Source organism: Enhydra lutris, unplaced genomic scaffold, assembly GCF_002288905.1.
Source record: "Enhydra lutris kenyoni isolate GAN:26980312 unplaced genomic scaffold, ASM228890v2 scaffoldscaffold10, whole genome shotgun sequence".
Taxonomy (NCBI): domain Eukaryota; kingdom Metazoa; phylum Chordata; class Mammalia; order Carnivora; family Mustelidae; genus Enhydra; species Enhydra lutris.
This window is the reverse complement of record NW_019154094.1, coordinates 36,199,997-36,344,175: the sequence shown is the minus strand read 5'-3', so window position 1 is coordinate 36,344,175 and position 144,179 is coordinate 36,199,997. Positions and strand designations below refer to the sequence as shown.

The 144,179-nt window shown below is 41.8% G+C and overlaps 2 protein-coding genes and 1 pseudogene across 2 annotated transcripts; 1 reads left to right on the top strand and 2 right to left on the bottom strand.

Annotated features, from left to right (window-relative positions):
- The first annotated feature begins 30,192 nt into the window (after positions 1-30,192).
- Positions 30,193-31,718, top strand: LOC111144305 (annotated as a pseudogene).
- Positions 31,719-52,067: 20,349 nt separating this feature from the next.
- On the bottom strand, positions 52,068-78,359 carry LOC111143820 (ER degradation enhancing alpha-mannosidase like protein 1). The gene is made up of 12 exons (XM_022497738.1): positions 77,773-78,359; positions 71,558-71,630; positions 68,556-68,659; positions 67,098-67,269; positions 65,924-66,107; positions 63,911-64,085; positions 62,136-62,256; positions 61,503-61,673; positions 59,607-59,680; positions 58,661-58,757; positions 56,407-56,610; positions 52,068-53,659 (listed from the first exon to the last, which is right to left on the bottom strand). Exons 1-12 carry the CDS (start codon positions 78,306-78,308, stop codon positions 53,570-53,572), a joined length of 2,001 nt encoding a protein of 666 aa, XP_022353446.1. The 5' UTR covers positions 78,309-78,359; the 3' UTR covers positions 52,068-53,569.
- A 7,465-nt stretch (positions 78,360-85,824) lies between these two features.
- Positions 85,825-135,861, bottom strand: LOC111144271 (ADP ribosylation factor like GTPase 8B). The gene is made up of 7 exons (XM_022498502.1): positions 135,576-135,861; positions 96,902-96,982; positions 95,552-95,625; positions 94,921-95,014; positions 91,931-91,998; positions 91,453-91,523; positions 85,825-86,153 (listed from the first exon to the last, which is right to left on the bottom strand). Exons 1-7 carry the CDS (start codon positions 135,696-135,698, stop codon positions 86,104-86,106), a joined length of 561 nt encoding a protein of 186 aa, XP_022354210.1. The 5' UTR covers positions 135,699-135,861; the 3' UTR covers positions 85,825-86,103.
- Positions 135,862-144,179: the final 8,318 nt, after the last annotated feature.

Here is a 144,179-nt window from a genome sequence, read left to right as displayed (position 1 = left end):
CATAGAGGCAAAACTGGTTAATACCCTACAAGGCTATAAATGGTAATATTGGGGGCTATCCCTTTTCACCACAGGGAAATCAATCGCATGTCTCCTGGACAAGATTTATTTGCATCCCTGTGGAGAGGAATTATTTACATTCCTCTCAGACAAGAATCATTTGCAATGTTATTCATTTTTCACAAGTTAATTTTTATCCCTACAGAGTTGTAAAATAGCCTAGTTCAAGAGCCTGAGAGACAAACTACTGCCCATGGGTCAAATCCAGCCCACAGCGCACAAAATAAGCAAGGCTTTTACATTTTTAAAGAGCTGCTTTTAAAAAACAGGGAGGAAGAAAAATATTCAACCGATAATGTGTATATTCTGCAAAGCCTAAAATATTTAGTATCTAGGGCTTCACACAAGTTTTCTGACCCCTGGCTTGGTCAATAGAAAATCTACACCTTTGTAGACTTAGATCATCCCTGGAGGATTTGCTAGATAATGTTTGTGCTATAGTGAAGAAAACCATCTTCCCTTTTGCCTATTTTCAAATTTTAGATCATTTTCTTGACACTATCATCCATGCCAACCTACCAGCACTGTTGTGAGGTCAATTTAGCTAATAAAGCAGTTAGGAAACTCTGGAGTGTCATATATATATATATATATATATATATATATATATATATATATATATATATATATATATAATATATAGGGGTACTGTGCTTTAAGTGAAGAGTCAACAGTTTTCAGAAGTAATTCTTCAGGGACACCTGGGTGGCTCAGTCGGTTAAGCATCTGCCTTTGGCTCAGGTCATGATCCCAGGGTCCATTCCCAACAGGGACTCTGCTTCTCCCTCTCACTTTGACTCACCCCCATACTCTCTGAAAGAAAGAAGGAAGGAAGCCAGGGATGGAAGGAGGAAGGGAGGGAGAAAGAAGTAATCTAGTCCTTCAGGGTATGACAAGTTCATAATAACATCTATGCAAGGTGGGCTCTCCAAAGATATTTGGAATCCTGAAGCAAGATGTGTTTGCCTCGGGGTGCCTGGGTGGCTGTCAGTAAAGCGTCTGCCTTTGACTCAAGTTATGATACCGGGGTCCTGGGATTGAGCCTTGCCTCTGGCCCTCTGCTCAGAGGGGAGCCTACTTCTCCTTCTCCCTTTACCTCTCCCTCTGCCTGCCAATCCCCCTGCCACTCCCCCTGCTTGTGCTTTCTCTCTCCCTCTTTCTCTCTGCCAAATAAATAAATAAAATCTTAAAAAAAAATAAATCTGCCTCCATGATTTCTGTTCCACTGTGTCATCTATAATATCATTAGGTTTATCATAAGAAATATTATCATAAGAAAATGTGCACTTTTGTCCTTCAGCATTGGCTCATCTATCATTAAGAATATTGGGTCTTTTACTAAGTTTGTACTTTTTTTTTTTTTAAGACAACTGCTTTCATAAAGACAGCACTGTCTCCTCTCTCTGACAGCCCAGTCAAATGCCATCATAACCACCTCGGTATATTAAACTTCTTCCCATGCCAACCAAGACTTCCTGAAGCTATTAATATTTTTTCTAATAAATGAGGGTGATTAATAAAATTAAGCAATGCTTTCTGCTTGCTCGCTCCAAAATAAAACTCCTACTGATAATATATGAAAATCCATTCCAGCTTTATGAAATATACCATTTATCTCCATTAGATGGTTTACTAGTATCTATTGACCTCCCACTGGGTGTTAGATACTCTGCCACATATTTTAGCAGATGGAAAAATAAGAAGATCCCATGCACATCCCTAAGAAGGTGAAAATCTATTTTGAGCAATGCAAACCATACATCGAGAAGGGCAAACCCATGAAATGCAAAATCCAAAGTACAGTGAAATCAGCAGGGGTGATTCTTAGCATTTGGAATCAGAATAGTTCATGTACTTAATTCCATGAAGTAGTCAAAGAGAGGTTTCCTATTTTTATCATGAAGTAGTCAAAGAAAGGTTTCCTATTTTTGTAAGTATCTTTGCAAACATTAGTTACTACCATGAACAACTGGGGTATTTCAGATAAAACAGAATTACTGTTTTTCTTAAGAAGTTCTGATGAGTTAGCAAACCTGGACCAAACATTGTCATATGGCAACAATCAACTAGATTCTTACTTCTCAGAGGATGGAAGAAGGAATCAGCAGGATGGAATCACCTAGGAGATTCTTAGAAATACAGATTCTCAAACTGAACAGCTACATGCAAAGAATGAAAACAGACCACTTTCCTACACTATATACAACATAAACTCAAAATGGATTAAGGACCTAAATATGAGACCTGAAACCATAAAAATCCTAGAAGAGAGCATAGACCATGATGTTTCCAAGATCAGCTGTGGCAACATTTTTTTAGATATATCTCCTAAGTCAAGGCAAAGAAAAGCAAAAATAAACTATTGGGACAACAACAAAATAAAGTTTCTGCACAGTAAAGGAAACCATCAACAAAACTAAAAGACGACCTATAGAATGGTAGACATATCTGATAAAGGGTTAGTATCCAAAATAGATAAAAATGTATGCAACTCAAAACCAGAAAAACAAGTAATCAGATTAGAAAATGGGCAACAGATATGAACAGACATTTCTCCAAAGAAGACATACAGATGGCCAACAGACACATGAAAAGATGCTCAACATCACTCTCCATCAAAACTACAATGAGATATCACCTTACACCCATCAGAATGGCTAAAATCAAAACACAAGAAACAAGGGTTGGCAAAGATGTGGAGAAAAAGGAATCCTTATGCACTGTTGGTGGGACTGCAAACTGGTGCAGCCCCTCTGGAAAATGGTATGGAGAGGGTGCCTGAGTAGCTCAGTTGGTTAAGGGTCTAAGTTGATTCCGGAGTCCTGGGATTGAGCCCCATGTTGGGCTCCCTGCTCAGTGGGGTGTCTGCTTTTCCCTCTCCCTCTGTCCCTCCCCCTGCTCCCCCCCCTCTCTCTCGCTCACTCTCTCAAATAAATACATAAAATCTTTTTTAAAATGGTATAGAGGTTCCACAAAAGTTAAAAATAAAACTGCCTATGATCCAGTAATCATACTACTGTGTAGTTACCCAAAAAATACAAAAACACCAATTCACTGGGATACATGCACCGCTATGCTTATTGCAGCATTATTTACAATAGTTTTATTATGGGAGCAGCCCAAGTGTGACTGGATAAAGATGATGTGGTATAATCATGATGGAATATTATCCACCCATAAAAAGAATGAGATTTAAAAAAAAAAAAAGAAGAATGAAATTTTACCATTTTCAACAACATGGATAGAGCTAGAGAGTATAATGCTAAGTGAAATAAGTCGCTCAGAGCAAGATAAATATCATATGATTTAATTCATATGGAATTTAAGGAACAAAACAAACAAGCAAAGAAGAAAGAAAGAGAGACAAAGCAAGAAACAGGCTTGTAACTATAGAGAACAAACTAATGGTCACTAGAGGGGAGGTAGGTGGGAGGATGGGTGAAACAGATAAAGGGGATTAAGAGTTCATTTGGCATGATGGGCACTGAGTAATGCATAGAACTGCTGAATCACTATATCATATACCTGAAACTAAACAGCACACTGCACATTAACTACATTGGAATTAAAATTAAAAACTTAATAAAAAAATATGGAATCTCAGCCTCCTTCCCCCATTCCAAAACTATAGCCCCAAAGACAAGGTGCCCAGGAGGTGCCCAGGTATATTATAGGCATTTAATAATGAGAGTATGAATGTAGTAACAAATAAACCAATGAGTGGAAGAATGTCCTATTAAAGCTGGAACATCAAGCGACAAATATTTATTTCCCATCAAGTACTGTGCTAGGCCAAGGGGATACAAGGTAAAGAAGATATTTCTCCTCTCAAGGAATTCCCAATACATCTGGCAAGCCTGATAAAGAAGCCATAATTGCAACACAAGAGAATTTGAACTGTAATAGAAGCCTAACAGTTATCTATTGTTTTAGTAATGCTACACACCAAACAACCACAAAGCTTCACTGGCATGCTACAATTATTACTTATTGATCATGAATCCAGGGTGGTCAGCTAAGTGACTTTGTTGTTCTTGGCTTGACTTGGTTACATAACTGGGAACGGACTGAAGGTCGGATGCTCTGGGTCACAGTGACCAGCTCGCTGCCACGTCTCTCATTCTCCAGCAGACTGGCCTGGGCATTTTCATGGGAACGACAGATGTGTACTTTTTTTTTTTTTTACCAAAAAATGTTTACATTTAATTTTTTTCTTCAGATAAGGCAAATCTGTTTTTCCAAGGAAATAATACAATTTGGCACAAAGACCAAAGGAGCTACATCTGTCTTGTGATTGAGGTTTGTTTAACAATATGTGAACTGCCAACAACCCCTCTTCACCTGGCAGCATTTCTCAGTGATGCCCTTGACTTTGAAGCCCAGAGCAGGCTGTGGACATGGCAAGAGACAATTTGAAAGAAATGACTCACTGCTGTACCAGACTCTGTGAACGCACCAACTGGAACTGACCTTCAAAGGAATCCTAATTGGAATGGGGAGAATACTTGGAATTACACTGCGGAATGACTCAGAACCAGCAGAGACACTGAATGGCTTTGTCAAGTCTTCCTTTGAATCATGTCCACTAACATCTCACTGGCCAAACGAAATCACATGATACGTTCAGAAACAAGAGGCAAGAGATTCAGAGTCATATGGCAAAGGGTGTGGACAGAAGGAAGAGGAAGAATTGGGCCATTTTTGTAATCCACCATAAGAGGTATTTAAAAAAAAAAATTGCTGTAGGCAGAAGCTTAAAATCTAAGCACAAGAGAATGATTTTGAAAGCTTTTCCATTCCACAATCCCAAGATCATTTTTTCTCAATACTCTCTAAACCAGAAGGAACACTGCCATTCAGACCCATAGAAAATAACAAATAGAATTCACCAAACCCTTTCAGTATATCAGGCCCTGTGCTAGGCTCTGCACATGCACTAACTCATTATTTGCTCCCCAACAACTCAAAGATGTATATGATTACTGCAGTTATAGATAAAGAAACCAAGGTCCAGGGAAGTTTGATGACTTGCTCAAGGAGGCACGTCCAGGAAGCATACACTCTGGAACCTTTGCTCTCCTCACCCACAGCACGGAAATTAAAGTCATGCCCATCACCTGTCCTTTTTCTTGCTAAAAGAGGCAATGTAACAGTTTTCACATATAAATCATTTCTGGCCGGGGCACCTGAGTGGCTCAGTGGGCTGGGCCTCTGCCTTCAGCTCAGGTCATGATCTCCAGGTCCTGGGATCGAGCCCCGAGTCAGGCTCCCTACTCAGCAGGGAGCCTGCTTCCCCCAATCTCTCTGCCTGCCTCTCTGCCTGCTTGTGATCTCTCTCTCTCTCTCTCTGTCAAATAAATAAATAAATAAATAAATAAATAAATAAAATCTTTACCAAAAATAATAGATCATTTCTGGCCAACTGTAGAGTTCCAAGAATTAAAATTTCAATAGGTGAGCCATCAGGAGTAAATTCTAACACAGGACAGCCATGAAATTGCAGTGTGTGTATTTAGGACTAACCGACAAGGCCTGTTTGTTTTCTTTTTCTGCAATATTGAATTTTTAAATTGCTTCCTTGGTGGTCCGAAAAGTTCTGATGCCATTTGTGCTGTGTCAGTTGCAAGACAATTTCAAGTAATCCTGAAGAATCTAATAATCACCAAAGACAAGGGTTGTGTTTTTTTTTTCATTGTATGAAGAACGCATCTTTAATGAAACCATTTCACTTCTCCAGTTTGAAAACTGTAGCCTAAGTATTCCCTCCTATCACATTATTTTGTTCTGTGTGGTCATCTGCCTGACTTTGCTCATGACTTCAAGATACAAGAAAGGAAGAAACTGAGCCCACAGACATGAGCATTCAGGGTCACTTGGTGTCGCGTTGCCATCACAGAAAACTTTCTCAGCCTAAAGAATTGGATTGGCACTTGGAGTGACCCATTTGCTTTCTCTTCCGAAATGCACAGTTTTCCATCTGTTCCAGAAGTTGGCTTCCATCAATGTCTGGTGTGGAGTAAAAAGCTCAGAAACTCAAATGCAGCCCTGCCTCAGCAATCCTGTCAAATTCCCTAGTGGAACTTCTAAAATGGCCCACTTTTCAAAGTGACGTAACAAGCAATGAGCCATTTAGTGATTCAGCTGGAAATTCAAAGCCCAGGCTGTTTGTCCTGAAGCATTTCCATAAAGAAGAAGAAGAAGAAAAAAATAGCAAGGAGGGAAGAGAAATATAACTTTTTCTTATGATCTACATCAGGGATGTTTAAAAGGCTTCGTTCCACGGGACAGGTCCCGTCAAAGGGTGGTTCTGCCTGAGGTGCTGTGTTGAGAAGAATTCTGAGCTCATGTAGGGACATAACAGGACTTGTGCAGCTATCAGTTAGCAACGTCTGCTTGCACAAAGAGGTGTGGCAGCCTGTGGGCCATCCTGACTTTCTTCTAATGAAAGTCAGAGTTGTTTAAACATTCATTCATCTTGAGTTATCCAGTATGTTTTATTATACACAGACAACAGAATAACTCTTGTTAATGCCAAGTGTAACAGATGGTATTAAAGAAGTTAATTGATATCAGCATCTTTCCACATGGGCCACAGCAAGGAATAGTGATCTAGGGTTTTTCCTCTACATAACAGTGTAAGAAACCTGTTACATGCTTACATTTTTATTCTTCATATCCCAGCTCCATAAAATAGGCTTCACCCAATTGGATTTCTCTCTTTTTTTTTAAATTATTTATTTATTTATTTTATTTTGACAGAGAGAGAGAGATCACAAGTAGGCAGAGAGGCAGGCAGAGAGAGAGGAGGAAGCAGGCTCCCTGCCGAGCAGAGAGCGCGATGCAGGGCTCGATTCCAGGACCCTGAGACCATGACCTGAGCCAAAAGCAGAGGCTTTAACCCACTGAGCCACCCAGGCACCCCAGGATTTCTCTTTTAAAGTAGTTGTTCTTTCCTATTCTCTCCCCACAGTTTAGAAACCGAGGGCTGAAAAATGACCACAGAGCCGTCTTTCTGCAGTCCCCGCATTGAATCAGTGGCTTTCTTCCGGATACACGGTCAGAGGATACCAAGAGCCTTGCTCGCTAAGACCAGTGTAACCCCAGAGCATGACTCCAAGGACCACAACAGATCGTTAGGTAGAAATTAACTGTCAGGTACCTCATTAAAGTTTCTTGTCAGGTACCTCATTAAAGTTCAAAAATAATTGTTGTTCCTACTAGTTAGCGCTTATTATACATCTCCCCTTATCACCTCGTAGTGCCTTGGTGAGAGAAACAGCCTTATTGATTGATGTCAGCAGACACGGGGGAACAAATGGTGTTTCATTCATGACATGAAGGTTGGCCCACACACAGGGTGCCCGCCATAGTGGAACAGGACACCTCGTAGCTTCACTGACATTGAAGCAGGAAGGGCTACAAAGCCCTCTACCCACTTTCTCTTTTCTCTCCTCTTTCTTTGTCTTTTTTTTCCCCTCCCACTCTAGTATGTTCTTCTTTTTCCTTTCAACTTTCCTCACTCTTTGTTTCCTTCAACTTTTCTCCCTGCTTTCTTTTTCTTTCCTTTTTTTGCTTTGATTCTTACCTTCCTCTTCTCCCTTTTTCCCTCTGTCTACACCATTATTTATTTCTAGCCATTGAGACTGTGAGTTCAACACGTATTGAGGGAGTTTTTCAGACGGTCCAGATGTTTCATGTGGTCATGATAAAGCTGCCATTAGGTCCTTTCCAGAGAATGGATGTGCTGCTGGCTGGAGGGAGGCCCGGGGAGTGAGGGGGATGATGGCCATTGTGCAGCCTGCCGCTGAGCAATGGCTGTCATTGCTTAAACAGAGTCAAAGGAAAGTCTGCTTCAAACAGTCCTGAAGCTTCATCCAAAATAGTGGGATAGACTGTGGCACTGGGAAGATTTAGATGGAAAATCATTTTAATCCATATTCTAGTTCTTTTTTAAATTATTATTTTAATAGGATTTGGAGGGACATGTGCCATTCCTTGGTTGCAGCCAATTTTGGTCTGACTCTCAGCTTGCCCAACACCCTGGGCTGCTCGCCTCAGGAAACAAGGCAATGGAGGGAAGGCTCAGTGGGCTCCTTCGGCCTGGGGTTTATTTATTTTTTTTTTTTCAGCCTGGGGTTTAAATGGATGGCTGGTCATGGCTAAGAGCCGCAGAGCTGAAAATTCACTAGAGCCCACAGAGTACTTCAGCCCCTCTCTCTGACAGACCCCTCTTTCTTGCTTTCTTGCTGAGTCCCCAGTCCCTATATGCCACATCTGACTTTCCTGAAAGAAAGATTTAGAATAAAAACCTGGAACTATGTTTAACTTATTATTAAAAGATCGCCTTTTTCAAGGGCTTTACAGATACCAAGATTTTTGCATAAATTAATCTTTCATTTTCACAACTCTTCTGAAGTGAAAACTATTGTTTCTGTTTAACAGATGTGGAAACGGAAGGCTAGATGTGGAATTTATTTGCCCAAAGTCGCAAAACAGTACATCATGCAGCCATGACCGACAGCACAGCAGTGAGCTGCATAGCCCTCGTTCTTTGTGTCTACACTCCACTGCCTCCGTCAAAAGCCTACAAATGCATCTGTACAATTACTAACCTCAAGGATACAGAACCCCGTAGACTGGGTACCCACCCTCCTAGGCCCTGCTCAAGCTTCATTTCCTCTGTGAAGCCTTTTCTTTTCTATTTTTTTTTTAAGATTTTATTTATTTATTTGACAGAGAGAGAGAGATCACAAGTAGGCAGAGAGGCAGGCGGGGGTGGGGGGAGGGGAAGCAGGCTCCCTGCCAGCAGAGAGCTTGATGCATGGCTCGATCCCAGGACCCCGGGATCATGACCTGAGCTGAAGGCAGAGGCTTTAACCCACTGAGCCACCTAGGCACCCCTGTGAAGCCTTTTCTAATGCCCCAGCCTGCATGGGTCTCTCCCCACAGAGAACTGGTCAACACACATTTAACATTTTGTACTGAGATTTCACTTCCTTTTTACCATTTTCACTGTCTCCCTACCTAGACTGTGAACTCCTTGAGGGTCAGAACACTTCTTTCCACTTCTTACTTTTGTCCAAAAAGATTACAGGTTCTCCAACCATGCTCTGCATATCAGTGTCATCCAGAGAACTTGTAAAAAATACAAATGGCTGACACCTGTCCCTGGGCTCCTAAAGTGGCATCTCCGGGAAAGGCCCCAGCATCTGGACTTTAACCCATATCGTTAAGTTCATCTGAGGCACAACAAGACATGTAAATAGCTTATCTACAATATCTACAACGGGTTTAAGCAATTCTCCTCTCCAAATGGCTATAGGATCCAGTCATAATATTTTTCATGACCAAACTACCTATCTTCCTCCACCTCCCACAACTCCTGCTAAAACAACAAGTCTGTATGGTCCCTTGTGCCCTCAGGTGACCCAGATCCAGGAGCTAGAGCCTGGCCCAAGGGTGTTCCATCTTCCAGTAGAGGTAGAAGGCCAGACCCATGCATACATCCTAGGGTGTTAAACTGCACCAAACGTTATGACAGAGGTGTGTGCAAAATGCTCTCTGCCTGCAGGAATTGGGGAAGGCTTCTCCAAGGAAGTTAAACTGGTTGAAGGATGAATAGATGTTGTAGTGTGGGACTGGGGATGGGTGGTAATTGGCAAAAACATGTATAAAGGCAAAGGGTGGGACTCAAAAATATCACTTTTTTTAAGCAACCATTAAATTATCAATATAGCTCTACATTGGAATACTATACAGATGTAAAAAATGAGTGCAGAACTCTATATACCAATTTGGGATCATCTCCAAGATACACGATTGAAAAAACAACAAGGTACATGTGTGCTGGAAAAACAAAAACAAAAACATGGGGTGAAACTGCGTACATACACATACATTTGCGTTAAGGCAAGAATATTCTGGAAATACACATGAAATGCACTGGGAAGAGGACCTGGCGGCTAGATGGCAAAAGAAAATGTTTCATGATATGCCCTTTTATGCTGATAGGTTACTGTGTGTATATTCATTCTTCGTTTAAAAAATCCGTTAAGTGTTTTAAAAATACCATTTGGTGATCAAACAAAAGGATAATGAGTGCCATTTTACAGAACTGTTTCCTATTCTAGCAAAAAGGGTCCCACCACTCAGGTGTTCAGAAAGAACCTGGTCAACTGTGAGGCCACATGGTATAGACAGGGAGAGAAATGGATTCAAGCAAGTTATTGGATGAGATGACCTTGGGTACCAAGCCACTGGGAAACTCGAAGAGCCTACATGTAAACATCTGGAGGCAGGGCTTGCATCACCAAATTCAACTAAGCAAGCCCATCGCTGATGCTCGATAAAGCTATCGAATCCAAAATCTTATTAAAATGTCTATATTGTGAGAGTCCGCTAATCTATAACATAGCCACATTACTTGAAGATTTAAATGAAGTTAAATTTGTGTTAACAAATACTCTAAAGGTCAGAATCATTACTTTCAACACATTCAGCGCAAATATTTTTCTCTTGTGTACTACTCCTTGGTGTCTGTTGAAACTGGCTTGTCCATTGACCCTTATTATCTCCCTCCAGCTGGAGAAGCAGTGATGTCCTCATTCTTGCTCAACTCCAGGGTGCATTGCCTTTGTGATAGGATCAGGTAGCTTTCTCAAGAAATTTCCTGGGAGTTCCTCACTGTTAGAAAAGAAATTTCCTCTGCTGCCTGAAACCCACTGGTGGGTGTAATTTGTGGCATGGTGCCTCACCACCAGGAGGGGGCATGAAGGCAGGAACATTAATCAAATTTGGAAACAACGAAGAAACAGTGGGCTCTAAGTGGATCAGCATATGATTAGCAGCCCAGAGTATCAGATTTTAGAATGTGAAAACCGGAAAACCTTGGAGCTGCACTGCACGTGTGTGAGATTAAAGTGCCCATCTGCAGACGGTATCTAAAATCTGTGCAACTGACCCAACTCCTTTGACCCCGAGGGCTTTGACCACAAATATTACCTCCAAATGCATAATAATAACATTCTTGATTTACTAGCTGTTTGTATTTCCTATCTCTAATCATGAGCTGCAATTTTTCCAAAAACTATAAATTTATCAAATTTATATAAATTTGATATCATCCCTAGCATGGCACCAAAGGCAGGGGGTTCTAATAAGTGCTTCTAGCCAGTGAAATGTTTGTTGAGCATCTACTATATACAAAGGGCACCCTTGGGGACACATCATTGGATGTTGCATTGAAATAAGTAATTGACCTATATGGTACTTCTTCACCTCTGGGCTTTTCATACATTTCACCCTTCCAGAAACATCCTGTCTTTCAAGATTCTGCTCCTCCTTGGAGGCACAGTTAAAACCCTTCCCTTCTGTCCCCAATTCCCTGATACCTTTTGGCTTTGAGTCCCCCTGGTGCTTTTCATGTTTTCATGTTCTCCCAAATGAATTTGGGAGTTAACTTTACCCAAAAGCCTCCAGACGAGAGCTCTTTCCAGCAGGCAAGCTGATGTTGGTCTGAGAAGAAAATGTAGCTGAGCCTGCCCATAATTCTGAGCTACTGAACTGTAAGGTGATAATAAATGGGGGTGTGGTGGGAGCTGCTACGCTTAGAACAATTTATTATGTGGTAACAGAAAACGAACAGAAATATCGAGGAGGACAATATGTCTGGAGTATAGTAAGCAAAGGGGGTTAAGAAAATGAAATCGGAGAAATAGTTAGAAGCCAGACAATGCAAGCCTTTATACACCTTGGTCAGGCCACTGGATTTCTACCACGTGAGACGGGACACCCCTGGAGGGTCTGAATAGAGGAAATACGGCCTCGCCTTCCTCCTGAGAGCTCACCCTGCTAGATCCACAGACACCCAGGGCAGCAGCTCTGCTGATGGAGTTTCCAATGATCTCCGGAGGCACAGTAAATACTTGATTATAAAATATTCAGAAGAAGCGGAGAACGGCCAGAGAGGTTGAGAGATGGACCGTATCAAAGACGGCATTAAAGATAGGCCAGCAGTTTAGAAGAGCAAATCCATCAAGAGAGATCACACCAGGCAGCCTGAAACACACCCGTGCTGCTCACTTTCTCCCGCTCTCGCACGCACGAGGACGAATGCTTTCAGTAGACACGTTTTGCTGACAAGCATGTCTGTGCTGTACAGATCCAGCCCCGGGAATATCCAAAGCTTGCCCCCATGCCATCTGGCAGATGATTAACGTGTGATTAAACCTGATGATTAGCCATGGCCAGGAATCTGATCGCTAATAGTCAGAGTCTCAGGGGGCAACTTTTATTGGCGGTTGAGTGCTCTGCCAGAAACTGCGTCCCAGAGGGGGCTGGAAGATTGGAAAGATGACTAAGGAGCCCCATGGTGGGAAAAATGAAAATGGAGACCCATGAGATAATAACGGTGATAGAGAGAGGCAGAGCCTCACACACACACACACACACACCAAGTCAGAAATACCTCAGGTATAATTAAACTCTACTCCAGAATTTAGCACCTTTTTATAATAAGAATCTTTACTTGCAATCCTCAGCATTCTGTTGCTTTGGCAAAAAAAAACTATCTCTTGACATTCAGGAGGTTTCCGTCCCATTTTCAAAGAACGCCCCTGGTGAAGATGCTTTTCAAAAATGTGTTTTGTATCTGTGGTGACTTTGCCAATGAATCCCCCCTTCCCCAGCAGAACTTGTCCCATCCCCTCTCCGCCCTCTCCCCACCTCCATTTGGACTGGCAAACCTGGGGCTGGGCCTGCTGTGGGGCCCCAGCCAGGGCAGAGTGCCCCAGCAGGAAAGGACCAGATTCTCCATGTCACACGCTGCCTGGGGAGGATGACTCTGAGCGGCCACTGTCTGGACCGGCAACCATCTGCTGGCCTTTGGTTCTAGTCCCTGGCAACAGTGGATTCCCGCACTAGTCTGAACTTGGACTGGGGACTGGAGACTGGGGACTTCTACTTTCTTGACTGGCTTCTCATCGGTTTAATCTAAACATTTTAAGAGATCCCCTACTTTCTATTTCCATTCTTGCCCATATTTGCTTTCTCCTCCTTCCTGTTCTCTCTTTTCAAGGCCCACGTCAGAGCCTAGTGCTCTTAGGAGTACATTAGGAATATGTGAATTGACCACAAAGTGTGTTTGTGATGATTTGGACAATAACACATATAGGGCCCTGTGCAGTGTGGTTGGCACATTATAAATGCTGAACAAACATTAACCACTTTTAGCAGGAAAGCTGGTGGTTGTGTGGAAAGGATAAGGATGAGACCAGCAGAGAGTGTGCTTGTAAGAGAGGAGACTTAGGTGTGGGAAGAGGATTTCAGCATCCCGCTTACATGCAAAGGCACACATGCAACAGACCTCATTTCATGAGCATCGATCCAGCCCTGCAATCACCAGCACACGAGATATGGCCCTGGGGAGTTTGTGTAAAGCCATTTAGGTTTGAATATGCTGTGTTTGAAAATCCTAGTGATGAAAAACTCACTTTAGTCCCTCTCTCACCTTCTTCATCACAGTGGTGATGATCAGGATGTCTTCATTCAATAATTACGTAGCAAGTATGTGCTGGGAGCTAGATACCGGGTTACTGCAGAAAGCAAAGCAAAGTCCCTGCCTTCCTGCATCTTAACAGTCTGGTCGGGAAGATAGACAGTCAATATGTACATAGCATAAATAAGTCATCACAGTGAAGACAGCAGTATGAGAAACAGGAGAGAATCTCTTTCAGAGAGGGTGAACAAGAAGGCCTCCTTGAGGGGCACCATCGATGAAACATCTGACTCATGATTTCAGTTCAGGTCATGACCCTATGCGTGGGAGAACGAGCTCCGTGTTGGGCTCCGTGTTCCGTGGGGAGTCCGCTTGAGACCTCTCTTCCTCTGCCTCTCCCCCTCCTCCCACTTGAGCATGAGCTCTCTCTCTCAAATAAATAAATACATCTTAAAAAAAAAAAAAAGAAGAAGGCCTCCATAAGAAGGTGAATTTCAGTCTAAGGTTGGAAGCAAATGAGAACAAACAAAGCAAGTAAAGAATGAGAGGAAAGCCCAAGGAAGACCTATAGTGGGGGAAATGACAGTAATCACTTACCACATATTGAGCTACTATATGCTGGCTCCTGTCCAAGTCATCTCATTTGACCCCACAACTCTGCAAAGAAGGTACGATTTTTCCAGGGGGATAACTGAGACTCAGCTCAAATAAATCTCCCGAGGCAAGTTACAACACTAATACTGAGTCATATCAGCGTCTAGCTGTGGTGCCCGGCTTTGTTTTGGAACTGCAAGGTCAGAGCAAGGCAGTGGACCAGAACCAGGAAGAACAAAAAAGACGAGCCTTCCAGACCGGGGCCAAAGGCCAACAGCCACTACGATGGATTTCAAAGGACTCTCTTAAGGAGAATTGTAATAACCGCCACCGTGTTTCAGGGATGGTCTTGTACCAGGCACTGCTAAACCCCCCACAAGCAGCTCTCATGTCCTCCTCCCAACCCCTTCAGGTAAGCAGGCGCTGGATCTCTGCTTTGCAGAGGAATAAGGGGATGGAAACTTCCTCCCCTGCACCCTCATCCCCCATCCTCCCAACCAGGTCACACACAGACCCGAGTGCAGCCACGATTTCAGTCTGGGATGCTGACTGCCAAGGCGAGCGATGAGGGAGATTTAAACCATGTCCTATGAGCACTGACCAGAACAGTTAGCTGGAAGGAAGGAGTGCAACAGAGAGCTGGGGAGAGGACCCTGCAAGTATTTGGAAGATTATTTCGTAGGGAAGCTGGGAAGCCAGATTTGCTGACCTCAGAAAAGAGAACTCAAATCAGTGGGTGCAGTGGAGGCTATCAGCACTCCACTCAGATCTGCCTTCTCAGGTCCACCCTCTCAATGCCCAGAGGCTGGGTGTGCTTGCTAGCACATTCTCACCGTGGCACCCTTTTCTGGAGAATTGGCCTGGGTGGGGTGGGGTGTGGGCGGACGTACTATGAAGCAACTCAATGTCTTCTCTCTCCGAGCCACTCTTCCAAACTGAATTTTGACCATCCAATGACTGTCTGAAAATCCAGCCCCCTCTTTGTACAGATTGCTTAATAATAACTGAAGTGCAAGAAGACTGTGATTTGGAAACAAAATGAATTCCATGGCATCCTGCAGACACAAAGCAAACCAAAAGAGGACACAGGTAATGTCACACTTTGAAAATACAGTTTGGGAGTGTCTCCCTGCGGGTATTTTATTTAAGCCCTGGGGCTTTCCCTCCCTTGGCTAATTGACAGGTCAATGATTTCTAGTCTCTTTGCATACCTAATATTTGCCTCCTTGGTTTAATCAAGAAAAGATGGAGGAAAAAGCAAAGACGTCTGACTGTAGCAAAAAGCACTTGTGAAAAGCATTAAGCCAAGATCAAATATTTATGCTTCAGCAAGCTAGCTAACTGATTGTAATATCCAAGGATAATAAATCATTTGAAAAAAAGGAGAAAAAGCGATCAATGTGAATAGTATAATTTGCCTTTCATCAGGAGCTCTTGATTTTTTTGTTGTCACTGTTCACCTAACAATGATAGTTTCTGACTTCTTTTCCTTCTCTTTTAAAAGTACTTTTCACCCTCCCCACTCCACAACCCCTCCCAGCCCCACCCCCACCCCCACTCAGATGCACGTTACTACAAGAGGTTTTGTGAAGGAGACAATGGATTCCATATTTTGTGAGCTATAAGAGGGGATGTGTGTACTTTTCTTTAGCCTTTGTCTCTGTTTCAGCAGCTCCTGCTGTGGTTACATGATTAAGAAATTGATTGAACTTCGAGAGACTGGAGCATTTCAAAGAACGGCCACGTTCAAATTACAGATTTCAGTAAATGAGACTTATGAGAAACATTAACAGCTACCAACTGGCCAATAGCTTTCATTCCAGCCACCCCTCCCTCCCCGCCAAGCCCACATGGGCATCAGCTAATAAACGAAATGTAGATAACAGAAGAAAATTGATAATGAACAATTTGACATTCTTCACTGTTAATGTTTTCTAAAAATCTACCTTTTTAGTATTTGAAACAGTACCATTCATCTTGTTGCATTTTTAAAATTTTTATTATGTGCTTCAATTACCAAATCTTCCCAGGAAAGTCTGCAACAAGGTCATACCTGGAAGATAAATTGCCCTACGATTTATCCTCAGACTATGAAATGACCTTATCCTTGGTGCTTCTGGAATTTGGTTCTCCTGATTTCTAGATCTTATTTATAACCACTTTATTGAGATAAAATTCACATACTGTAGAATTCATCCATTTAAAGTATACAATTCAGTGGTTTTTACTATATTCACAGAGTTGATTTTCTTTTAAGTCACCACAATTCCCTTGTTTTAAAATGGTATTTTTGGAGGGAAAGTCATAGAGAAGAATCTAGAAGAATTTCTAACCTTATGAACTTTGAACTCAAAGAATCAACTGCTACTTTTCTTCTACCCCATGGCTCTGTTCTTTGTAAATGTTTAATTTTATTTTTGGACACATTCACTTGACCAGTTCCAACCTTCCACCAAGAAGTCCTCTATGCCTAGTGGCCCTAGAAAAGCAGTTTCATCAGGTTAAATCTCGCATTTGCTACAGAAAGCACAGCTGGGACTTTGCTGATGGAAAACAAAACTTCTGCTTCCCTTAGTTTTTCTTACAGACATTTTTGGGCACAGCTCATTGCAGACTGATCTTTATGACTTCATTACTTGCTCAAGGCAAGTGATTTATTATTAGTAGCACCAACATAAATTCATAGAGGAAAAATCTTTATAAAATATCAATGAACCAATTTTCACTTTTTATACTTGGTGCTGCCTGTGATTTGCATGCACACCCCAACCCCACCCCCCCCCCCCCCCCCCCCCCCCCCACACAATCAACCACTCGTTGTATGGCTGATGGGTCTGATTCTGTTGTCTTTTCCTTTTATAAAAGAAGATCATTAAATCTGAACACTTACTGTTCACTCAGTTCCTGTGAACCATTCCTTCCCACCCCAGGCTTCCTGTGATTCTTGGGAGGAGTGAGCCTGGGAACCTGGATTTTATACAAACTTTCCAAGTGGCTCCGATGGCCCAACATTGGGAACCAAGACTACTCTGTCACATCCTGAAGACGGGATAGTCAGTGCGAGCAGTAGACAGCTTCATGGCTGATATTCAGGGAGACGGATGCACCAGAATTGAATCACCAGCTGCTAGACTCTGAATGCTTGTATCTTCCCCAAATTCCCAGGTTGAAACTCGGACTCCCACAGTGATGGTATTATAAGACAAGGCCTTTGGACATTGATTAAGACATGAGGGAGGAGCCTTTGTGAATGCGATTAGAGCCCTTATAAAAGAGGCCCCACCTCTTCCCTTCTTCTTCCCCAGAGACCCCTCACCTCTTCTGTCATGTGAGGACACACCAGGGAGTCACCAGCTTTGGGCCAGGAAGAGGGCTCTCACCAGAATCCAGCCATGCTCAAAACTCAAACTTCCAGCTTCCAAAACTGTAAGAAGCAGGTTTTTGCTCTTTGTGTGCCACCCAGTCTGTCTGACTTGGTTATAGCAGCCCCAGCCGACTAAGATATGAACTGTTCTGAAGTCTGAGAGTGCCCAAATCAGCGTGTCCACTCAATGCCACATGCAGGAACTTCAAGAGAAACAAGACTTGACCTCTATGTCTTATAGGAATCTGGACATGTAAACCAGCAAATTACAATAAAGTATTTAAAGTACAAAACCAAAAATATGTTACAAGACCAATCTGTGGAAAACTGTTAAAAACCACATTCAGGTTTCCTGTATCTCTTCTTTCTTTCTTCTGACCTCCCATCCCCCCACCCAAACACAAGTCACTCCCCTGCACACGACACACACACACACACACCATGTACACACACACACACTCATCCCCCATATACTCCCCACTCACACATCACACAGATACGGCTGCCAAATTTAAATAACCTTTTAAATTAGACTTTCAGATAAACATATTTGAGACATACCTCTACTAAACAGAATTTCATGATTTATTTGAAATTCTAATTTAACCAAGGTCCTGTCTTTTACTTGGCAACTCCATATCTCTTTCACCCTCTGTCTTTCTCGCTCCTTCTCTCTTTCACACACCCACACCTACCCACACACACACACCTCTACCCTAGTTTCGCATAGGTCTATGACACTGCTAAAAATTCCTATAAGAGAGTTCTGAGTCACTCTTTTTTACCTGTCTATATTTTTTGCTTGAATTTTTATAATACGTAGGTATTACATTTGAAGTGAGAAATCAAAAAATTGTTCAGAAATTATTAAATGCATAATTGGTTCCACGAAACCATCAATGTTCCTAGGGATGCACCCCCTTCCTCACCAAGTTCATGAACCTCGACAGAAGATCATGTTTCTGGGGAACTGTGGAAGCTTTAGAAAGGGGAGAACATAGGTCCAGTAAGAACGGTAGCTAGGAATAGACACTGGAGGAGGCAACAGGGAGGGCCCTAGGCATAGAGACTGCTGAATGCATTGGCTCTTTGTTTAAATGGCAAAACTACTACAGACCAAGACTGCTACATTTGGCTGGGAGCCGAGTATGTTCTGTAATAGTGGCTGCCCCAGAGTCAAAGGGGCTGTACTCTGCTTGCCCTTCCCCCACATTCAGATGCCATCTTTTTCTCATTTATATAAAGGAAATACAGAGCTTAACGACCACCTCCGTGAGTTAGCATTTAGGAGAAATTGTTACCGGCTATCTAGTGTGCTAATTGGCTTAAAAGGCACACCATTCCTCATAGAGATCTCCCTGTTACAGAAGGAACACCACCCAGGAAATTCAGAGCACTAGCAGGTGACATAGGCACTTGTCTAGGGCATACAATGGAAGCTGTCACCCCCTCCTTAGCCTGGCCTCCCTCACACTGAGCTCCAGAGGGAGGTGTGGGACTGCATTTGTCAAAGATGGCTGCACTTCTGCAATGTGACCTCCAGCCAGGAAACCTGGTAGGGTTGCAGCTGCCTTAGCCGATAGAGTAGCATGCAGTGCACACAGGTGGCTTTGGAGGCTACATCTCACAGGTGAGGCAGCTCCCCCTCGTCTCTAGCTGCCCTAAGGCTGCCATGCTGTGAAGAAGCCCGTGAGGCAGACTCTGAGTCATCCTCGTCTGGGCACCAGATGTGCAGGAATTGGACCTTCAGGAGACTCTGGCCCCCTACACTGGCATCCCCACTAACCTTTGAGTCTGCCCAGTGGAAACCCCAACACCCTGGAATATTGGCATGCCACTTCCACTCTTCCTTGTCTGATCCCCCAACCCACAGAATCCATGTGTATAAGTCACTATGCCTTGCAATAACTCGTTACACAACAGAACAGAATGCCACGTATGCACCCCATGAGGGCCAACAAATTCTATCGAAGCCTAGAGAACAGAGCGGTATAATCAAGGCCAATGGCTTTGTCCTGAAATCAACCGGATGGACTGCTTCCCTCTCTGGCCTTATCAGTATTTCAAGCCCATGTGATCACACCAAGACAGAAACCATAGGACAGAAGGAATCAGCAACCAACAAAAGTGGCTTTACTCTCATTGTTTCCTGCCAGAGCCATGTTAAGCTATACCAAGACCTTCCCACACCGCTCCTAACCTCTGAACAAGTTTGGTTCCTTCAATCCTCACAACTCCCCCGAGACCCCAGGGCTTGCAGAGCCCACTCTGCAAGGTGGCAGGACAGAAAACTTTGCAGGGGCTACTATTCCTCAAGGAGAGGGACAGTTTGATGCCTTTTATTGTTCTTCCCTGGAAAGAAATTTTGAGGTTGTAGTGCTATTCCATGACAACTCTCTTGAGCCTTTTTGGCATATAAAATAAAAGCTTCTCCTTAATATGCATAAGAACATGCCTAAGAACAGATATAACAAGCAAGCATGATTTTTAAATGAAGGGGGAGTTCAGCAGACGGTTTGCAAACATTAAGAATTCTCTTACTTTGTGCAGACAGATTTGCAGCCCATATCTGCGAAAAGACAGAGATCTTAGGAAACCCCACAAAAAGACTGTTAGAAACTAGCTCCAGTTCATTAATTCCATGGATCACCCGTGAAATAGAAGAGTCACTCACTACATAATATTGTTAGGGGTCTCCAGGGTAAGGGATTTTTCTGAGGGGCTCCAGTGATATTTGCATATGGGTTTTTTTTTTCAAGATTTTATTTAATTATGTCAGAGAGAGAAAGAACAAGCAGGGGGAGCAGCAGCCAGAGGGAGAAGCAGGCTTACCGCTGAACAAGGAGCCCAATGTGGGGCTCTATCCCAAGACCCTGAGATCATGATCTGAGCTGAAGGCAGATGCTTAACCGACTAAGCCACCCACCCATCCCCACATATAGTTTAAATAAGCACCTGTGATTATTTAATAAGGTCCAAGAGGATGCCCAGATCACTTCTGTACTCTCATTATATTCACAATTTAGGATGCTCATCGTAGAATAGCCAGGAAGTAGAATAGCCAGGAGTCATGAAAAAGTCTTGAAGTCAGTTGAAGAGGTTGTGCACAATTTAAAAACAAACCTAATGGCACTCATTTTTCAGGGAAGACAACAGAGACCTCCCACTTGGAGCCTCTACTGGTAACAAACCCTGCGTGGATGGAACTGCTAGCAAATTCCTGAGACTTTGCTTCGGCCAGCTCTGCTATGTGATATACTAATAGTCTCCCCAGAAGGGACACCGTTAATCTGAGATCCCTTCCAAAAGGATGACATACCAGGTACTTCCAGCTTTCCATAAGTGACAGGATGTGGTGGTCCGAGCACTGACCAAGAGACAGCCCAGGTCTCAACAGTTAAGACTTCTGTTGTAAAAATATTACTAAATGAGTTCTCCGGGAACAAAATAAGCCCGCTGGAAGGGCTGGGAAATATTTTCATCATCATGCCGAGGGTCCTGATTACTCTTTATGATGCAACTATCACCACAGAGTTGCTGCCGGCTTGACCGTGGTCATTCATTCCTTCTTAATAGCCCCCCAAATAGCAAAAATGTCCCCCTCTTTCCCAGAAGTAGCAAGCTCAGAACAGTTTCCCATTGCTGTCCTGAGAACTGAATGTTTTTCTTGCTCCGTGTCAGATAAAATGCCTGTCCCCAATCCATGGATCGCAACTAGATTTCTAACCTATTTTCTTCCCTTTTAGGACCATAGGGAAAGAAGGATCCTAAGGCCATGTCTGGAGTCATGAAGATGGAGTTTCATGATTGATTAATGATGTCTGCAAGGGATTAGGGAGCAAAGACATTGGCCATGGGTTTGATAACATGGCTCGGACCTAAAAACCACTCTCCCAAAACAACAGGACTGTTACAAAAATCAGCCATAACTTAGCAGGAGAAATGTAAATAAATGCCTGTTTGGTGTTTTGTTCTGTTTTGTTTTAATATTGCTCTTTTTATACCACTAGCACTTGACGGGAAAAAAACTGTGAAAAATGAGTCCATTTTATTACACTCCCAGATCCTGCAACTGATTCTGGTGGGACTAGCGCTAATAAACCTCTGAGATGGAAGATTGAATTGTAGTGGCTGCAATCCCCATTTTATATCGTTACAGATAATACGTACTCACCAAAAGTAACTTTATTATTCTTCTGACATCTTTTATCTAATTCAGAAATGGGCCATTCCAGCCGTGAGATGTGTGTGCCACATGCCAATATGCCCAGAAGCTGGGCAAATGCCGGCGTGCTGATGGCTCATGAAGCAGGATTTGGGCTTGATGCCCTCAAGCCTCCCCACAGCCCCCACTGTCCTGTGATCACATTCCCAGGAGCGAGTCAGTAACAGCTGCTTCCTGCTTCCCAGGCACTCCATGGTCATCCAGGGGGCAGGAATCACTGAGCCACTTTGGACTCCCCTCTGTTTTCAGGGCTGGGGACCACCTTCCGGTCAAGCACAAAGCAGCTGACCTCAGCCCCCAAACATTTAGAGACTCCAAACTGAGGAGGGAGGGAATCGGGCTGTACCTTAGGCTAGGAGCTTCAGGCAGTGTGGACTCCACGTGAGTACCATCCACAGCACAGTCCACTGCAGTGGAAACATCTGGTGATCTGCCTGTCCGATGAGGTGGCCGTAGGTGTCTACTGAGCACATATACTGGGGCTGATGATCTGAGACAAGTGGAATGCTTAATTTTATGTCACTTTAATGAATATAAATTATTTAAGTAGCCTTAGGTGACGTTGGGCAAGCGATTTAACTTACCCAGCCCTCAGTTTTACTTCCTACAGACTCTGAAACCCACCTGCTTTTCCCCTCTCTCCTCAGCACTGTAACCCCCTAACGCAAGCTATTCTGTCTTTCTCTCCCCAGGATAGCCACCACAGACTCCTAGTCAATTGTCCTTGCTAATTGTGGATGGTGAGACCTTTGAAAAATAAAAACTGAACTAAAAAACCTGTTAATTGTGGATGGTGAGCCCTTAGAAAAATAAAAATTGGACTAAAAAACCTATCTCCTCGGTCAACAAACATGTGTTTCCAACTACAGACAGCTCTCAGAACTCAAAGTTGTTTTGCCTTGTGTCTTCAGTATCTATCACTGCCTATGTCTGTTTCTTGCTCTTTCTGCCCCGACATCTAGGCCCCTGCGATACCCCCCTTCCACTTCACCATTCATCTATCGAAATCTCTGATCAGTCACATACCATCCACTCCTGCAAATTAAAGTCATGCAGCCGTTCTCCCAGAAGCTTTATCATCAGCTTTGTTTCTCGTTGTGGAATCAGAGGTAGCCTCTTTCCTCTGCCTCAAGGAAGCAGAGGGTCATCCCATAAACCTTCAGTGAGCCTCTGCTGCATGCCCAGGTACTTCCTGAGCAAGCCAGATCCACCAAAGAGGGCTGATAGCCCTTCGGACCATCTGTAGAGATCCCTGTGGACAGGAGTTGGCCCTGTAAAACTTCTGGCAGGTAGGGTCACAGTTCCCTCCTGTGCACCAGGGTCAGCCCACAATATACTTGGGATTCCTATGTGACAACGACTCCTTCCTTGACCAAACTTTACTCAGGATCCTCTAAGCCCTCATGTCAACTAGGCTTTGACCTTGACCATCCATGTCCTTGGCCTGCTTGCTCCAGTCTTAGCAAAGAAACCTAAGTCAGGGTAGCAAGACTCTCACCACTCTTACTATTAGTCAATTTTCTCTTAGTGATTTTCCATCCATCGACCCTCACATTTTGCTCACTAGCTGTAAATCCCTAGATGATTTTGCCACATTTGGAGTTCAGCTTAGTTCTATACTGAAATCTCTCTCCCTACCATAGCACAGATGAAATCCATTACTATATTTCGGATTTAATCTGAAATAAGCATCCAGTGCCAAAGTTTTTCTTTTATATGTGAGCTTACAGAGAGACTCCAATGAGCGGGACATCGTTGCTTATGTCCACATTAATATCCTCCCACTTTCTAGGATACAGGACCCCTGGATCAGGGCCTTTCTAACTGTAAAAGATAGAAATCCAACTCAAACAAGCTGGGGAAAGAAAGAAGGAGTTTGCTCATTGCCATTTCTAGGAAGCCCACAGCATGACTAGACATGGGGCTCAAACTTCATTCTCAAGAGAATGTCTCTTTTCATTTCCTTGGCTCTGCTTTCCCTTTGTGGACTTCATAGTCAGAGAAGTTCAAGGCTCATTTGATCCTTTGTATTTTTAACATCACAAGAAATGTCATCTTTCATCTCATATCGGAGTCCCTCCAAAAAAAGGTCTGAATGGCCCTGCCCAAGTCACACATCAACCCACAGACCACTCCCTGGTTCCCTGATGAACCTGAGACCCTGAGATCTCTAGGGCAGTGATACTCAGGCACCCTTAGTAGACATCCCCTCCCCAAACCATACGGTAGGGCGGCAATGGTGCTCAAAGAGAATGATAAAGAACAGGCAGACATCCCCTACCTAGTGCTACTCCACGTGTGGTACGTGGACCAGGCAACACACAGGAACTCATGAGAAATGCATATTCCTAGGCCCCATCCTAGATGAACTGATTCAGACTGTGTAAGAGTGGAGCCCAGCAAAATTCTGTTTTAAGAAGCCATGCATGCTAAAGTTTGAGACCCATTGCACTTTTCAACCCATTTAATCAGAAGTCACAAACTAAAGAGTAGTGCTTATACAATGAACTGTCACTCCTAGAAACAGAGTCTTGAAATGAGGATCACCCAGGGGCACCTGTGTGGCTCAGTGGGTTAAGCCTCTGCCTTTGGCTCAGGTCATAATCTCAGGGTCCTGGGATCAAGCCCTGCTTCAGGCTCTCTGCTCAGTGGGGAGCCTGCTTCCTAATTTCTCTCTGCCTGCCTCTCTGCCTGCTTGTGATCTCTGTCTGTCAAATAAATAAAATCTTAAAAAAAAAAAAAATGAGGCTCACCCAGCACTTACAAATGCCTTCCCATCATTTCTTATTCCCTAAGTGGGCCCTACTATGTGTCAAGCATTGAGCTAGATTCTGCATAACCAGAAACAAATACAAAGCCACCCTAGTCCTACAGAACCAGAGACTTTCAGTCTAGGATGAGCTTTATATATGCATTATCACATTCTATTGATAAGATTATGAAATGATATAAGCCTTTCTGGAGAGCAATCAAGCAATATATACCAAGAATCATAAGCACCAGGCACCTGGGTGGCTCAGTTGGTTAAGCAACTGCCTTCCGCTCAGGTCATGATCCCAGAGTCCCAGGATCAAGTCCCGCATCAGGCTCCCAGCTCCATGGGGAGTCTGCTTCTCCCTCTGATCTTCTCCCCTCTCATGCTCTCTCTCTCTCTCTCAAATAAATAAATAAACTCTAAAAAAATCATAAATATCTTTGTGCCCTATTAATTCAACTTCTAGAAATAAAAGTTCCTAGGAAATGAACAGTGATGTGGATCAAAGGTTATATATAAGTCTTGGTAGCATTGTTCATCATGGGAAATAATGAAGGCAATCGGAATAGCCAATGTAATAGGAAAATTGCTAAATAAGTTATGATCCATTCATGAAAAATCACATTCATGGCTAATTTTTAATAGCTTCAAAAAATGATTGCCATATGATACTAAGTTTCATTGAAGTACAATATTGGCTCTGCCTCAGTTTTTACTTCCCAGAATCTCTGTATTAGTTAGTTCCTGCTGTGTAAGAAATTACCCACAAGCCTAATGCCTTAAAACAACACCACTGATTATATCATAGTTTCCTTGTGTCAGGAAATTAAAAGTAGCTTAATAGGGTCCTCTGACTCTCATTCCCTCACCAGGCTTTGGTCATATTAAGACTCAAGTACAGGAGGACCAGCTTCCGAGCTCATTCTGGTGGTTGCTGGTATGACTCAGTACTCGTGGGCTTGGGCTCATGGCCTCCTTCACATTCTCACACATAGGGCAGGAGGAGTCAAGATGATGGAGAAGTAGCAGGCTGAGACGACATCAGGTAGCAGGAGATCAGCTAGATAGCTTATCAAACCATTCCAAACACCTACAAATCCAACAGGAGATTGAAGAGAAGAAGAGCAGCAATTCTAGAAACAGAAAATCAACCACTTTCTGAAAGGTAGGACTGGCAGAGAAGTGAATCCAAACCGATGGGAAGATAGACCACGGGGGGACGGGCCGGCTCCCAGCAAGTGGCGGAGCAACGGAGCACAAAATCAGGACTTTTAAAAGTCTGCTCCACTGAGGGACATCGCTCCAGAGGCTAAACCAGGATGAAGCCCACGCTGGGACAGTGTGGTCTCAGGTCCTGCAGGGTCACAGAAGGATCAGGGGTGTCTGAGTGTTGCAGAGCTTGCAGGTATTAGAGCAGGGAAGCCGGCTACAGAGATGTAGCCAAGGAGTGAGTACTCAACTTAGGGTTACTTTAAATTGTGGTCCGTGGTACAGGCCACTGCTCTGTGAGCAGGGACCCCACAAGACTCGGGGAGACTCCCCTGGAAGAGTGCAGGGATCTGTGGGGTTCGGAGACTCCAGGCAGGGCTGCATGCCAGAGACAGAGATGCTTGGTCACAGGCTGGGTGAGCTCAGAGTGCGGCCGGAGACCAGGGAGACAGGAGTGATTGAGCTCTTCTCTCTGAGAGCGCACTGAGAAGAGGGGCCCTGAGCTCTCAGCTCCTCTGAGTTGGAGATTGGGAGGCCACCGTTTTCATTCCCGTCCTCTGGAATTCTACAGAAAGCTTTCAGGGGAAAAAGCTCCCAAAAGGGAACCCAAACAAATTACTTAGCCTGGTCCCTGGTAAGGGCGGTGTAATTCTGCCTCGGGCAAAGACACTTGAGAATCACTACAACAAGCCCCTCCCCAAGAAGATCAGCAAGAAATCCAGCCATGAACAAGTTCACCAACCAAGGAGAAGAGTGGAATTCCAGAGGAGGAGAAAGCAAAGCATGGAGTTCATGGCTTTCTCCCCATGATTCTTCAGTCTTGCAAAGTTAATTAATTTGTTTTAATTTTATTTTTTTCTTCTGCTAAATTTGTTTAACATTTACCCTTTCCTCTTTTAACATTTTTTAACTAGTTTATCTTAACAATACCTTTCAAAAAAAATCTTTTTTGAAACTTCATTATTATAGTCATATTTTATCCTTCATTGTATCTAACTTTATTTTTTGTATACACATAGGGTTTTTCCTCTAAGAAAATTTGGGATACAACTTCTTCTACTAGATCAAAATATACCCTAAATCTAGCACAGGGCTTTGTTCTAGTCTCCAGCCTGAGCAAATTCTTTCCACTTTCTTTTTCTTTATTTTCCCAACCAACTTATTTTACCAACTCCTTTTTTAGAAATTAAAAAAAATTTTTTTTCATCTTTATAGTCATATTCCATCCCTTCATCATGTTTACCCTTATATATGTTTTTCATTCTTTAAAATTTTGGGAGGTAGTTTCTTCTAAGAGACCAAAATACTCCCAAAATTAAGTGGGTTCTATTCACCAGTCTAATATATATATATATTTTTTTCTTTTTTATATTTTTTCTTTTTTTTTTTAAATTTTTTTTTTTTTAACTTTTTTTTTTTCCTTTTTTTTCCCCCCACAGTTTGGGGTCTCTTCTGGTTTGGTTAAAGCACATTTTACTGGGGTCTTTGCCAGCCTTTTAGTATTTTATTTGCTCCTTCATATATTCATATATTCATATATTCTTATCTGGATAAAATGACAAGGTGGAAAAACTCGCCACAAAAAAAAAAGAACAAGAGGCAGAACAATCGTCCGAATGACGATTCTCAAGGTGCTAGCCGGGCTTGAGAAAGGCATGGAAGATATTAGAGAAACCTGTCAGGAGAAATAAAGGCCCTTTCTGGAGAAATAAAAGAACTAAAATCTAACCAAGTTGAGATCAAAAAAAGTATTAATGAGGTGCAATCAAAAATGGAGGCTCTGGGGCGCCTGGGTGGCTCAGTGGGTTAAAGCCTCTGCCTTTGGCTCGGGTCATGATCCCAGGGTCCTGGGATCGAGCCCCGCATCGGGCTCTCTGCTCAGCAGGGAGCCTGCTTCCCCCTCTCTCTCTGCCTGCCTCTCTGCCTACTTGTGATCTCTGTCTGTCAAATAAATAAAATCTTTAAAAAAAAAAAAAATGGAGGCTCTTGGGATAAATGAGACAGAAGAGGGAATTTGTGATATAGAAGACCAAATGACAGAGAATAAAGAAGCTGAGCAAAAGAGAGACAAACAACTACTGGACCGTGAAGGGAGAATTTGAGAGATAAGTGATACCATTGGGATCCCAGAAGAAGAAGAAAGAGAGAGGGGAGCAGAAGGTATATTGGAGCAAATTATAGTAGAGAATTTCCCTAATTTGGCAAAGGGAACAAGCATCAAAATCCAGGAGGCACAGAAAATCCCCCTCGAAATCAATAAAAATGGGTCCACATACCATCATCTAATAGTAAAACTCACAAGTCTCAGAGATAAGGAGAAAATCCTGAAAGCAGCTCCAGGCAAGAGGTCTGCAGCATATAATGGTAGAAATATTAGATTGGTAACAGACCTATCCACAGAGACCTGGCAGGCCAGAAAGGACTGGCATGATATATTCAGAACACTAAATGAGAAAAATATGCAGCCAACAGTACTGTATCCAGCTAGGCTGTCATTGAAAACAGAAAGAGAGATAAAAAGCTTCCAGGACAAACAAAAACTAAAAGAATTTGCAAACACCAAACCAGCCCTACAGAAAATATTGAAAGGGGTCCTCTAAGCAAAGAGAGAGCCTAAAAGTAACAGACCAGAAAGGAACAGAGACCATATAGAGTAGCAGTCACCTTTCAGGCAATATAATGGCACTAAATTCATATCTTTCAATAGTTACCCTGAATGTAAATAGGTTAAATGCCCCAATCAAAAGATACAAGGTATCAGAATGGATAAAAAGAACAAGACCCAATGATATCCTGTCTACAAGAAACTCATTTTAGACCCAAAGACCTCTTCAGATTTAAAGTGAGGGGGTGGAAAACAATTACCATGCTAATGGACATCAAAAGAAAGCTGGGGTGGTAATCCTTATATCAGAAAAATTAGATTTTAAGCCAAAGACTATAATAAGAGATGAGGAAGAACCCTATGTCATACTTAAAGGGTCTGTCTAACAAGAAGATCTAACAGTTTTAAATATCTATGCCCCTAAGAAGGGAACAGCCAATTATATAAACCAATTAACAATAAAATCAAAGAAACACATCAACAATAATACAATAATAGTAGGGGACTTTAACACCCCCCTCACTGAAATGGACAGATCATCTAAGCAAAAGATCAACAAGGAATAGAGGCTTTAAATGACACACTGGACCAGATGAACAACACAGATATACTTAGAACACTCCATCCCCCCAAAACAGAATACACATTCTTCTGTAGTGCATATGGAATATTCTCCAGAATAGATCACATCCTGGGTCACAAAGCAGGGCACCACTGCTATTCAACATAGTACTGGAAGCCCTAGCTTCAGCAATCAGACAACCAAAAGAAATAAAAGGCATCCAAATAGGCAAAGAAGAAGTCAAACTGTCACTCTTTGCAGATGATATGATAGCTTATGTGGAAAACCCAAAGAATCCATCCCCAAACTGCTAGAAATCATACAGGAATTCAGTACAATCAATACACAGAAATCAGTTGCATTTCTACACACCAACATCAAGACACAAGAAAGAGAAATTAAGGAGTCAATCCCATTTACAGTTGCACCCAAAACCATAAGATACCTAGGAATAAATCTAACCAAAGTGGCAAAGAATCTGTACTCAGAAAACTACTGAATATTCATGAAAGAAATCGAGGAAGACACAAAGAAATGGGAAAACATTCCATGCTTATGGGTTGGAAGAACAAATACTGTGAAAATGTCTATACTACCTAGAGCAATCTACACATTTAATGCAATCCCTATCAAAATACCATCAACTTTTTTTTAAAGAAATGGAACAAATAATCCTAAAATTTATATGGAACCAGAAAAGACCCCGAATACCCAGAGGAATACCCAAGTTGGTGGCATCACAATTCCAGACTTCAAGCTCTATTACAAAGCTGTAATCACCAAGACAGTATGGTACTGACACAAAAACGGACATATAGATCAATAGACATAATAGAGAGCCCAGAAATGGACCCTCCACTCTATGGTCAACTAATCTTCGACAAAGCAGGAAAGAATGTCCATGGAAAAAAGACAGTCTCTTCAACAAATGGTGGTGGGAAAATTGGACAGCCACGTGCAGAAGAATGAAACTGGACCATTTCCTTAAACCACACACAAAAATAGACTCAAAATGCATGAAAGACCTCAATGGGAGACAGGAATCTATCAAAATCCTTGAAGCAACCAGGCAGCAACCCTTCGACATCAGGCACAGCATTTTCTTCCTAGAAACATCGCCAAAGGCAAGGAAAGCAAGGGCAAAAATGAACTATTGGGACTTCATCAAGATCAAAAGCTTTTGCACAGCAAAGGAAACTGTCAACAAAACCAAAAGACAACCAACAGAATGGGAGAAAATATTCACAAATGACATATTAGATAAAGGGCTAATATCCAAAATCTATAAAGAATTTATCACTCTTTCCGCCATTTTTCCTTGCCGCCATAATGGTGTGCGTGAATGTCCGGGCAGATGCTCTCTACAGCATTAACAATGATGAAAAGAGAGGCAAATGTGTCTATTTAGGCAGTGCTCCAAAGTCATCATCCAGTTTCTCACTAGGATGATGAAGCATGGTTACATTGGCAAATTTGAATCATTTATGATCACAGAACAGGGCAAATTATTGTGAACCTCACAGGCAGGTTGAACAAGTGTGGAGTGATCAGCTCCAGATTTGATGTACAACTGAAAGATCTAGAAAAATGGCAGAATAACCTGCTCCCATCCCACCAGTTTGGTTTCATTGTACTGACAACCTCAACTGGCATCATGGACCATGAAGAAGCAAGATGAAAACACACAGGAGGGAAAATCCTGGGATTCTTTTTCCAGGGATGTAATACATACATACAAATAAAATGCCTCAATGGAAAAAAAAAAGATTAAAAAAAGAACTTATCAAACTCAACACCTAAAGAACAAAGAATCCAATCAAGAAATGGGCAGAAGACATGAACAGACATTTCTGCAAAGAAGACATTCAAATGGCCGACAGACACATGAAAAAGTGCTCAACATCACTCGGCATCAGGGAAATATAAATCAAAACCCCAGTGAGATACCACCTCACACCAGCCAGAATGGCTAAACTTAACAAGTCAGGAAACAGCAGATGCTGGCGAGGATGTGGAAAAAGGGAAACCTTGCTACATTGTTGGTGGGAATGCAAGCTGGTGCAGCCACTCTGGAAAACAGCATGGAAGTTTCTCAAAAAGCTGAAAATAGAACTACCCTATGACCCAGCAATCACACTACTAGGTATTTACCCTAAAGATACAAATGTAGTGATCCGAAGGGGCATGTGCACCTGAATGTTTATAGCAGCAATGTCCACAATAGCCAAACTATGGAAAGAACCTAGATGTCCATCCACAGATGAATGGATAAAGACGATGTTTATATATGTGTATGTATATATATATACATACACATACATACAATGGAATACTATGCAGCCATCGAAAGAAATGAAATCTTGTCATTTGCAATGACGTGAATGGAACTAGAGGGTAACATGCTAAAAGAAATAAGTCAATCAGACAGAGACAATTATCATATGATCTCTCTGATATAAGGAATTTGAGAGGCAGGGTGGGGAGTGTTGGAGGTAGGGAGGAAAAAAATGAAACAAGATGGGATTGGGAGGGAGACTCTAAATCTCATGAAACAAACTGAGGTTTGCTGGGGGGTGAGGAGTAGGGATAAGGTGGTTGGGTTATCGACATTGGGGAGGGTATGTGCTATGGTGAGTGCTGTGAAATATGTGAGCCTGATGATTCACAGACCTGTACCCCTGGGGCAAATAATACATTATATGTTAATTAAAAAAAAAAAAAGCCTCAAGCAGCTAGGTTAAGGTATTGATCCCAGGCCATCTTTGTACCAGTGGTCACCAAAAGCATCATGTGGATAAGGGTTTTGCTCCTCACCCCCAGATCAGTACAAGAGAAGCATAATCAATTAGCAATAGTCAATCTCAACAGAGGAGCTTAGCACCAATACTACATGCCTTGAACAAGCCTTTTCTGGACTGCAGAAGTGAAAACAGACTTTGGAGTTGGGGAGGCCTGTGTTACTGTGTTACTGGCCCTGGAGCCGTAAGCAACATTCAACTCCTCAGTCTCAGCGTATTCATTTCAGGTGGCTGCTGAAAAGCCACCACCAACAAAGCCCCACCAACTTGGCAGCTTAACACAACACATATATTCTCTTACCATTCTGGAGGCCACAGTCCAGAATCAGTTACACAGAGCTAACATCAAGGTGTGGGCAAAACTGCTTCCTCTGGAGGAACACCGTGGCCCCTTCCTCCATGTTCAAAGCTCCTCATGCTCATCTCTGCTCACATCATCTCCTCGTCTTCTGAGCCAAATCTTCTCCACCACCCTCTCATATGGACACTTGTAATGACATTCAGGAATGACCTGGACAATCCAGGATACTCCCCCACCTTCAAGATCCCTAACTTAATCACATCTGCAATGTCCCCTCTGCCATATAAGGTAATGTTCACAGGTTCCAGGTATTAGGAGCTAGATTTGGCGGAGGCTCCCACACTCGGTTTACCCAGTTTCTCTGCAGTGAGAATATGCCTGTCTCCTCGTGATGTTGTTCTCAGGATTATAACACTCAAATAATAGGCCCTTTCTCTTCCACAAGGATCCAAATTATCTTCAGATCCCAGCCTACCACTGTGCAGTAAACGATTTGGCTTTACCCTAAGAGAACTCTGGACTTTGTCTCAGCTTCTGGAAGGTTATCCATGTTGCAGCTGATAGAAGTGTCTTTGTGGAGGGCAGGGACATGCCATATTGGATCTTGGAGGGAGGCTGATCATTCCTGATAGTCATGGGATGAGGGGTGACCATGCCTAGAGAAACAAACCATGTGATTTAGAGTGGAGGCTTTGACCAAGCTGCATCAGCTGGCCTGGAGACTGAGTTGAACCCAAGGAGCAATTAATCGATCAACCAATCATGCCCATGTAATGAGGCCCCACTACAAACTAGACACCAGAGTTTGGGTAAACATTCCCTGGCTGGCAATACTCCATGAATATTGTTACACATTGACGCCAGGAGGGTAATGCACCCTGAGGACAAGAAATACTTCCCATGTAAAACCTCTCCAGATGGTGTCCTATGCCTCTCTTCTTTGGGCTGATTTATCTGTATCCTTTTACTGTAATAAATTATAACCATGAGTATACTAGCTTGCAGTGAGTTCTGTGAGTCCCTCAAGCTAATTATCAAACCTGAGGATGGTTTGGGAAGGGGACTGCTACCTTTAACTTTGTGGTTGCCTGAAACTCCTTATACTTGGTATCAAAAGTGAGGAAAGTCTTACATGGAAACTTTTCCCTTAACCTTGATGTAGAGAACAAAGACAAAAGAAAAAAAATTAAATTTCTTTACAACTTACAGCCCATTGACAAGTTCTTGAGACAGGCAGACTGAACTTCCTCTAGGAACTCAACTGCCTCCATGTTCATATTAGCTAAGGGCAAAGGCAACCTTTGCTTAACACTAGCCCAACCTCCAGGATCCTGTAAGTCTCCTTTAACATATAAAAATTCCTTTGGAAATGTCCTTTATCTCTGCCCCATAAGATACATGTTGGCAATCTTCCTCCAAGCATATGGCCCACTGATATACACCTAAAGGGTCTCATGACTAAGGGTTTAGTAGACAGTAATAAATGACCTTTTCCTAACAACAGCTAGCCCCTCAAGGTGCTGGAAACCTTACTTCCAAAATTCCTTAGAGACTTATGCTATCCCTAACCTCCTCCCAACTTGAAAATATATTATCAGTCACCCCTCACACCCCCCCCGCTGCAGTTCTTTCTGTCCACCAGTCCAGTCCCGGGCTTTAATAAAACTACCTTTGTGCATGGAAGATGTCTCAAGAATTCTTTCTTGGTGAGTGCTGTGAAGTGTGTAAACCTGGCGATTCACAGACCGTACCCATGGGGATAATAATACATTATATGTTAAAAAAACAATAATAATAATTCTTTCTTGACCACTCACTCCCAAACCCTAACATTTTCACATCAACCTTTGTAGTTTGGGCTTGAAACAAACACCTACTAGTCCTATGACTTTAGGCACTTTCTGTGCCTCAGCGCCCCAACTCCAAAATGGATAGGGTCTGTATGAAAACTGAGCTATTTAATACAAGTAAGCACTCAGAAGAGAGCCTGACACATACAGAGTAAGCATGGGATCGTGCAACCTTAATGGAGACAATATCACCAACAGGGCAAAAATGGTTCTTAGAGGCAAAGGGGAAAAAAAAAAAAAAAAACCTTACGATTTTTATGGATAAGGATTTATATCATTTATGTCATTGTTTCTCAGAAATCCTCACCCCCTTCCCAGGCTGTCAGTGCTGTGACCCAGTGTAGCCGTTGGAGGCTGGGGAAATGTTTCCTGCCTCCCTCAGCTAGGAGCACCTTTATGCGCTGCCTGCCTTCACCCCCATCCTCGTTATGCGTATCATTAAAGCCAAATCATTTGGATGTCTGAGCTGAGAGCATTTCACTTTTTTCCTCTTTGAAATCTATTTTGAAACTGATGGGTGTGTAAAAAACACAGGCAATGTAAATTAGCCTCAAAATGACTGATTTTTCAGTAATTCTGAAAAAGAAAGAAAGAAAGAAAGAAAGAAAGAAAGAAAGAGAAAGTCGTGCCCTCAGAAGGTGTCACCTATCTGCATACAATTTGGGTTAGAAAAAGAAAATCCTTATCAGTACTTTATTATACAGCTCTCAAGCCAACACCAGGAAACAGTGTAATTTGAGACAATGAATATCATCAATGCCATGAATTCGATGTAATTATGTTTCATTGAGAAAAGGGAAAATGTCTCTCCTGACATACTTGTGCGCCTCTGAGTGAGAAGAGAGGGAAGGAGGAGGGGCAAGAGCACTGTACCATCTGGACTGTCAGAATAAAGATGAAAAATAGAACAGCCATTCACCCCGTCATTGGGAATTCAGTCACACATTCCTGAAACACGAAATATGAACACCATTAAGCTAAGGTCAAAAGAAATCAGCTCGAGGCTAGTTTTTCTCTACAGTCCAGCCACCCCTTAGTGAACACCTCCCTTGTAGGTTCTCTCTCCCTGACGAAGCTTCAGCACTTTTAACAGAAGGGGTGAAGACTCAACCCAAAAGGGGCAGAGTCGGGGCCTGAACCCACGTCTCCTGAGTTTCATATTAAAACCCTTTGGCTTCCAACAGACTGAAGCAGGCTCCAGCTGAAAAAGGAAAGTATTGGTGCACCAAGCTAAAAGGGCTTCAGGCATGGCTGAATTTAGGGGTTCCAACAACGTGATCAGGGCTCTCTCCTGCCCACAGCTCTACCCAAGGGCTTGGTGCTCAAGCCTCTGTTTTGGGGGCAGGGAGTTGAAAGCTGATTGGCTGGGCCTGGGTCATGTGCCTGCCCCCAACTCTGTGGGAAAGGAGAGTGAAACCTTTCCAGAACCCAGAACTGGATGGGCTGAAGATCAAGGTGCTCTCCCAGAACAAGGATTAAAGGACAAAATAGAGTCTTCTGCATCATTCGAGAAAGAATAGCCTCCCCCGTCCCCTCCTCCACCCAGCACACTAGCCTTTCTCCCTGCTCTGTCCTCATGCTCTCACCGTCTCTGAAATGATAGCATAAATTGATTGATTTCTGGTAAAGCACAATGCTATCACCACACCCTAGTACCCAGAAGAATACCCAGCATCTGAGAGCTGCTGTGTATTTGTTCAATAAAACGAATGAATGAATCAGAAACACCAAACCTGCCTCTCAACTAGAAATAACATGGTTTATGTGATAAGGCGTGTTGGAGGGGGAGAGAAATGATCAGCACTCTTAGTAGACCTTTCATACATGCTCAGAAACTGCCAACTGGAGAAAGTAGAGAACAGCCCCCCCCATCTCCCACCTCTACCAGCCCAGGAATGGCAGGAAGTAGACAGATTCCGGAATCTGTTCCACCTGGTTGGGAGGAAGACCAGCCGGCCCTCTTGGAAGGTCCCCCGCCCTTCAAAATCCACAATCCTGGGGCGCCTGGGTGGCTCAGTGGGTTAAAGCCTCTGCCTTCGGCTCAGGTCATGGTCCCAGTGTCCTGGGATTGAGCCCCACATCGGGCTCTCTGCTCAGCAGGGAACCTGCTTCCTCCTCTCTCTCTCTGCCTGCCTCTCTGCCTACTTGTGATCTCTATCTGTCAAATAAATAAATAAAATCTTTAAAAAAAAAATCCACAATCCTTGTTAAAGCAAATTGCCAAATTACGCCCCCCGCCCCACCCACCCCCGGGGATTCCTGTTCTCTAAGTCTTAGAGCGGAGAGTTTGCATTTCTAACAAGTCCCCAGGTGCTGCTGCTGCTGCTGCTGCTGTTTTAGGAACCACATTATGAGAAGGAGCTTTCCCACCAAAACAGCGTTTTTCTAACTGTTTTCCTGACAGAGCTTGGGGGCAGCTACTGGGTGGCAGGAGTCCTTGGAAGGGCACAGCAGGAAGCAGCCTAGGTGACCTGTATTTGCAAATTTTATTAAACCCATCCCAAAGGTATGCCTTGAAATGCAGGCTGTGGTTCCCTTTCCCCCAGCAAACTCCTGAGGCCCGAGAAGGAGGGGAGCCAGTGAGGGAACTCCCAGTCAGAGTCCAAAGGCCAGAGAGCCAGGAGTCCAGATGACTGAGGGCAGGAGGAGATGGACGTTCTGGCTCAGCAGAGAGCAGCTCTGCCCTTCCTCTGCATTTCTGTTCTGTTCGGAGGGTCAGTCTCAGACTGGATGTCTGCCCACATGGGGAGGACAATCTTGTTTGCTCAGCCACCTCCAGGGTGGGAGGGGGCAGTGAGAGCCAGTGGCCAGCCATGCTTCCATGAAGAGATGGCCACACAGACCCAGCCTGGCCCGCCATCTTAGACTGAGCAGGGCATTCTCCTTCAAATGTTAGAACTACTGCCCCAAGTCTGCAGGGTTGTAGCAGAAAGCAGTTAGGTCAGTAACAAATATTCTGTCAATCCTCTCAGAAACAAGGGCTCACAACCACAGAGGCAGCCCAGCTGAGGGTGAGGAAGGAAGAGAAGGATACCCCCACAAACCCCTGTGAGATGGGTATAATTAGCCCCATTTTACTGATTACCCTGATGAGTAAACAGATTCTGAGGGACGCCTGGGTGGCTCAGTCGGTTAAGGGGCTGCCTTGGGCTCAGGTCATGATCCCAGTGTCCTGGGACTGAACCCCACATCCACTCCTTGCTCAGCAGGGAGCCTGCTTCTCCCTCTGCCTCTGCCTGCCACTCTGTTTGCTTGTGCTCACTCTCTCTCTCTCTGACAAATAAATACATAAAATCTAAAAAAAGAAAGAAAGAAAAACAGAAACAAAAACAAAACTGAGATTCCGAGGTAATAACTCACCCAGCCAATAAGTAGCAGAGTCTAGATTTAAACTTATAATGTTGGGGCGCCTGGGTGTCTCAGTGGGTTAAGCCTCTGCCTTCGGCTCGGGTCGTGATCTCAGGGTCCTGGGATTGAGCCCCGCATCGGGCTCTCTGCTCAGCGGGGAGCCTGCTTCGCTCTCTCTCTCTCTGCCTACTTGTGATCTCTCTCTCTGTCAAATAAATAAATAATAATAATAAAATCTTTAAACCTATAATGTCGACTTGATATACTGCCTTCTGTCTGCCAAATCAGACAACAGAAACTGAAGGCAGGACAGTAACTGGAAGGGAAGGCTCAGCAGGACCCAGAAGTGTCTAACATCCAGAGTATAAGTTCAAGGGGGAGAAACCGTGAAGAAGGAAAGCCTAAGGAAGCCATCATCTGGGAAACTCCCCGTTGTGCCATGCCCTGTGGGTGCCGAGAGTCACCCTCCTAAGTTGTATCTAGAACCGTGCGCCTACCCAAATTCATAGCAAGCCAAAAGCAACTTAACAAATGAACATTAAACCACCCACCCAACGCTGAGGAAACCTGGTGCACTTCCCATAGACGAGGTCTACATTTCCCTTTTCTTATGCACCCTTGTTCTGAAATATCACCATCTAAACAGGGCACATTGCGGTATGTACCGAGTCTCCCTCTTGGAAACCGAGAACCCCAAGGCACATGGCATTGCGAGTCTTCACTGAATAATGCGTATGAAAGAGTCCGCTCTCTCCGGAGGAAGACCCCCTGGAGACGCCCGCTGTCGTCGTTGTCATCGTCACTATTACTCATGTTTCAATTAGCAGCGCGCACCAAGAGTTCGATACAAGAGTCCAAAAGACCATGAAATTACATTTTTGCATGCTGAGTTTAAAACATGCCAACACTGTTTTTTTTCTGTACCGCGGGTTGTTAAAACTGTATTTTTTTTTAAACCGGCACCATTAGAAAAAGTGAAGCAAGAGTGGCCTCTTGTGGAAGTGATGATACCTGCAACAATTTGTCAGCTGGGGTGGCACAGGATCTTTTGAAGCCGCTGGAGGGAAGCGGCCCATGTTCAGAGTGAGTGGTTTTTGAAAGTGCATGCCTAAAATCTGAAGCCATACTGAGCAGCCTTTCCTCCGGGCCATGAAAAGTTGCATCCCTCCTCTCCACCACCAGCCTCTCTACTCCATGCTTCCCAATCACCAGGCGAGTCTATAGCAGGTGTTCAAGAAGTATGATCTGAGAGATCTGAGATCCAGTGTTTGAATAGTTTTACCAGCACTGTGGGGGTGTGGACCACTGTTTTCTTCAAATATCACTTTCAGGAGCACCTGGGTGGCTCAGTGGGTTAAGTGTCTGCCTCTGACTCAGGTCCTGATGCTCAGCGGGTAGCCTGCTTCTTTTCTCCCTCGGCCCTTCCCTCTGCTTGTGTTCTCACTCTTGCTATCTCTCTCTCAAATAAATAAATAACATCTTTTTTTTTAAAAATCACTTTTGGCGAGGGTTGGAGGTGGTACGTGCATGCAACTTAAAGACCTTTCCTCCTAGACTCCTATACAAAAATGATCTCCAACCCACTGACAAGCCCTCATCTAGACTGGTGTCCATGGAAGGAAAAGAAAGACTAAGGGTAGCATAGATGGAACCGAACTAGAAGGGTTGAGGGTGCCCAAAATCCTTCATAGATTTCTCTGCTAGACGATGCACGTGATCTTATTTTTCCTATTTTGCCCAACATTTTGCCAGTTTTCACACTGTACCAGAACAAACTGAATTAGGACAATTTGGGAGACCAGTTTCACCTCCAATGTTAAAATTCATGTATTATGAAATTTGACAGACACACTGAAGAGCATCTAAAACATGGAGACTACATAAAGAATGAACATAAAGTAGCCAGACAGCTAACAATGAACCCAAGATAGAAATGGACACCACCAGCAGCCCTATGTGCCTCAGCACCATTGTGTCCTCATCACACTCCCCTCTGCTAACTTCTACAATAATCATGTCCTTGGTTTTCTTTATAACTTTCCACACATATTTACACACCTAAGCAATAAATTCAGTTTTGATTGCTTTTGACCTGTGTGTAAATGGGCGATTTGTCCCTTGCCTCTCTGCTCTATAATAGTCCACTGTACAAATCACTACTTTTGATGGACATTTGGGTAGCGTCTCAGTTTTTTGCTTTGACAAACCATGCTGCTACAAACTGTCTCAATAAGGGTCAACAGGTTCTCACATGCAAGGAACCCTCTAGACTACGTGCTGGCTAACGTTTCCTGTTTGTCAAACAGTGAATGTTTGGGGTTTTGCAACCCAGATGGTCTCTCACAATTATTCAACTTTGTCATTGTAGAGGAAAAGCAGATGTGATCACGTGGAAACAAATGAACATGAATGTACTCCAATAAAACTTTATTTAACAATACAAAACCAAACAAAAACAGGTGGCAGATCCGATTTGGACAGTGGTTCAATAGTATGCTGACTCATGTTAAAGATGACTTCTTTAGGCATGAACTTGCCAGAGCCACACCATCACACAAGTCCATGGCAGCCCCACGTGATGTGGTACACAGCCTGGCACCACTGGAAGTTGGGCCACAGGGCAACTTTACTGGGTAACACCAAGCTCCTCCCCTGAGTGGATGCACAAGTTTGCATTCCACGAACAGTGTGGCAGTGTCCCCATCACTAAGATCCTTACCAGTACCTGGTATCGTTAATTTCTGCCAAACCCCTGGGTATGCAAGAATTTTGCATTGCAGTTCACTGAAACATAGCTGAGTCTTGAGTTCATTTATCTTTTATTTTTTTAATTAACCTGTAATGTATTATTTGTTTCAAGGATACAGGTCGATATTGTATCAGTCTTACACAATTCACAGCGCTCACCATAGCACATACCCTCCCCAGTGTCCATCACACACCACCTCATCCCTCCCACCCCCTCCACTTCAGCAACCTTCAGTTTGTTTCCTGAGATTGAGAGTCTCTTATGGTTGTCTTCTTCTCTAGTTTCTTCTTGTTTCATTTTTCCTTCTCTTCCCCTATGATCCTCTGTCTTATATCTCAAATTCCTCATATGAGTGAGATCATATGATAATTGTCTTTCTCTGATTGACTTATTTCGCTTAGCACAATACCCTCTAGTTCCATCCAGGTCTCTGCAAATGGCAAGATTTTGTTGCCTTTTTGATGGCCGTATAATACTCCATTGTAGATAATACCGCATCTTCCTTATCCATTCATCTGTCAATGGACATCTAGGTTCTTTCCATAGTTTGGGTACTGAAGACAATGCTGCTATAAACATTAGGATCACTGTATGTATCTTTGGCAAAAATATCAGTTGTGCGATTGCTGGATCATAAGGTGGCTCTATTTTCAACTGTTTGAGGAACCTCCATACTGTTTTCCAGGATGGCTTTAGCAGCTTGCATTCCCACCAATAGTGTAGGAGGGTCCCCTTTCTCTGCATCCTTGCTAATACCTGTCGTTTCCTGACTTGTTAAGTTTAGCCATTCTGACTGGTGTCAGATGGTATCTCACTGTGGTTTTTATTTGTATTTCCCTGATGCCCAGTGATGTGGAGCATTTTTTCATGTGTCTGTTGACCATCTCGATGTCTTCTTTGCAGAAATGTCTGTTCGTGTCTTCTGCCCATTTCTTGGTTAGATTATTTGTCCTTTGGGTGTTGAGTTCGTATAGATTTTGGATACTAGCCCTTTATCTGATATGTCATTCGTGAATATTTTCTCCCAGACTGTCAGTTGTCTTTTGGTTTTGTTGACAGTTTCCTTTGCTGTGAAAAAGCTTTTGATCTTGATGAAGTCCCAATAGCTCATTTTTGCCCTTGCTTCCCTTGCCTTTGATGCTGTTTCTAGGAAGAAAATGCTGTGTCTGAAGTTGAAGAGGTTGCTGCCTGTGTTCTCTTGAAGGATTTTGATGGATTCCTGTGTCCCATTGAGGTCTTTCATGCATTTTGAGTCTATTTTTGTGTGTGGTTTAAGGAAATGGTCCAGTTTCATTCTTCTGCATGTGGCTGTCCAATTTTCCCACCACCATTTGTTGAAGAGACTGTCTTTTTTCCATGGACATTCTTTCCTGCTTTGTCGAAGATTAGTTGACCATAGAGTGGAGGGTCCATTTCTGGGCTCTCTATTATGTCCACAGATCAATATGTCTGTTTTTGTGCCAGTACCATACTGTCTTGACGATCACAGCTTTGTAATAGAGCTTGAAGTCTGGAATTGTGATGTCACCAACTTGGCTTTCTTTTTCAACATTCCTTTGGCTATTCGGGGTCTTTTCTGGTTCCATATAAATTTTAGGATTATTTGTTCCATTTCCTTAAAAAAAAGTTGATGGTATTTTGATAGGGATTGCATTAAATGTGTAGATTGCACTAGGTATCATAGACATTTTCACAATATTTGTTCTTCCAATCCATGAGCATGGAATGTTTTTCCATTTCTTTGTGTCTTCCTCAATTTCTTTCATGAGTACTTTAATAGTTTTCTGAGTACAGATTCTTTGCCGCTTTGGTTAGGTTTACTCCTAGGTATCTTATGGTTTGGAGTGCAATTGTAAATGGGTTTGACTCCTTAATTTCTCTTTCTTCTGTCTTCTTGTTGGTGTATAGAAATGCAACTGATTTCTGTGCATCGATTTTATATCCTGACACTTTCCTGAATTCCTGTAAGAGTTCTAGCAGTTTTGGAGTGGAGTCTTTTGGACTTTCCACATAAAGTATCTTATCATCTGCAAAGAGTGGAATTTGACTTCTTTGCCTAATTCGGATGCCTTTTCTTTTGGTTGTCTGATTGCTGAGGCTAGGACTTCTAGTACTATGTTGAATAGCAGTGGTGATAATGGACAGCGCTGCCATGTTCCCGACCTTAGAGGGAAAGCTGTGTTTTTCCCCACTGTGAATGGTATTTGCTGTGGGTTTTCAGAGACGGCTTTTGTGATACTGAGGGGTATGTACCCTCTATCCTTACACTGTGAAGAGTTTTGATCAAGAAAGGATGCTGTACTTGGTCAAACACTTTTTCTGCATCTATTAAGAGTATCATATGGTTTTGTTCTTTCTTTTATTAATGTATTGTATCACATTGATTGATTTGCAGATGTCGAACCAAACTTGCAGGCCAGGAATAAATCCCACTTGGTCGTGGTGAATAATCTTTTTAGTGTACTGTTGGATCCTATTGGCTACTGTTTTGGTGAGAATATTTACATCCATGTTCATCAAGGATATTGGTCTGTAATTCTCCTTTTTGATGGGGTCTTTGTCTGGTTTTGGGATCAAGGTAATGCTGGCCTCATAAAATGAGTTTGAAGTTTTCCTTCCATTTCTATTTTTTGGAACAGTTTTTAAACAAACATTCTTTAAATGTTTGGTAAAATTCTTCTGGAAGCTTTTGTTCCCTGAATGCTTTCCATACAGCTTTGGAGAACGAGAATGAAAATGGCAGCCTCACAATCTCTGGCAGAGGAGCCGAGCACTCAGGTCCCCACTCCTCAGTGCACCCTCAGAGAAAAACAGTTAATCCCTCCTGTCTCCCTGGTCCCTGGCTGCACTACAAGCTCACCCAGCCTGTGACCAAGTGTTTCTATCTCTGGTGCACGGGCACGTTTAGAGTCTCTAAACCCAGCAGATTCCTGCGGTGCACTCCCACACCACTCCTCCCAGGGAGTAAGGTGAGTCTCATAGGATCTGCTGTTTGGTGGGTCCCTGCTCCCAGAGCAGTGGCCTGACTGTACCATGAATCACAGTTTATGGCAACCCTGAGCTGAGAGCGCCCTCCTTGTCTCCATCTTTGCTTCCCTGCTCTGATACCTGGGAGGTCTGCTGCACTCAGGCACCTGTCTTTTTGTGACCCCAAGGGTCCTGAGACCACACTGTCCCTACAAGGGCTCCACCCCCCACTTAGCCACTGGGACAACGTCTCTCAGTGGAGAAGACTTCTAAAAGTTCTGATTTTGTGCTGTGCTTTTCTATCACTTGCTGAGAGCCAGCTGACGGAGGTCTCCTCCCGCCATGGTCTATCTTCCCAAATACCACCTCAGAATCACTTCTCCCCACATCCTACCTTCCAGAAAGTGGTTGCTATTCTGTTCATAGAGTTGGCGCTATTCTTTTCTTCCATCTCCTGTCAAGTTGGTAGGTGTTCAGAATGGTTTCGTAACTAGCTGAATTCCTGGGACCAGACAAAATTTAGGTCTCCTACTTCTCCACCATCTTGCTTTTCCCCCTTCCCGAGTTCACTTATTTCTGACATGATTACTGCTTTCTTATAAATTGAAGACATTTCTCCTTGAGCACCTAAGTGGCAGAAGCACTGGGCTTGTACCTCCCTCTTGCCCCTTCCCCCAGATCCATGCTGATCCACTGCTGAGGCAACTGTTTGGGTCATTCAAATCATGCCTTTGAACTTGAGAATATCCTCCTACTAATAAAAGACAGGCAACAAAGACTGGTGGTTGAGGCTGAGGCCATTTTTTGTGGAAGACCGCAGACCATATTAAAACCTGAAAAATAAAAACCCTACTAGTAAAGGAAACAGTGAATGGCTATCTCAGTGAGTTTCTTGGGGACATTTTGTTCTTGTAAAGCAGAGCTGGCTGGTGGAGGTGGGAGGGTTCAGAGTTCCCCATTCTCTCCCATATTTAACTGGAGGTACAAGTTTGCAGCATTGTTATTTTGTTTGTTTTTCCATCTGTTTTAAAAATTCAGCCATTGCATAATAGTTTATTTGAAGAATTTTATAAGCTCTTTAAAAAGGCTACAAACCACTGTTCAATGCTAATCAACTTACAGAGAGCCAAAACAAAAACTGCCCCACATGGCGCCTATAAGATACTGATATGATTTATCTGCTACAGCCAGATGTTCAAATCCTGCATTCCGATTCTGACTCTACCAGTTACTGGCTGGGTGACGCTGGGCTGATGCTACGCTTCTCTGAATCTGTTTCCTCGTGCGGTGTGCAAAATGGAAGTAATGACTCCCACCTCAGCTTAGTCCAAGTGTTAGACATGAAATTTAAGAATTGAATGCTAGCTATGGGATCTTAGTTTTTAAAAAAGGTAATGAAGAATGTAGTGGAATGTCCCTTCCCCAACTCTCCACAAACTCTTCAGGCTCAGAACCACTTGTCTTCTACTGAAGAAGTAGGTTTGGCTAGACAATGAGAGGCCAAGAACCCAACTACTTTCTTTCTTTGCTCTAACTACCAGGAAGCTGAGGTTCTGTAAGCAGAGGGTTAAGTGTTTATGTCAGGGAAGGAGCACACAAATGTGAGGCACAAAATATACGGATTCATATAAGTATAAATATAGAGACTAATCAAAATGTATATAAGCAAAAAGTGTAGGAAAAGAGGTACCTCGGGTAATTTTCATCAAACCATTATAATTTTTATGGGATGTGTGTTGTGGTATTTGTCAGCTTTTTAATATTTGTGATTTGTTGTGATTTTTTTCTCATCCTATATACATATTTACTTTTGCATTTCCAATTTTGTGTTCATAATTTTATATCATTTTTCATGAAAGACATCCCTCCAAAACCCAGATCACCCCCTACAAAACATGGAAAAGTTAAGAGTGTCCTTTATTCTGGAAGATGCTCCAAGGGGAAAGCTTTAAGCAGGATTCTCAAACTGTGGTCCCCAGATTGGCAGCAACCAGGCTCATTGATTTTTGATGGCTAAATTATATATATATATATATATATATATATATATATATATATATATATATATATAAAATAAAATACACACACATACACACACACACACACACACACACACACACACACATATTACATCTTCTTTATCCATTCATCTGTCAATGAACATCTGGGCTTTTTGCACAGTTTGGCTATTGTGGACATTGCTGCTATAAACATTGGGGTGCACATGTCCCTTCAGATCACTACATTTGTATCTTTAGGGTAAATACCCAGTTGTATAATTGCTGGGTCGTAAGGTAGCTCTATTTTCAACTTTTGAGGAACCTCCACACTGTTTTCCAGGGTGGCTGCACCAGCTTTCATTCCCACCAACAGTGTGAGAGGGTTCCCCTTTCTCCACTTCCTTGCCAACATCTTGCCATTTGCAACAACATGGATGGAACTAGAGGGTATTATGCTAAGCAAAATTAGTCAATCAGAGAAAGACAATTATCATATGATCTCACTGATATGAGGAATTTGAGAAACAATACAGAGGATCATAGGGGAAGGGAAGGAAATAAAATAAAAATAAAACAAGACAGGGGCTGCCTGGGTGGCTCAGTGGGTTGAGCCTCTGCCTTTGGCTTGGGTCCTGATCTCAGGGTTCTGGGCTCGAGTCCCACATCGGGCTCTCTGCTAGGCAGGGAGCCTGCCTCCTCCTCTCTCTCTCTCTTTCTCTACTTGTGATCTCTCTCTCTGTCAAATAAATGGAATCTTTGAGAAAGGAAAAAAGAGGAAATAAATAAATAAATAAATAAATAAAACAAGACAAAATTAGAGAGGGAGTCAAACCATAAGAGACCCTTAATCATAGGGAACAAACAGAGAGTTGCTGCAGGGGAGGAGGGTAACTGGGTGATGGGGATTAAGGAGGACACATGAGGTAATGAGCACTGGGTATTATATAAGACTGATGAGTCACTGAACACCAACTCTGAAATTAATAATACACTATATGTTAATTGAATTTAAGTTTTTTAAAAAAACATGCTCTAAAAAAGTGAGGCTCACCCAGACACTGTTTAGCAATGCAGATTCTCAGGCCCTGCCCCAGACCTACTAAGTCAGAAGCTCTAGGGTAGAGCCCAGGAATTTGCATTTCTACAAACACTCCACGTGACTCCAAGGAACTTCAGAGTCTGACAACCCCTGTCTTTAAAGGAAATTCCAAATCCTCACCACACACAGCATAAAAGTACACGTATGTACTTTCACTGAAAATGGCTCTGCTTGAGGCTTGACCTGTGACCTGCCGGTTCTCAGCCCCCGCGATCCCTCTCCAAAGTGAAGGGAGGGCCTATGTCTCATGCACCCAGAAGCTCACCGCTCTGTGTGCACAGCCCTGGAGTGTAGAAACTTCTGGAGCACCAAAGGTTCTGCGGGAACTACTTCTTGGGAAACAAACTGCCTCTTCCCTTCCCAACTGTTGCTTGTTGGCAACAGAGCCCGGATCAGGAGCTCACAGGCCTCCTTCTGCTCCTGTAGCAAACACAGCAAAACTTTGTACAGCCTCATTCCGTGCTGGGATGCAGAAGGGAGAGGGCTCTTGTGTTAATGACCACATTTATTAGGACTGAAAAATGAAATTAGGCTTTTCCCATCAGCAATAAGCCTACAAGGGCCAAAGAGCTTGAAAACAAGGACCAGCTTAGCCTATTAGGTTACGTGGTAGTTATTTCCTCCGAATTGTGTTAACACTACAGCTCCGGGGTCTTGCTGTAAATATACTTAAGGGAGGTGACAAGACGAAGGCATTTATTCTTTAAAGGTAGCATCAGATATATGTCAAAGTTGGTATTAATTTTCTATCACTTTCTGAGTCAGTTTCTATAAGGTGCTTCTAAATTTAAAAATAATAGGTACAATAAATAATCATTTGATAAATGACTCTAGCAATTGGATAACAAATCCTTTTTTGCAAAGCGGCTTTCTATTGGCTGGAGGGAGGGCAGGCTCAGTGCCTCTTCCCCCCCAGCCCCCACCCTGGCACAGGAAATATTCTGATTTGTGGAATGAGTTGCAGCTTCTGGAGTTCTTAAATCTCAGAAGCCGGGAGGGCCAAGGTGCCTTAGGCTGGGGTCCCAGGAATCCAGAAGCAGGTTTGCTGCCCTGTCCCGACCTTCAGCCTCCCCCACTGTGGAAGGGTCCACTGAGGTCTCAGACCAAGGATTGAGCAATATCCCTCTGGAATGGCCCAGGATATTCCCTACAGCAAAGAACCCCTTCTCTCCATCCTGGAACTAGAGCCAAACTATTCATTTTGGTACTTAGGAGAACTTGAGGTCATGGGTTCAGAGTGGTTCAGCTGTGACCTAGGGCAGAGATGCTTACCTTCCAGTGTCCTCAGCTGTAGAAATGGAATAACAAAACTGACCTCCCAGAATTTTGATGAGGCTTGAATACGGTAGGCTTTAGGCCACATGTGTATGCACACACATGTGCACACACACACATTTGGAGGCCTGTTTGTGTGAGGAGCAGACTGTGCCAGGCACTTGCCCACAACTCCCTGGGGAGTGTGGGGCACAGGCCTCACCCCTAACCACCCTGCACCTCACATTCTGACATCCTAAGATGGACAGAACAGCAAAGTATTCTGTTGGTGGGAATGTAAGCTGGTGCAGCAACTCTGGAAAACAGCATGGAGGGTCCTCAAAAAAGTTGAAAATAGAGCTACCCTACAGCTCAGCAATGGCACTACTAGGTATTTACCCTAAAGATACAAATGTGATCTGAAGGGGCACCTGCACCCCAATGTTTATAGCAGCAATGTCCACAATTGCCAAACTGTGGAAAGAGTCCAGATTCCCATTGACAGATGAATAGATAACGATGTGGTATATATACATATATATAATGGACTACTACTCAGCCATCAAAAAAATGAAATCTTGCCATTTCCAACAACATGGATGGAACTAGAGGGTATTATGCTAAGCAAACTAAGTCAATCAGAGAAAGACAATCATCACATGATTTCACTCAGATGTGGAATTTAAGAAACAAAAAAGAATATCATAAGGGAAGAGAGGAAAATATAAAATAAGATAAAACCAGGAGGGAGATAAGCCATAAGAGACTCTTAACCATAGGAAACAAACAGGGTTGCTAGTGGAGGGGGGGTGCTGGGGTATCTGAGCATTAAGGAGGGCACATCATGTAATGAGCACTGGGTATTATATAAGACTGATCAATCACTGATCTCTCCCTCTGAAACTAATATTATGTTAATTAATTGATTGTAAATTTAAAAAAAATGAAAAAACAAAAAAGAACATACTATTAAAAAAAACCCAGCTGTGTATTTCCGATTAAATTTTGATGTGAAGCTGTCAGCTGCTGGCACCCACAAGGCTCTGGTAAAATGGAGCTCATTCTGCTCTCACAAGAACCCTGCGAGTTAAGGTGCTAGTATCTGGCTTTACAAACAATGTGAGACCCTGATCCAAGCTGCTGATCCAGAAGAACCAGCCTGGGCTAGGCCCAAGCCTCTTCGTGCCAGTCCAAGTTCTTATCCCTCCTCAGGGTCCATGTAAAAATCCTACAGCTTATTCTGGGAATCAAAGCCAACTTGGCCCTAATTACAGGAAATGCACACACAGGGCTACTACGCGCCAGGTGCCATTTTCAGCACGGTATGCCTTTTAATCCATTCCATCCACCTTATGCATATGGACTGCAGCTATCATTCTATATAAGAGATGGGGAAACTGAGGCCCCACAAGATTGTGTACCTTGTAATAACTTGGTGCAAGGCTCATCAGTAGAGTTAGGACTGTACCTCACACAGTATGGATCCAGAGGCCCCCTCAGCCCTCGTGCTCCCCTGCAATGTCTGGAAGGAAGCTCTAGGACACTCACCACGGCTGACCGAGGACACTGGTGCTCCCCCTCTTGAGGCTCTTCAGCTGACCCTGTGGCATAGGGACCCTGCCTGATCTTGTCAGGAGGGTTACAAACCCGTAAGGCTTCATAAACACACCACCAACAACCCTTACAAAGGGGCAGTGTACTTTTTCCTTTTTTTTTTAAGTAAGCTCCACACCCAGTGTGGAGCCCAATATGGGACTTGAACTCACACCCTGAGATTAAGACCTGAGCTGAGATCAAGGGTTAGACCCTTCACCCCAGCACCCCAGGCCAGTGTGCTTTACAACCAGCAAGGTACTTCTGATCGCAGGGCTCCCTCCTTCTCCTTGCTGCAATTCAGTTTTTTAAAAGCCCCGTTAGAACTGCCTGGAACACAAAGGTGGGACACCAAGGTGTCACAGGGGCAGAATCAGCCATCTTCTTCCACGTTCCATCACAACTCAGGTAGCAGTAGGGATGGAAGCCATCCCACTTCAAACCCTCCTGGCTCATGCCTCCCCCAGACCAGTGCACCCCAAGCGGACCTCATGAACTATTACCCCCACTTAGCCTGCAAGAGGTCAGGAGAAATGAACCACCTTGCTAAGATAACGGAGAATGGGTTCCAGAACCTAGAGAGACTCAGATAAATGGCAACAAGAACTGTGAATGAACAAGTCAGTGCCTGGGAGAAAGGAGGCTGCTGCAGGGAGGAGGGGAGGGACAAGATGAAAATCGTTACTCTCAGCCACATAGCAAGGACAGTTCAACGGGAGGTGTGACAGACAAAAATGGGGTAGTATTACTCAGGGCTCAGCTGTAAAAAACAAAAAACAAAAAACAAAAAACCAAACCCACAAATAAAGTTTTTATTTGTCTAGTTTTATAATTTCCTTTAAAGGGTTTTCCCCCTTGTTTATATATATATATATATATATATATATATATATATATATATATGAGTATATAAAGGAGAAACAAAATGACAATTCAAAAAAAAATCTTTTAATAAAAATTACTCATAAAAATCCTAATAAATTTCAAAGAACAAGATATTTCTTAGTACATTTATAAAAGAACATTTGGTCCTTTTACAAAAAGCTCCCTCTTAATTTAAATACATTTCTTATTTACAGATTAAACATAAAATATCATCTATAGTTGCAAAGCATATTGCACATTACAGAGAGAGAAGCATGTGTGTATCTCAATAGGTTTTCCCAGAGTTTCCAACTCCAGATTTTTTTGTAAAAACAGATTTACCTTTCTTGTGCATAATAAATAAAAATGCAGCTTGTGTTTTGCTATTTAAAACTAAAACAAAATACCTTTTAAAAATATTATTTCTCTGCCTCTCAGAAAGAGGGAAAGGGGGTATAATGAATCAGGAAGGTCCACAGGTACTTTTTCCCGGATTCACATCCAAACTCCAGCAGGAACAGAACCCTGAGCCCTGCAAAACCTGGGACACACCCAGCCAGCCCACCTTCCCTCTTTCACAAGGGTCCCTGCCCTGCAGGGAAGAGGCACTAGAGAAGGAGCTGGATGTCTGGGAATGGAAAAGAAAAGACCAAGGTTTTCTTCAGAAGTCCCTGCTCAGGTACTCTGGTTAGAGCAATCATTCAGCCCTACCTTTTCACCAGCATTAAATTTGAAAGTGTCAAAAGAGAAAGACCTCTGGAGCCCTACAGAGAGAAGAAAAGGATGTCTGATGTTCAGTCCACAAGATCCAAAGAAAAGAATTACAGTCTGCAATCATTCAATAAACTGAGCTAAGGAAATGGCTAAGAGGGTATTTTTCTTTGGTGGGGGAGGGGAGGGACGGAAGGGGAGCCACTTTCAAGCCCTCGGGTTGCACACAGAGCCTCCTCTAAAATTCACCTGCACAGACACCACCCTGGTGCAGAAACACACAATGACTTTAGTGACATGTGCCTGCCCCACCAATCCAGGACAAAGAACCTGGGATGAGGAGACACAGACTAAATTCAGGTAGAAGAGCTAGAACAAACTGCAGGAAAGCACATGAACATGGAAGCTGGTTCCTCACAAAGGCCAGCAGAGCTGGAAGCCAGCCAACACTTCCTCTGTCACCTACTATTCTGGAAATGGAGCTCCTGAGTCACATCACTGAAAGCAGCAAAGCCCGCCCCGTACCAACAGAGAATCCTGTGGCAGGAGATGAAGACAGCCTGGCCTAACAGGGCAGCTTTCTGGAAGAGTTTTGCAAAACTGTATTCCTCGGGTCTACCAGACTCCAGACACTAACTAACTACCTAGGGGAACTTGAGGACGGTGCGGGCTCACAGCTGTTCCAAAGGATGACATCTGTTCACAATCAGGGCAGAACTGGGGCAAAGCACGGAGCCCGGGAATCTCTTTAGCAACTCCCCTCCGTGGCCCTCCCCCACCGGGTATCCTGCAACACAGAACAAAAGAAAACAGCAAAAGCCCTGCAAGATATAACACAGTTGTTGACATTCTGATTTCCAAAAAGAAAACAAGCAAGCTTTGAACTTGGCTCAAAGATCCCTCGTTTCATGACTGGCACTAGACAGTATTCTGCCTCTAGCCCTACAGATCCCGGGCAGCCTCCAACTTTAGACGGGGTAGTCTGGAAGGTTAACCACCAGGATTAGCGTGCAGTAATGCCTTCACCCTCGGTCTCACCAACTGGTACACATCAATGCCCAGCAATCAAGGGGGTTTGAGACTTCATACAAAACAGATCTTACCCCAGCCTATGGCCCCTGGCGTACATTAGTGGCCCTGAGGCACAGGTCCCTACTCCTGAGCATAAGAGGGATGGAATGCCAGAGTGGGAGACATGTTAAGGTCCCAGATGAGAAGATGGTGTTGGAATGCTACACATCGATGTTATCCCAGAAGCTGGAGAGGGAACCCAGCAGGGCCACGAGAGAGAGAACTGTTGCCCTGAGGACCCAATTTCTTCCCTGACATACCCTATCCCCCCAAAAGGGACACTTATAGTCCCGACTCAGTTTGCCTGGAGAAAAGATCCAGGGACGCTGTGCCTGTGTGCACGTGGGTATGTCAAATGGAACATTCTGATTTAACTAAGACAACAAGAACACCTAAAATATGTAGTGTTCTCAAAGAATATGTTCTGTTCAGGAGATGACACAAGGTTGATAAAGAGAATGCTTCTGAAATGAAGAGAAAAGGTAAAACAGAGCATATGACTTTGTTTATAACAATTTGCATAGTAAATATTTAAAAAGACAGAGGTGAAAATCCCTTTTTCAAAACTCTCCAAGAACTGAATTCTGTATCTATTTAAAAAAAAGAAAGAAAAAAAAAAACACAGTAACACTGAAATTTTCAAGAAGGAATAAAACTTCTCCCTTTGATTGGTATACAATGGCTCAGACCACATTTCTGGTTTTAAGAAGATGAAGAGGAAATCATTTGAAGTGTGCAAGGAGAGACAGGTAAGCACGGTAAGGCTGTGCAAGTAACGACAGGTGAGATCGGAGGTTCTTAAAAGACTTCTACCCTTTGTACCAGGATTCATTTCAACCTCAGACGTTCTATGGAAGCCAGGCTAAGGGTTCACGTCCACCTCTGCTCTGTAGGAGCATTCAGTCTAAGTTCAAACAGAGATGCTCTGTTCTGGCTAAGAAAATAACAACAAAGAAAGAAGACAATGTGGCGCAACTTCCTCCTAATGTAGGTTTGCTTAAAATATCAGGCTGAAAGGCAAGGACTGACCAAGAATTTTCCAGAATCTTACTGATACTCATCCCTTCCCCTTTTTCACTGTGGTCCCACCCTGTGACAACACAAAACAAGGCTGCTAAAACCAGAGCCGCAGCTGTGACAAGCAGCAGCCCCAACCAAAATCCCATAAGGCACTAAGCTAAAGACTGTAGTACAGAAAAACAGCTCGGGGATGCCAGAGAGTCATCTGATCATTTCTTTCTCCCTGACTTAGCTAATTGGCACTGGACAGAGAAAACAAAAACAAAACAAAATTCTAACTCAAACACGGTCAGAATTGAGAATCCTTGGTTAGTAGGTATGAGAAAGATGGAAGCTCAGACATTCTTAGGTATTTTTCTCTCCCTAAAAGGCACCTGGTTCTGGCACTATGGGAGTTCCTCAGGTAAGTTCAGATTAAATGTAATATACCATCTAAAAGATCTAGCTGTGTGACAACCTAAAAGACTGCCTTTTGAGATTCAGGTAAAAGTTATTCATAAGCAATTAACTTGTAATACTGTGACAATTATGTGGGATGCAAATGAAAAACAGTATGATTTCCCCCACTGTGATCCAAAATAATGGGTGGAAGGAGAGCCAATCATCTAATAAGAGAGAAAGATAACAAAATGCAATAAATAGGGATGAACCTCAGGCCCTTTACACGGAAATTTCGTTCACAGTCCTCTAACAGAGAGGTAGCAATACTGCAGTCACAGCAAGTGCTGGAGACTGGAACACACTTGTTGGATTCCAAAGTGGGAAGCCATGAAAGTCCATCTGAAGATGCCCCATCCACACTGTGCTTATAAAATCAGCATGTCCTAGGAGGCCAACGTCTACGCACCTTCTTACTTCAAATTTTACCATTAAGAAAAACAGGACATTTTATTGAATAGAAGAGAAACACTACTGTATGCAAGACTCTGCTAGACGTGCGTGAGGAGCTGGACAGAAATCCCCACACCATCACGGATGGCCCGACGTCCACCGTCCTCCACTTCAGACTGGACCTCTGCACAACGCGGTCTCAGCTGCCTCCAGCCAGTCTCAGCGGAGGCCGCACAGAGGAGGGTCAAATCAAGCCAACCATCTGGTCGATCTGCCGCATGTAGACGCTCTTTAAGGGCAGCGAGTATCTCCTCTCGTCAGGAACACGATTGCACTAGGAAGAAAAAAAGCCAGGGGGGAAAATGTACTCTGAGTTAAAAATCCAAGTATTACTTGCTAAGAGAATAAACTGTGGTTTCTCCACCGGGCACTGCAGGAGGCTCAGCAGCATCCCTGGCCTCTCCCGTAGGTGCCCCCTCACCCCCACTCCCCCAGTCGTGACAAGCAAGATTGCCTCCTCACATTGCTCAATGTTCTTTGAGGAGGAAACCACCCCCAGCTGGGGACCACAGACGTCATTCAATACCTTCACTTCAGGGGAAGAAACGGAGACCCAGGGAGGCTAAAAGATATTCACCCAAGGGGAGAGTGACCAGGACGAAAAACTCATCCCTTGGGTCCTTATCCTAGTCCCCCCAGAATTTCAGAAACACCTGAGCTATTTGAAAATACAGCTGGCTGGGGCACCTGGGTGGCTCAGTCGGTTAAGCATCTGCCTTCGGCCCAGGTAGTGATTTCCAGAGTCTGGGATCAAGCCCCACGTCGGGCTCCCTGCTCGGCGGGGAGCCTGCTTCTCCCTCTGCCTCTGCCCTTCCCCCACGTGTGCCTCTCTCTCTCTCTCTCTCACTCAAATAAATAAAGAAAAATCTTAAAAAAAAAAAAAAGAATGAAAATATAGCTGGACTTTGAACAATGGAGGGTTTGGTGCAGTTGAAAGCCCACATACTGCTCGTGAGTCCCTCAGAACTACTGACGGCCTACTGCTGACTGGAAGCCGTACCAAGAACATCAACAGTCGGTTAACTTGAATTCTGTATGCTGCATGTATTAGACAATATATTCTTACAATAGAGTCGGTTAGAGAGAATAGTGTTATTAAGAAAATCATAAGGAAGAGAAAATGTATTTACAGGACTCCAATGTATTTATCAAAAAACACCTGCATGCACATCAGACCTGCATTGCTCAAGCGTCAACTGCACTGTGGTTTTTCCTGAGTTTAGAGTTCTTCCCATCCACAGCTAAAACCTAAATGCTTCACAGAGCTTTCTTGTTTTAAGGAAAAGCCCCTTTCCCCCGCTCAAAGGAGATGCAAGTTTGAGAACCAAAAGTGTTTATCTGCCAACAGTTTCCACATACACTCATGACACGCTTGCCCCCAAAGACACAGGTTCCCACTGCTCGGCCCCACTACTGAACTCACTAGGCCCCGCTCCTCCTCCTCATGAGATCAAGTCCAACAGGTCCTTCAGCTCATCCCAAACGTTGCACAGCCATGCACTTGGAGGTCGGGTCCTGCTGCCTGAACAGCCCTTCCTGGAAGCTCCCCCCATTGCTCACAGATCTTCTGAAAAGTGACCTCTGCAATGAAGCCCTCGGTACTCTCCAGGGCAGATCAGCTACGCCCTCCTCCATGCTTAGGCAGCTCTTCAGGCAGCGCCTCACTGCCGAACACCCGGGGAGGAGCCGGTCTCCCCATGAGACCCCTCGGATGGACCCACATCGCCAGAGCCAGGCACAGGATCAGGTCTAAGAGGAGTGTCTCCTTGCAGTCCGGCTCCTGGCTCCAACATATGACCAGAGGCTCTCTGTGCCTCCCTTTCCCCACATGTAAAATGAGACCAAAGGCACCTACCCTCCCGGGGCCTCTGTGAGACACTGACGCATTATGACCGGTTGGAAAAGGGGCCTGGGCTATGGAAGGCGTTATATAAAACTGTTATTACTCTTTCTTTCCCCTTCTCTCCCTTCCCTTTCCTTCTCAGTTAGGCTGTGTTCACCTAGTCTACACTGCATGGCCTTATGGAGATTTGGGGGACCGATTCTGCTCTGGTCTGTCAACGTAGTTCGCAGACTTGATGGTAAAGACCGTCAATGGGACTGAAGGCCAAGTACTGAAGCACAGTCCGGGACCAAGGGGTGTCCCCTAACCAAGGCAGTTTGGAAGGAGGTGGTAGGAATCTTGACAACAGAGGCTTTTTCTGAGCAGAGAGGCGCCATCCAATGCATGTGGGATAACCTGGTTTGATATTTCAATTGACACAGGTCTCCTTCCCCATCCTCACTTCCAAACCATCCTGACTCAAATCAATACAACTACCTAGGACTCCTACCAGAAACTCCAGGGCTTGTTTCCAAATCTTTCCCAGATTATCAGGGATTATTAGGATGGTTGAGACATGCTCAGTGAAACCCTGCTTTAAACGAAACGGAGTTCTTCCGTACTTCCAAGAGCATTTCATTAAAAATCTCAATGACTGATGACTGCTCTTTCTCCCTCTCCTGCTGGTGGGTGATTTGGCTGGATCTCTTCCATCTGTCCGTCCAGATCCACTCTCTCCCCTCCCCCATCCTTCTCTGGCCCCAGGGGTCAATTTAATAGATTATACCAAAAGGGTCTCTGTGGCCCCTGACTTCTGGAAAGCATCACCAATGGGAAGCTCCCACAAAGAAGAGGGCAGAAGGATGGTTAAGTCTTTACTCTGCTGGCTCCCTTCTTGCAAGCTCACTGGAGCCAGCTCAGAGCCAGCTTCTGCCAGGAACCCCCACTCCTGCATGCCTCTGCCCACCCATGTTCCTGTGACCACGAACTGCTGCAGTGAGGATGGACAGTGGCGCTGCTCCCGTGGGTCCCCACACCCTGACGATACCCACGTCAATGGTCTTTTGTGAAACTCTTTTCCAGTGATGCAGTCTAAGTGTGCCACTGATTTTCTAGCAGGGACTCTGGATGAAAAGTCTGCATTATTTTTCTCCTCCTCCACATGCCAACCTCCCCACCCCCCGGAGAAAGCAACTTACGTTGGAGCTGGAGTTGATGACTTTTAACTCGGGTGACTTAGGCCTGTGCACAGACTTCCCTTCTTGGTCCTGCTCTCCGTCTTCAGAAAAGAATTCCTTCCAGGGTGATTCCCGAAGATGTTTATCCACAGATACAATGTGTCCCTCAGTTGTAAACATGTATTTGGTTCCAGACTTGTGGACTGGATTCTCCTCATCAAATAACTAGTAGGGGAAAAAAAAAAAAAAAAAGAACATAAAAGGAAAGGAAATAAAAAGGAAATAAAATTAAAGGGAAAAAAAAAAGAAAATAAAAAAGATACAACTGGTAGGTCTAGGAATTTTGGAACAAACTTGGTCAAATGTATCCCAGACTACTCAGGGAGGAGAATTTGCCAGGTCCTCAAGCTTTTGAGTGACAAATGGGTGAAAAGGTGATTCCCAACTCTGGCTGCAAACCAGAATCACCAGTTTTGTTTAAATCCAAATGCCTGAGTTTCCCCGATCCCATCTCACCCTGCTCAGACCTAAACATTCAGAAATCCCAGGGCTGAGACCCAAACTTGCATAGTCTACGAAAGCTCTCTCGATGACCCCCATGTGCTCCCGAGAGTTCTGGCACTAGAGTTCTAGAACCACCCCACTTCACACACGTAGGCCCCATACTAGAAAATGCTGGAAGGGAGGAAGCAGATCCTTCATCCTTCTCCACATCCCAGGGCCTGGCACAGAGCAGACACGTGTGCCACCATCCCACTGATTCCTGTCAGGACACAGGACAGGCTCCAAGGACAGAGGGCAGTGCTTTCCTTCAATAGGAGGAATGTGGCAAGAGCATCCAGAAAGAACATCTAACTGAATACAGGACAGGTCAGTGGGGGGAAAAGGCAGGTGTCTAGTAAATGTTAAATGAGTTAATATCTAGAACAGAAATCTCAGTGATGGAAGAAACCTCAGTCACCTGAAGTACCGTACAGATTGAGGAAAAATGAGACTCGCCACACCTTGTCTGTGTTTCCACAGCCAGCAGGGGAAGAATGTGGTAGGCCTACGTTTTCTGGCCCCAGACCCTATGTTCTTTCCTCGAGAACTGCCTAGAAGGTCTCCTTCACTTGCTCTAGAATTCACCCTGCGAACACCGCAGGCGCCGCGGGCTGCTGACGGGATGCATGCAGGACCCCTGACAGCCTGCAGCAACCGGCCCGCACGCCCTCCCCACCAGCAAAGCACTGAGACGGAGGCCTAGACCCCCACAGGGATCTGGGCAGGCCGGCCACCTTCCCGTGGGAGGGCCTCCCCTGCAGTCTCCTGTGAAAAGTCACACCACTCTACACTGGTGATTCCAAACCCTGGCTTGACAGAAGCACAAGCCACTTACTTGCCAGAATTACACTCTTGAGCCCACTTCTGAAGATCTGTTTCAAGAGGGCTGTAATTTTAACAAAGGCCCTAGGGTGGTTCTGATCCAGCTGGCCCCTGGACCTGGGAACTGGGGACCTCAATAACAGCCTGTCACTACTGCTCTACTCCCTTTGAGTCTCAGCCTCCACACTGCTTTCCCAGCAGGAAGCCCTGCCCCTCTGCACCTTGAGGAAGCATCCTGCTGTACACAGCCATGCCGAGTACAGCCGCAGAGAAGGTGGGAGAGTAGCTGCGTGCACAAGCCACAGAGACCGTGTGTGCACGCTGCAGAGCAGGGGAGTGGAAAGAGCACTGCAGGAGTCAAGACCAGGACTGAAGCCTCAGCTCTGCCCTACAGTCACCCAGAAAATCCAGGCAAGTCACCTGACATCTCCATGTAGACAGCAGCTCCCAGAAGGGGAAGAACAAATGTTGACAAATGATCCCTTCAAGGTTTCCTCCAGCACCCATGACTCTGTCTCTCTCCACACACCTGAGAGCCAATGGGCTGGGGTCTCAGCCCAACTCACAAGCATCAGAAGATGGAGGAGTTGAAGACACTGCTCTCTTTCTCAGAGACTCCTTCCCCGACCACCACAACTCATGTGCGCGGCTCCTCTAGGAACCGTGACCAGGGCTTCATACCAGTTGTAATCCGAAGTTCCTTTGTTTACTTGTCAATGCCTCCCAACAATGTTAGAAACCACCGCAGACGAGAGCACTGCGCTCTTGTTTTGAGAGTACTGTGTCCCTGGGCCAGCACATGTCCAGCACAGAGCCGTGCCTGGTGAATACATACTATGTGGAAGACCAAATGAATGCATGCTCCGAGCACTAATAAACGTTTCTTGGGTTAACCTTCGAACACACATACCAGATACAAGTATTTACACGTCTCACTGAGAAAGAAGCTCTCCATCCGGTCCTCTTTGGATTTGTCTATGACGTGATGCAACGTTGCATAACCACACCTATAAAACAAGTTTCCAGTTATTCCTGTCTCTGCTCCTTCCTATCTGCTTACTAATTTAAGAAGTGGAAATAGTCTATTAATAGAATAATCACCAAATTATCAAATGCTATATGAAAAACAAATTAGGTTAGTTTTAAGAGCTATCCTTTTTCAGCCTAGACTACTGGCAAATTTATGAAAAAGTGGTTTGCTGCTACATCAACAGGTTAATTATACGGGAAAGAAGGGGGCACTGGTGGAGGATATTTGCCAAGTACTTAACATGACACCAAGAAAATGATTGGCAACAAATTCAGAACTAATTGAAATTTTCTGTCCTAATATCTGTAGAATTGACTTAACATTGGCTAGCCTAAAATACTATTTTGTAAGAAAAAAAGATATACTGCTAGGCGAAAAAAAGTCACAAAATTGAAATACATATGTATAAACACATATTATATATAAAAATATATGAAAATGATCATAAGTATATAAACTTAAATGTTGACTACTGATTGTGGCTCTCTACACATGGAGATTACAATGATAATACTCTACCTCCATACTTCTTCTGTACTCCCTAAACTTTCTAGTACATGTATTATTTGTACAACTAGGAAGAATAAGTTACTTAAAAAGGACATACACAGTCTGCTGGAACCTTAGAGAAAAAAAAGGTGAAAAAAAAGGCAATTCCCACTGTAACGGACCAGTCCTGCTACACAAAAAGTAAGCAATTTCCCTACAGAATTAACATTAATGATCTGTTCTATAAATTAAAGTGCAAAATAGAGTACTTCCCCGGAACAACTGAAAATAAATCAAAAGTGGCCAACAGAAAAAGGAAGGAACTTAGAAAACTAACTTGACTTTTGTGTACTTTTCCAGACTCTGCAGAATATCCATTCCTACATGGAGGTAGAAGGGATTCTTGGTTGCCTAGAGAGAACATGAGAGAATGTGATCCAGCAGTGCCTGGAAAACATGCCATCAACAAACATCACGGTGACTGCAGGACTCTCTCAAGGAGGTGAGTCACTGGCCAAAGGCAGGCACAACGCCCAGCTCACGTTACCTTGAAGGGTCACAAATGGTAAAGAACAATGGTGTTCTGTCGGTTCCTGTCAAAGTACCTGTACCACCTGTTTAACCATGCCCAGGGCTGAGACAATCCCCTCCGGGGTAGAACAACATTGTGCTCTGGCTCTCTTGATCCCCGCCATGATCCAAAATGAAATAAGGCCTCACTGATGGTACCACATGTGAGAACAAATCTCGTTTCTCTCTTGCCTCAGAACTCTCTATAAACTCAAGATGCAGACCCAAGGATGCAGGACTTGGCCCCCATTCCACTTACAGCCTTTTGAGGAAAAGCGAAGAGGAACAGGAAGATTTTCAAACAGGAGGCCCCCACACTTTGCTCTCCAACTGCCCTACGAACTCAGTCCTTAGGGTTGCTTACTCAGCTGTCACATGCTCTTGCATGGTTTCACTAGGACACCAATTCTCTGAGAAGACGAGACCGGTACCCCACCAACAGTTTAAAAGCTGGGGGTCATCCTGAATTCCCACCTAGTGCCCGCCTGCAGCAGCAAATGCCAGCTCCTGCGTCTGAGGCTAGCGGGCTGTGTGGGCAGAGAGCACAGGGCGTGGCATCCGAAGGCGGAGATGGGAAGCCCAAGGGTTCTCCCACTTCTACGAAAATAGTCAGTGGGAGGAAGAAGCTGAAAATAGAAAGAAGAAGTGACAGAAATGAAAAGGTACAAACGCAAAGGCAACAGACTTAAGCTTAAGAGGAGGGCTCAGGCAGCACCAGCCATGGCGTCCCCGGAGCACAGAGCCGGGCTATCCACCCAGCTCAAAGAAGCAAAGTCGGAGGCTATCCGTGCCCTCTTCCGAGAGGTTATCTCAAATTCAGGAGGTCTCTCTTTACACGTGAGGCCTAGGACCCATTTCGTGGGATTTCTCCCTTTTTCATCTAGAAGCAAATGGCATGATTCACTGTCAATTTTTTCTTTACTAAATCAAAACCACAATACTAAGCCTACTATGAGGACGCCTAACAATGAGCATCTTCTTGTGCGGGCCGGCCCCCTTCAGGTCTGTCTCAGGTCTACCGAGGTGCACTGAAGGCCAGCTTTGCACAAAGCTGCTGTATCTGTGAACGGGCGCAGGCTCTCTGTGTGAATGGATGGCACACCCAGAGGCACAAATATCTACCTTCGACGGCGGGGGAGGCTTTACAGCTAGAGCGGCAATCCCTCTGGCATTATATTCCATGCAAAAATTAACACTATACATTTTTTTAAGGCGTTAAACAAAAACAGATATTCAGATGAATCCCAGATGATTTCCTTTACCCAGAAAAGGAATTCCTTTGGTCTGAATAATGATTACACAGATCAGGGTTCCACAGGGCATGAGGAGAGAGCCATATCTCAAAAAAAAGTTCTTTAGCCAAATAAATCTAGAAAACATGGAGTACTAAGTCTTCTTTCATGTTTAAGGGTGTGAGAGAAAGGCCTATGGTCCAGGCAGAATGGGCTTTGCAGAACGTAAGGTTCAACAACTCCGTGTGTGACCGCAGACACTTCTCTGTCCTGTGGACCCAGGAATCACACTCAGTACCAACCAGCCTACGGTTAGGCAGCCCCCGTATTGGAGTCACTAGGAAACCGCCCAGTTCTATACCCATCGGCCAGTGTCCGCTAAACACCAACCGCTACAGGTCCTGCTGGCATTTAAACACAGAATCCAGTACCTGGTAGAGAAGATACGTGGACTCCACTAACTCGGGTCTCAGCGGGTAGAAGAGCACGTCGGGGGCCTGGAGCTGCCAGTTGTACCTCTCAGGGAGGGCCCCGTAGCGTTTCCAGATGGCATAGTAAAAGGCATGGAGGCAGATGGCATCTTCCACATCTCCTATCAGAACCTAAGGAGAAGACGCTTTTCTCAAGTGGCAACACGTGACACAAAGGCCCTGGGCTCTCCCTCTGTCCCCCAGTTCTTATCCGACCTGGCTGGAGACAAAACCAACCCAAAAGTAGCAACCCAGAAAAAAGGATGCCCTCCCTAACAGACCATCCATGCCAAACCTGTGCAAACTGCATAGGACAAGACGTTAACTGTACTTGGGAGCAAAGAATAAACAATAAGAGACAGATGATCCAAAAATCACGTACGGTTACTTTCAGCCTCGGTTTTGCACTTATTTAGTCTGGCTCTGTTCAAGATCGGGAGGACTCATCTCACAAAGAGAATAATCAAGACATACTGCGTGGCTACCCTCCCAAATCCGGACAAGCCAGGGAACGCTCTGGTATCATAACAGAACATAACCACAGAAACCCTTGGCAATGACCGCGTTCTCCCAGCAAACACGGGTGCTGAGTACCTGCAGTCCGGGGAAGAAGGCCTGCAGAGAGTCGATCCAAGTGTTCATCAGCTGCCCGCTGAACATGTTCACATTCACATACAGCGGCGGGTCTCCTTCTCCTTCGTTACAGGCTTCCCGGCTAACGGGCCAAGCAGAGCAGGCAGAGGTGAGGAGGAAGCTCACTGACAGCCCTCCAGCCCTACTCCTCCCGCAGCCCCTGCTGCTTTAACCTCAGTGGCATCAACATGAACATTTTCTCCTGACTCATTCTTTTCAACCTTTGAAGAAAAACTGCCTCTACCTGTGGACACCAGACTCTAGCATAAGGTAAAAGAGAATATGGGTATCTAGCAGAGTCTTTGCTGGATTTGACCTGAGTGGAAAATCCTTGTTACTTCTACATTTAAAAAAAAAAAAAAAGGAGTCTCTTCTCTAATAAGGTTCTACACCAGGGGCCTGAAGGAATCCATCAAGAAGCTTGGGGATTATAGGTTGGAACTTTAAAAAGCAAAAATGGGGGTGCCTGGATGGCTCAGTCAGTTAAGGGTCTGCCTTTGGCTCGGGTCATGATCCCGGGGTCCTGGGATCCAGCCCCACACTGGGCTCCTTGCTCAGCTTCTCCCTCTCACTCTGCCACTTCCCATGCTTGAGCTCTCTCTCTCTGTCAAATAAATAAATAAATCTTAAAAATAAATAAATAAATAAAAAGCAAAAATGACTGAACTCCGGCCAAACGGCCTCTTACTGAAACACAGCACTCACAAAAGGGGTTCCTACTACAACAGCTAACCTAGAAATGGGTCTAAGAAAATCCCAACAAGCAGAAACTCGGTAGCTACCACCTACATTAGATATTTAATATACAAAAGCATACAAAGAAAGACCTAAGGAAATGAGGGGACATCAGGGTTAGAAGCCACTGTAGCTTTCAATGGCACTTCTCTCCTGCCCTCCTGATTGTACAACTGGGTAGTAGCAAATTATGCTCTTTTAAACAATGGGGGTGGGGGGGAGATGTGGTAATTGTCCTTTCTCTCATTAGGTATAAAGACCAATCCAAACAATTCTTTGGCAAGTAAAAGAACCAAAATAATCTCAGTAATGGTCCTGTATTACAGCTCTATCTGCCATTAAAGCCACAGTGGAACACAGGCACATGTCACTCCTCATGGCAGCCAGTCTCCCCCATGGCCGCCAGAGATCCTGGACTCTGGGCAGTCACAGAGGGCGTGACACGTACAGCCCACTCCCACACTGTACCACAGCCCGTGTGTGGGACCTGCAGACCTGGGCAGAAGTGTTGGTTTGTCAATCCACACTTCAGTCATGAAAGCACCCTTTTGGCCTCTCTTTCTATCCCTCTTGTATCAGTCACTCTGGGGGAAGCCAGCTACCATGACTTGCCTACAAAGATGGCCACATGGCAAGCAACTGAAGCCTGCCGACCACCACAGGAGTGAGCCAAGAAGTGGGTCCTCTGGCCCCAACCAAGCCTTGACACGGCTGTAGACCCTGCCAATAGCCTGGTGACACCCTTGTGAGACCCTAGGTTCACTCAGCGGCTCCTGGCTTCCTGACCTTCAGAAACTATGGGAGATACTGTTTGTTGTCTTAAGCCATTAAGTGCTGGGGTAATTTGCTATGCTGCAGTAGAAGGCTAATACAGCTCTTCACCCCCAAGTATCTGCCCTAGAACTAGGAAGTGGGAAGATGAGTGCAGACACCACAAGACGCTGTGGATTCAGGCTGAGAACACACCCTACTTGTTTTACGGGGCAAGAGAGGAGACACACCCTCTTCTTAAGTAGTTCTGAATACTCCTGTACGCAGCATTAAACATCTCGAGGTCTTCCTTTTCTCCAAAGAGAATGTAAGATTTCAAGAGGTATTCATAGAAGGAGTCCAGGCCAGCGCCCAAGCCGCTCTGCTTTCCAACCCAGCGGCCCGTCTGAATGTTCACCACATTGCCTGCAAAAACAAACAAAGCCCGTGGGGCCCCAGGTGTCTGGGGACAGCTCCTCCTCCAGGGTGCCCTCAAGTCTGGCCCCACCGCTCAACCCGCACCCTGGGCCTTGGCAGAAAAGAAAGAATGAACGTCTGGGCCTTGGCAGAAAAGAAGGAATGAACGTCTGGCCCTCACATTATTATCAGTCCCATCAGCGGCAGACAGCCAGGAAATCTTTCTCAATACACGGTGTTTAAACACTGGGAACAAAACTGGGGAAAACACTTGAGGCAAGAGAAAAGTAAATTTGTCATTTTGCCTTTCCAGATTAACAGTGCATTTCAAATGCCAAAGGAGTGTTCAAACCTTTGACTTTGTAATGCCATTCCTGGCAACTTATCCTTAATGAAAAAAGTGTTTTTTAAGAAAAAGTATTGTGTCATTCATCAAGAATTATGAACTATATGATTTATATTATCTGTAAAATAGGGGAGGGAGAGAGAAATAATCCAAGTATCCAACGCTAGAAGAGTTAATTAATGGACTCTATGTAGATTTTAAAGATGGTAGCTATGAAAACAAGGTAACAACTTGAAAAACCTGAACTGCCTAATGTAAGGCAGAATAAAAATGCTTATTTATAAGTTGAAAGTATATAAACATTGCACATGCAGACCGAAAGGGCCAATGGGAAATTTAAAAGGTAATAATTTATGGTGATACTGGCAAACCATTTGGTGGTGGAGTGGCAATTTGAGCAACTTGTTTATTTTTACCATTGCTGCTAAACACAACAAATATGTACATACATTTAATAACTTAACGAATAACCAAAAATCACATTATTGACGCCTGACTGGCTCGGTCAGTAGAGTGTGCGACTCTTGAGCTCAGGTTCAAGCCACAGGCTGGGCACAGAGTTTACTTAAAAAAAAAAAAAAAAAATTACTTTTAAAAAGCAATGATACTCTAGGACAACTAATCAAGGTACTTTTCAACAACAACAAAAAGTTTTCTAGGAGCACCTGGGTGGCTCAGTTGGTTAAGCATCTGCCTTTGGTTCAGGTCATGATCCTGGGGTCCTGGGATGGAGCCCCACATCGGGCTCCCTTCTCAACAGGGAGTCTGCTTCTCCCTCTCCCTCTGCCCCTCCCCCTTGCTCATGTTCTTGCTCTCTCTCAACTGAATAAATTTAAAAAAAATTTTTTTTTAATTTTTCTCAGTGTAAGACAATTTAAAATAGTATCTTAAGTGAGCAAAAACCTAGTACTTATTAAAGATGGATGATGAGTACACAGGGAATCATTATTCATTATACTTTCTCCCTACTTCTGCAGATTTGAAATGTTGCATAATAATTTTTAATAACATCCTGACCAAACATTCTCAAGAGGAAAAAAAAAATCCCACCTGATATAGGGTTAATCCGGCCTTTCAACCTACCACCACATGCCTAGACTTTTTTAAAGGAAAAAGCCACTCTACCAGTAACTCCAAATGCCTATATTTAGAGCCTTATATTGAAACAATATAATCTGCTTCAGAGGCAATTCTTTTTATAGCATTTCCATTAACAATTATTTTCAAGTGGAACATGCCCAGGGATTCAAATCAGAAGGGAACCCTCAAACAGCAAAAACATTATTCTTTCCCATCAAACATTACAGCCTCACTCTAAGGAGAAAGTCCTACAGAGAAATTGGACATGGCAGACATGAGGGGCCATTCTCTCTGAGGTGTCCACTGTCAGGTTCAGAGGCACAGACAGAAGGAGTGGAGAGTGGGGAGAGCCCCAGAGAAGAGGAAAGGAAAGGGGGCCAGATGTACCCAGTCCCAATGGCCTGAGAAGGTGCCACCACACCTAATAATCCTGTATCATTGCTCCGCAGGTTCCAAAGGGCTTTCACAGCACGTCTGGCCACCCACTCAAATGTAGAATCCCCCAGGAGTCGGCTCAGAATCCCAAATTCCACCAGAAGGGAACCGGCGCCCGCTGTACACGTTTCATTATTGCTGTCAGGAGGAACACCTGTCTTTAGATTCACCTGGGGACAGGAAGAGACAAAGGATTTGGGGCAAGACTTGTGAGGAACCCTCAGGGCTAGAAGGCCAAGTCACAGCCACTAGCCTCAACTACTAAACCAAACTTACTGCAGAGTGACTCAGCTCACCGCCTTCCATGTCACACCTGAGATAGACATGGGAGTTAAGCTTCAAAGACACAAGACAATTAGAACACCACAGCCTTCTTTTAATAAGAGCAAGTCTTAGGGGAATGGTTACAATACCATGCACTAACCCACTTCGTTCCAGCACCAGGCTCTGGCATCAGAAACAAAGGCCAGCTGTGGAATTCCCCTATCAATTTTAAGTGAGCTACTAGGAACTCAACTCTGCTCAGTGAACATAAACAAATCACAGACTGGCAGACAAGGGAGACAGGAAGAAGGTGACAGCCGGTTTCATCACTGAGGCTCTGTGGGCTGGCAACTCTCTGCTGGTTACCTAAAAGGCTGACTCAATTCCCAAGGGAGTTCTGAGCTCAGCAAATCTGAAGCCACAAAGATATAATTGCATTCCAAATCTTGCATTTAAATCAGCAGCTCACTGGTTGGGCTGGGCAGGCTTTTATTTGAAAGATCCATGTGAAGCACACCCAGGAACATTCGCCAGGATCCGACAGTACACATATGAGGGTCTCTGGGGGAAGGTACTCGAGTCAGAAATAAGACAAATTCCCCATCCTATTTGGTAGCAGAGGATATAAATGGCACATGCAGAAGAACTTCAGAATACTGAGCACAGGAACATAAGTTCCTTAAAGGGAAGAATCAGGTATGTCAGCCTTATGCTTGGCACTCAGTAGGTGCTTGGTAAATGTTGAATGAATTAAAAAAACATACACATCACATTTAGGGACACTCTCAAGGACACAGCTTTCCTCTTTCACATCACTCCCCCCTCCCCCCAAATAACTTAATCAAAAAAGAATTTTAATTCAGGAAGATGCTGAGATGTCCAACTAGTCTACCTACCCGAGGATAGGGGATCCCTGTCTTGGTGTTCTCAAAGGCCGGCAGGAGGCGCACAGCCAGGTCATGGGCCATGTGCAGTAATTCGTTATCATAATCCTTAATTGTCATGTCACCAAAGGGCTGCTTGGAGTCAGTTATTATTCTGTGGGCAGAAAGGAGGCTTCCTAGGACCCTAAAAGACAGGATGACAAGAACACAAAAACAATACAATCACGCTGCCTATCAACGCATACAATCCAGTTCACACTGCAAGCAGCGGCCTCAAATCCCTTGAACTCACAGCTGCCTGGAATCAGACAGACTAAACTCAATGGCTTCTTGAAGTTCCTTCCAGCCCTGATAAATAACCAATTCTTGAGTAACCACATTACTGAAGCGGGTGGGGGGGGAGGGACCCTTCACCTGAGGCCACCAAGAATAATCTCACTTAAAGTAATAACCAATGACCAGTAGTCTCAATCATCTCATCGGACGGGAGGGTACTAACCATTCTCAGAATAAGCATTACCTTTCAGTATTAATAAATGACTCTCGGTTTCTCTCACACGGGGAAAACACTTCACCATATCGGAAACGGGAAAGGGAAAGACAACAAATACTAAGTAGCTTCCCTAGTTCAGGTTGCCAAACAGCTGAGAAATTCTCCACTCTGGTGAGGAGGCAAGGTGTGGAAAAGGAGAAAGCGAGGAGGAGGGAAAGACCCGCTCCGAGGCAGAAGGTCACCAGCTCTAGAGCCATGTCCCTACAGAGCCAGGAATCATGCACCACTCCAATGATCGCAAGCTGACTGTGATGTTTGTCAGTACAAATGTTTTCATAACTTTAATTTCAAATAAATGATACATCTGGAATGGTATGTAATAACACAATTTTCAAAAAGTCTAAATAGTAAATTTTAATATATCAACAATATATCAACCCAGAAAGGCAAGATACAAAACTGAGTATGGAACACATGCCCAATACCTCAGTGGGGAATGGTGGGGAGAGGGGCGGTGGACAGAGAAGACGGCGGGCGGTTGGGGGGAGGCGGGGGTGGAGAGAAGAGAGAGTGGCACACGAGGGGGAAATACACCCGAATGATAAGCAGTGGTCTTCTGTGGGTGGTAGGTAAGATGGGAAACTCTCATTTCCTTCAGAAATGTGTAGGGGTTTTCCTAGGACACAGGAAGGAAATGAGACCCGACACCAAGTGACAGTGAAAATCTGCCTTAAAAGGACACCCGTCTCCCACCTCATTAACACTTGAGTCTTTTTTTTCAGCCCCCAATGTGATTACTTTGAAATGTCCATTGTTCCACTGTTAATAAAGCCCAAAAGGGAGAGGAAAAATGGACACAGCACCCATAAGGTCCCCCATGGACTCTCTACCTGGCTCTCACAGCTGGGAAAACCTCACAGGAATTTTGCTGCTCACACACAAAAGAAGCCTTCAATCCATTTCATGTACTATTTTACCTGATTGTGGCCTCAAAGACTTGGACGGTGGAATCTTTGTCAAATGAAACTGTGTCGATCACTAACTTGACTGCTTTCTGGAACTCAGATGAATTTCCCATTATCTTCAAAAAGAGGAACACAAACCATTACAACAGCTTGAAATGACACAGAGGGACCACTATCTAAATGTCTGTACACGGTTTTGCCACCCTTGGGAGGAGCAGAAACACAAAAGTTAGAAAAGCACAGTTATCTCTTAGAATATATTCCAGGACAGATGGCAAGCCCATTTCCTGCAACTCAAGACTCCTATCTCCAAATAGTCAAACTGTGAAATATTCCTCATGAATCATTAGTATCCCTCACCTTCCCACTAGACTCTCCCTCAAACTTCAGTCTGATCTGATTTAGGATGCAAGGCACTGGAGTTCCTAAATCTCTTGAAAAGAGTAAAAATAAATCCAAAAACCGAAGAAACAAAAATATAACTTCCCCTATGCTCCTCAAATAAATCGACAGCTTGGGTGCTTGGCTCCCAGGAGACCAAAACATCTGGAAAACCACTTGTTGCTGGTTATCCAGATGTCTAAACACTTTGAGAAACAGTAGCATTATCTCTTGAAGCGCAGCATAAAACCAGTGGCATTCAAAACAAATAAAACATACAAATAATCAGCTCCATGTCCTTTTTAAAGACTGATCTAAAATTATGATTCCTATTTTGGGTACATAAATATGATCTCATACTAAGCCACTCTCTCCAATATGAAGTGCAAATTGGGAACAAAATTTTACAGATTAACTGAACCAGAATGCTTTCATTCTGTTCAAAAATTTAGGACGATCCGGGGACTTTAAGGACATCATAATGATACACACAAAGGAAAAGCAAATAATTTCAAGCAGACACTATTTCTTTCAAGTGTGCCTTATTTCTTGGTATTTCTTGGTCTGGCCCATAATTTCATCCCTCTCTTCATTGTTATTTTGCCATAAACATGCAGAGCAACTACAGACGTTTCTTTCCTGGCCTTTACTTCTTTCTTTTTAAAAGATTATGTAATAGTGCTACACGTTGCCGCCAATGGTCAGGGGACTGCTATCTTCTGAATGTTTCCATAGCACATCTGTTAGAGCCTGTTTAAAATGTTAGCAAGAGAACAAGAAAACCTCAACTGAGGTAACACCTGAAAAATAAGCCTGAAGTGCTAGCACACTGAAGACCGGATATTCTACAATGAAAACCACAAAAAATGGCTTTGTTTCCTTACAGATGCTCACCAGCAACAATATCTGTTAGCAGCTGCAGAGGCTGATATGATCTCAGATCAAGTGGAGGATGGTCAAGGAAGCCAGCAATTTTCAATTACATATTCTAATTTCCCACTATAGTCACACAGCTACAGACAGAGCAAGCAGGTTGTGAAATCATTTGCTCAGGCTTAAGAAAACATGGACTGAACAAAAGAGTTAAATCGGTTTCTTTATTGCAGGACTTCTCAGAGCCTTTAAAATGCTGGTGTACATTGTAGCTCTCCAATAATGGGAGAGGCATACAGAACTTCTCAAGGTTTGTTTGGGAATAGAATTCTTCTTTTAGGGGCTATACCCTTGGAAATGTTGTTGGGAAGTGTTGAATTTGTAGAAATTCATTTTCTGAACACATATTTGCACTCCTACTATACATCAGACACCATTAGGTGGAGAGTGCAGGGAATAATAGAGATGAGGTCTCTGTACTTAATGAGCATGGCGGAGAGATAAAAAGACACAATGAGGGCCAGAAACAGAGGTCACGGATGAGAGGTGCTCCTTCATAATGTATATGAGTTCCAGAAGACTGTTTAAGTAACACATATAAGGCTGAGTCAGCCTCTGGGATCTTCAACAAGTTAACTCTAATTAGGCTGAGCAGACTTGCCTGGGCACATTGTGATCGCCGATGACAAATGACTGAAGTGGGGCAGCAAGAACTACAGAAAGAGCAACTGGGCCACTAAAACGCTGTGCAACCACAGGCTGGCCAAATGAAAGCCCAGAGGCCCCGCAGACCTGGGCCAAGAGCGCATAGGGAGATCGGTCGCTCAAGCTCCTTCCAAGGCCTCGTGAGTCTTCCGCCAGCAAACTCCAGGGCAGCTCTAAAACTGACTTAGCTAGCACTACCTGCCTGCAACCCTGACAGCTCTAAGCTTTTCTCGGGGAAGTTAAAACAGACAAGGGTACGTTATTAAATACAGGATTCGGGCTCAACTACGGGAAGAATTCTCTCATGGTAAAGGCGTGCTGGACAATGAAGCGGAGCAAAGAGGTTGTGCGGTCACCCTCACGAAGGAGGATTTAACAGGCTATGCTGAAATACAGTCCCTTGGAAGCACAGTGCAAGGGGCAGATGGTGCACAGGGCACGCACAGTGTGATGGTAAGTACCATGCCACACTCGGTCCTTCATGGCTGTCCTGAGGTCTCCAGCTCCCCAGCCTTCACAAGGGAAACCACAGGTCGCTGGGGGGAAAGGCAGCACCCGAATTGGCAGTGTGGACAAAACACAGAGCGGCATGCAGAAAGGAGTGTTTCTAGAGAAGGCCCTGCGTGGGGGCCGGGACCAGGGCTCGGACACACTCTTGGGGAGCACTAGTCAGATGCTATTCCAAGGACCCACTGACATGGAGCTTGTCTTTTACTTCTCAGATCTTAACTACAGTAGCTGTCAACTTGAATGGAATGCTCTACTGATTCCTTTATGGAATAAATTAGTGGGAAACTGGGAGAAACATAGGCTCCCCCCAAAAATCATACTTTCTTCTCCACTTTTTTTAGGGGAATCACATCTCCACTCCTTTGACCTTGAATGCCTTTCTCGCCCTCACCATTAAGGTCATTAAAATAAACAATGGCTATCAAAGTTATGAATACATTTTGAGTACCAGGTTTCTTGGAATTCCCATCCCTGGTGGGAACTAGAGATAATCAACTCCAAAATATCTTAATTAGTGAGAAAAAAAAATAAGGCTAAAGACTTACTGCAAGTGTATCCAGTGCATCCACAAGAGTCAATGAGTAATTCCCCAGGACATCATTGATGTTCAGATTTGAACTGAAAAAGAAATACAATTAAAGAAAGGTGCTTTATTTCAAATGAGAAAAGGGACAATAAAATTAAACACCCATCAGAAACTAAAACTGTTGGACTCTTATTGATTCGGGGACAATTATATGTGGGTGAGTATGGCAGTGGTCCTATCTGCCACTATCACTATCTCCTAAGTGACCATTTCTAGAGCGTCTGCAAACAGACTCAAGTCACACAACAACAGAGACACACTGATGATGCTATTGTGGGAAGAACATGCAACAGGAAGTCAGGAGATGGTGAACCAGAGTCATGTGCCCTCCCTGACATACCGTTTTATCACCACAAGTCACCTCCCTGGCCAGTTTCAAAGAGATCTTATTTCAAACTTATTAGGAATGAAAAAAGAAAAACCCTGTCATGTGACCTGCCCACGACCTTTTATTTTATTTTTTAAGATTTTACTTATTTATTTGTTTGAGAGAGCGTGCACGAGCAGGGGGTAGGGTGAGAGGGAGAAGCAGGCTCTCCACTAAGCAGTACTCGATCTCAGGACCCTGAGATCATGACCAGAGCCAAAGGCAGACACTTAACCGACTGAGCCACCCAGATGCACGCCCCCACCCCGACACTTTAATACAGAAACCAGCTCCTCCAGCAGGTTCCACACAAAAAGAACCAAATACCTTCCATGATGGCCTGATTACCACTCCCCTGTGCTTTGGCTGGGGGAGTATAATAACCTCTTGATCTCATTTTCTCATTCACATCTCAATCCAAGAATCCCCATCACCTCTACCAACTCTGAGGAGCTGAGCCAAGACAGGACTTCTCTGCACTGGAGCTACACGCACATTTCTGCCCATACCTCCTGCCCCCACAGTCCACACCGATTCCCCTTTCTGAAGCAATCTTAAGCCTCCAACTTCAGGCCTACAGTGAGGGTAAAGCTCCCCAGTCACTCAGACAACTCCTCATAATGCTAAAAAACAATGACGAGGATGAGAAATAGGTCGGGGAAGGGTGGGGATAGAGACATCATGCAGCTTGACAAATCCCCGGGACTTCAGTTATTCCACTGTCTCATTCCCACAAGACCAGGAAGGAAATGGCAAAAGCCTGAAAAGATGTAAGTAAGGAAAGAAATAGGACACCTGTTTACTTTTATTGAAGACCAAAGTGAAAAGCCCTAGCTCTATCTTCAACAGCAGATTCGCTGAAATTATGGCACCTCCCAGCACAGTCCCAGACCACGGTAGCTAGTCCTTGAGTCACTCGAATGGGGCCTGGTCTCCCTCCCTCTGTTCTGGATGGCCTGCTCTGCTCTCTGAAAGTGCACCCTCCCATGTGCCTGGGCCCGGTGAACCGACGGCCACATGTCACAGCTGTTCGTACAGGAGCCTTCCTGTTGCTTTGTTGTGTGCTATGGTACCCCACTGAATCTAGGACAAAGAACTCAGAGCTAAGGTAGATACATTGTTTGAAACAAGCTATAGAGAGGGGGCTATCTGGGAACCAGGATTATCTCGCCCCTCACAAGCCATCAGGCCAACACACTGCACGGCTGAAAACTGCACCGGCTTCTTCTATGTGTAGATTCTTCCTAAATGGAGTTATATAATTGCAAAAGGTCCCCTAAAGAGGAGAGCTGGGGGTTAAAATAAGCACTTCAAGGGCAGTGCCAGCCAGAAAGGATACAGGAAATGCCGAAAGTTGGAGAAGGTCAGAGTAGACAGGGAGCTCCTCCTGCTCGATTCTGCCAACTCTAGAATATTCTGTTGGGTTTATATATTTAACTGCTTTGCTCTGTGGCTCAGAAACAATGAGTGGTTCCCACGACCCACCTCATTAGAAAATGGCTATCTTGCCACTTAGCATCCAAGCTGGACGATGTGTAAAATACCCCAACTGCCCTCTCCTGAGCTGTAACCTCGTCTGGGCCAAGGTCACCCTCTCCATCTGCACAGGCCCATGGAAGGTAGTATGACTTTTGATCGCTGTACTCCTTCACATGATGTATAGTACTTTTCCTGCAGGCTATAACTAAAAAGGACCCAATTTTACAATACCTCTTGATACAGTGTCCAAGCAGTCACTCACAATGAACAGTTACATGCAATGCTACGGTTAAAAAAAAAAAAAAAAAAAAAATTTGGAATAAGTGGGTGGGGCCTTCTCTCCACTCAAGACAAATCCCCTGAAAAATCTAAGGTGCGCATTAAAGCACTTTTAATTATTTTCTACCAAGTAATTGCTATACAGTCTTTCAAAATGTACCAAAATAGAAAGAAGAAAAAAAAGAGGGTGTGAAGGGAAATGCAGATTCCATAAAACCCTCTTGGCCTAACAGCACCATTTTACTGTGATTCCATTTATGCCAGCCCACAATGCGGGTGTACGACTGTGGCCTTGTTCTCTGGAGATACTCCTGATCCATGGCTAGCCTGACTTACCTGCTAAGTGCCTCAAGCCAAGAACTCAATCTTTCAGTATAAGGATATGCCCACAAGTACACATCTTTCACATCACCAGCTGGCGGAACTACGATGACCCAGAATTAAACTCTCCACTTAATTTTACCATGTGTGACTGTTCATGACATTCACCCCAGTGTGCATTTGTAAGGTTCGTATCACTCCAAAACAGAGGTGGAAGAAACTACAACCTTTGACGGGCAATTTTTTCTTATGTAACTAAGAAAATCAAACATATGGTTAAAAAAAAAAACAGTCTCCCACATATACTTAACCTGTACCAGCTGTTCAGAAATCTACCTAGTGCTGGGTAGGCACAGAGATAATAAAAGAAACGGTCTCTGTGTCGAGGGATTGATAATCTGGGGAGACACGACAAAGGGAAAGGAAGGTGAATATACAACAGCACTCAGTTCTCAAGTGATGTTGAAATGTGGAACAGCAGCCCAAAGAACCAAAGAAAGGAACTGAAAGGAGAACCAAGTGTAAAGCGAGAAAAATAGTCTTCAAAAGTTCAATGGCATCACAGAAAACGACTTAGGTCTGACTCTGAAGTAGGACAGGAGTTTATAAAGAAGGAAGAATGCACAGGAAGCCATCTTATGCTAGGGGTGCCCAGGAATGGGTCAGTTTGGGGGCCAATATCAGTTGGGGCTGTGCACAGATTTGCTTTTTTACTTGAACAGCAATATGGCTGGGGAGGAAGCAAAGAAGGATCACGTGCCCAAGGCCTGAACTACTGTTAGCATTCACAAGATTACAAAAAATAGAATATCCAAATTTATTTGAAGAAACTTGGACCCTCCAACCCAAATTGGGGATATGAGAGTAACTGACTTTGCAAAGTAATCTATAACTGGGCCAAAAGATTTGCTATTTTAAAGTGTTCAGGTTTCATTTACTTCACGGTAACTTCACGGTAACTCCTCACACTACAGTCAAAGAAGACAGGCAAGACAAGCCTCAAGCACATGTGACTAAAAAGAAAAGAGACACAGGTAGAACCCCCATGGTTTGTTTCTGTACTTCCTACATAATATTCTAATGGTTATGTCACTCTGTATTTTAAATATATCATTAGAATAAACTTGAGAACTATCATTAGAATACATTTGATTTTTTTTAAATCTGAAAAATCTGGGGGCACTTGGGTGGCTCAGTCGGTTAAGCGTCTGCCTTCAGCTCAGGTCATGATCTCGGGGTCATGAGATGGAACCCACGTCAGGCACCCTGCTCAGCTCCTTCTCCTTCTGTGCTCTCTCACTCTCACTCTTGCTCTCCCTTAAGTAAATAAAATCTTTACCCCCCCCAAAAAATTTAAAAAATAAATAAAATAAAATCTGAGAAGTTTTTACTGTAAGTGATCTATCTTGGGGATGTAAACGTATCCTATTGTCTCAGAGCCAGAATGACAAAGCTCTGGTTCTAAACTTTTCCTTGAAAATACTGGTCTGAAAAAAGTTAAGCTAAAGAAAGAAGAGTAAAAAAATTAACCTTTCCACTCTTTTGGAAGCAGCCAGTGTGAGGGTCAACTCAGGGTCACCATAACTCCAGAGTTCTTTCACCTCCTCAAAGACATCAAAGGTTTACCAACTGAAAGGTTTATTAACCTCTGGGCACAACCCCTCCCAAATGCCACCCCTCAGTAGCTCAAACTCCCATCTTTCCAACAACCATTCAGCTGTCTCAAAGCAAGCTGACCTTAGTTTACCTGCACTGCCATTGTACAATCAAACCAAGACACTCCTCAGCACACTTCATCCTGAAACAAAAGCCTATGCCACCCGGAACTACCACAGGGACCAGCAAGTTAATCAACTGCCACGTCACCTTGCTGGAGAGGGGCTCCAACTCTCCAAAGGGTTTCTACGGTTCATTAAGAAAAGCATCAAAATGTCATCAACTCACTCTCCTGACCATGATATTCCCAACTGAAAGCGTTATCACAAGTCCTCATTAAACTGTTTTCCTTAGGTCCACACCATAAAAGGAAATCTGAAGAAGTCTGTGAGAGAGAATAAGGGCACTTACTCAAAGTATCCTCTCCCGCCTTGTAATACCATGAGCATTAGGGGGAAAATACAAGTAAGATCCAAAATATGTACACACACTTGGTTTCAACTATGTAAAATATGTGTAGGCATATGGGTGGGAGCTGGCAGGAAAAATAAATTAAAAATAACTGTCTGACGGGGTTTTAGGCTTTTTTATTTTTTCAAATTTTAATCTTTTTTTTTTTTTCCTCCAACAACAAACAACAAAAATGAGATCCAAAGAAAATACATAGGTATAAAGTCTGGTACATTTAAGGACTAACAATTAACTCATTAATTTCCTAATATCTGGAAAGGCTCCAGTAATTTTTATCAAAAATTAATAAAAATTTTTCTCAAAAAAACAAAACTGAGAAAGTGTTTATATGCATAAAGCCCGATAAGGTAACACAAAAAAAGTAACTCATCAGTTTCCTACAATCTTTAAAAGGCCCAGTCCTTTGAAATAGCTTGGACTGTGCCCCTCGCTTCACTAAAACTGATGCTCCTCAAATTGTCATCTGAGATATGACTCTGTAGATAACCAAACCATTTTTTAAAATTCTTCAAGCCCCTTTAGTATATGGGCTTCCTTTTCAGAATTTAAGGACTGGACTCTTCCTTTTACCAGGTGAAGGAAGATACATCCCCCTAAAAGTCCAAAGGCACCCACAGAACGTGGGATCAAGGCAATGCGCAGCCCAGCTCCTCCACTCCCACCACCCAGAGGAAGGTAGTCACCTATCTGGTCTAACAGGATCCATGGCAAAGCACACCCATTCCCTCCAGCTGGAAGGTCCTCAGCTGGGTATGCTGTCCTCTTGGACTCTGAGGTCAACAGGGGTGACCCTGGAAGCTTAACCTCCAAAGGCTGGTGGGAGGGGAGGACTGGCTGACCTTACTGGACAGTCCAACCACCAGAGTGGAGGAATTTATGGAACAGATAAAGGTGACAAGCAATGCAGTGGCCAAAGAATCAAACCCTGAGTATCAAGACCCCAAATCTGAGCTAGATAGCCTCTGTCTCTCAATCTCCACCCCCCCCCGCCCCCCTTTCCTGTAAATTCCCTTAGCCTAAGTAGCAGCCCCTGTAAATGAAGGACAAAGATTGTAACCCTGCTCTGCCTCCCGATCACTGGCTGGCTTTGGAGAAGTCCTTTCCTGGAACCAACTCCTGAATTTTTATATGGGGATGGGTGGAAGGGAGATGGAAGGCTTGTTTTGAAAGCTGCGTTTACAAGGGATTTCGTTTTGATTATATACATGTTCATCTGAAGAAGGGGTTGTTGAAGATGAGAATCTAAAGCCTCCGAAGCTAACCCCTGGTACTGCTACCGTCCCTTCCGGTCTCTGAGCCTCAGTTTCCCCATCTGTAAAAGAGACTGCGTTGGACAGCTGTCCTGTAACTCAGAAATCCCGAGAGAATCAAGAAAGAGGACAGCCACCGGCCCATCCACAACCCCCGCCCAAGCCCAGGGGGACCCCCCAGGGGGAGTGTCAGGGCCAAAGCACTGAGCGGGAAGGTGTGGCTCCAGGCCCCCAAATGCCTTGGCATCCCTTGGGGGACCCGGAGGTCAGAAGGCTGCACCCTGACCCGGAGGACCGAAGGAAGCGCGTGGGGCGCGCGGCCCGGGGGTCGGGCCAGCGCCTACTACTCACGGGTCCCCGCGGTCAGGCCCTCGGCCGCGGCAGTGGATGGGGTTGAGCTCGTCCTGGGGAAAGGCGTGCGCCATGTAGTTGTCGTAGCCGAAGACGAACATGCCCCGCGCCAGGTCGCGCATCTGGGCGCGCAGCTGCGGCGGGAAGGCGCCGCTGTAGCGCTTCTCGTACTCGTCCCGGCCGCGGCCCCGGCCGCCCAGCACGTAGCCCCAGTGGGCCGGCCCGCACACTCCCGGCTCCGGCCGCCGCGGAGCCCGCCGCCGTCCCGCCGCCGCCGCCGCCGCCGCCGCCGCCCCAGGGACGGGCGGCTGCAGCCACGACGGCCCCGACGGCCCCCCGGGCGGCCCGGGTCGGCCGGCGGGCCCCAAGGCAAGCGACTCGGGGCCGTCGGGGGCCCTCAGGCGCTGGAAGCCGAAGCTGAGCGGAAAACGCTGGTAGAAACCCATGCTGGGCCCCAGCCCGAAGACGAGCCACAGCACTCCATGGAGGCCAAGCCGGAGGAGCACCAGCCCCAGGACGAGCGCTCGCCATTGCATGGTCGCGCGGGCGCCGCGGGCATTATTTTAAAGCGCGGGGGACCTCCCCCGCGGACCACCGCACCCCGCACCCGCCCAGTAGCCCCGCTCACTTCCCCTTTAAGGAACTCCCCCGTGACGCACCAGGAACCAGCCCATTGTCCCCCACCCCCAGTCCCTCTGGCCGCCCGGCCAGGCCCCGCGTTCGCCCGCCCAGTAGCCCGGGATTGGCCCCGGCCCGGCCCAACCTCGTGGGGGCGCGGCCGGGGACCCCCTCCCGCGCCATAGGCCGCCCGGACTTCCGCAGCGCCGCGAGGCCCCGCCCCATCCCCCGCCCCGCCCTCGGGGCCCCGCCCCATCATCTCGCCCCGCCCCCTGGGCGGATGGAGTCCAGATGGGCTGGCGTGGCGAGTAAGGGCCGCTCGGGCTACTGGCGAGGAAACTTCCAGCCAATGGGAACGCGGCACGGGAGCACCACAGGGACGCCGAACGGAGACGTGGCCCCCAACCAGCCGTCTTCGGGTAGCCGGGACCGGAGAAAGCCACTCCAGCTCTAGGTTAGGGATGGTGCCAGTTAAAAGACGTAAGGAAAAGGAGGGAAGGGGGCATTTCCTCGTAAAAGAAGCTACTTTTGCATTGCAAGGGCAGGGTTTTTAACAGGACCGTCGTTTACGGTGGGGGGTGGGATACTACGTGGTAGCCCCGGACCGCACAAAAAGGTATCCTGAATTCTACTCTTTTTTATCAGAACACCCTAATTTGTAAGAACCGCTCACTGTGATTGTAAAACACGTATTCCCAGATCTTGTAGTAGACCTAGCAAATACCAGTGGAGGGTCCTGGAAATGTCTGTATACCAAGTGCTCTTGGACAATTCTTAGCATCTGGCAATTTCAGGAAATGCTAAATTAGGCTATATTGCCTTTGTCTCGGAAATAGGAGCTTTAGAAAAAAGGGGAAGAGTCATGGCCGCCGCTACCACCGACTTATTTTTGCCAAATCCATTTAACCAAGTCCCCTCCCACCTCTGTTTCTCCCACGTCTCTCCTGTGCACCACAGTAGCGACCTAACCTTTCGGTTGTAGGATAGAGTCCTGGTCATTTTACCCATTCTGTGTCTACTTCCCATAATTAAGAAGGTTGCAAATACCAGCTCTGAAGGACTATGGCTCTCATGTAACGATTCAACAGTGTAGGGGTTTTGTTTTGTTTGCTACATTTGTAGATACCTGTTAAAATGTTCCCTCAAAGTTAGACCATATGCCTGTTACACCAAGGTTTCTGAAAAGCACTGGAAGCAAAGACTGATGGATGGCCCAAATCAGGGATTGGCTGAGTGACCAAAGCAGTGATTAAGAGGATGATAAAGTTATGGGGGTACAATCATCACATTCTCAGGGGACTTTTTGCAACACAGAGGTGTAAGTAATGGAGACTCAGAGGGAGCCCAAAGAAACATTTTATTACAACACAAAGTAACTGGCACCTAGTAAGGCCAGCTTTTTGTGGGTTTTTTTTTTTTTTTTTTTTGGCTGAGCCTTATCTGTCCCCCCGAATTCTGAGAGATGGGCCTGCCCAAGCATCAAAGAGTATAAAGAGAGATTGAACCAAGGTCTTTTGCCTACGGAGATTCTTTTACTCCTCTGTGCAAGGCAGCTAGGAACCTTGCTAAAAATCCAGTCTTAGCGCTTGATCCTGGACTTTCAGGTCTGCCTTCCCAGAACCTGAAAACCGAATGTGAACATGAAGGTATATGTTGTTCCCTTCGTAATTATTTTACTGCAAATTTTAAAAGTTTTAAATTTGCTCTTGCTCCCTGGTTAAGTGCAGTCCACATTAATGACAGCTCCTGTCCTCACATTTGGAGACAAGCTCTAATAAAAACAAAGAGAAAACCATCCAACTTCTGAAAGATGCTTGTCCTATTTGCTTTTTGTATTTTGTATAAAGAAAACACTAGAAAAATAAATAGCGATAGAAGGTGATACAAGGATTACCTGTAAAACCAGAGTGGTGGTGGAAGGGTGGATACTCATTCATGGGTCAGACCATCATGTTTCTTAGGGTATTTTCAATTTTTGAATCATGTGACCTACCTATTAAAAATCATTCAAGAAATAAATGGAATCTAGGGAAATAAGTGGTTACCTTCCTTTCCCCACCTGTTCTAACTACTAAACCACTATGCAGTGGTTATCCATCAAGAATTGATATTCACCATTCATAGGCCTGCCCCACCCTTTAGGTCACTGATGTTTCCAGAGAAAGTAGTTATCATAAAAATTCTTAACCTTCTTTGAAGGGTGAGGAGAGCTTGTGCTTTCATTAAGTCAGTCAGTGGTATGATAAATACGAATTTCTTTTTCCTTAGAAAAATACTGGGTAACTGGTAGATAGAAATGGTGGACTTTTCATATATAGGAACAAGATGGCACATTGTGTGATAAAGACGGTACAAAACTGAGGGTAGGCCAAAGCTGTGTATAAAAGCTGGCTGGAGAAGACACCATAATTGGCAATCTATTAATGTTCTATTTCCCATGTTCAAAAGGAATTATATTGATTTTCTTGGGGTTTTTTTTTGTTTTTTTGTTTTTTTAAGATTTATTTTGACAGAAAGACAACGAGAGAGGGAAAACAAGCAGGGGGAGTGGAAGAGGGAGAAGCAGGCTTCCTGCTGAACAGGGAGCCCGATGCGGGCCTTGATCCCAGAACCCCAGGATCATGACCTGAACGGAAGGCAGACACTTAACAAGTGAGCCCCCCAGGGGCCCCAGGGTATTTTTCCCCCCTCTCAATACTTTGAAAAGAAGTATTTTCTAACTGTTGCAGTTTTCTCCAAGCTCCAAATCAACTCTAGCAGAACCCAGTAACACTGCAGTTATAAAGTGTTAAACATTAGCTCTAAAATAGTTTGCCCCCAAATTGGTAGTAGGTATGTGTTTTCCACATTGTATACCAGAATAAACAATTCTCTGCAGTCTGGGAGAAATACTTTAAATTTTTTAAATGGTCTTCAAGTTAGAAGCCTGTATGTTTTATAGCATTTCCTTCAAATAAAATCTAAGTTATTGTTTCATTCTGTAAAATGTCTGTGATCTCCAGCTCTTAACTGTGTTAAAGTGATAAAATGTAAATATTTGTACTTTTGGATTATTTCCAAGATGAAAAACATGCGAAGTTAACATATTCACTAGACCAAGTGGGTCTTTTCATCTACTCTGCTGTTTTACCATCATCCACATCTCTTGGCTGCTAAAACGGTGGTAGCCTGTTAGAAGAAATTATACTAGAAATCCTCTCATTTTACAGATGGGAAAACTACAGAGCCAGAGGCAATTCAGCAACTCACCACACAAATCAGTTAATAAAGAAAGGAACCCATTTTCTCAGATGTCAATCCAGCACTCCTGTCAGAGCCAAACTACATTAGCATTTTAAACTTGACAAATTATTTTCCTACCCATCCTTTCCTCTTATAAATTCATGACCTGCAAGCCCCAATAAAGTGAAGTTAAAGTATTTTTTCCCCTCTGATTCCTGCTAGGAAATCTGCATTACCTAAATTACCAGCTGCCTTGGGGTTTTAAAATAGAAATTACCTTACTGAAGAGAGGGCTTGTTAATGAAATGGAATAATGAATGACTACTGCGATTGCTTAAAGAAACTTCCCATTGCAATCTATCTGGCATGTCAATGAACTGCTTGTTTCCCTAAGAACAGTCAAGCAGCAGCAATTACAAAAGCACCCATTTTTAGTAACAGTGGAGTTTTAAACAGAAATTGTGCAGAGGCTATTTACTAATCAACAGGAAACACCTGCAGCCGCACATTGTAGAACTACAAGCTTAAGGAAGTTGGCAAGGCTAGTGTTTGCATTATTTTTTCAATCACTTTCACAGGCATATACATTGTTGAGGGCACAACCATTAAAAGTTTGTAAGAGATGGGATTGGGAGGGAGACAAACCATAAGTGACTCTTAATCTCACAAAACAAACAGGGTTGATGGGGGAAGGGGGGTTGGGAGAGCGGGGGTGGGGTTATGGACATTGGGGAGGGTATGTGCTATGGTGAGTGCTGTGAAGTGTGTAAACCTGGCGATTCACAGACCTGTACCCCTGGGGATAAAAATATATGCTTATAAAAAATAAAATTAAAAAAAAAAAGTTTGTAATAGAACAAAATTTTTCCATCACTCAATATGGTGGTTTCCCCACGATGGCATTTTTAAAGTATTTGGCCAAGTGGATGTTACTTTATAATGCTGGCTACAGTAAATTCAGACTTCCACTCCAGTTGCCATCTACCAGATGAGGAGGCTAGAATTATCAAATCAACAGGATTTCAGTGTAACTGAATACTGTATGTCTAGAACTACACAAAGCAATTAGTTCCTCAGTCAAAACAATGAATACTAAAGTAGCCACAGTCCAACACATAGAGAATTTTGTTCCTTTGACTGAATCAAGTCTCAATTTTTGAAAGCAGTTAAAAGGTTAACATCAAGGATAAAACTAACCTTCTATCCTTCCCACTCCTTCCCCACACATCACATTCCTCCTTCAAAAATCACTTTGGGGTGCCTGGGTGGCTCAGTTGGTTAAGCAACTGCCTTCCGCTGGGGTCATGATCCTGGAGTCCCAGGTATTCAGTCCCGAATTGGGCTCCCTGCTCAGCAGGGAGTCTGCTTCTCCCTCTGACCCTCCCCCTTCTCATGCTCATCCGCCCGCACTCTCTCTCTCTCTCTCAAATAAATAAAATCTTAAAAAAAAAAAAAAATCCCTTTGGTAGGAGGGTGACGAGAAGAGGACCAAGTTAACTGCTGACAAAATGCCTCCACCAATTCCATACAAGAAATGAAACCAGATATCCTAGGGACTTCTGTCCAGACATGCTAAATCACACATCCAACTGGCCAACAAGGTTTAGCTGTAAAGAATAACAGTATGGCTATGGAGAAGAGCCAAGCTAACTTTTCTTGAGTAAAATTACCTAAGATCATTTCTGCAATAGCTTTGATGAGATAAATGTTCACTTTTATAATGCAAAACATATACCACACTAGGGAAGTAGGCCAAATGGCTTTACCTTAAAAATATGCTTCTCGGGGTGCCTGGGTGGCTCAGTGGGTTAAAGCCTCTGCCTTTGGCTCAGGTCATGATCTCAGGGTCCTGGGATCGAGCCCCGCATTGGGCTCTCTGCTCGGCAGGGAGCCTGCTTCCCCCCCTTCTCTGCCTGCCTCTCTGCCTACTTGTGATCTCTGTCTGTCAAATAAATAAATAAAATCTTAAAAAAATTATATGCTTCTGTGGGAAAACCACCATGTTTGATATTTAACATCTTTTCATTCTGGAACAGAAGTAAGTAGGCCTGCCTTGCAATTTCAGTTTATTAGATTTTTATTATAATTTTTGAAACAAATAAATTATAAAATGTCTAAACAACTAGCTCTTGCCACTTCCAGAAGTCCTAAATTTGGTGTATCAGGACGGTTTACAAGTTACAGCATCTCCTCCACCATGTCCGCCCAAAAAAATCGCACTCTCAACCCTGTGGTTATTTTAAAAGTTTATTTCTATTTTAACTAACTCGCAGACTCAATTCTTTCAGAAATGAGCTGATTTCTTTCTAGCACACTGTCTATGGACCTTGCTCATCGTAACTTTCTTCCCAACCCCTTCCAAAAAAATCAGCACCTTCCATTACGATGCACATTTTAAGTTAAAATTGTCAATACACCCCTCAAAATGCAAGTTTATTGAATAAAGCTGAGAAGAGCAGTAAACAGACAAAAAAATGCATCACCTAAATAAAAAAATTCACGTATTTACAAAGTTCAGTAACTGTTAAGTTTTCACATGCAGAAGTTAATGCACAGGAAAATGTTGGTAGTAGAGTTTGGATGTCTTGAAATGCTGAAAGCAATGAACAGACACATAAACATTAAGTTTTAGCTATAGGTCAATTAACGAACCTATGCAGTCCCCACACAGTCACTCACTTTAGTTCCAGTTCCTCCCTTCAGGCACAAGCAAATTGCCACATTCTTTGTAATGGTTCATAGTAACCATTAACGGTGTTGAGCTACAGTAGCAAGTTTAAATATCCCTTCATTTACAGAACTATCCATTCCATCAGGGAAGTATGCAACACGCTTCAAAGAATAAGAACAGAATTTTAAAAGCTGAGATTCTACTCATAAAAATGTGAATGGAGAAAAACAAGTAGTATCTGTGCAACACAGTACAGTATTTTGTACAGAATATTGTTAAGGCCATGGCAGTCTATAAATTAAAACTGGTATTCATTAAAACAACTGTTGACTGCACTTTTGAGTGCTCAACATCTATGGAAATGCACTGTCTACATGAGTGCTGCTTAACAAAAGAAACAAAATCACACACAGTGTGAGGCAACACATAAGCGGGTGTAGCATAAAGTTTTATCTACTACAGTGGTTTATGTGAATAACAATTTACAAGTGAACCAGTATTAATGTGTCCCTTTATGTATATGGACATCACTAAACTACAAAACATGTTCGTTTTAAGTTTTTATACATCTCCGTATAGTAGAAGCAAACAATACACAGCATCAGTTCCTCAGTTCTCTGTGTGACTGATTATTAAACAACCTGTAGACGTTGTGCATGATTACATTAGAGAGAGCAGGCAGGTCTAGAGTTGTCACAATAATCAAGATGTCTAATGGCACCAGACAAAAGAGTGCCAAACCTTACCTCAATAAGAGAGAAAAATAAGAATTTTTACTTGTTTCTAAGTATCTATTGTGCTGAAAGTCTATGACTGGATATAAAAAGTCGAGAGTTAGAGTGTCATGCAGCAGCACTGATTTAATGACTAGAGATAGAAAGAACAAACAGGTGTTTGAACAAAGTCTGACAATCTTAACACATTTTATTACATTGGCTGGAATGCTCTAAATCCATGAAAGCCTTTGAGAAAATCTTCAATTCCCAACCCTTTAAAAAAGTGTGTTGAGCCCCCCCCCCAACCCCGAAAAAGAGAAAAAGAAAAAGAAGAAAAAATAGAGAAGTAATGATCTGGACAGATATACAACAGCATGCCTTAGTTCCTCTCATGTCCCCAACTGCTATCTGTGATGAAGAATTCTCAGAAAACAGGTGTTTTAAAAATTCATATACGATCTCACCAGTGTAAAAAACCATTAACAACACTGATCTGGTGCCTCAGCTCACTCTTTGCAGACCATTTTTTTAAATTCCTAAGGTGTAATTATACATTTCACATGCATGTGTGAGATATGTAAACATTATGTTTATATCCCACATGAGTCAAGCTAAAGGTTTTCTAAATACTGTGTGGCACTAGAAACTTCATGCTGTATCAAGTCAGTATCAGTATTAAGCCAATGGATTCTACAATGAAATATCATAGACATTTACTGAAAACCAATATAAAAATCTGGCCCAGAAAGACCAGAACAGAAATATGCAATTTTCTTGATTTAAGATGGTCAAGTGTTTTTGTTTAAAAAAAAAAAAAAAAAAAAGGCTCTACACACTGTTTAAGACAAGTATGTATGTATAAGAAGTATGTATAAGTATGTATAAGAAGCTTTTCTGTGTGTGCTGACTTTATCATGACAACTCTAGCTGATTCTTTATGAAGGATTAGGGATACACATCTTCAGCAGTGCACAAGAGAAATAAACTCTGAAAAAGGCAATTTCTTGGGTTTAGGAAGGACCGTATTCTGGGAAGTACTTCAGAGGAACGGACAGTAATTCTAGGATTATAGCCAGGAAGGACTGGAAGACTTCAGGAGATGCTTCAGCTTCTTCTAGATTTTGAATGTTGAATAAGCCACTGAAGTGTGATATCTAAAGATGGAGGGGAAAAAAATTGAAGGTGTTAAGATCAAAGTTAAGACACTAAACATGAGAGACAGTATTTAAAATGCAGCTAATTCAAAGTACATGCTGGCCCTGTCTGCTTTTTCATCTATACTATTCTCCATTACCTAAACTTCAAGAGGACATTCTAAGGAATTATGAGAGACTCAGCAGTCTCTGATTTAAAAGTTAAATTATGCTCAGGACAGCTTGTGCCATCTTTTATTCTTTCAAAAATTTACTGACTGCCTAATAAGGTAAGTACTGTATATGAAGTGCCAGGAATGCAAAGATATGGGAGAACCCCTCTCTCCCCTCAAGGAGCTTTAAGTATCAAAGTTGGTAAACATAGACAAACTCATTTGGGACTGGGAGGAGGGCTGTCCCACAGAATTCCAGGCAAAGGAAACAATAAAAGCAAGAGAATAAACAAAAGCATGAACAGGGTGGAGATCCAGATGGATTATATGTGATAAGATGTGGATGAAGCATAGTATAGGGGAAGAGGCTGCCACTCAACACTAAGGCTACAGCAGGGGTCTCAACTTCGTCCTTTTGACCTTCTGGGATGGGTAATTCTTTGCTGGGATGGGATGAAGGCCTTCCCAGTGCATCGCAAACTATTTTGCAGCATCCATGACCTCTACCTCTAGATGCCATTAGCTAACTCCCTAAACACCCGCAATTGTGACAACCAATAATATCTCCAGGGATTGCCAAATGTCCCCTGAGAAGCAAAAATGTCTTCTGTCCTCAACTGAGAACCACAGGCTAGAGGGAGCTAGATAACCTTGTATACCACTCTAAGATGCTACTAAGTTTGGGTTTTATTCTCAAGTCAACTGGAAATTACTGGGGAATTTTAAGCAAGGAAATTATATTTGCTTATTTTAGAATGATCAATGGCAAAAGAGGACAACTTGGAGTTGTCAGTATAGACAGTGACTATCACAAGAAGAGTAGTGACTGCAACGGCCTGAAGCAAACAAGCACTGTAGGAATGGAAGAAGAAAAATGTGGAACTGACCAACATACAAACAGAGGAAGAATCTTCCAGCCTCAGTGAGTTGTGTTTGTCATGAAGCTGTTGACAAACACAGTGGTTAAAGAACAGACTTGAGAAAAATAAAAGATAAGTTAGCAACAGAGCACATCAGATTTCAGGTGCAGAAGGTTAACAGGCATGGAGATGTCCAGCAGATAGTTTTAGCTATACTGATCTCAGAAAGGGATGGGAACTGGTAAGAGGTCACCAGAGGTGGCAGCTGCAGCTATCACAGCTGAGATTAGCCCCCCAAAAAAGCACTTAGACTGACAAGAGAAGGCAGCTAAGTCACAACAGTGAGTTACTGTCCTTGAATTCTTTAAAAATATGTCATCCATATAAAGGGTATGTGAGCATCCATCAGAAGCAGTACTCAATTCTCCAAACCTGAAAGATGAATGCAAATTCAGTTTCCAAGCTAATAACGTGTTATAGAAACTGTAAGCCACACACATGTAAAGAATACCCTAGAGCTGAGATCTGAACAAATGCAACCTGTTCAGAGCTGTGGAAACAATGATTTAACCTGGTTGTTGAACCAGATCATGTGCACTTTAAAAGGAAGACTGCAGTGTGTAGTCAAGAGCAAAGCCACATTCATTAGAATTGAACGGGGAGAAAAGTAAATCTGAGGGTGAAATGCCTAGGTTTAAATATTTAAGAAAGTCACTTAAAACAAAGCATGTGGACACCAGACGAAATTATATCCTAAAGAAATGGATCCTTAAGACTAGATTAAAAAAGCAGAAAATAAAGACAATACTTAGGGTGCTGGGGTGGCTCAGTTGGTTAAGCAACTACCTTCCGCTCAGGTCATGATCCCGAAGTCCCATAATCAAGTCCCACATGGGGTTCCTTGCTCAGCAGAGAGTCTGCTCCTCACTTTGCCCCTCCCCCTTCTCAGGCTCTCTAATAAACAAACAAAATTTTAAAAAAGAAAAAAAGAACAAAAGAAAGATGATACTTAGATGAAGGAGTCATCTTTGCAAAGATCATGTTCACAGAAGTAATCTGTTCTATGTGTGGTTTAAGGACACATTACTTAAGTATTTCATACACCACACACTGGGAAGCTGGAAGGAGAATATACCACCTGTGCCACCTGTGTGCACTGAGATACTTCTGGAAAAATTTAGTAAATTCATAAATTTGGTTCTGAAATACGTTGTAAAAGGTGAAAATACGGAGGATGTTCTGATTTGACTATCCAAAAAGTCTAATCTACTTGGCCCTTATATTTCTTGCTCCAAATAAAACAGGCATTCTGATTTACAATCTACTTGTTCTGAATCCAGTAAGAGTGGATCCATTTCCTTGGGCTCGGATACTACTAAGTGAAGCAGGAGTTCTACAATCACAAACTGGTGACTATGGAGCTCTATGACAGACTATGAGGTCAGCCTCAAATAACAAAAGTAGTTCTCACCAACTCTCTTTGATTTACGTCCTAAATAAGCTCACAAGATTTTTTTCAGGAAAGTATCTGGCTGGTTTGTCAAGGTAGTAAAACAAAGGACTTTTTTTTCTCCTTTCAATAACTTTTTCCCCCTACTTTATAAAATACTAGAGAGAGTATAAAGGAGTAAAATGGATTTACAGAATAGCACAACACCCTAAGATTATGGTTAGCGTATGCAAAACAGGGTTTTTCAACCTCACCAATACTGACCTTTTATACTGGACAATTAGCTGTGGGGACTGTAGCATCTTTATAACATCCCTGGTCTCTACCCACTAAGTACCAGCATCACACTTTCATTATGACAACCAAGTGTCTCCAAACATTGCCAAATGTATCCTGGGGGAAAATCCTTCAGTGAGAACCAGTGGTGTATAAGTAAATGCTCTCTTAGGGACACAACTTAAAACTTAAAAAAAAAAAGAATTCCTCCTAACACAGAGGGAGGGGAAGGATTTTTTTTTTTTTTAAATAATAACTCTAAGTAACCCTAAGTGCTTGAAGAGTCTGTTCTCAAATTAACTAAATGCTCACAATATAGCAAGTCACTTATTCTACCCATTTAATAGAGGACAGTTTGTGTCCATCAGCAAAGTATTAGGTTCAGATTCCTTTTGGGTGCTCTTTAAAGGAAGCCCATGGGTGCCTGGCTGGTTGAGTGGGTAGAGCGTGTGACTCCTGATTTCACGGTTATTCAGTTCACGCCCCACACTGGGTGTACCGCTACTTAAAAATAAAATCATAAAAAAACATAAAAATAAATAAATAAATAAATAAAGGAAGCCCAGAATTAGCCAGAAAACTATCAACACTTTGAGCTTATCAGAACATGTCTGAGGAGGGGTGAGGAAAGAGTTGATAGACTGGAACTGACTTGGAAAAAAGTTAACTATGATGAGAACCAATACATACTGAATGAAGGCTAAAGGGAAAAAAATAACAATACCTTCTTCTAAACATATGTGTTGGCACTACGTATTACATTCTACTCCAATACAAGATTTTGCTGGGGTTTTTTTTTGTTTTTTTATTGGAGGGGTGACTATGGTAGAATGGTCAGAGATACTGTATTTTTGACTTCAAAGTTGGAGGAAGGAGCCATGAGCCAAGAATGCAGGCAGTATCTAAAAGCTGGAAAAGACAAGGAAATGGAGTCTCTCCTAGAGTCTCCAAAAAGAACGCAACCTGTCATTTCAGTCCTTGGTTTCTAGCTCCGTGAGAACTATGACAGGCTTCTAACCAAGAGTAGCAATAGAAAACTAATACACCCACATGACATCCACCATATGTCATGCTGCCGTGCACTTTCACATTCCCTCTCACTAAAGAATGTTTAATAAATCGCTGCCACTGTCACCATTTTGTAGGTGAGTAAAGACTGGAGATAAGGGAGGTTAAGTGCTTTATCCAAAACCAGTCAGAAAGTAACTTAGGACCAAGTGTTCTGGCCTGAGGCTGCCTGACTCCAAAGCCCATGCTGTTTGTTAAGCCAATTATGCGGCAATGATGGACAGCCTCATTTTTCTGTAGTGGCCCACAAAGCAATTTTTTTCACCAGTGACCACCAAACTGGGAGAGGTAAAGGTGCCATGAAAATCTCTAGGCTCCTACCCAACTGCTTCAAGGTACATGCATTAAACTCTCCTCTCACACTTTGGTTGAACCTGTCATGACAGACAAGAACTGTGTGACTTAGCCTTAGTAGCTTTTTGTCATGAAGGTACACTTTACCTGTGAGGATATTCTATTGCACCGTTATAGGTCTTTTCACTCAAACAGCTAACAGGTTGAATAGCCATTCATCTTGTCAAATGTTTCATCTTTCCTTTTTACCTTTTCATCCTTCTTACCCATTCCAATCCACTTCTATTAAATAACCTCTCATAAATCAGTTAAGAAACTAAGTTCAACCAGATACTTAAATTCTTTAAGGATCCTGTATTGGATTGAATACTGTTCCCCTAAAAATTCACACTTACCTAGAACCTCAGAATTTATTCAAAAATTGTCTTTACAGATACATGAGATCATACTGAATGAAGGCAGGCCTTAATCCAATGGTATCTATCTTTATAAGAAGAGGAAATACACACACAGACATGCACAGAGAAGAAGGCTATATGAAGCCAGAGGCAGAAAATGGAGGGACGCATCGATATGTCAAAGAATGTCAAAGGCAGCTGGCAACCACAAGCTAAGAAAAGGCAAGGAAGGACATTCCCCAACAGCCTTCATGGCCCTGATGACACCTTGATTTTGGACACCTAACCACCTGAACTTGAGAAAATAAATTTCTGCTGTTTTAAAGCACCCAGTTTGTGGTACTTTGCTATGATAGTTCTAGGAAATTAATACAGACATTAAATACATAAAGAGTACTTTTGGCTTATATTTCCAACTGAGTACTAACATTACAGTAATATACTGGTTCAATAAATGAACAATTGTTTTAGTGCCTATGGACCAATTTTTATAGTCTTATTTCAAAAACATTTTGTTACAAAGCATAGCTGGATACTAGCTCTGCCAAAATTAATACAATAAATTGATAACACATAATGTTTAACATCAAGTCTATTTCATTTACTTCTTTAAATAGCATAGAGCACATTCAGGATGTTGTATCTGCTGTCAAAAGATAGAATGTCTATTGCTTTTCCTTAGGTAAAAACAATAGTCCTCTATAAAAGAAGTCACTTAAACAGAACTGGGAATAATAAAGAGTAAGGAGCATTAAGACATCCCTTCCCGTGATATCCATTTCTTCCACAGTCATTTCTTACCTATATTATCCTTTTCTTTGCAAGAAATTGAATAGCAGCAAATTTCTCTATCCTGAATAGCAGACAGGTTCCTATAAGAAGCAGAATTAAGACAATAAGTCTGTACTTAAAATAACTATCATACCTGTCATTCTTTGTTCAATTTTCTTATCTTTTTATACTGAAGAAATTATTTTACTACTATGAAAATTTTAGAAATTCACTCGTCTGGTAGGCCAAATTTACCATGTTTGCCTAAAAACATGGCTATAATAACTACTAAATAACAGGAGGGCCTGGCTGACTCAGAAGAGCATATGAATGACTCTTGATCTCAGGGTTTTAAGTTCAAGCTCCATGTTGTATGTAGAGATTACTTAAAAGTAAAATCTTTAAAAAATACTAATAATATAATGATGCTAAACAAAGTAGTAGGCAAAACAGTGTAATTTAGAACCCATTTTTTTTTTAAACACTATCATTCATTCTTAAAACATACATTTTTTCAATTAGCTGTTTCTCATCCAAGGCATTAGGAAGATCTCTCTTGTTTCCAAGTACTAGCACCTTTAAAAGAAAAGATATTAACAATAAACTTTATGTAAGAAAAGGTCACAGAAACATATGATAGTCTATCTGTAGACATTAAAATTGGAACGCTACCACATGCCATAATATTGAGGCATATTTGTTTAACTGGTGGCCTATCTCATTTACTTAGTCATTCAAATTAGCATTCATTTCAACTTCTACTGCATCAATGCCCCTAATTCAATACATGGCTGCCAACTTCTACTAAAATGTTACAATTCTATGGTATGAATTCTGCAATTTCTACATAAATCTCTACCATAATGTGAATATGATCTTAACACAACCAAGAACGGGGGAACAATTTTTTAACCATTTTTGTTAGCCATCAATCATACAAACACATAAATATCCTCAAAATTCCTGATCCATCCTACAGAATATTATGTATCAATATTCTAAGACAATGGTTAAGTCTGGAAATTAGGATAAATATAGCAGTCATAAGCTCTAGGAATAAATGGTATCATCTGGTTGCTAGATGTGCTTTGAAAAGAAAGGAAAGCAGAGAGGCTTCCCAACCACCACTCTGTCTCAGATAAGTCCTTTCTGTCTTAGAGAAGGCAAAGAATTTCAGTACATATAACAAATTTGAGAATATCCATAGTCTAAATCAGCGTTCTCTAAGAACATGTAATCTTTGACCCATCTCAACAATATACATGCTATGTCTACCTTACCATAACTATTTCTTTCACTTAATACACCCCATCCCCACCGTACTCCAAACACTTTGACCATTTCTACTTATAGGACCAAGATACTTACTCTGCACAAAGGACAAAGAGACAAGAACAAAGGCAGAGAGAGTCGGGGAAACTGGGAGCTCATAGGACAATGTTAAACCACAGCCTGTCTCCCCTTCCCCAACTTTCCCAACCCCTCTCCATACTCTTATTTAGGCTAGACCTGACTGAATTTCTAAAAATAATATCATGGCCATTTGTGATCAGCTGTCAGTTTCGGGGTTACCTGGCATTTTGGCCCTCTTACTACATTTAAGAACTCTCCTCCTACCTTATGAACCTGCCTCCTGATAAAGCTACTTGCTTCTATGGATAATTTTTTCCCCCAGCTTTCCTCTCTGCTAGAGCATGGACGCATAATCTAGGATGAACCAAACCTTTCCATGCAGAGGCAGTGATGCAAGAAAGCGGGATAGAGAACCATTCTGATAGGGAAAGGGAAACAGCTAAATGACTTTCCAATCAGAACAATTGTGTCTAGTGTTCAGAAACTGCATGTGGTCAACAGACTTACTCTGTGGTGTGAGTTGGGATGTGATTCTGGCAGCTGGTTAGCTTCCTTGTTCCAGCTTATTTCCTGAACCTGCTTATGTGTAGCCTTCTCAGAGACTCTGTGAGCTACCCAATATCCTTTCAATGAATTCCTTTCCACGTAAGTCAGCTTTTTACTGCTTGCAACTAAGAAGGTTTATGATTACCTTTAGGGAAGACTGATTTTTACTTCTGGTAGGTATAGAGAACTAAGTTTTAACACAGGAGGAAAAAGAATAGGCTTTAAAGTCAGATAGACATGGATTCGAAACCTGGTTGCATAACAGGTAATGTTGCCATGTAACCCTGAAGAACAACTGTTCTAAAGGTGGGATAACCACAAACTTCATTATGTTGTTAGGATTATCTGAGATAATGCACCTCAAGTATTTGACATTCATGAACTTGTAATGAGGCTAAAGCACATGGTCCTTTGCCAACATTCTTCAGCTCAACAAATGGCACCACCTTCCATCTAACTTCATGAACCAGAAACAACTAGGAATTATTCTATCTCCTCTTCCAATCCATTACGAAGTCGGGTAGACAGCATTCCTTAATATCCCTAAAATCTGTATCCTTCTCATCATCTTGTCTATTACCACCCTAACCCATGGTACTGTAATTTGCCAAGACAACTTCAACAGCTTCCCAAAACTGCCCTCCTTATAGTCCCCCTTGCCACTTCAACCCATTCTTAAAATGAAATCACAATGACTTAAGTAATAAATCTGACATTTAAAATACTACAACAGTGAATGCCTGGGTGGCTCGGTCGGCCGGTCGGTCGAGCAGTTGAGCATCTGATTCCTGATTTTTGGCTCAGGGTCATGGGGTCGGACACCCTCCCACCAGCTCTGTACTCAGGGCAGTCTACTTCTCCTTTCCCCCTGCTCCTCCCCCTCCCCCCACCCACACATGCTCTCTAATAAATTAAATCTTTAAAAAAAAAAAAAAAAAAGGAAAGAAAAAAGAAACACTTCAGAAAAAAGCTTTAAAACTAGCAACAGTTTCCCACATAGTCCAGCCCAGCCTCCCTTTAGTACCCTAGCTGCCACATGGCTCACCACACTCTCCCCACCCTCTCACTCTGCTTTTGCTCTAGGGAGACTGGCCTCTTCTCAATGCCTTGCTTCCTCCTACTAAAAGCCTTTGGCTACAACTCTCTTTTCCTCACATGTCTACATATCCTCACCATTCAGCTCAAGCATCACTTCCTCAGAGAATCCTTCTTTCTTCCCCCAATCTAGATCAAATATCCCCTCCAATTTATAACTCTCATGGCCCCTGGTACCTCTCCCTCATAGCACTTATCAGAGCTGTATTATTCAAGTGATTTCATGGCATCTACCTTTCCTACTAAACCATAAGCTCCATGATGACAGGAAGCATGCTTCTGTTCATTTCTGTTCATCACTGTATCCCCAGGACTGAGCACTGCTCCTATTGTATATAGTTTAATAACTAGCTGGTTAAGAAATTAATAAAAAGCACAGTACCCAGTATATGGCTAATATTTAGTTAAAAAGTCTTTTAAGATCTTAAGACATTTAACATAATAAATCATAATTTTAAAAATAACTCTTATAATCATATAAAATAACAAAAACTCCATACTTACTGGAATTCCCTGTAACTGTGGCTTATCTAGAAGATTATGTAGTTCATTTCGAGAGGCTTCTATCTTTTCACGATCAGCAGCATCTATCATATAACTTAAAAGAAAAAGCGACTTCAGTATCTCTAGTCTCCAAATTCTCTTGATGGTCACAATTGGGGATGAAGATTTTTAATTTTCAAATTTACACTACTAAGGGGCACCTGGCTGGCTCAGTCAGAATAGCATGCGACTTTTGATCTTGGGATTGTAAGTTTGGGCCCCATATAGGGTGTAGAGATTACTTAAATAAATAAATAAACAAACTTACTTTAAAAAAAGATTTACATCACTGACACTGTTACTAATAAAGACCCAGATAAAGAAAAGCTCAGTACTCAAAAATACTTTTAAACAGACTATATTTAGATGCTAATATATGACAGTAAGGCATTTATAACCCTTAGCTCTTAGCAGCATAAACAAAAAAAAAAACCTACAACTCTCATTTATGATTAAATTTGTTAAAGTTTCGTATTAATGGGATTACACTAATAAAGACTATTACTGCATGAAATAAAAATTGAGTCTTTGCAAGTATTAAAAACAAGTTTTTTCTCGGAAACCTAAATTGACCTTTTTAAGAAGCGCTTACACAATGGCATTGACTCCTCTGCAGTACCGTTCCCACATGCTTCGGAATCGGGGTTGTCCTCCTATGTCCCAAATCTTTAAATCAAGAGAGAATTTTTAATAAAGATATTTTAAGTAATACTTTGAAAGAAAAAGTAGCAGGAGAATAAAATCAGACAGATACGCCCATTTCCACAATGTCAGAGCCAAATTACTCCTGAAAAACTTAAGCTGAAACAAGTTCTTAATCTAGAAGCTCTTGGGTCCACCTCTAAATTTGAAGTTCATATTTCATATGTTTACACGGGATCTAATAAGTTCTACTAAAGAAAATTTTGTGAATACCTTCTTTGCTTGCTAACCAATAAAATTTCTGTATTGAAAATATATCTCTAAGAGAACACTTTCAGCATGTACCGAACCAGGCATCATCCACAATCTATTAAGATTTAATTGTTTGACTGGGTATGCATTAATGCCTAATCATTTATAAATTTACTGTATCTTTACGAAAGCTACTACCCACAATAATTCCATAGTTATGCCTACTCTGTAGGTACTATTCTGGACACTGGGCTACCTAAACGTCTTAAGCCATGATATTTGTCTTCAAGAGGCTTCCACTTTAGGCTTCCACTTTAGTTACAGACACCTGAAATATGCATAAAAAAACCTATACATTAAAAATGAGAAGCTTCATTAGATGAGCTCCAGAAAGAATTTAGTAAGAAGCTTCTGTGAGCCAAAGGAATTAGGTGAAAGGACTGTAAGGGCTCAGACAATTACACGTAGACTCCCATGAACTATAGAACACACCCAAAAAAACTAAAATATAGCCCCTGGTAAACAATCCAACAGTCCAGGATTTAATTAAACCTGTCAAACTCATTCTCAAAACAAAATTATGTTTACCTAGTTAGCTTTCTTATTTCACAGTTTTAATTTCAGCGCTTAGTAGCAAAGAAAGAGAAAGCTGGGTTACCATATATGTACCACAAATATAATATTAAATTACCAATATTATAAATAATAAATTATCTTTCAATATAAAATACTGTCCATGAAATAATATAATACCAATACAAATGTAATTCCAAATACAGGATCTCAAACATGGGATTTTTATTTCCTAGGAACATCTACATTCCAAATATAATTCTGCCAAGCCATATGTTAAGTTTTTTTATGGCACTTAACATTTCAACTTACACATTCTGATATGAAAGAAAAAAACAACTGATTTACATTTGTTTGGAATGTACCCATTCATGAGTTAAGAAGTACGAATAAGCATGTAAAAACAAAGGAACAGAAAAATCTGTAGCTGTGTATGCTGACAATTTAAATCAAGTATGGCAAGAAGGTCACGTACCTTTATTGTGACGTTACCTTTAGTTACTTTCCTCATGTTAAAGCCCACTGTGGGTATCATATCTTCACTGAACTGACCTGACTGAACAAAAGAAAACATCTGAAGTTAATCAACATTTATTAAGACATATAACATGGCATAAGCTTCAGGAATCAACAATGCTTCTATAACCATTTCAGTATATAACTGATTTTTTAGTGGTGGTTAACAAACTCTCTTAAGAAAACATTCTTTATACATATGCCTGGGTGGCTCATTCAGTTAAGTGTCCAACTCTTGATTTCAGCTGAGGTGATGATTTCAGGGTTGTGAGATCAAGCCCTCTTCAGTGGGCTTGGAGCCTGCTTAAAGATTCTCTCTCTCCCTCTCCCCTTGCTCCTACCCACTCTCCTTTAAAAAAACAAAAAAGAAAGAAAGAAAACATTCCTTTTAACCACAATTCTTGAAGAGATACATTATTTCATTCATACAAATGCATATTCCCTTTAAATAAAAAAGATACTTTTAACAAGATTATAACTTCTTACATATTTCCTTAAGTTTAAAAAAGAAATATTACATATTACAACTACAAATGAAAATTTATTCATTTCCCACCTATATCTAAGTGTTAACAAAGTAGGAAATCAGAAGTAAAACGTCAAAGTTCTCCATTTTTAGCACTTAAATTATTTTGACAATTTACAACTCACTGCTAACTAGTTTTTCCAAGTCTGTCTTTTAAACAAGGCTTATAAAATATTTTGTCATTGTATAGGTTTTCCTTTTATGTAATCAATTCTGTTCTCTTTCTGGCTTATGACCTTATCATAAGATTAAAATATTTTCTAATAGTATTTAAATGCCCTTTTAAAATTTAAAATGTCCATCCATCTGGAGAAAGTTCCTTTTTTCAATCATCTCACTCCTCATTTAAAAATCCACATTCCTGGGACGCCTGGGTGGCTCAGTTGGTTAAGCAGCTGCCTTCGGCTCAGGTCATGATCCCAGCATCCTGGGATCGAGTCCCGCATCGGGCTCCTTGTTCTGTGGGGAGCCTGCTTCTCCCTCTGCCTCTGCCTGCCACTCTGTCTGCCTGTGCTCACTCTCTCTCTCTCTGACAAATAAATAAATAAAATCTTTAAAAAAAATAAAATAAAAAAAAATAAAATAAAAATCCACATTCCTAATTTGAAGTGATATGCCAAATGTCATACAGAGATACTTCTATATCTGAGTCAATACTTTTCCATTAGTCTGTTTATTCCTAAATTAGGATTAAATGAATTATTGCATCTTATACAATTTGATTCTATATAGAAGATCAAAAATTTGGAATGCTTTCAAAACTGTCTTGGTTCATCACTCACGTTCCAAATAAACTTTAGAAATTCATATTTCAGTTAAAATATTGACTAGAAGTATATTAACTATTAATCTGAGGATTGCCCTATATCGATTCTTGATATTTAACCAGGATCAAGTTTCTCCATCCAGGCACATGGTTTGTTCACTTAAACATTCAAATCTTTTATATCCTTCACTATAAAGTATCATAATTCTCATAATAGCTTTCACATTTCTTGTTTTTTTAAAGATTTTATTTATTTGAGAGAGAGAAAGAGAACACAAGTAGAAGGTATGGGAGAGAGGAGTGGGGGGCTAGGGAGAGAATCTCAAGAAGACTCCACACTGACCACAGAATCCAGTGCAGAGCTCAATCTCATCACCCTGAGATCATGACCTAAGCAGAAACCTCAGCCAGATCCCCAACCTGCTGAGTCATCCAGATGTCCCTCATATTCTTAATTTTGACTACAATTACAAACTACATCTAATGAATCACAGCTAATACTGACTTTATAAATTTTATTTACCAAATATTAATTTCTCAGTTGACCTGACTCTTGCTTTTTAGGTAAACAGCCCAGGATTAGGAAATCTCTCAACAAAAGAATGGTTAAACAAACAGGACTATTTTCAAGGCCCTAACACTGGCTGATTGTTTGCTGTGACCTTATGCTAGCCACACATGATTCTAAAACTGTCTACAAGTCCTGAGCACAATGAATTCCAATTTTACAAATTAAATTTCTTCTAAATAACTCCAAAGTTCTACATTCCCCAACCCCACCGCATTCAGTGGAATTCAGGCTGATTTCAGAAAAAAGATGTTAACCACAATCACTATTTTCACTTATATTAAACATTATCATTCTCAGAACTTTCAAATATGATTTATATGTGAAAATCTAGTCATGACATCAAAACTACATATATCAAAACTAGTAATGATACAAGAAAAATATAAACTGATTAAAAGGGAAGCAAAGGCAACAACCAAAGGCACTATCCATGAAAGCAACAATAAGGTGGACTTCCTTAAATTAAAAACTGCTATACGAACAAGATTCAGAAGAGTTACAGAGTTAGAAAAGAGGCACAGAGTAAGAAAAAATATTTCTAAAAATATACATCCAATAAAGGACTATTATCCAAAATATACAAAGAACTCGTAAAACCTCAACAATATGAAAAATAAACCTAATTTAAAAATGAGCCACAGACCTCAACTGATACTTCACCCAAGAAGATACAGATGGCAAATAAGCATACGAAAAGATACTGCACATTATATGTCATCAGGAAAATGTAAATTAAAATGAGATACCACTGGTACATTAGAGTAGCCAAAATCTGGTACACCAATAATACCAAATGCTGGTAAGGATGTGGAACAACAGCAATTCTCACTCATTACTGGTGGGAATGCAAAACGGTATAGCCACTATCAGAGACAGTTTGGTGGTTTCTTACGAAACCAAATATACTCTTACCATTCAATCCAGCAATCATGCTCCTTCATATTTATCCAAAGATGTTGAAAACTTAAGTCCACACAAAAAACTGCACATTAATGCTTATAGCATCTTTATGCGTAACTGCTAAAACTTGGAAGCAACCAAAATGTAAGTAAATACATAGACTGTCATATCAAGGAAATGGAATATTATTCAATACCAGAAAGAAATGAAGCTACCAAACCACAAAGATCCATGAAGGGATCTTAAAAATATATCTAAATGAAAGACTCAATCTGAAAGGACTACATACTCTGTGATTCCAACAAAATGACTGAAAACATGACTCCAGCAATAGTCTGACAAAGGCAAAACTAGGGAAACAGTTAAGAAAATCAGTGGTCAAGAAGACTTGAAGGGGCGGAGAGGAAATGGAACAGGCAGAGCACAGAGGAATTTTAGGCAGGAAAAAAAAAAATCTGTATGATACCATAATGATGGATATATATCATTATACATTTGTCCAAACCTACAGAATGTACAACACAAAGAGGGAAAAAATAATGTAAACTATGGACTTTGGGTGATTATGATGTGCCAATGTTACGTGCATCGATTGTAACAAATGTATCTCTCTGGTGTGGGATGCTGATAATGGAGGAACCTGTGAATGTAGGGTGGTCAGGAGGTATTTGGTAAACTTTGTACCTTCCCCTCCTTGATTATGTTGTGAACCTAAAACTGCTCTTTTAAAAAAAGAGAGAGAGAGAGAAGCAGGCTCCCCAATGAACAGGGAGCCGAATGTGAGGTTCGATCCCAGGACACTGGGATCATGACCTGAGCCGAAGGCAGCTGATTAACCAACTCAGCCACCCAGGTGCCCTGCTCTAAAAAAAAATCTTAACAATAACTTTTTTTAAATGGGCAAAGGACTTGAAAAGACTTTTCTCCAAAGGAAATAAACAAATAGCTAATAAGAACATGAAAAGATGCTCAACATCACTAATCATTAGGGAAATGCTACAAAGTCAAAACTACAAAAGATATTACCCTCATACCCATTAGGATGGCTATCATCAAAAACAAAACAAAACAAAAAAGCCAAAAATAATAAGTTATAGTGAGGATATGGAGAAATTGTAACCCTGGTGCACTGTTGCAGGAATGTCAAATGGTGCAGCTGCTAAGGAAAACAGTATAGAAGTTCCTGAAAAGGTTAAAAATAGAATTACTACATGACCCAGCAATTCTACATCCCATTATAAACCCAAAAGCACTGAAAACAAGACTCAAAGAGATACCTGTATATCACGTTCACAGCAGCCTTATCCATAACAGCCAAAAGGTGGAAGACACCCAAAGGCAACTGGCAGATGAATGGATAAACAAGATGTGGTTTATTCCTGCAATGTAATACTATTCAGCCTTAAAAAAAAAACAAAAAACTTACTTATGCTAAAACACAGATGAACCTTTTGAAGACCTTATACTCTAATAATATAAATAAGCCAGATACAAAAAGACAAATACTATATAATTCTACTCACATGAGAAACCTAAAATAAAATCGTTAAATTCATAAAGACAGAAATAGAATGGTGTTTGCCAAAGGCTAGGGCTAAGGGGGAAATAGGGAATAACTGCTTAGTGGGTATGGAATCTGTTTGAAATGATTACAAGTTCTAGGGGCGCCTGGGTAGCTGTCAGTTAAGCCTTCAACTTTTGGTTTTGGCTCAGGTCATGACCTCAGGTTTGTGGGATGCAGCACTGTGTCCGGCTCTGCGCTATGCTTGCTGTAGAGTCTGCTTGAGATTCTCTCCCTCTCCCTCTGTTCATCCTCCTGCTCGCTAGCTCTCTTTCTAGATGAATGAATAAAATCTTTAAAAAAAAAAAAAGTTCTATGGATGTATGGTGGTGATGTACTTAATACTACTGAACTAATTGTACACTTAAGAACAGTTAATACGTGGAATACTAATCAGCCATCAAAAAAAATCTTGCCATTTGCAGCCAAGTGGATGGAACTGGAGGGTGTTATGCTAAGTAGTCAGTCAATCAGAGAAAGACAATTATTGTATGATCTCGCTGATATGTGGAATTTAAGAAACAAAACAGCGGATCATGGAGGAAGAGAGGAAAAAATAAAACAAGTTGAAATCAGAGAGGAAGACAACCATGAGAGACTCTTAAGCACAGGAAACCAACCAACGACTGCCGGAAGGTAGAGGGGTGGGGGATGGGATAACTGGGTGATGGACATTAAGGAGGGCACATGATGTCTGAGCACTGGGTATTATATAAGACTGATGGGGGCGCCAGGGTGGCTCAGTGGGTTAAGCCTCTGCCTTTGGCTCAGGTCATGATCTCAGGGTCCTGTGATTGAGCCCCGCATCGGGCTCTCTGCGCAGCAGGAAACCTGCTTCCCTCTCTCTCTGCCTTCCTCTCTGCCTACCTGTGATCTCTCTGTGTGTCAAATAAATAAATAAAATCTTAAAAAAAAAAAAAAAAAAGACTGATCAATCACTGACCTCTACCCTGAAACCAATATTACAATATATGTTAACTGAATTTAAATAAAAATTAATTAAAAAAAGTTGGGGCACTGGGTGGCTCAGCTGGTTGGACATCTGCCTTCAGCTCTGGTCGTAATCCCAGGGTCCTGGTACTGAGTCCCGTGTTAAGCTCCCTGCTTGGTGGGGAGGCTGCTTCTCCCTCTCCCTGCTACTCTGCCTACTTGCACTATCTCTCTGTCAAATAAATGAATGAAATCTTTAAAAATAAATAAATAAAAATTAAAAATTAAAAAAGTTAAGATGTTAAATTTTACGTTTTGTGTACTCTAGCACAAATTTAAAGACTAATATGCTGTAAGAGGTGATTATTACTATCCTTTAGAGAACAGGAAATAAATTCCCAAAGTCACATAGCTCAATAGAGGCTGATTCTGTTTTTCTTAAAGATTTCCACTGTAGGGACACCTGGGTGGCTCAGGCAGTTAAGCCACTGCCTTCGGCTCAGGTCATGATCCCAGGATCCTGGGATCCAGTCCTGCATCGGGCTCCTTGCTCGACAGGGAGCCTGCTTCTCTTTCTGCCTCTGCCTGCCTCTCTTGCCTGCTTGAGCGCGCGCGCGCTCTCTCTCTCTCTCTCCCTCTCTCTGACAAATAAATAAATAAATAAATAAAATCTTTAAAAAAAAAAGATTTCCTCTGTAATTGTATTATTATAGTAATTTAATTATTTCTGAAGTGAGGTCCATGTGAGATATGCCTTATTTGTTTGATATCATTAGGAAATCGGTGTTTTACAAAATGGTTGCTGAGCTTTTTAAATGCCAAAACTTTTAAACTAGCTTCCACAGGAAGCTTTCTAAAATACATTACATACTTAGGGCATCTGGGTGGCTCTCTCTTTCTCAAATAAATAAAACCATTAAAATAAATTTAAAAATAGTAAAATGCAATACATACTTAGCTAACTTCTCACACATAATTTATGGGACATAATTCAATGTGTTCTTGGTATTTCAAGTTACTTCATCAATTGTAAAACAAGAAAATAAAGATAATTCTTAAGGGCCCTTCTGGCAATAAAATTTAATGATTATAAACATCAATTATAGTGCCATCCCATGATAAAGTAAGTAGGGGCCTGCAGATCCTCAACTTAGATATTCCTTCATCTCCTTTACTGATACTTCTTACTGGTGGCAGAAGCTAACTGTAACTTTCTCTAATTGTTGCTAGTACTCATCTGCAATGGCTGAAAATTAGGTAATCAAGTCCTTGGGGGGTGTGTGTGTGTGTGTGTGAAAATTTTATTTATTTATTTGATAGAGATCATAAGTAGGCAGAAAGGCAGGCAGAGATGGGGGGAAGCAGGCTCCCTACTGAGCAGAGAGCCAGATGCGGGGCTTGATCCCAGGACCCTGAGATCATGACCTTAGCCGAAGGCAGAGGCTTAACCCACTGAGCCACCCAGGCGCCCCAGTCCTTGGCTTTTTAATCCAAAAACATCTTGAGTACAGAAATACGTTTAATAAATATTTAACTGTGATGCATGGATTTTGTGGCGTAACTACTTTATAGACCTGAAAGTATTTCTACTTCTTCTCCCTAGTGTCAAATCTTAATCTTCACTTTTCAAAGCTTGTGCTGAATGATTAAACCACTAAGTTGGCAATTGTTCTTTAGGTAACTCAGAATTTATTTGTATGCTGTCAAAATGCTGCTACACTGAGACAAGCAACTTAGGAAGCAAACAGATACTTGAAAAAATACTAGTTAATTGTGTATCCTCTTAAACAAATTTAACACTTAAATAACACCAAACATTGGTCTTAGCACTCAGTGATTTTGTGACGATGGAAAGAACTGTAGTCATCTACACACACCCTATAAACCAAAGTCTCAAGGCAATATTCCCAGAATTTGTTTAGTTGGGCAAAATAAATCTGAAGCAAAACAGGTGGTAAAAAGAAGACTATCCTTTCAGTCTGAGAATCTTACTACCAGTTTTGCCACTTACTAACCACATGCAAATCATTTTACCTTTGGAATGAAGCTACCTTATCGAGAAGAGGAAGGAATTGAAGTATGTCTAAAGTCACTTCCAGCTCTACCATTTAGGGTTTTATGTATTATTCACAGGCCTCTCATTTAAAATATAGTTAAGCAAGAGATAAATGCCTACAACAGTAGAATAATGTGGCTCTCTCTTCCCAAAATTCCTTGGTATATGAAAGGCTAAAGCAAACCTGTCCCAGAAAATTTTCCTTTAGTGCTAACTCACATGTAGAATTGGGGAGAATACAGTGAAAATATTCATACACTACAGTGCTTTAAAGCAGGGATTCTAAATTAATTAGGTTAGATTTTACAGTTGCTCTTTTAAATGCACAGATATGCAGAAATCAAGTATTACCCCATGAAGAAATAAGCTTCTCTTTGCTTCATCTGTCCATCTACAGCAGCAATCCAATCCAGTCTAATATACTTGAAAAGACAAATGGAAAAATACCAACTTTGACAAATATCTCAGAGTATTCTCAAACAGAAGACCTGGTTATCAAGCTACTCTGGAAAGACAGAATGCAGTAAGGAGCATGACAAATGCCTCATATAATTTCTTTTCTTGGCGAGAAGAGACTACTTTTACCTGCTAAACAGACGAGTCTCTTGTCTTTTATTTATTTTTTTTTAAAGATTTTATTTATTTATTAGAGAGAGAGAGAGAGCGAGCATGAGCACAGGCAGACAGAGTGGTAGGCAGAGGCAGAGGGAAAAGCAAGCTCCCCGCTGAGCAAGGAGCCCGATGTGGGACTCGATCCCAGGACGCCAGGATCACGACCTGAGCCGAAGGCAGCCGCTTAACCAACTGAGCCACCCAGGCGTCCCGAGTCTCTTGTTTTTTAAACAACACACACTACAACTCAACTGTGTGACTGCCAAAATTCACGCATTTGCTAAGTGAAAATATATGGCCAATAAATATACAAGTTAGTCATTTTTCTCTCCAAAAACCTTTAACATAAAATTATTATTACCAATACTAATTTTTCTAGTTAATAGCATCATTATGTATTTCACTAATAAGTGGAATTATTGGTAATAATATTACTCTTTTATTTCAATTTACATTAGTAAGAAAAAACAATGACAACCTATTTTTTGCTGGTGAAGTATTTAAAATGAAAGGTAGATTTTGGGGAAATCTTGATGAGGAGGAAGCTTAAAGTATATCACCACAAACTGCTCTTCGAGGAAAAAAACTAGTAATGACACAATTGAGAAATTAGACAACATCTTGACTGAGTGATCAAAATCAACAGATGAAGCTCAAATGGACATCACGTGCCTACAAAAGTAATACCATGAAAAGGAAACAATATCCCCCATATAGTACTATTTCAGCTGAGAATGCATAAACTAAATCTAATCTTGAGGAAACATCAGACAAAGCCAAAGTGAGAGACATTCTATTAAATGGGAGAGGGAATAATTCTGACAAATGTCAGTATTATAGAAAATAAAGGAAGGCTGTGAAAATGTTTCAGACTAGAGAGGGCTCAAGAGACCTAACTAAAGGCAAATCCTGACCATAGACTGGATCCTACCCTGGTGGGTAAATATGCTATGAACAACATTACTGGGCCAACTAAGCAGCAGTAGATAAAATAATTTTTTAATGTCATAAAGTTGGTAACAAAAATAGTCATGTAAGAAAATATTCCCAATCTTGAAAAATACACATTTGGAAATAAAGGGCCATGGTACGTATAGCTTACCTATGTAAAGTGACACACAGAATACACAAATCATAAAGCAAATGAAGTAAATGTTAATAGTCTGATCTCAGTACAAAGGTTACACAATGTTCTTTGAAATGCTTTTATTCCTACAACTTTTTTGTAAATCTGAAATTATTTTCAAACAATACATTTTTAAAATGCCAATTTTTAAATTGGGATAATCAAATATCACCATCTCCTACATTACAGCAATGACAACTGGAATTAGAAGATAAATCAGCCATGCCACTATTACCTATTTACTACAACAGTAAAACTCATGAATATACTCAATCATCAGGAATTCCAACAAGTTCAGGAACAAGTCGTTGGTAACCTTGTTCTATCCTTTAATATTCTATTTATTTTTTTATAAACAGGCTTCCTTCTTTTTTTTTTTTTTTAAAGATTTTATTTATTTGACAGAGATCACAAGTAGGCAGAGAGGCAGGCAGAGAGAGAGGAGGAAGCAGGCTCCCTGCTGAGCAGAGAGCCCGATGCGGGGCTCGATCCCAGGACCCTGGGATCATGACCTGAGCCGAAGGCAGAGGCTTTAACCCACTGAGCCACCCAGGTGCCCCTATCCTTTAATATTCTAAAAGGACACTCATTTACAGATGTCTTCTAATAGAAAAATCCATGTTTTATATTTCATAGTTTTGTATAAAATAAAATTCTCTGGGCTTTGAAACTGGCATTTTAAAATCTACTCCAATGTTTCAATATTTATTTACAACCTGGGAAATGAATTAAGATACTGTGTTCTACATCTAGGCTTCTCTTAGTTTTTAGAACCAAACATATTTTCCTTTTCTTTCTAACCACTTCAGAATTACCACTGTGAAGACAAACATTATATCTGAGGCAATCTCTTTTTAAGGGGCTAGAAGAGATTATCATTCACTATAGTAGCACTTCAAGAATTAGGAATATAATGTTCCATTTTCTCCCAATTTTAGAACTCTGGACAATATCTTTAATAATTTCTCAAAAGACAAAAAACTGTTCTCAGTTTTATGTGCAAATCTGGACTTACTTCCAACTACAGACGTAACTCATTCCCAAAGACAGTCAGTTTGAAAGCACACGTTAAAAAATCTGTTGGCTCAGTTAGGCAACTGCCTTCGGCTCAGGTCATGATCTCCAGGTCCTGAAATCGAATCCCACATGGGGCTCCCTGCTTGACAGGAAGTCTGCTTCTCTCTCTTCCCCTCTACTCCTCCTGCCCGTTCTCTCTCTCACACACAAATAAATAAATAAATCTTTTAAAAAATTGTTTGGGCAATTCAATCTTATTAAGCAAAGAACTTCTCTCAAAATTCCAGTGGGCTTGTCTGTGGGTTGGTTTGCTCAGGGAAGAGAGAGTCTCTTTAGTACTTACCACAGAGAATTAAGAAGCATCCTAAAAATTTTAAATTTCAGGTTCCTCAGGGACATAATCAAGTAAGGCCTCTTTTCTTCAAATGGCCCAAATTCTCAAAATGGGCCACTGTTCTAAAAAAACTAACCTTAGAAATTATTTTTCTGAAGTAAATAATAACTTTCCACAAAATCCTAAAATTTCAAGATTATCCTTCAAAAAAATGATGCGACTTTCAACACTGACTCCAAAAAAACTTTTAACTCTTCAAGAAACACTACCTAAAGAAGTAACAGCATTCTTAGACTCTTGCATAGACAGGCCCCCTGTGTAGATAGTGGTCTGGATGCCAATCTTTTTCATCTGCTCTGGCAATTCAGATCAACTGGCAGGGGTTTCCACCTGGGCTCAGTGAAGATGTGCTCTTCCATCTGTGTTATCTACACAGATGAGGGAAAAGTGGTTACAGCTCTCCGGCTTGGCATTTATGAACTCTGGCCTAGAGGTTCTGCAGTAGGCAAGGCAATTATAAAAGCCTGTTTCACACATGACCCAATCATCGCCAGCATCCATCAACAATGAATGTGTATTATACCGATTTACAAACACCTATACTGTTCACCCTTTCCTCTATGGTCATAAACGCACAAAGCTACTTTGCCTCCACTTTTACTCATTCATTTATTTATTCATTCACTTGTTCAAACAACAGATAGAAAAGAAACTAGGAAACAAATATAAAAATATCCCACAATAAACATATGTCATTTAAAACAAAGGAGATAATATGGGATGATTGGGTATCCAGGAAGACCTGTGTGAAGTAGTGACATTTAAGCATCCAAAGATAATTTAAAATCTACATGGGATAATAGGCCAGCTTCTGCAGATAACCTACCTGCTGTGCTTCTTGAGTATCAGTAAGGAAATCGAAATTTCAGTTCCAGCTATGCCACTTTTGAATGCATATAGATACATACAACTTTGAACAACACTTGCTCAGAATGCAAAGGTTCTACCTCCTCTCTCCTTATAGCTGCTTCTCCTAAGGGTGTATATATAGCTACTTCACTTCCTCCATTTCCTCAAGTGCCAACTACTCCCTTCTCTTTGCCTTTCTTCTTTCCTGAGTCTCAAAAGCTACTGTAGATAGTTTCTGCTGCCAAATAGCAGGCCTTTAATAACAAGGGCATTCCTTTCATCTCTGAGGCAAACAGACCCATAAAATGTAATATTTAATTCCTAACTGCTGTCCTGGTCCTCACAAACCACTCAAGCATTGCCTCTGTACCCACAGAGGCGCTCTTGATAGACTTCTCCACCAAGGAACAATACCTGAATCTAAGGGTCCAGAAAGGCAAGTCTCCAGGTTTTCCTGTTAAAATTGCCAGTATCTGGTTTGTTTTGTTTTGTCCTTTATTAATGTTGTTAAATTTATGGTAATTTGGCAAGCATTCAAGTTTGCCTTGGGAGGACTGGAGGTGAATAGCTTATTTACTGGTAGGTTTTTACATTGTTAGGATATATATATAACATCCCAAACAGTAGCAACATGGATTTTAAAATAGCTCTTTTTGGGTGGCAACAATAAAACTGAGCGGAAGACATGTTTTCTTTGACACTAGGGTTTGAGAACTAAATATAACGGAGAAAAATTCTCCAAATAAGAACTTTTTAAAAGCATAATGGCAAAGGGAACTCTCTAACTACTAATTGAATGCCTGTCATTCCATTTCAACTCATTTTAAACAACTAATTAATCCTTACTTCTTGCTAATGCCAATAGGGCTACTTTGAGGCAATATCCTTCACAAAGATAACTCTTGAGGATTCAAATGTTCTCAAAACCACAGTTTCAATTAGGAGTCTGAAAATTCTCATCTCTGCTAACCTCTATTCCTGAAAAAAATTCATTTCAAAAGGTCTCTAATGACTATTTCCTATGTTCAATATACCTTTTCATTAACAGTACTTTAATAATGGTTTTACTAAATCTATATCCAAAGAACTGCTGAAGGAAAACTCAACTTGCTTGTCTATAAAACAATTTGCTAGTGAACATCCCTAATCAAACACACAGACCACAACTCAGAGACATCACAATGCATTTTCACAAAGATACACAGACATCATAACAATGCAGTAATAATGCGAAGATGGACCAAAAGAAGTCAGTGCTACAGACCTTTAGCAAATACAGTTTTGCTAACTTGTCAAGTCACTAATATGCCTGGATGTATTTCCCATAAGCATCAAGGGTCCACCATAAATGCTGAATAAACATCTGTGTCTTCATATAAAAAAACTAATACTAATCTTCACATATGAGCTAAAGCAGAAAAAATTAGTATACTGTCACATTTTCAGGCCCTAATACTATTCTACTGATTGGTCCTTTGGCATTTCAACTACTTTTTTTTTTTTTTTTTTTTTTTTTTTTACTTTTCTCTCTTAAATACTTTTTCATAAAGAAAGTGATTTTTTATATTTAGAAGTTTCTTTACCTCCTTCTGGGAAAAATTGGGTATTTATGAAATAGAATGAGAAGGAGAACTCATGTGCCCTGCTCTGTGGGCATGTTTAGCTTTTTTAAAAAGAAATTACAGAAAGTTTCCTTCAAATCCCAAAACAGGCTTCTATGACTAAATTAAAAGGCGGATTCCTAGAACTATCCAAATGCTATAAATCAACGCTGTATGTGTAACAAAAGTCCTTTAGTCATTAAAAAAAAAACTGCTTTAGGGAAAGGCTTCATCATACGCAACAAAATTTTAACCTGCAAACAGTATACTGAATTTCATACTCTTTAAAACAAAGTAACAGGCCAACCCTTTACCAAAATCTATTAAAGCCAGAATCAGAAGAAAAATTAAAATTTTAATGTAATTAATAAAGCCCATCCTACAGAAGTTAAATGGCTAATAATCATTTCAGTACAGTTCAGTCGAGTTATTTTAAGAGGTCCCATTCATTTTCTCATATAACGGATGTCAAAACACAATGAAATAGAAGTACTGTTAGTCTGGTTGTTATGAAGAGACTCTGGAGACAGTTATACTAGGTTTTAACTCTCGTCTTACCACTTGCTTAGCTGTACATCCCCCTCACACATTCCTTAATTCTGCAATAACTCACTTTTCCCAAATATAAAATGGAGATAACAGTTTCTATCTCACAGAGCTGTTTAAAAATTCTATCAATTTTAAAAATTAAATCAATTAAAACACATACAGCATTTACAAAAATGCCTTCTTTAGAAACAGGTACAGGGAAAGCATTTAATATCTGCTACCATCATCATTACAGAGAGTCCATTAAATGTGATATAATGCTGAAAACCAATGCACAGGGTTCTGAGTAAGATTAGGTACGCACACTCTACCCTATCCACTGAATGTAACCAAAAACCCTGGACAAGGGCTCATGGGTGCCTCAGTTGATTGGTGACTGCCTTTGGCTCAGGTCATGATCGTGGAGTCCTGGGACTGAGTCCCGCATCCGCATCCCGCGCTCTGCTCAGCAGGGAGTCTGCTTCTCCCTCTGACCCTCCCTTTCTCATGCTCTCTCTCAAATAAAAAAATAAAATCTTAAAAAAAAAAACCAAAACAATTAAAAACAACAACAACAACAAAAAAAAAACCCTGGACAGCATGCACGCAGCAGCTGGGGCTCTAAAAAGTAAGGTGAAGCAGGCAGATTAGAAAAGGAAATCAGAACTCAAAGCACAAGCAATCTGGTGCTATTTCCTGGTTGTTTTCTTTCCTCCCAATCTCCCTGGCTGGATGAAAGGCAACCCAATTGCCAGAAATATATAGCAAGCATGAACAGAAAAGCCTCCAAAAGAAGCACCTTCTCCTTTGAGTCTGAGGAGTGTGTGTGTGTGTGTGTACTGGGGGGAAAGGGCAAGGGGACAATGGCAGGAGGAAAAGACAAGAGCGTAGGAAAAGTCCCCTGGGTTTTTTCCCCTTTCTCCTGCCACAGCCTCCAGGCAAAACCAAGCCTGCAAGCTATGAGCATCTATGGCACCTATGAGCAGGCAGGATCCTCTCTAACCGTAGCAACCCTGGTCCAAAAATGCTTGGTGGGGGTGGGAGGGCCATGGATAGAGAGAGGAATCTCTGTTGATTATTTTTTTGTCTATTCTCTAGGCCTCTGAGATTGATTCAGTTGAGGGAAGGACACAGCAAAGGAGGGATAATAAAGCCCCAGGTTTGTAGACAGAGGATCAGCAAAATGGGAAAAGGGCTGTGAGCAACAGTAGGGGGAAATCTGCAAAGGAATCATCTAGAGAAACAGACCCCACAAAGTTGTATGGGAATTCCTGGGCTCATCCCTAAACTGTGATATGTGGATCTGATCCTAAAGAATTTATCAAAGGCCTTGAGAATTAAGCTACGAAGTAGATAACTTGCCAGGTTTCTGGTTAACGCCCTATAAAGTATGTAGCCAGGAATGATCCAAACAGTACTACTGAGGTTCTGAAAACCAGAATGACATTAGAAACAAAGCCCACAGAAGAAGGCAGACTGGATCTTTTGTCCTGAACCTAACTGGGTCAAACGCACACTAAAACAAAACAAGTCATTTAACATAGGATGTAAACAAAACTCAGAGGCTCGTAATATTCAAAGTGTCCAAAGTAACTGAACATATGAATAATCAAGAAAATTCAACAACTACCAAAGGAAAAAGTCACTGAATAGATGCCAACATCAAGATGACCCCAATGTTGGAAATATGAGACAAAGACTATCATCATCATGCTCCAAGGATGAAATGAATGTAATAGGAAGTTTCAGCAGGTAAACAAAAGCTATAACATAGAACCAAATGAAAATCTTAGATCTAAAAAATACAATAACAAAACAAACCTCATCAGATGGGCTCAACAGAAGAATGGAGATGACAGAGGAAAAAGTCAATGAACCTGAAGATAAATAAATAAGAATTATCCAACCGGAAAAAAAGGGAGGAAAAAAAGATAGGAAAAATAAAGAGCCAAGCCTGAAGGATCTGTAAGACAATTTAAAAAGGTCCATGGAGCGTCTGGGTAGCTCAGTGGGTTAAAACTTCTGCCTCTGGCTCAGGTCACAATCCCAGGGTCCTGGGATCGAGCCCCGCATCGGGCTCTCTGCTTGGCCGGGAGCCTGCTTTCCCCTCTCTCTCTGCCTGCCTCTCTGCCTACTTGTGATCTGTCTGTCAAATGAATAAATAAATAAATAAAGCTTAAAAAAAAAAAAAGATTTAAAAAGGTCTAATATTCATGTCATTGAAATCCCAGAATAAGAGAAAGAGAATGAAATCACAAAATACCGGAAAAGTCAAAGCAATCTTGAGGAAAAAGGCTTTACACTCCCTGCCTTCAAATTCTAGTACAAACTATAGTCAAACCAGTATGACATTGGCATAAAAAAGACCCACCAATCAATGAAACAGAAGAGCAACCAGAAATAAACCCATGCATATGTGGTCAATTAATTTATGATAAAGGACCCTAGAATGTACAATGGGGAAATGACAGTTTCTTCAATAAATGATGTTGGGGAAACTGTCACTATCTTACATCACATATAAAATTAACTCAAAGACTTGAACTAAGACCCATAACCATAAAACTCCTAGAAGAAAATATACAGGTGGTAAGCTCCTTGATACAGGTCTTGAGAATTTTTTTTCAATCTTGACACAAAATCAAAAATAAAAATTGAGAGTACATGAAACTAAAAAGCTTCTGCACAGCAGAGGAAACCAACATCAAAATGAAAAGACAACTTACTGAATGGAAGAAAATATTTGCAAATCATATATGCAATAAAGGGCTGGTATCCAAAATATGAAGAACTTATATAATAACAATCTACTTTTTTATTAAAAAGGCCAAAGACCTGAAAAGATATTTTTCCAAAGAAGATATACAGATGGCCATCAGAAACATGAAAAGGAGTTCAACATCACTAATCATCAGGGAAATGTAAAGCAAAACCAAGTGTAAATCGCGCTGGCTCTCTCAGACAAATATACAAATAAAATCTTTAAAAGATAATAAAATCTTGCCATTTGTAACAATATGAATGGACCTCAACAGCATTACACTAAGTAAAATAAGTCAGAGAAAGACAACCATATGCTTTCACATGTGAAATCTAAAAACGAAACAGAACAAAAACACCAAGCTCATACAGAAAACAGACTAGTGGTTCCAGAGGCAGGGGATTCGGTGGGAGGGTAGTTAAGAGAAATGGGTAAAGGGAGTCAAAAGGTACAAATTTTCAAGTTTTAAAATAAGCCATTGGATATAATTTGCTGCATGGTGACTATAACTAATAATACTTTATTTCATCAGTGAAAGCTAAGGGAGTAAACCTCATTACAAGTAAAAGAAATTTTCTGTTAACTATGTACTCATGTGACAGATGTTGTTAACTAGATTTATCGTGGTAATTATTTTATAATATATGCAAATGTCATACATTATGCAACTATCATACATACATTAGATTGTACACCTGAAACTGTTATATGAGAATTATACTTCAATTTAAAAACAGAGAATAGGGGCGCCTGGGTGGCTCAGTGGGGTAAGCCACTGCCTTCAGCTCAGGTCATGATCTCAGAGTCCTGGGATCAAGTCCCGCATCGGGCTCTCTGCTCAGCAGGGAGCCTGCTTCCCTCTCTCTCTCTCTCTCTCTCTGCCTGCCTCTCCATCTACTTGTGATCTCTCTCTGTCAAATAAAAAAATAAAAAAAATTAAAAAATCTTTAAAAACAGAGAATAACATAATGTCCAAAATTTAGTGAAAGACAAACTTAGATTCAAGAAATAAACCCAAGGGGAGCCTGGGTGGCTCAGTGGGTTAAAGCCTCTGCCTTTGGCTCAGGTCGTGATCCCAGGGTCCTGGGATCGAGCCCCACATCGGGCTCTCTGCTCAGTGGCGAGCCTGCTTCCCCTTCTCTCTCTGCCTGCCTCTTGCCTACTTGTGATTTCTCTCTCTGTCAAATAAATAAAGAAAATCTTTAAAAAAAAAAGAAAAAAAGAAAAAAGAAAAGAAATAAACCCAAGCAGTATAAGCTCAAAGAAATCCACACCTGGGTACATCATTATTAAACTGCTAAAAACAAAAACAAAAAAATCTTGAAAGCAGCCAGAAACAATATAAGACCTATAAGAATAACAACTTGAATGACTATGAATTTCTCATCAAAAACAATAAAAGCCTTTACAAAAGTGCTGGGGGGAGGGAGGGAGGACGATCAACTTAGAATTCTATATCCAGCAAAACATTCTTTAAGAATGAAGATGATAAAGACATTCTTGAATGAAGGAAAACTAAAATAATTTGTACTAGCAGATATACTCTAAAAGGAAAGCTAAAAGAAGTTCTGCAGGCATAAGGGAAACTAATAGGGAAACCTAGAACTTCAGGAATTAAGGGAAAGCCATAAAAATGGTAACATTTGGGTAAATGTAAAGTAACTATTGTCTCCCTCTTGAATAATTAAAATGTTTGATGGTTAAAGGCAAAAATTGTATCTTAGCTGGTACTGTTTTCAATGTATGTAGGTATATGACAATAGCACCACATAGGGAAGAAGGTAAAGGGACCTATATGGTAGTAAGGTTTCTACACTCCACATAAAGTGATAACATATTAATTCTAAGTATGTATACTGTAATCCTCAGAACCACTAAAGAAGCCATACAAAGAGAATAGTCAAAACTGCAATAAGAAAAACAGTCCAACTGAAAAGAAAGCAAGGGGCACCTGTGTGGCTCAGTGGGTTAAAGCTTCTGCCTTTGGCTCCGGTCATTATCCCAGGGTCCTGGGATGGAGCCCCACATCGGGCTCTCTGCTCAGTGGGGAGCCTGCTTCCCTCCCTCTCTTTCTGCCTGCCTCTCTGCCTACTTGTGATCTCTGTCTGTCAAATAAATAAATAATATCTTTTAAAAAAAATGCTTTCACATTTAAAAAAAAAAGAAAAGAAAGCAAAAAGGAAGAAACAAAGGAATAAAAAACAAAGGACACAAACAGAAAACAAATAAATGGTAGAACTAAATCCAAACATGTCAATTATAGCAAAAGTAAATGCTATATAAACACCGATTAAAAGATTGTCAGAAATACTTTTTAACAAAAAGACCCAACTACATGCTATCTATAAGACACCTACTTTAAGTATAATGACAGAGAAAGGTTAAAAGTTAAAAGGATGCCAAGAATAACTAACCGAAAGAAAGATGGAGTAGCTATACTATCAAACAAACTAGACTTGAGAGCAAAAAAGTTTTCCAAGTCTAAAGAAGTACTCTACAAAATGACAGAACCAATTTCCCAAGAGCATATAACATTCTAAATGTATATGGGCCTAACAACAGCTTCAAAATACATAAAATTAAAACTGATGAAGTTGAAGTGAGAAGTAAACCCACAGTCAGACTCAGCATTCCTCTCATGTTGACAAAATAGCAAGAAAACCAGCAAACATACAGAATTTAATAACATCACTAACAATCAAGTGGATCTAATTGACATTTGTAGAAATTTTTAAAAACGCTTCATTCAAAAAGAGAACACACATTTTCTTCAAGTGAACATGGAACATTCATTCAAGATAAACCATATCCTGACCATAAAATGAAGCTTAAGAAATTTATAAAGATCTGAGTCATACAAATATGTTTTCTGACTATAAGGGAATTAAGCTAGAAATAATACATACTATGAAAATAACCAAATAATTGGTTATATATTAATTATGGGCCAAAAAAAGAAGTCTTAAGAAAAATTAGGTATTATTTTAGACTAAATGAAAAACACATTAAATTTGTGAGAGGTGGCTAAAGTAGTGCTTAGAAGGAAACTAAGACACTCAAATGTGTACCTTAGAAAAGAAAATTCTCAAAAACGTAAAAGAATTACAAAAGAGCAAATATATACAACAGTATTACTATAATTAACACTGTTATATGCTATTTTGAAAGCTGTTAAAAAAATAAATCTTAAGAGTTCCATCAGGAATTTTTCTTGGTAATCTGTAGATGATAGACATTGACTAAACTTATTGTGATAATCATTTCACAATATATGAAAGTCAAGTCATTATGTGATATACCTTAAACTACACAGTGCCATATTTCAATTTTACATCAATAAAACTGGGTGGGGGAGAACAAAATAAATCCAAAACAAACAGAAGCAAATAGTAAGAGTAGTAATCATTAATATCATTAATATCGAACACGAAATCCACAGAAGTGAATCAATGGAACCAAGAGCTGATTCTCAAAAGACAACTAAAACTGATAAATGGACAGAAAAAAACAGGGGATACAAAAATTACCAGTATCAATAATGAAGGAAGGGATATCACTAAACTCTGCACATATTAAAAGTATTGTAGGAAATAATATAAACTCTATGCACATAAATTCAACAGCCCCACTGAAATGGACCAATTTCTTGAAAGTCACAACCTATCAAAACTAAGCAGGAAGAAAAAAACTGAACAGTCCTCTGTCAATTAAAGAAATGTAATTAGTGATTTTAAATTCCCTTTTTCGGGGGGGGAGGTTTTGTTTTTTTTTTTTTAATTTTTTATGTAATCATTACCGTCAATGTGGGACTCACACTCACAACCCTGAGATCAATAGTCACATGCTCCACCAACTGAGCCAGTCAGGCACCACGATTTTAATATCTCTTTAAACAATCTCCAGACGCAGGGGTGCCTGGGTGGCTCAGTGGGTTAAACCTCTGCCTTCGGTTCAAAGTCATGATCTCAGGGTCCTGGGATCAAGCCCCGCATAGGACTCCCTGCTCAGCAGGGAGCCTGTGTTCCCCACCCCACACACCTGCCTCTCTGTCTACTTGTGATCTCTCTCTCCGACAAGTAAGTAAATAAATCTTTTTTTTTTTTTAAGATTTTTATTTTATTTATTTATTTGACAGAGAGAGATCACAAGTAGACAGAGAGGCAGGCAGAGAGAGAGAGAGAGAGAGGGAAGCAGGCTCCTCGCTGAGCAGAGAGCCCGATGCGGGACTCGATCCCAGGACCCTGAGATCATGACCTGAGCCGAAGGCAGCGGCTTAACCCACTGAGCCACCCAGGCGCCCAGTAAATAAATCTTAAAAAAAAAAAAAACTCCAGACCCAGATGGTGTCACTGGTGAATTCTACCAAACATTTTACTTTTAAAGATTTTATTTATTTGTCAGAGAGAGAGAGAGAGAGAGAGAGAGTGAGCACAAGCAGGGAAAGTGAAAGACAGGGGGAGAAGCAGGATCCCTGATGAGCAAGGAGCCCAATGCAAAACTTGGACCTGAGCCGAAGGCAGATGATTTAACCCAATGAGCCACCCAGGTGTCCCCTACCAAACATTTAAATAAAAAATAACACCAGTTCTACATAATCTCTTCCCCAAAAATACAAGAGAAGAGGCAAGAATATTTCCCAACCAATTTTATGAGTCTAGTATTATCCTGATACCAAAAAGTAGTTTACAATATTCAAAAATGTGGATACACTCCTAAACAAGTATAATGACATAGGACAGTAACAGGTAGCAAGAGTATGGATAGCTAGAAAATACATACCAATCTACATAAGTTCTATAAACTCATGGATTTGTTTGTGATTTGGGGACAATAACCCTTGACTAAGGGAGATCTATTATTTGCTGAATGATCTAGCTCATCAATTTTGTTCAACCAAATGCTGGTGTGTAGAAGGTAGGGGAGTGGCGGAATACTAACCCACACCCCCATCAGGAGATTACTGGTGGTAAACCCACCAATGTTCTCTCATAACCCAGTAAACATTTATTCAAACCTAAAATTTTCAGAATACAACGAACCACAGTTCCACACATACAGTGCATCCCTCACTCTATCTTTTCTTACTGTACCCTTGGATTAGTTTTAAGAAGTCCGGAAACCTGCTCTAACACTCACTAAATAGAGAATTAAGGACAAGATTAGAAGATCAGTCTGTGTTGGAATTTAGCCATGACTTTTAGTTCCTTCCTGATGAACCAACCAGAGAACATTATTTTTAAAACTGTTGTGCCTAGTCCCTAAAGTGAAGAAAACAAGCTAATCACATATTGTATAGGAAGATGCCATGACCACTGCTACCTCTGAAAAAATACAACTAGGAGGTCCACTGGGAGCCCTGCAAGCTTTGTATCACATATTGCCCTAATTTCTTTGAGACACAGGACACCCTGCAGGAATTGAATTGACTCATTCAGAATTCCCAGGTACAACATCATCCATTAACTACTTTTGCTTCCTGGTCAGCTCCATTTCTTTAAAAGAATTTATACAGAGGTTTTTCTGGGCTATTAAGAAATCTAACTGGTGATGAACATTTTATATAATTTTCTCAGTCTACTTCATTCTACTTCCGAGACAATAAACTTCATTGCTCACTGAAACTGTAAGAGCCATTAGTGGCTATTTAGATCTCCAATTAAATAAATGTCAGAGACATTACTGAGAAGTTACCAGAAAAGTGTCTCCTAGTTTAGAATTTAACCCATAACTTCTACTGCTACTAAGAACTTTTAAATATTAGAATGAAAAAGCCTCCAAATGTAATAATGTAATATCTAAGGATTACACCATATCATGCCAGACTACAGTGTATTCATGACCTCTTATCAGATCTCTTTCCCAACTAGAAGATAAATGAAGTTCTTGAAACCCTGCTCCACAGGTCTATCATAAAACAGCAATACTCTCTTCCTTATCTTTTAAAAAAAAGACCAGCCCAGGCATCCCTGAGAGAAGTAGTGGAAGAAAATGTTTATAAATACAATTCTGACATCAGACTCTGGAGAAAACTAACTTTGGCACCTATCATTAGAATACACTAAAATCTGGATTTTACTTTCTTCGTCCTTTATCTCCAACTTGGAACCTTTTCCTGCCTCTCCTTTATCTGCAACCTTATTTCCTCCACTAGTAACATCATGTGGATTGCTTAGTGCTTTTCCCCACTGTAAAACCTTCAGTAACACTGCTTATGTTTTAAAATATTAAAGTTACTAATTCCCTAAAAACATTTTAAACCAGAATGCATCAAGTCTTTTAGCTATCTGTTTACTTATGTATCAACAGAGACATCTCTGCTTCTACAGTTATCAGTTTGGCAGTACAGCATAGTCTGAATACATTTTCTCTTTCAGAATCTGTTTTTCACCCCCTGGCTCGCTCTGGGTGTCCCTGAAGAAACACCAAACATTGTAAAGCTACTCCATTAGCCCAGTCAGTGTTACCAGCACTGCTTCATATTGAAACACAGCTCTTAAATGATGGGCAGTCATGAAATACTGAGTCATTGTACAATGCTCAGGTTCCAAATTGCTCTGTCTTCTAAATGCTACCATCATTTTTTATTCAGTAGCTGTCTACAAACCCACTTACTACCATCAGGTGGGGAGCTTGGTAAGGAGTCAGAAGTACAGGAAGTCAGAAGTTAGTACAAGGAGTTAGAAGTACAGGAAGAGGGGTGCCTGGGTGGCTCAGTGGGTTAAGGCCTCTGCCTTCAGCTCAGGTCATGATCCCAGGGTCCTGGGATCAAGCCCCACATCGGGCTCTCTGCTCAGCAGGGAGCCTGCTTCCTCCTCTCTCTCTGCCTGCCTCTCTGCCTACTTGTGATCTCTGTCAAATAAATAAATAAAATCTTTAAAAAAAAAAAAAAAGAAGTACAGGAAGAGGCTGGAGTGACAAGGATGTTTTTATATAATACTCCAGCTATAATGTGGTTCCTGCATCAAGAATACATCATTGTTTTTAGTTAAGCCATATGTCACTGACTTAACACCATTAATAACAACAGTAATGATGATAATAGCAACATGATACCATTCACCTTACCTGCCTCATTTTACAGAAAAGGAAACTTGATATCAAGATCACAAGGTCACACACAGAGCAGCAAAACTGGGATTTGAACCCAGGTCCGAATTTCAAAACCCTAATGTTACTTTCTACTTGAGCATAATTCTTCAGGCATTTGAAAGTTATCTGTCAATAAATAAGCCAAGGCCATTACTCGTATAGACGCTTCAAGTCTACGTTAGGTTGCTCAACCACAGGGACAACAAAATACAAACTCAATCATCAACTGAAAGATTATAAATTGATGCTATACTAAGCATACATAGTAAAATACCAATTTAGGCCAATCACAATCTCTTCCACCAAACCAAAACTAGTAACTACAACCAGTTACCAAAAGGAAGACAAACCAAATAGACCAGCAAATTTTTCAGTATTTGCCCCAAACATCCTAGCACATCTATAACGGATTATGGCAAAGGATAGTCTAGAATTTCAGTTTCTCTCTCACAATGACAGAACTCTCATCAAGAATAAGAAATTGGTCCCTAATGGCCAGCATACCTCCATCCTGGAACTCAGAAACCTTTCAACCCCCTCTGAAACTGAATCCCTACTCAGTACTTACTTGAGGGCTGAGAGAAGATCCATTTCATCTGTCATCTAACTGGTACACATACTCCTGCCCTAATCCCCAAATATTACATCAACCACACTGGTAATTATCAACTATGGAGCATTTATGCCAGGCACTATTTTGCTGATTTATCTTACCTCACACCATGAGCCCACGGGACAACTATTCTTACTCCCGAATCACCAATGAAGAAACTGAAACTTTGAGGGGGTCACAAAGCTCAACAGGTCTAGAATTCAAATTTAGGCATGTCTGACCCAATATATTTAAACAATACCCTACACTGCTTCACTCTATTAAGTCAATAATAACGAGCACCTCCTGAGTCAGGCATAGAGTTATGCTTAAGGGATACAAATAAGAAAGTTTGCAGTCTGAAAGTGAAGACAGATAAGATGATAACAGACCCAAATATATACAATTTTGAACAAAGTGCTATGAGAAGAGAACAGAGGGCAATTAACTTTGCCTTAGAGAAGAGTTAAGGCAAGACTCCACAGATCTGGGGCGCCTGGGTGGCTCAGTGGGTTAAGCCTCTGCCTTCGGCTCAGGTCATAGTCTCAGGGTCCTGGGATCGAGCCCCGCATCGGGCTTTCTGCTCAGCAGGGAGCCTGCTCCCCTCCCACTCCCGTCTGTCTCTCTGCCTACTTGTGATCTGTCAAATAAATAAATAAAAATCTTTAGGGGCACCTGGGTGGCTCAGTGGGTTAAAGCCTCTGCCTTCGGCTCAGGTCATGATCCCAGGGTTCTAGGATTGAGCCCCGCATCGGGCTCTCTGCTCGGCAGGGAGCCTGCTTCCCCCTCTCTCTCTGCCTGCCTCTCTACCTGCTTGTGATCTCTGTCTGTCAAATAAATAAATAAAATCTTAAAAAAATAAATAAAAATAAAAATAAATTTAAAAATAAAAATCTTTTAAAAATTTAAAAAAAAAAAGAAGACTCCACAGATCTGAGATCTAAACAATATGTAAGGCAGTGCCATCTAAGGGAAAAGGAGCACCAGGAGATAATGTATTGTAGACAAAAGAAAAATGGCTTGGTATCTTGGGTATCTTCCATCATTAACAATCTAACATTTATTTCACAGCCTGATTTCTCCTTCTCCCCATAACCATCTTGCTAATTTTCATTGGCAAATTTAAGCCCAACTCCAAAGCCTGCCAAAAAACAAACAAACAAACAAAAAAACCTATACACACACACATACACTAAAATTTCCAAATGTTCCTAGGAAGAATAATATAGAGAAATATTAAAACACTCAGTAAAAGAGACTTAAAGTGTTTGGCAATAAATTGCTAAAGAAAGCTAAAAATGGCTAAGGAACACCACAAGAGGTGATGTCCCATTTCCAAACTAGTCTCAGTCACAAGACTTGGAAGAGCTGTACTGTATCAAGTGGCAAAACAAGGTCCTAAAGGATTTGTCTGTAAACAAGGATTCATCATAGTTCACTTTTTAACGGAATAGAACATTCAGGCCGAGTTATAGTTGTATCCTAGCCCTATCTCAAAACTATGTCACTTAACCTCTTTTTTCCTTTTATAAGCCAGTGAATATCTACTTAACAAGGGGGCTAAAACAATCATATAATGCTTTGTGTATGAATGCACTTCATAAAATAGTTAACTGTTCCACTAAAAAAATTAAATGAAAAGATTTTCATTGAACACCCCTTGGGTGTTGGAGATAGTAGAAAAGGATGACTAAGAAATAGTAGGATGGGGTCACCTGGGTGGCTTAGTGGGTTAAAGTCTCTGCCTTCAGCTCAGGTCATTGTCTCAGAGTCCTGGGATGGAGCCCCACATTGGGCTCTCTGCTCAGTGGGGAGCCTGCTTCCCCCTCTCTCTCTGCCTGCCTCTCTGCCTACTTGTGATCTCTGTCTGACAAATGAATAAATAAATCTTAAAAAAAAAAAAAAAGAAATAGTAGGATGTATAGCAACATTATAATAACTATCCTTAAGTATAACATAGTACAGAGGCTCCTGGATGGTTCAGTTGGTTAAGCATCTGACTGCTAATTTCAGCTTGGGTTATGATCTCAGTGTTGTGAGATCAAGGCCCATGTCAGACTACGCACTTGGCATGGAGTCAGCCTGTCCCTTTCCCTCTGCTCCTAAATGAATCTCTTAGCAAATATCAAACAACCTAAGTGGGATAAGGAGATTGGGGATCACAATTTCTTTTCAATCACACAGTAAAATAATCAGTAATGGAAACCCGTAAGAGAGAAAAATACTCTAATACTATCCACGTGTTTACCCAGTACCTAAAAAAAATCACAACTTAAATCCCAAGAGATCAGATATCCTTTACGTTTAAAGCACAACAAATTACACATACCAACTTTTCTCTTCAGTAGAAAGACAATACGCAAAACTAAGCCAGACATTTTCCAGGGATAGAAACATTCCCCTCCAAATTAAATAGTGAAGGCTTCCAAGCCTACAAGAGCCTGAGCCACTTTGAATATACAGCCTTCATTCAGCTGCTTGGAGGGCCTGTGGATTAGGCCCTCTTCTGGACAGCCTGCAATCTGGGCACAGACTCATGTACACAGGCACCATAAACAAATCAAGATACCCCAAATGCAGTTCGGGAGGAGTGGAGAACATTTTGTAACGTTTGCAAAGCAGTCATCAGCAGGGTAGGATAACTGACACAAATCACAGGAGAAAGTATTCTACAAGATTATTTTGAAGAGAAACAACTACTTCCTAAGTTTCCTACTACTAAGATAAAGATACAAATTGAAATGTTAATTCTCAGTTTTAGTCCCACCATATCTAAAAATAATAGCATGAATGCACTTCCCATATATAAATTCCCTTTATATCATAATCATATAATACATTTTATACTCAACTCATACCCATCTCTTCTAAACTCATTCCCCCTCCTCCACCCCATATTCACTAGATCAAACAACCGTATTTCCCAACATTCACTGAACTCCTTAAAAAAGTCTCTGACAACAAATCCCCCTTTGCCCTACACATCTGGTTCAACCACTAAACTGCACCCTCTGGCAGCCCCTGGGTGGCTCAGTAGTTAAGTGTCTGCCTTGGGCTCAGGTCACAGTCCCAGAGTAGAGGGATGAAGCCCTGCATTGGGCTCCCCACTCGGTGGGAAGCTTGCTTCTCCCTCTCCCACTCCCACTGCTTGTGCTCCCTCTCTCGCTGTGTCTCCCTCTATCAAACAAAATAAATAAAACCTTAAAAAAAATTTTTTTAATTGCACCCATTCTACTTCCATAATAAAGCTATCTTTTCCTTACTCCTTAACTCAGTATCTCTCAATCAGATCTTTGTAATAGCCTTGTGACCAAGCTCCTTTTCACTGGTCTCTTTATTGATAACTAAATTCATCCTCTGAAAAACAGGTCTTACTTCATTCCCTCAAACAAAAATCTTCAATGGCTCCCCATGCATACTGATTTACTTTTGCAGTTTTTTGTTTTCTCCCTCATGCAAGTTACATGTAATACAACAAATTTCTTTCCCTCAATTGTGTCCTTCCTACTCCCACTGTTCCTTTTTGAACATCTTTTCTTCCCTCCATAATACTGGAAGCTGCACTAGGGAAGGAACCATGTCTGTTTTGTTCCTCACTATATCTATGCCACCTAGAACACTATATCAAATACTCACTGAATAAATGAAAACCACTCTACTCTCAAAGTTCACTTAAGGGCACCTGGGTGGCTCAGTTGGTTAAGCTGTCTGCCTTTGGCTCAGGTCATGATCTAAGGTTCCTGGGATCAAGCTCATAGGGTCTTTGCTCAGCTGGGAGTCTGTTTCTCCCTCTCACTTTCCCTTTGTGCTTTCTCTTTCTCTCTCAAATAAATAAAATCTTTAAAAAAAAAAAAAAAAAGTAGTTCACTTTAGTGGCCATTCCCACCAAGATCCCACTAAACCGCCTTTCTAAAATACCTGCAATGTCTTAGTCAAGTGAGGGTAGCATTTTGTGCCAATCTTAAGGCACTTAGTATTTGTATCCTATACATACATGGCTAATATGAAGCACATATTCTACCACAAACAACCTTGTCTGGTACATTTATGAACCATCTATCACAAAAGCTTGTACACAGTTTAAGTATACATAAATACACTTTGTTGTTATATTCATTCATTCACTCATTATTTACAGAGCTTATTACATGCAGGACATAGTGCTTTGCACTAAAATACAGTATTGAAAAAAGGACAAAGCTCTGCCCCTATGGAACTTACATTCATAATAAAGACAAAGGTAATAAACAAGCGAATTTCTTAAGGTAGCAAGTACGGTGAAAATTACAGTGGAGGTGGTATGATCAATCCTAACTTGGGAAGACACATGCAAGAGACAGGATGAAAGAAGTATGTAAAGGTTAAAACTGGTCAAACTGGCCCACATTCAGATACACTGAAGAAAATTACAAAAACAAAGTTTTGGGCACAAACATTTTAATCACTCAGTAATGGAAAATAATGCCTGCAACCAAAATATACATATGCTGATTAATTAAAGCCTATTAACATCCATTTCATTTAACTTTTTTGCAAAAGGATAGAGGTTGGTTCCCTGGATTGAGAAGAAGGGGATCAAAAGTTCCATCTTGGGGCTCCTGGATGGCTCAGTAGGTTAAGCATCTGCCTTCAGCTTGGGTCACAATCCCAGGGTCCTGGGATTGAAGCCCCATATCCGCAGCAGAGAGTCTCCTTCTCTGCTCCTCCCTGCTCCCGGCTCATGCTCACTCTCTCTCTCAGATGAATAAAATCTTAATAAATAAAATTTTAAAAGTAAATAAAAGTTCCATCTTGAACTTACTGAACTTGAGTTGCCTTTTAGCCATCAAAGTAGGTAAGTCAAACAGACTACATGAAGTCACTCAGAAGGTACAACATGATCCTGTCACGACTGCATATACTGTACATTATGCTAAGTAAAAAAAGTCAGAGAGAGAAAAACACTTACATGTGAAATCTTTAAAAAAAAAAAAAAACAAAAAGAAGTAGTACTCAGAGAACAGATGGATAGCTGCCAGAGGCAGGACATACAGGATGGTGGCAGAAGAAATAGGTAAAGGGTACCAAAAGGTACAACTTCCAATTACAAAATAAATAAGAGGTAATGTACAGCATGGTGACTTTAGTTAATAATACTATACTGTATATTTCAAAGTTGCTAAGAAGTAAATCTTAATAGTTCTCATCACGAGATTAAAAAAAAATTATAACTATGCATGGTGATGGATGTTAACTAGACTGTGATGATCATTTTGCAATATATACAAATATGCAGTCATTATGTTATACACCTAAAATTAGTATCATACGTTAATTATATCTCACTAACAAAAAAAAGCATATATTTTTGTATATTTAAAACAACAGAGAGAAAATGGGAAGGATATACAACTTAATATTAATAGTCATTAAATCCAAATGGTATTAAAAATGATTTTTTGTTTGAATATTTTTTTTTTATTCGACAGAGATCACAAGTAGGCAGGGAGGCAGGCAGGGGAGATATACTCTTTTTTAAAACAATATGGATTATGCTTACTCTTTTTAAGAAACAAATGTTTTAAGTTTTTAAATTCAGCCACTGAATGAAGAAAATAGTAAGATCAAAATAAAGAAACCAAAAGCCAAGAGTGAAAACAGCTAGATTTTGGAGGCAGAAAAACTGGGTTTCTTCCATTTCCTAGTTTTTCCTCTGATAAGAACTATTTAAAAATAATGAAGTCCATATACTTGTATTCAAACTTTCTCCATTGAAAAACGTGCTGTCAAGAAAAAATAGGTCTAGTGATCAATGTCTAAACCAGACCTTAGCCCACCTTCACAGAGGAAACTCTGACAAAAGCTCTTTCTGGTCTAGCCTGCATACAATCTCAAGAGCCCACTCCTCATCTCAGAGAGGATGGGCTACTACAAACACAGTATACAGCCTGTGGGGGCTTGCAAATTTATGGCTATCAACAATGATTAAACCTACTCTAATCTCAAATCTTGGTTTAAAAACTAAAACAAACAGGAAAATGGACACCAAAATTTGGGTCTTATCCAAATTTAAAATTACAATCTAAGCACACACTTGTACAGGTCACCTGAATTCTAGAGGGCAGGTAGTGCTGCCAAGGGCCACTCTTTTCTTGGAGGGATCAGTCTACCTTTCTACCTTTTACTGTGAAGCGACGTTCTTAACTCTCATTCTTAACACTATGTACGCTTTGCATACTGAAATATGAAAATGGATATGTGGGTTCATAAAGACATTTTTCTTAATGTTATATTATGAAAATAAGTCTATTCGAAAATATTATTTGCACACCTAGTATGTGTCAGGCACTGTTTCAGGGTACTGGAATATATCAGTGAACAAAGCAACAAAAAACCTTGCCCTCAAGAAAAGCACACTATAGTAATCGATCTAGCAGCTAACATTTATGGAGCACTTCCGTATTACTTGCCTTGTTTTGAACACTGTTCAGAATGTTTTACCAGTATTAACTCAAAACAACTCTTTGAGGTAGAAACTACTATTATTTCCATTTTACATGTAAGGAAACAGACACTAAGGAGTTAAAAACTTGCCAAAAATAAGACAAGTCAAAGAAGAAGAGTCAAGACTTGAACCTCAATAGTCTGGCTCTCAGTTCCTAACCTCTATGCCATTTACCTCATGCAGCCACTTAAACATATTCCAAATAAACTCATTCATACCATGTTCATATGCCAACAAATTTAGGCTCAAAATATATTCTTAGAGTAATACTACTTAGATAGAGCTAAAGTAATTATTATCAAGTAAATTTGTAAAAAGACATTTTTAGGATCATTTTGCCAATCATCATCCAAGTTTTTTTTTTTTTTAAATAACAAATGATTCTTTTTCTAACTCAGCTTAGATGGAAAAGCTTCAATTTTCAAGTAGAAATGTCACTACTTAGATACCTGAAACTTAAAATTATTTTGTCAGTATTACAATTTTTTAAAAATACAGTATTCTTAAAGATGATTTTAAAATGAACCCTAAAGCTGTGATTTTTTTAAATATAAAAGAAATTTCCTTTTGGAATATGAAATAAGAATATTATTCTACTGTATGAAACTAGACAAACTGAAATCAGATCCAAATACAAGACCCAATGTCTAATTTAAGAAACAGTGTAACCTTTAAAAAAAAAAAAATAGCACAAAAGAATGTAAGCCTTGTGGTTTTGACTTTGAAGAAAGAAATTAACTCAAATTATCCCATTAGAGATTCCAATTTTGGTTTGTCACATCCCAGAAAAACTAAATGCCTTAAATTATCATTTAATTGTGAACATTAAGCAAATAGGTTAATAATTTTTTCTTAGTTCTTTCCTATATGAGCACAAAAGACAAGAATCAACTTTTATAATTATAAATGATATTCAAGTTATTAATTTAAAAATTCATATGCTATAGCCTCAAAAATGGTCTACCTGGCAAACATTCTTTTCCTTTTTTTTTTTTTTTTAAAAGAGAGACAGGTGGTAGAATGGAAGGGCAGAGAGGGGGAGAGAGAGAAAATCTTAAACAGGCTCCAAACCCAGGATAGAGCCAATAAGGACTGGATCTCATGACCCTGAGATCATGACCTGAGTCAAAATCAAAAGTCAGATGTTTAACCAACTGAGCTATCCAAGCATCCTTACTTGGCAAACTTTCTGAGATTCTGATATAGAAAAGAATATTTTCTAATACACCACCCCCACCCCTGGAAGAAAAGCAGCATCACACTATAAAAGGACAAGATTAGGTAAGGACTGCATGGAAATATGCCAGATTCCTGGAATACAAATCTTAATGCAATCCACCATTAAGTTTAAAACAAATCAGATCCAGAGAGCTAAAGAGGATAAGCTGCATTTATATGACTTGCCTGCAAAACCCAATAAAAAAGAGAATTAAGAAAGGCATTATGTTCTCTATAGTCCCAGTCTTAGTAGTTGCTGAAACATAGATATGTCTTTAAACATTAAACAGAGGCAGAGCAATTACCTAATAGAACAGTTTAAAAATACTGTTGGTTTACTTATCAACAAAACTAAGTATGTTTTGCCCTAAAAATAACAAGGGGCAAGTGCTTAGCTGACGTCCAACCTTATATATGAAGTCTGTTAAGAGGACATTCTCAGGTAAAAGTGCATACTTTACTTTCTGAAAAGCAGTTTGGCTGTTTGACATGAAATATGTTCCTATCAAATGACAGATGCTGGCGAGGATGCGGAGAAAGGGGAACCCTCCTACACTGTTGGTGGGAATGCAAGCTGGTGCAACCACTCTGGAAAACAGCATAGAGGTTCCTCAAAATGTTGAAAATAGAACTACCCTATGACCCAGCAATTGCACTGCTGGGTATTTACCCTAAAGATACAAACGTAGTGATCCGAAGGGGCACATGCACCCGAATGTTTATAGCAGCAATGTCTACAATAGCCAAAGTACGGAAAGAACCTAGATGTCCATCAACAGACGAATGGATAAAGAAGATGTGGTATATATACACAATGGAATACTATGCAGCCATTAAAAGAAATGAAATCTTGCCATTTGCGACGACGTGGATGGAACTAAAGGGTATCATGCTTAGCGAAATAAGTCAATCGGAGAAAGACAACTATCATATGATCTCCCTGATATGAGGAAGTGGAGATGCAATGTGAGGGGTTAGGGGGGTAGGAGAAGAGTAAATGAAACAAGATGGGATTGGGAGGGAGACAAACCATAAGTGACTCTTAATCTCACAAAACAAACTGAGGGTTGCTGGAGGGAGGGGGGTTGGGAGAGGGGGGTGGGGTTATGGACATTGGGGAGGGTATGTGCTATGGTGAGTGCTGTGAAGTGTGTAAACCTGGCGATTCACAGACCTGTACCCCTGGGGATAAAAATATATTATAAGTTTATAAAAATAAAATTAAAAAAAAAAAAGAAAGAAATATATTCCTATCTTCTGACCTAGTGATGTAACTCTGGAACTCATCCTTAGGAAATACAGAACACAATGATGTAAAATAGCAAAACTCAAAATTACTCAAATGTCCAATAATGAGGAAATGATCAAATATATTATGGTACAGGGGCGCCTGGGCGGCTCAGTGGGTTAAAGCCTCTGCCTTCGGCTCAGGTCGTGATCTCAGGGTCCTGGGATCGAGTCCCCCATCGGGCTCTCTGCTCAGCAGGGAGCCTGCTTCCTCCTCTCTCTCTGCCTGCCTCTCTGCCTACTTGTGATCTCTGTCAAATAAATAAATAAAATCTTTAAAAAAAAAAAGTGCCTTATAAAAAAAATAAAAAAATAAAAAAATATATATTATGGTACAGCCACAAGATATGCCATAACAATAAATTATAAAGGCATTAAAATGGTTTTACACACAGAAAAATATATACACCACAATTAAAACAAACTAGGTATCATCTCAAAACTTTTAAAAAGGTGTTTGGATATATCCATTAAAAAAAAAAAGAAGAAGAAGAAATAAATAAATAAATAAATAAATAAATAGGGGCGGCGCCTGGGTGGCTCAGTTGGTTAAGTGTCTGCCTTTGGCTCAGCTCATGATATCAGGATCCTGGGCTTGAGCCTCCTGTATGCTTCTCCCTTGGCCTCTGCTTCTCCCCCCTTCCCCCCGCCACTCCTGCTCTCTCTCAAAATAAATATATAAATAAAAAAATTTTTTTAAATAATAATAAAGACAAAAAGGAAACACTTTGAAATATTGACAATAGGTAACGCTGGATGGTGAAGATAGGTTTCTTCTACTTTAGGGATGCCTGGGTGGCTCAGTCATTAAACATCTACCTTCAGCTCAGGGCATGATCCCCTGATCCTGGGATGAGCCCGGCATCCAGCTCCCTGCTTGGCAGGAAGCCTGCTTCTCCCTCTCTCACTCCCCCTGCTTGTGTTCCCTCTCTCACTGTGTCTCTCTCTGTCAAATAAATACAATCTTTTTAAAAAGAAAGTTTCCTCTACTCTATACTATCCTTTTCAAATTTCTACTAATGACCCTGTCTTATTTTGATAATCAGAAAAAAAAAATCTAAAAATAATATTTAAGTAACTAGTTTTTATAGGAGCAATGCATTTTGTATCCATGTTCAGTGATAATCCACTTTATCTTTGAGGTTAAAAAGAGCTTTAAGTTGTGAGTAGCTAAGTCAGTAACATAAAATGGATTATTGCACTATAACAACTTCTTAATGAGAACATTTGACTTTTGATATTCTAGGTCTGCATGGAAAAAATAATGGGAATAGGGAAGAGGGTAAAGAACTTGGAAGAGAGGCTCCTTGGCAGGATGCCTCATGTGCTATAATTCCAAACGTGCATTTGAAGACCACCTCACTGGAAGGTTAGTTTCTACAATAAAATTACAAATGTACTAACCTGTAGACTTGAGCCACATTACAGTTTCTTTAAAAACTATTTTGCCCATTCTTACTCCAGAGTAATTAAGTAATAAACATTCTGATCAAACCCAGAATTATTTCTGCTTTTTAAAGAAAATAAACATAACTCAGTAACGCAACAATGCCTGTTAGCCAGTTATTTAAATGTCCAAACATAATATAATTTATATATACATCTTTATACTTTATATAATCATTCTTTCCCCTTAATTCATGTCCTCATATATACATAGAAAGATACACACACAAACACACACACAGAAACACACACACATAGTCCTCAAATGTTAATCAACATGCTTAAGATGCCTGGGTTTAAAATGTTATCTAGATTCATAACAAGAGTATATTTATGAACAAACATATTTTTTAAAGTTTTTTTAAAAGATTAAAATCTTCTAATCCACAGTTCTATGATCCTAATCTCAGCTAGACTTCACAGAGGTAGACCAGAAAATTAGAAAGTGAACTAGCCCCTAGGTTCTAATTTTATCTCTGCTACTAGTTAGCTGTCTTACAAATTTCACTTACTTTTCGGGATTCTCCAGCTACACCTATTAAAAGGGAGTAAAGTTAGACCACTTTAATTAAAGTTTCTACAAACTCTGAAAAACTGATTCTGGGGCACCTAGGTGGCTCAATCGGTTGAGCATCTGACTCTTGGTTTTGCCTAAAGTCATAATCTCAGGGTCCTGGGACCCAGCCCCAGGGGAGCTTCACGCTCAGCAGGGAGTCGGTTTTAAATTCTCTTCCTTTGCCCCTCCCCCGCGCACACACTAAAGAGCCTGTGCTCTCCCTCCCTCTCTCTAAAATAAACAATCTTAAAAAAAAAAAAAAAAAAGATTCTAGGTTCAAATTTCTACAATTGTTCCAAATATTTCCTTTTCCTAATTCTCAGCAATAATAAACTTTTCCTTGGATTAACCAATTTTGTATCAATACTTCAAAAAATGTAAACTTTTATACTATTCATTTCTAAAACACACTATATCTATAAAAGTTGGCCTATAACACTTTGGTAAATCCTATTAAACATTTCTTAGTAATTCCTGTAACCCATGTAAGAGTCTCTGCTAAAGATTACTCAACATACATTACACATATAGGACACATGATTTATTACGCAATAACTGCCATAATACTTAGCAATAAGCAATAATAGTTCATTCCCTAACGTTAATGACAAAATTAAAGACTAGAGTTTTTTAATGTTCAAAACAAAGACAACACTCTGTATGTTCAGGGTGTCTATGTAAAAATATTAGATAAAATCAAGCATCATTCCATTTTTGAAACAATAAGAATATGAATTTTAGGAATGAACCTCTCTGTTAATAAAATGCCTAATTTCAGAATGAGCCAAACCATACAAAATAATAAAGCTTCACAAACCTTTTGAGTGAGTTAAATGACATTTCTGAAATTTTTCTTAACTTTTAAAGCAGAAGATAAAGAAAGCCGCATTTTATGCAAAAAGTCAACTTTTACCAAAAGAAAACTGGCATTCACGAGGCTTTTCATACTGGGCAAGCTACTTTCTAAAGTGACACAAAGCACTCAAACCATCGGTGTTTGAGTCTACAAATCAAATATTTTACACAAAATACAAAGAATAGTTCAGTTAATTTTTTCAAATATAAGGCTAAATTTACTATTTTGGAAATATTGTTTTTATCTAAAAGTCTGTAAAAATTACTAACCTTTTCCTTGTCCTCAATATATTCTTTTTTTTTTTTTCCTAAAGATTTTATTTATTTATTTGTCAGAGAGAGAGAGGGAGAGAGAGCAAGCACAGGCAGACAGAATGGCAGGCAGAGGCAGAGGGAGAAGCAGGCTCCCTGATGAGCAAGGAGCCCAATGTGGGACTCGATCCCAGGACGCTGGGATCATGACCTGAGCCGAAGGCAGCTGCTTAACCCACTGAGCCACCCAGGTGTCCCCTCAATATATTCTTAATAATCACAGATTTAAGTTAGAGTCTGAGTTTTGTTTTGTTTTGTTTTTTTTAAGGTATGAAATTGGGGCACCTGGGTGGTTCAATGGGTTAAAGCCTCTGCCTTCGGCTCAGGTCATGATCCCAGGGTCCTGGGATCATCGAGCCCCACATCCAGCTCTGCTCAGCAGGGAGCCTGATTCCTCCTCTCTCTCTGCCTGCCTCTCTACCTACTTGTGATCTCTGCCTGTCAAATAAAGAAATAAAATACTTTTAAAAAAAAGGTATGAAATTTACGGAGGTCTCTTTTTTTTTCAGCATCTTAAATGCTACAACCAACTACAGTCCAGATTTTTTTCTAACCCAAACCTACCCACATCGTAATTCAAAATGAACTGTTTAATTAAAAAAAATAATGGAATCACCAGTTAGTTCACTTTGAAGTCAAAAGGTTTCCAGAAGCTCTGCTGTTAAAATAATCTAATACAGTATTTTTTAATGGGGGGGTGTGCATGATGTGATTGTTTGCTACAATCCACAAATCCACTACTGGAAGCCACATTTAGATAAATCAGTTTCAAGGAAGGAAATGACCCCAGCTAATGACCTTCTGAATATTGTTCAAAACACTGCGTCTGCATTAAAGAAGTATATCTGCTACAAGTAACAGCACCACTTACCTAGTCCCTTCTATGGGGAGCATGGTGCCAGTCACTTAACATCCGTCATTTCATTTACTCCCCAGAACAACTCTTTAACAAACCTATTATCATCTCTATTTAATAGATGAGAAAGCAAGGACTGAAAGAGGATACAAAGCTGCTAAGTGGCAGAGCCAGAATGCAAACCCACAGTTCCTTGACTTGAAAGTTCTTGTTCACATTTAAGCTACACCATCTATGAAAAATACAGTAAGCATGATTTTCAGGCTTATGTCTTTACAAGCTCTTCAAAGATTTACTGAACTTTTTCAGGTTTCCCAAGCATAACTACTCTGCAACAAATACAACAATTAATTGTAGTAATACAACTACATGTACACTGTATATTAATTGAGTGTCGTCAAAAGGATAGGGTTCTAAGGAGACTCCAATTCTTTTTTTTTTTTTTAAGATTTTATTTATTTATTTGACAGAGCACAAGCAGGCAGAGAGGCAGGCACAGAGAGAGGAAGGGAAGCAGGCTCCCTGCCGAGCAGAGAGCCAGATGTGGGGCTCAATCCCAGGACCCCGGGATCATGACCTGAGCCGAAGGCAGAGGCTTTAACCCACTGAGCCACCCAGGCGCCCCAGGAGACTTCAATACTTATCTGAAGGGAAAACCAGAAAATTTGCAATTAACTGAGATCTTATCTTTTCTGTATGGTATAAAAACTCTAGTACAGGGGCACCTGGGTGGCTCAGACAGTTAAGCATCTGCCTTAGGCTCAGGTCATGATCCAAGGGTCTTGGGGTTGAGTCCCGCATCAGGCTCCCTGCTCATCCAGAGTCTGCTTCTCCCTCTCCCCCTACCTCTACCTCTACCCCCCGCTTGCGCTCGCTCTTTCTCACATGCTCTCAAATAAATATTTAAAATTGGGGCGCCCTCCCTCCCTTTCTGTTCCACCCTCCCTTTCAAGGAAGAATCACCCTCATAAAAGATCAACCCTTCCTTTTTCAAGGAAGCTGAGTGACTACAGATCCATCTTTTCCGACTACTGGCTCTGAAAAAGCAGAAACCCCTAACTGCCTGGCTAAATAAATGCTGCGGGCTACAGCGAACTGGACTGGATGGAAGGGTTTCTCCCCAGTTTCTACCAGCGAGACCAGCAGCAATAAACTTGATTCCCCGCCCCCGACAGAGGAACGACTGAAACCTAGTAACTAAATTACAGGGAACATACTGCCCACGTAATTCGGGAAGGAGCCCACACCGGTCTCCTGCTTTCCTCACGATGGGGCTCTCAGTCCGGAGTGGCTACTTGAGGGACGCTCTGGAGTCTCACGCGTCCTCACGGGACCGACGGACAGCTTGCCAAATCCCACCCTTCGGGGAACTGACAGGCGTTAACCCTGCAGGTGCCCCCACAGACCAAACCCGAAGGAAACCCAATCCTTAAAAACGCGACCAGGCCGATTTTACCCCTTCCAAGCTCCGGCTGCGCTGAGCACCTAGCTTTCTGTAGAAGGTGACTAAATAGAATTAACCTTTCGACTGCCGATCCAGCGCTACCCCTCGGTCACCAACACGCGGGAACTCCAAACCTCGGCCCCCGCGAAGGTGACAGGAACGGCTTGCCTCCTCCCCTCGTCCCACTCTCATTAGCCCCATCGCGCTGAGGGCAGCCCCGGCCCGGGCCTTCGGGCAACAGCCGGGCGGGACTCGCGGGCTGCGGCGCCCCGGGCGGGTGAGCTGGCGGCACTCACCGCGATGACATTGACGAAGGTGGTCTTGCCGGAGTACTGCAGCCCCACCAGCGTCAGCTCCATCTCCTCCTTCCAGAAGAGCGAGCGAAACCAGTCCAGCAGGCGGGAGATGAGCGCCAACATGATGGCGGCCGGGAGGGAGAACGGACGGGAGGGCGGGAGGACAGCAGCAGTGACGGCACCCACACAAGCGGGCCTCAGCCCCGACCCCTCAACGGCTCCTCGGGGCCGCGGCACACCACTGGCGGACACAGGCGGGCGGCGGCGGCCGAAGCCAGGAAGCCGAGCGGGTCATATGACTCGCCCTACCCCACACGCTCGTCCGCGCGCCACCACCGGCACACACGGCAAGAGCGACGTGGCCTGCCCGGCCAGGCGCGTCTGCCGCCTGCAGCGCCACCTGCTGGAGCCTCCCTGCAGCACCGGGGCCGGGGAGCTGCCCTTGGGCTCCCTACCACCCCTCCCTTACTCATTAACGTTGATTAGCTAGCTCATCGTTCTTTCTACAATTGTTTATTGACAGTCGGCTCTATGCGGAAAATCTTCAAGACTCTGGGAGATTGAGCATGGCATAAAAATCCCTTCCTACATTTTTGGTAATAGCAAAAGCAGGGGAGCCACAAATGTTTATCAAGCAGAAACGGATTTAAAAAATCAGTGTGGCCCCAAAAGGGACTATTATGCAGCTATAAAAACAAATGAGGAAATTCTGTATGAACTGATATGAAATGATGTCCTGGAAATGTTTTCAAGGACTGTAAATGCTCTGTACATATATACAAGTATGTATTGTATTTGCAAAAAGAAATCCTAGAAGACCAATGAAAACGGTTTCTTATAGGCTAGAAGAAACTGGATGGCCAGAGACAGGAATGGGAATGAGACTTCTCTAGGTATCTTTTTGTTTGTTTGTTTGTTTGTTTGTTTTTTAAAGATTTTATTTGACAGACAGAGATCACAAGTCGGCAGAGAGGCAGGCAGAGAAAGGAAGGGAAGTAGGCTCCCTGCTGCGCAGAGAGCCCAATGCCAGACTCAATCCCAGGACCCCAGGATCATGACCCCAGCCGAAGGCAGAGGCTTTAAACCGCTGAGCCACCCAGGCACTCCACAAATAAATAAAATATTTTTTTAAAGTTTTTTTTTTTAAGTGAACTTTAGTAGTTCCATGGAGAATTAGCTATGGAAAGGCATTATGGGTTGAATTCTGTCCCTCCAGAAGATATGTTGGACTCCTAGCCCCCAATACCTCCGAATGTGACCTTGTTTGGAAATAAGGCCATTGCAGACATAATCAGTGAAGATGGTCATACTGCAGTAGAGTGGGCTTTTAATCCAAAACAACTGGTGTCCTTATAAGAGTAGCAGAAGATACACAGTCACAGGAGAGAAGACCATGTGATGATAGAGGCAGACACTAAAGTGTTGCAGCTGCAAGCCACGGAACACCAAGGACTAGCCAGCAAGCCACAGAGAGCTAATGATGAGGGAGCAGAAGGCAAAGCACAAGCTGACACCTGCAACCTCCCCCCACCCGCCCACTCCTGGGTGGGACTTGTATGATATTCTTCCAGGAAGCTCCCAACTAAATGCTAATATACCTCGCTAGAGGGGAAAACAACCTTAACTTGACAATGGCAAGACCTCTGGTATCTTGTAGGTATCTTGCAAGTTGGGCCCCTTTAGCATATGAAACTACTTTTGAAACCTCCCTTTTCCCTACTTCCCCCAGGTCCGGAGTATATAATCAGCCACTTCTCAAGGCCTCTGGGGCAGTCCCTCTTTCTACTGAGGGATTCTGTCCTGTGCTTTAATAAAACCACCGTTTTGCACCAAAGATGTTTCAATTCTTTCTTGGTGGTGGGTTCCGGACCTCACTGCACCAAACCTCACCTATATTCCAAAACCACATCACAAGTGGAGAGGCACAGGAGAGAGTCTCTCTTACAGCTTCGGAAAGAGCCAACCTGGCCAACATCTTGGTCTTGGACTTGTAGCCTCCAGAACTGTGAGACAAACTGTGATTTTTAGCCATCCAGTGTGTGGTTCGTTCTTATGGCAGCCCTAGCAAGCTAATGCAGAGAGAAAGAATAGAAGCAGTGAGATGGTTAGGAAGCTCTTCTATTAGTTTAAGGGAGCGATGATGGTGGCTGGAACCATGACGTTGTAGTAGGTACTTACTACAAGTAGGTACTTAAGTGCTGGCCATCACAGAGCTTTCATTCTGGTGGGAAGGACAATGAACCAATAAACACTAATTTTAAAATGAGAAATTAAACATTTTTCAACCTTTACAATTGTAATTCTCTTCACCTCTAATACTATTCAATGAAAAAGTCATTCTTACCCTCTAATTCTAGTTTCCCTTAAAAAAAAAAACTGGGGACGCCTGGGTGGCTCAGTGGGTTAAGCCGCTGCCTTCGGCTCAGGTCATGATCCCAGCGTCCTGGGATCGAGTCCCGCATCGGGCTCCTTGTTCTGTGGGGAGCCTGCTTCTCCCTCTGCCTCTGCCTGCCACTCTGTCTGCCTGTGCTCGCTCTCTCTCTCTCTTTCTGACAAATAAATAAATAAAATCTTTAAAAAAAAAATAAAAAAAAAAATAAAAAACTGGATAATTGGGTGCCTGGGTAGCTCAGTGGGTTAAGCCTCTGCCTTCCGCTCAGGTCATCATCTCAGGGTCCTGGGATCAAGTCCTGCATCGGGCTCTCTGCTCAGCTACCCCTGCCTCTCTGCCTACTTGTGATCTCTCTCTCTGTGTCAAATAACTAAAATCTTAAAAAATAAATAAATAAAAATTAAAAATAAGAACCTCTTAAGTCTATCTTTAAAAAAAAAAAAAAAACTGGAGGGGCACCTGGGTGACTCAGTGTGTTAAGCCTCTGCCTTCGGCTCAGGTCATGATCTCAGGGTCCTGGGATCGAGCCCCACATCAGGCTCTCTGCTCAGCCAGGAGCCTGCTTCCCCCCCACCTCTCTACCTGCCTCTCTGCCTACTTGTGATCTCTGTCAAATAAATAAATGAAATCTTTTTAAAAAACTGGAATATTTTTTGTCTTATAAGCACAATATTATGGTTGTAAAATATCGAACACAGATACATGACAAGAAAAAGTAAATCTATCTTGACATCCTCAATTCCCTCATCTTTGAAGTAACCCATTTTAACAGTTTACTCTTTTTATCAAATAAACACATATACACATATGTGTGATAATTTTCTTTTATATACAAAAATGGAAACATGTAGATGTTACTCTATAGCTCCTTCTGTTCGCTTACAGTTAAGTTCATTTTATTAAAAATAGAGGCAATAAATACTCAAAACAAATGTTTCCTAGTATTTTACTATGGTTTACTATTGTCTATTTCTTCTTTTTTTAAGATTTTATTGATTTATTTGACAGACAGAGATCACAAGTAGGCAGAGAGGCAGGCAGAGAGAGAGGAGGAAGCAGGCTCCCTGCTGAGCAGAGAGCCCGATGTGGGGCTCGATCCCAGGACCCTGGGATCATGACCTGAGCCAAAGGCAGAGGCTTTAACCCACTGAGCCACCCAGATGGCCCTCCAGGTTTTTTAAAAAATAGATTTAATAGGTTCTTATTTTTATTTTTATTTATTTATTTAAGATTTTATTTATTTGACAGAGAGAGAGAGAGAGAGATCACAAGTAGGCACAGAAGTACCCCTCTATTATCTATTTCCTGAAGCTATTTACATGTATTCTATCCATAAATGGAAATATCATATAGTAGAAAGTTACTAAACATGTCTTTTCAATTCTGAGTTCATTCATGTTATAGTGATAGCTTGAAATTAGCCATAGTAGGAATAGTCACACCATGAAAATTAGGAAACATGATAAATCAGGATTCCACCTTTCCTAACAAAACCAGTTGTTAGACATTTACCAGCACACTGTTGATAATACCTAAATCATAGCATTAGAGTGAGGATTAAAATAATATTAAGTTAAACTAAGTAAGGTGGTTAAAGGCAGGATGATGTGCTTATTACACATAGCCTACGTAGTTAGAGTGGCTGATTGTGATTATCAGCTCCTTTTCCCATCATCTGTGTAAATTATCAAAGCTGTTTAACCTCTCTGTGCCTCTACTTATTAACATTCACTAAATGATAGTTATTATTTCTAGGACATGGTATCTTGGGACATTTTGTTAAGAATCCAGGGGCTAGTTTTCTTATCTGTAAAATAGGGATAAAGATACCACCCTTATTTGTGGGGGGGGGGTTTGGAAGATTTTATTTATTTATTTGAGAGAGAGACAGTGAGAGAGAGCATGAGCGAGGAGAAGGTCAGAGAGAGAAGCAGGCTCCCTGTGGAGCTGGGAGCCCGATGCGGGACTTGATTCTGGGACTCCAGGATCATGACCTGAGCCAAAGGCAGTCGTCCAACCAACTGAGCCACCCAGGCATCCCCTTATTTGTGGTTTTAATTGAAGAGGCATTTTCTGCGGAACTCAGTCTAGTATTGTACTAAATCCCATGGGTCCACTCTTGCCTTTGAACTTTGTCTCCAATTAAGTTAAAAGAATTGGAATGCAGGATCACGTGTTCAGACACATTCAAAAGTCATGTGCAAAGGTCAGGAATCCCAGTGTCCTGTGAGTGTGGATTGTGTGGGGTAAGAGGGAAGATGGACTGATATGTTTACCTCATGGCTGTTGTAATAAGAAACATAAAATTCTATGCCAACAGACTAGGGATGCATCCTTGAAGACCATTCTTGTTTTAGCTATCAGAAAACTGAGGCACGGATGAGGTAATATCACAGTTAGGGAGGATTTTAAACTGTAATCTCCTTAAGGACAGGGAACCATTTCTACTTAAATCAATAAATTCATTTTGAGCAAATGAGGCAGTCACTTAGGCATCTGTTATATTAGCTTCACACTTGTCTAACAGGATAATAGTTTTGGCCAAAGAATAAAATGGGTGTGACACATTCCATATGTTCCCACTGGCCTCATTATCAGCCTCAGAGCATCTTAAAATGACGGCAGCTGGGCCTCCTCCACGGGACATTTCTGCATGTCGGCCAAGTCTGTCAAGGAGCCAGGATTTTTCATTACCCATGGATATCACCTCAGGTCATATAGATAGCCCCCCGAATCTGCAAGGGGCAGAAGGTCAGCTCTGCCTTTTCAAAGGAGACTGTTGACCTCAGGTAAAAGGAAGAAAGAAACGGGGAGTTCTCTTTAGGGGTGTCAGGGAGGAAGAATTCCGATTCTCTCACAAGTCCTTCTAGCTGTACTCAGAAATAAATTGACATGAGACAGATTCACAGGAGAAAAAGAAAATTTAATAGCACACATATAGGGAATCCACACAGACATGGAAATTCCAAAGACAGGCAGAGTGAGGTGTTTATGTCATCCTGAACTAAGGAAAAGGGGACAGGGGTCTGGGACTTCAGAGTAAAGGAATGCACTTCACAGGGTTGATACGAAGAGCAGATGTTTGTTAATTTTTTTTTTCAAAGATTTTATTTTTTTTAAACTAATCTCTACACCCAACTTGGGGCTCAACCTCACAACTCCAAGACCAACACCTACTGAGCCAATCAGGCATCCTTGAAGTTTGGTAATTAGATGTTAGCCCTGTGATACAGATGGGTCACTCAAATAAAATTTATCTCTACTAATAATCCTTATTCTGGGAAAGACCCCCAATTTAGTTTCTTCTAGGTAGGTAAAGGAGGTGCAAAAGTTTCTCTTGAGCCTGTAGGATCACAGTTGTCGTCAGCTCAGAATAATCACCATGCCAAAGTGGTGCATCTTGGGGTAGTCTGCCCTCATCCTTACAAAAGGAACGTCTTCATTATTCTAAAACTGAGCTAGTCAACCCCAGTTTAAGAAAATCCAATTATATGAGAATTCCATACGTAAAAAAACATACTTAATGCAGTGTGGGATGGTGCAAAGAGCTCTCTGCTAGGAAGAAAAAGGCTTATGTTGAATAAAAAGTTCTTATTTTGGCTTTAAATATAAATAACTGTGTGATCTCGGGCCAGTCCCCTCTCCTTTCTGGGCTTCAGCTTCCTTATGTATGAAGAGAAGGTTTGGGGTAAAATAAAACTTAAGAACCTCTACCCTCTAAAATCTTACTATTTCAAAGCAGCCTAATTGAAATGTTCAGGAAGGGATTCTACATGAAAGGAAATAATTCCTTCTTTCTTTCTTTCTTTCTTCTTTTCTTTCTTTCTTTCTTTCTTTCTTTTTAACAGCTTTTACTTCTGGCAGGGAAAAGTTTTTGGCTTACAGAGAATTGAGCAAATAGTATGAAGAGTTCCCATAACCCTCTTCCCTTCATACCTTCACCAATTGCATTTGTAAAATTTATTACAATAGTTAACAATTGATAAATAAATATTGAAACTTTATCAAGTCCATAGAGTAATTAAGATTGTTTTTAAAAGGCAGGGGTGAGGGAGACAATAGGCCTAAAACAGAATCCCTAGCCTCCATTTTGGCAAACCAAGGCTTAACTGCAGGAATGAGACCTTTAACTGGTCAATCTGGAATTTCTTTTTTTTTTTTTTTAATTTTATTTATTTATTTGACAGACAGAGACCACAAGCAGGCAGAGAGGCAGGCAAAGAGAGAGTAAGGGAAGCAGGCTCCCCGCTGAGCAGAGAGCCCGATGCGGGGCTTGATCCCAGGACACTGGGATCATGACCTGAGCTCAAGGCAGAGGCTTTAACTCACTGAGCCACCCAGGCACCCCTGGAATACCTGTTTTTAACATCCAACAGGCTTCCAGATTTCAAAATTGCTTCGTTGAAAGAGTCATTACAAAGGCTAATGAAAAATTAAAGACACGAGATCCCTAAGACAGAAGACTGAGACTCATGAGACCCCTCCTACTCCCTCTATTCTTTACCAGAGTGCTCCCAGTCCCCTACTCCTCCCTCCTAATTGCCTTTCCACACTCAAGAGGCTATTAAAGTTACCCTCTAAAATAAAACCACCTGAGGTTGCAGGAGGTCCTCCTTAGCACCTTTCACTCCTTGGTCAAAGGTGAAACTTAGGGCTATAGGCAAAACATTTTCTAAACCCAGGGAGGATCCCAGAAGTTTTTGGAAGAAATTTTGAGTCATTTTCAGGACTGATGCTTCCAGGCTGCTGGATCTTTATCAGCACTTGTACATGTTGATAGGACCTGGTGAAGCCCAAAAATGGCAAACCCTCCAGGATGATATTTGAGATCCTTGGTCTTTAATAGGTTTCCTTCATGGACCCACAAAAGCTGGCAAAGGAGCAACTGATCTTTTAGAAGCCATTCAGAGGGTCTTCCCTGACTGCATTGATTAGTTCAATATCTGCACCTGCAAACAAAAGAAAGATGAATCTTCTGGGTTCCGTACAACAAAGAGGTCACCCAACCTGCTCTGGCTGCCCGACTTGTAAATGGATTATCTCCTGAGATTAGTGGATCAGTAAATGGGCAGAAAACGAGTTGGGAGGCTACCAGCCTGACTCAACTCATGGCCACAGTGGAATACTTTGAAAGGACTTTGGAACAACAATGTAAACAAAGGTCTGCTAGCTATTTGCTTCAGAGCCACGCCACCTCCAAGTTGACATAGTGAAGACGTTAGGGTTCGCCATCTCCAAGTTGACATAGTGAAGATGTTAGGGTTCGAAGCCAAGGGCCAAGCAAGAATTCCTGAGACGTCTTTGGTGCAAAAAAAAAAAAGTCATTTTATTAAAGCGCAGGTACAGGACCCTTGGGCAGAAAGTACCGCACTGGGGTCATGAGGAATGGCATTTGTATACTTTGAAGGTGGGAGGGGGTTAGGGACAGTGTAAGTCTCTAAGGAATTTTGGAAGAAAGGTTTCCAGGACCTGGAGGGGGCTAGCTACTGTTGGGAAAAGGTCATTTATTACTGCCTCATAAAGCCAGAGTCATGAGACCCTTCAGATGTATATCAGGGGTCACATGCTTGGGAGGATGCTTGCCAACACGTGTCTCGTGGGGTAGAGATAAAGAAGATTCCCTAAGACTTTTTATATGTAAAGTAGACTTACACAGGATCACAGGGGTTGGGCAAGGATTGCCTTTTGCCCTTAGCAAAGTTTAACATCGTGGCAGTTGGGTCCCTAGAAAAATGTCACTCTGCCTGTTTCAAGGGCTTGTCAGTGGACTGTAGATAGTAAGGAACTTTAAATTTTTTTTTTTTTAAAGATTTTACCTATTTATTTGACAGAGAGAGATCACAAGCAGGCAGAGAGGCAGGTAGAGAGAGAGGAGGAAGCAGGCTCCCTGCTGAGCAGAGAGCCCGATGCGGGGCTCGATCCCAGGGCCCTGAGATCATGACCTGAGCCGAAGGCAGCGGCCCAACCCACTGAGCCACCCAGGCGCCCCGATAGTAAGGAACTTTAATAACTTTTCTTCTTCCGTTGCTTCCCACATCACAAGGCACTTAGAATAACACCTGGTCCTCCCCCATTGCACCCTCCTAGGGGTCCATCAAAATGCTGGTCCAAGGATCAATATCTCAGTTGTAATCAGCTGGGGCACTGGAACAGAGATTATCTCAAAGGTCCTATGCAAATTCTTGAACATCCACTTCAATACCCACATGTCT

Bases quoted from the DNA above. Each gene is read 5' to 3' on its own strand.
- LOC111143820 (XM_022497738.1), bottom strand. From the start codon at position 78,308: ATGCAATGGCGAGCGCTCGTCCTGGGGCTGGTGCTCCTCCGGCTTGGC. The intron at 68,660-71,557 runs GTAAGTCTTTAG...CTCTTTTTGAAG, and splicing joins ATGCACTGGATACACTTGCA to ATAATGGGAAATTCATCTGA. The intron at 66,108-67,097 runs GTAGGTAGACTA...TCCTGTCCCCAG, and splicing joins CAGGGATCCCCTATCCTCGG to GTGAATCTAAAGACAGGTGT.
- LOC111144271 (XM_022498502.1), bottom strand. From the start codon at position 135,698: ATGTTGGCGCTCATCTCCCGCCTGCTGGACTGGTTTCGCTCGCTCTTC. The intron at 95,626-96,901 runs GTACGTGACCTT...CTTGATTTAAAG, and splicing joins AAGGTAACGTCACAATAAAG to ATTTGGGACATAGGAGGACA. The intron at 95,015-95,551 runs GTAAGCGCTTCT...TTTTCTTTTAAG, and splicing joins AGAGGAGTCAATGCCATTGT to TTATATGATAGATGCTGCTG.